Genomic DNA, 144,179 nt, shown 5'->3' on the forward strand with positions numbered 1-144,179 from the left:
TACGTATAGGTCATGATGAGATCTGCAAATATCAAGTACAAATATTCATATATCTGTGGATTTTGCTATGTTTATGAAGCTGCATATTTCATGGATTCCAGTATTGCTTATTGTCACTCTAGCCAGAACAAATGGCAAGAGGGCGCGTACGTGGCTGTACGTCCTCTAAAACAGTGGCTCTCAAACTCGGTCCTGGGGGACCCCTGTGTATGCTGGTTTTCATTCCAACCTCAACAGCAATCCCCAAATTTTAACAAGCTGTTAAATTTTCTTAATTAGGTTCTTTTCATGTTTTAGAGCTGGGGTCCCCAGTGTTATCCAGAAAGGGCCAGTGTGGGTGCACACACCTGATTCTACTAATCAATCACTAGAGTCATTGCTAAGCACCTTGATTAGTAGAATCAGGATCAGGTGTGTGCACCCGCACTGGCCCTTGCTGGAATGAAAACCAGCATACACAGGGGTCCTCCAAGACCGAGTTTGAGAGCCACTGCTCTTAAACGTGTGAAGTGAGCTGCGACTGGCTGAGCTGCTGCAATTCTTGTACCGGAGGACTGCAGAACTAACACACCTGCCACAGGTAGATTGCAGATGCTTAGTCTTCCACAGAAGTTGCAGTTGAGCAACGGGGCCGGGGGACACCCTGTCAACTGAAGCCTTCCCCTTCTGCTTGACCGTACCTATGACAATAAGCAAATGAGAAGTAAAGTGAATCTATGCCGGCCCCTGTTATAAACTGATGTCTTTGAATTGGGATATTCTAACTGTAAGCCAAGTAATGTTTGAATTCTGGCATCGGATTTAGTGGTCCTTGCAGTTTATTCTGTCTTCATGGCAGACTGCCATGGTTAATTTGTCAAATAATTTATTACAACTGATTCAAACTTCTTATGTTTTTGCTAGCCACCCACCTCCATGAGTAATATACTAGGATGTTCCTTGCAGCATAAACTGTATTCTCTCTTCAAAATGGCTGCCCACGGAATAAGGTCCTTTGCTGTCAAAATGTGGATGAAAATAAAAAACCTATTTCAACAAACATGAATGTCAAACGAGGTAAAGTTATGGCAAACTAGAATGGGTGGTTTAAAACAAAGCAAAAAACCTTTTGTTTAACAGTTAATCCTTTCCTTGCATTTAATGTCATATTTCCTTTTAAAAATGTGTTTCTCTTTCATGCTTTTTATATGACTGTATTTCATTTAAGATATCTTGATATCATTTTGGCACAAAATGACCATCTGTATGAGTGCACAGTTGCAGATTCATTTTTACACAAAACCTCTATCCAGAATAAGATGTACAGAAACCTTTAGAGGTAGTGTCAATATTTGTAAGTCTCGGGATTCAGAGTTCATTATAAGATGAATTCATGAATTGGTGCTTATATATAGCACTTTTTTTCCAAATGCTTTACAGTGATGAGTGAGAACTCACCTCACCCTCGCACCAATGTGTCGCACCCACCTGGATGATGCACAGAAGCCATTTTGTGGCAAAACACTCAACTCTCATTAGCTAACGTGGTGATGGAAAGAACGAAGATATACTTTATTCATAAATGCATGACGCACCGTCATTTGTTTTCTGTTGGTGCATACATCTTAGCCCGCAATGACCAAAAATAATTAAATACAAATTCAAATTGTATCCTTGAAAAATACCACATTTAATGAATGCAATCTTCAAAGCAGCCACTTGTGGGTAAGCTGTTTCCATAGGAGAAAAGAAAATGCACATTTGCACTTTTTGTGAATACCATGCATCATATTGCTTGGAATCTTATCTCATCGACTACTGCACATATAAAACAAAGCAAAACAGACCAACTGGCATGCAAAATTACAATAAGCAAACAATTAAATTCAAACCTGCAGTGCCTTTGTACATCTCTGTAAGGAAACAAAGGAGAATTCTGCAGAATCTACAGTGCATGCCTGGTCATCCAGTATTGAGTTATATTTAAGGCAGTCTTCATAACTGATTATATTTTTCACTTAAAAGGACCATGGAATTAGAAACTTTTGAACATGATTTATTAAATGCAGTTATTAAATGTCAATGGTTGGTAGTTAAAGCGAGAAGGGCATTTTACTTGTGGAATACAATCGTCTACGATAAAGTTTTGCTTTCTGTATTCTTTTTGCTTTCTGTTTTTTCATGCTTATATCAATATGTATGGAATGATAATTGATTGATTATGACCAGTCTTGTGAATGTACAGTCAAACAGGATGATTTTAATTGTAATAGATAGTGATAGTTTCACAGATCATTAAAGTGATGACTTGGTATCAAATGTCAAATGATATAAAAATATAAGTTGTCTGACAGCAATGCTTTTTCGATATCATTGTGTTCTCCCATATTGTTTCTCCAAGTATATACAGACACAGTAAACACCCCCCGCCCCCCGCCCCCGCCTCCCCCAAATATAAAGTTATTCAGGAGATTTTTTGGTACACCCAGTCCATTTGGCTGCATTGTCCCTTACAATACGTTATCTTCCCAAAAACCTCAGATCCATCTTTTTTTCTCAGTAGCCTACAGTACGTTAATTCACACGCCAAGAAAACAGTTCGGTTCAGACGGAGCGTTGCATGTTCGAGCAGCTCAAGGTGCGCAAAAAGCACAATTATGGGCGGCATCTTTTTTTCAGAAATCACATGCTCACGCTCGACTCAGTCCACCCGGGGGAGCTTTCGCTTTTGATGGCGGATGCTGTCCTTCGCGGGGCCTGCTTCAATCCGAAAAGTCTGCAAGCGGCAATCCTGTACTTCTTGGACATGATGTTGTAAAGGATGGGATTGATGGCGGCGCTGAGGTAAAAAAGCACAAAGGAGACCAGGTTGCAGTACTCGCTTATAAGCGACATTAGAGGGGAGCCAGCTTCGGATGATTTGGAAATCAAATAGCGTCCCACGTGAAACGGCAGCCAACACAGCACAAAGGCGAACACCACCACAGCTGCGAAGAAGAAAGAAGAGAAAAAAATGAACATTTCATCTTAATTATTGTAATGTATTGTCATCATAAGCGCCTGTATGATTGCCTTTTTATCTGCGTCAATAAACCAAATAGGCGCATTAATATATTATTTGGCAGGGCTGTGTATGATGTAGGCTAATGAAGATTAGTGGGTCTGTTTGCAATGCAACTCAACCTCGAGTGCAAAAGTGTCAACAAGCTTTATTTCGGGCATTTTGCCATCTTGATTAAACAAATCACAGCCGTGATTGAACTGTTTTGCTTTCAGTTATGACAGTATTAGTTCATAAACAAGAGCTGTAAATAAATTTGTTGAGCTGATGCCCTGCCCCCCCCCCCCCCACCACCCCCCCCCCCCCCCAAGGCTTGAATAGCTTTTTAAGGTCATTTTCACATCTCTTATTACTGCCTAAAGAGGTGTAATATGATTTTTGTTAATGTTTATGACTTACAAAACTGAACTTTCAAATGCTACTGTTGTTAATGGTTATGTCTTCAATAAGATACATTGTCCTCAAAGGGAAATCGCTTAAGATTGAATTTGCGTCATGAATTTGGAAAACACATGTCCTTGCTATTATGCATGCATGTCCCTGGGTTATTTTTCTTAGATTAAACCTTCTGTCGTATTTTATATGTCAGGATTGACAGGGGGCTGAAATTTCTTATAGTATCCTAAAAGAAAATGAGCCCTAATGATATTATCTGGTTTTATTTATCAATCACATGGTATAGGTGGCATTTTAGATATGACTTTGTTTTACTCTGTGGACCAATAACTGCAGCATACTCCATGCATGTTCGTTTATATATTCTACTGCTTGTTGTGCAAATGGAAATAATGCCAGTGGAGTTAGTTCGTTGTGTATCCTTAACCACCTATTTTGCATAATATTATGCCAAAATATTTTACACGTTTAGTGGAGATTTGGGGTGAGAGCACAGTGGCTAATTTGCGATCCCTGATGGAATTTGTGAATATGAAATGCAATAATGGAGTACACATGGCTAAAGGATTTTTCTGGTGACAGTTCTGAATGGACCAAGATGCATTAGCATTGTTTCCAGGCTGCATCAGGCCAGCCTCCAGTCCACCTCTGAGCTTCCTGTGCTCCAGCAGCACATGACCACAAACTGTATATGCAAACCAGTTAGAACTGTGTTGTCAATATTCATGAAGTGGTGTAGTCAGGAGCAATGCTGGTGATGATAGATGATCTGTCCTGGAGCTCATGTGTCCCGGAATATTCATTAACATTACTATTCTGTACATGTAGCACCAGGAACGCTGTTGTCAGTACCTCATAGATTGAGGCCAAAGACGGGCTGAGTAGTAACCCATTATTGTCGTCAAACTGGAAACCAACAAGCCATGTACTAAACAGACCCATTTGTTTACATGGCGAGCTTGCCACCTGTGCAACACTACAGTTTTTCTTAATCCTATTTTACTAGCTCTGTCTTCTAGGAAATATAGAGAACAGGTAGAATTCAGGAGCTGAGCGCTATACAGATGTTATTGTAAACAGTCTGGTTACTGTAAAGAGTCTGTGAATTGGAAGTCCAGTAGTTTTGTCTCCAGTCATTAAATGTCTTTGAATAATTAAAAAAAAAAAGACATTTATTTATTTATTTATTTATTTATGTTGCATGTTGTAATCAGGGTAGTCATTGGTGTGGGTGTGGACAAGTAGAACCCTGTACCTAAGAGCCACATCAGAAACTGAAATCACAAGATTATTTAGATTATATTTACTTAGTGTAAAGCACACAATATGAAATCATAATAATCAATATTCCAATATTCCATTTTTTTACTTAAGTGGGAAACTCATTTAATCAGCAGGGTTTTCTTCCTTTCTATCTGTGTACGTGTGTGCGCGCGCGCGCGCGTGTATGCGTGGACCGAAAAAATGGTCTAGGGAAGGGCAATGCACAATAATAAGACCTACACCAGGAAGTGAACCCAAAACTGTTAAGGTCAAGTGCAAGAATGTTTCTGTAACTATGCTATCGGAGCATGCAAGAAAAAAAAGGAACAAACAATACAATTTCAAACCACAATTGTTGATCAATGACATGCGCACATTAAATCACCTTGATGGACCCTGGTGGAAATGACTATGACAATAGTGTTTTCGCATGAATTCACTCTGACATAAAAACAATTTTAAGTTCCCCCATGCCAATTATTAAAACATTGCAAATGCACCTTGTAGGACGGCTAAATCACGTGAAATCAGTTTTCAAAGCCATTTGGAAACGCATGTCTTGTCCTAATGGCTGTTTTGCGCAAAATAGAAAGTAACGCCTCAAGATATAAATCACAACAGAAAATACCCATACTAATACTTCTTCCTCACGTGCCATAAATTAATTTACCAACCGTTATATAAAAATGATACTATACGAAAACCTACTCAGCTCTCGGGATTTTTTATGTACTACTGTATAGTCCGAATTCAACACGCACTATTCAGCTTGCCATTGTTTGTCGTGTGTGTAAATGATACATGCTTTCGAGAACAGGGGGCGGCGTAGGCTATATCAAAGAAAACGTTTCAAGAGATGTATCTGTTATTGATATATCACTATTATTTATTATATATAAATAGGACATTTAGAAGATTAGCTCTTACCCAGCATTTTTACAGTTTGCTTATTATTCTTGTCCCGACTTGAGATGTTGGGTCCTATAGTCTCTTTCTTTCTCTTCCATAACTTTCTCCCAATTAGACTGTACAGGACAGTAAGACAAAACACGGGCAAAAAGAAAAAGATGCTGGAAACCCACACCATAATGGTCAGGAGACCGGATCTGATGGCATACTCCGTTGCCTTGCATTCGTTCGTCTCCCAGGAATCTGTTCCGCTCTCGTGCTCCACACCAACAAGGACAAATATGGGTCCAGCGCTGAAGAATGCCACCATCCAGAGGACGAGGATAACACCTCTAACTCGTCCTTTTGTCACCACTACCTTTGCCCTGAGAGGAAAACAAATAGCGAAGTACCTCTCCACACTGAGAGCGGTAATGTTGAGGATGGTGGAGTAAGTACAGCTCTCACTGACGAACTGAAAGAGTTTACAAAGCAAGTCCCCGAAATTCCACGGACGATACCGCCAGACTCTGTACAGGTCGAGGGGCATGCAGAGGAAAATCAGAAGATCGGAAAGCGCCATGCTGGATAGGTACAGATTGGTGGTCGTCCTCATGTCCTTATATTTGGTGACCACCATAATCGTCATTAAATTCCCCGTAACTCCAATGAGAAAAAGTAGCGTGCATGTAACGGTTATCCCAGTCAGTATCGGTACTGGAAAAAGGGTAACAGGAAAGTCATTTCTTCCATTAGTTGTGTTGTCGTCCGTTGTGCAGTTAAATGGGCAGATTGAATGATTTGTCCAGTTATGCATCCTGGTGGTTAAAAACTGGATCGGGACGAGCCGGACTTCAGCCCCCCAGTTTGAAAGACCTGTGGACCCCAGTCGCGTCGGTGACTCCTCATATCCGTCGTTGAAAGAATTTCCCCTAAATTATACATTTGATGCAATTATTCTGCACTTTCACATGCAAAGATTCACCAGATGACAGGTTTTGTCAGAGGTAACACCTGTATGAACGCGCCTGTACTCTTTAGTGATGGCTAAATCCAGTTGTTCACAACCCTATGACAGGATTTTAAATTGCCATTGGTTTCATGCATAAAATTATTTGTGCGTTTTGGTCCTGTTTCAGTTTGATCTGAAATCTCACATTTTCAGGTTTATTAGAATACTAGAAAAGTACAACAACAACGATTATTATTATTTATTATTATTAATAATAATAATAATAATAATAATAATAATAATAATAATAATAATAATGGGATGATGGAAAAAATAAAAGTAGAAATTTGCTTCTCTGTAAAAAAAAGCTGTGTAATTCGCAGTTTCAGAGTTGTTTTCCCAAATGTTCATTCATGAAACCTTTCTTCAGCGGTCCTAAATGTAATTGGTTATTTCCCATCGTCCATTATATTCCACTCCATTGATTTCCTGTAAACGTCAAAGCAGATAAAGAAGAACTGAAGCAAGCCTATGATTTAGTGAGCGTCTCTTCCCTTTGCTGTCAGAGTGCCCTCTCGAGCAGGTCTGGGGTGAACGCCTGGACACCATGAAGATGGTACATGCGCGGAATTCTGTGAATGTAATCCGCAAGAGTTGTGGTGTGGGTGGGCACTGGTGATGCATGCAATTTGTACATAATAATGCAATTGAATTTCGTTCGCAGTTAAAAAGAAGGTGCATGGAAATACCACTGACCCAAATGACGAAAGACTCTTTACGAAACAAGCAAGTCATTTTAATAACCTCTTCACGCCAATCAGAACTCGTTGACTACTGGCAAAATATATATAATAATATAAAATTAAAATATAGATACTTATTTAACATAAACAGTGGACATTCAAGTTCTAAAGCAATAACAGTCACATCCGCATCTTGTCTTTGTCTACCACCTAGTGGTAACATGAGTTATGTTAGACCACATTTGAACGACAGTGTCATATTTGTGCATTCTAACTAAACTAATCTTTTTTTTTTAATCCGCGTATGTGGAGTTTTTAAGTTTTCACAGACTAACAATGAGCTCGTCACGACTGGAAACAGGGCTGAATCGTAATAACACACATAAATATGAGAACATGCTGGAATCTGGACGTATCAATTTAGAGAAAATAAAAATAGACTGAAATCACACGCTGTCTATATCTACCGCTGTCCTGGGTGCTGAAAGGTATTTCCGTGGTAGAAGATATTTAAGACTACTTTAGAAACTTTTTTCCCGTTTAAATCAATATTAAAATTCAATAAAGCGTGAAATAACTGATTATATATATCTTAGGTTTTCGAACCTCCGCAGTCGCACATCCCTGTTAGAAGAATCCATTAAAGCAAGAGAATGAGTTGTTCTCATTCTCAAAGTCGTTCTCAAAAGACGATAAATTGGCCTATGCAGAAGATGGATTCAGAGATTAATAGCATACAGATTTAAATCTGAAAAAGCATCGATTCTAATTTTATTTTATTTTATTATTAATATTCCTCAAGCCATAGCTCCATAAATGAATGGTTGCAAAATCCCATTAAGCGCATTGAGACATGCGAAATCAATCTTGCTGCGATTGAAACGTGTCGCCATTGCAAAAAAAAAAAAAAAAGAATCGCATTTGATCATACCTAGGTAAATAGTGATTAAATAAAGCATAATTAGAGGGCCACTGATATTATTCTTTAGTAAATTAGAAATGTAGAAATACATTTACAAGAATAGTTAAGACAAATAACACGTTAATACAGAGCCGTACAAAAAGTGGAGGGACTAGGCCTGTTCCTAATTTGTCATGGCAGAATCTGTAGTAAGGCGGAAACGTAAGTGCGTTGATTCGGATACGGTGCAGATGACTTCAAAATCCTCGCGTGAAAGTTACATACACCTGAAGTAGCTATGACGTTTGAATCGCTTTATTACCATAGAGAAGGGGGTCCCAAACTCAGTCCTGGGGCCCCCATGTATGCTGGTTTTCGCTCTAACCAGTCGCAATACCAGAATTTTAACTGTTTTTTTCTTTCTTAATTAGGTACTGTGACTGTGAGCCATGTACATGTAACATGTACTTTTCAAGTTTAGAGGGATTATTTACTATTTACCACTTTAAGCCACATTTTGTGATAAATAGCTATGCATTCCATAAAGAATAAAATTCCCATTTTCATATTGTGCTTATTGTGTTATATTGCAAAACAATTGTTTAAAAGAGGTAAAATTTCAAATGAAACCTGAATTTAATCAGTAGGGTCCTAACTGGTGAATGTGTGGACACCTGGCCACTAAAACTAATCATCTGGAAGATAATGAAGAATTCAAAGACAAAGAAAATGACAATTAGTCAAATCTGCATTGTCAATACGCTTAAGGAAAATAATTATGAAAACAATTGAACACGTGTTCAACCATCAAATTAGGATTAGTTTACCTCTGTCTTAAATTTTATCCAAAAAAAAAAAGTTACTTATTTTATGTATTTTTTTGAAACGTAAGACAACCACAATATCAACTTGGGAATTGTATTATTCGTGGTAAGCAAGCTATTTACCCCATAATATGGCTTGAGATGCTAAGTAATTTCTCTAAACAGGAAAATAACCTAATAATATATATTTTTTAATTGCAACTTGTTAAAATTATGGGATTGTGGTCGTTTTTTGGAATGATAACTAGGACCGAGTTTGGGAACCATTGCATTGACATAGATGAGAGTGGTTCAAGTATTATACTGAAACTAACTCATCTTGAGAAACAACAGCTACGGTGTTTTTATGTCGTGCTTCACCCATTGATCTTTGCCCTTTACTAATCTGTGTGGTCGTAAACCGATCCCGCATCAAGTCATTTAATGGTTAGAGGCTATCATGCTTAAAATGGGCGTCACTGCGCCCTACGTGAACAATCGGGTAACTGTTAGATCTGTTTTAGCTTTTACTGTCCCAAACGCACGATTGGAGTGGTCTGAAAAACGCCGTTTTCGTCAATGAGGTAATGTCTCTTAATCGTCTTCAAGTATGGATGGTGAATTGCATTTAAATTGCTTTGAAAATGTCGTCTCAACACGACCAATGAAAGTGAATTGTTACCTGGTCCAAATTAGGTTAATAGTTTAATGAGAAGTAGGGTATCCGTCTATTAATCCGAATGAATCCCGTTGTAATATTGTTGTATTATTGACTTTGCTGGCAGCATAGATCTCTAGGATGCGTCCAATTCAGTTCGAAGCGGGTATGTAGGCCTCGAAAACACTTCCTTGTTTTATCCTTAATACTTCTTTGCTTGATGTAAAATCTGATATTTGGTCGTCAGGCATGTTTCTCTAAATGGTAAATGCTGTTAATCGCATATAAAGTTAGCTGCGTTTCTAACCACATGAATGGATGCGGTGTGTCCAGAGTCATTGTTTTGTTTTCACCAGAATTAAGTATATGCACATATGAGCCTTTAAGGTGTTTTTAGGCTTTGTTTAAACAAAGACTGTGATTGACAATTATTTATGTCCACCATGACGCTCTGACTATTGTATGTAAATACTGGTAGAGGGAATTATATTAGACTTTATAGTTAGCTGTTCAAACACAGGAAGGAGAAGCACCTACAGATGTATGGCAATAGGCCATTTTGTGCTGCCTTATCTCGAGTCTACAGCATGATGTTTTTAACTGTATCACTTTTTGGCTGGACCGCAACAGCAGGGCCAGCTTTACAAACACGAATGTCTGTGACTGACTGACTGACTGACTGAGTGAGTGAGTGATAAAGTTACACCGCGCATGTCTGTGATGTTGGCCGGTTCGGTCCAGCCATATACTAGGTTTTAACCTGGTCTTGTTAGACTGTCCTTCACATTGTTTCTTATCTACTAAGTCATTGTGATTCATGATCAAATGCATAAACCCGTTAATTCCGAGCAGGGGGTTACATCAAAAGCAAAACTCCTGGTCAAAAAATGAGAAGTAGGAAGTGTTGTCATTGGAACTATCCAGAGTGTCCTTGTGTACTTCAGCGCTGTTAAGTGGTTTATGTGTTCTGGGGTGGTCTATGTTTCATGCCTATGGGATATGGGATTCATAGAGCATGTGCAGATCTTTTTTTGTGGCATATCCCAGGTGTATGAGATAATGAGTGCTGACTGTAAATTTTATGCACAATCATTTTCATGTGATTGGCATAAGGAAACGGCCATTATCATATGCAGATAAGAAAAAAAAAAAGATGAATGCTGAAATGTTCTTGGAAACGTTCCTACACACAGTTTTCAGTCAAATGTGATCATACGCATGTTTCGTGAATGAGGCCCAATGAGTTGTGAATTTTAAACTTGTATGCATACCTAAGTATGCTCAGAAAGTTAAAGTGCATATTTGTAACTGTACAAAAAGTCATAAACAAGCTGACAGAACACACAAGCAATCTGAATGGAGTGCTTTTCTAGTTTCTTGAAATATGTAGTGTGTGTACACTCATCAGCTGCCTGATGACAATATGTAATATTTGAAAGATGTGTGCCTTGTGTCTTTAGTTTTTTACTCTTCTAAAAGGTGAAATTTAGGAAAGTGGGTATCTGCTGGTTTAACGGTGAGTTTTACTTTCTGCTGGTTGAGTGGAAAAAGGTATTTAGTCTCTGGGATTTTGTGGCACTATGTGCAATTTGGATGTCATAAATGGCCATGAAGGAGTGGGTACCTGAACTATAAGGTGACAATCTCACACTTCTGCGACAAGAATAGTTTGGCTAATAGCTGTTATCTTATCTTATACAGCTCTTGTGTTTACTTGTGACCAGACCATGCCAGGAACTGAGTTTTCCACTCATTGGATGAAAACATTATTAAAAGAACATCTAGTACAGAAATTCTGGTCAGAAGAATACACTCTCCTCACAAATGCACAAAACAAAAGATATGGTCAAGCTTCAGGTCTGGCTCTCACACCTCATGGTGCCATTTGTGAAAATTGTGATTTTGTGACTGTAATGAACATTATGTACTTGTATTAACTTTCCTAGCATTTAGGAGACACGTCTATCCAGAGCAACTTACAGTGCAAACGAAAGTGCAAAGATCAGGGATTGAAGTGCAAAAAAAGGTTCAGTTTTAAACAAAACCACCATAGTGAGCAATAAACTGTAGTAAATGAACAACAGCAAAGGTTCTGAAAGTCTTTTTCCCCTTGCTTTGCATATCTAAGACCTGTTCACTAAAGTTGCTTCACTTGTTGGACTGTTGTGCAATTTACATGTGTGGCCACAAGGGGGAGGAGAGGTTTAATTTATGTAATTGAAAAGGCTCTTAAGTTGCAGAAGTGCCATTTAAAGCTATTCTCCGATGGAGGATTTGGAAAACAAAAAAACATTTTGTGTAGAACAAGGCTGCAACATAGCCTAGTTGTCAGGGATCAAAGTGCACTCTTATGGGGTTTAATTGAAAATATGCTGATTTGATTGGATGATGGTAGAAGTTGTTTGTAGGTTAGCTTCCCATTGCTCAAGATATCAAGGGCTAAGTCCACTGTAAGTACTTCGTTTGGAAGTCAGGTGCTCCTCCTCCACCTATTTTTGTGATTGTATTTTGGATTTCATAATTTTGCAGGAGCTACTTTATTCACTGAGTAATACAGCACAGTACCCGTGATATAAAATTGTGATATAAAATTTAATTTATAATGTACCACCACTCACATTATTCTTGGGTTTGTCCATCTCTGTTATGCTGCAGGCTGTGGTTCAGTTGATGTTTCCTATATGCATCTTTTTTTTTTGGTTTGTGAGATAACACAAACTCGCGATCAAACCTCCACCGCATTCCTTGGTTACGTAAGGAATTTTTACCACAGAGCTGTCGAGCAGCCAGCATTCAATACCAGCCCAGGATATGACTAACATTACAATGTCTGCACCTCTCTGTTTACTTGGCCCCGAAAATCAGCTAGCGACAAATCCTTAGCCAAACCTGCGGCTTATTCCTCAGAATACAATGCCTGGCGCTAGCTGTGCGATTATGAAATCAATACAAGGATACCTTCTTATTGAATTCCTGCACTTTATGTGCCTGAATGTTCCCTCTGGGTTCTATGTTATCTGTGTTTGGACCCAGGATAGTGCTACAACCTTTAGCGACTCATTAACTTTTGTGGCACCCAGTCGCACTCATCACAAAGGGGACTGTATGTGAAAAGTGTCTGTAGAATGAATGGGAGGCACAGCTGGAGAAAGAGCGCTAACAGTTTGCCTCCATGTAGCCTGTGTAGAGAAAGGTATGGCTAGCAGGGAAGGTACTGTTCCTTCCCCCCCTAAGCTCATGATTTCTGCTTTCTTGATTTTCCAGATGTCCTGTGAGAGAGGGTCGTATATCTGTAAAAATCACATGACTTGTCCACAGAAAAGTGACCACAGCTTAGCCGTGTCCGTCAGGGTACTGTGCTGTCGTCTCATTGGCTCACTGTCTAACCAGCTCGTCCACCATTGGGGCATTGGGGGTACTGTAGATGTGAGCCAGTGTTACTCTCACAAGCCCTTTTCGCAGTCTGACTGTTTTTACTGAAGAGGTGCGTCCCCCCTCAGGTGCGTCCCCCACTTCTGATCGCCTGTGGCAACCGCTCTTATCACTTATGGCAAGGAAATGAAATATTGATGGTCTGGTCATTTCATTGCCTCTTCATTATGCTGTTTATCACTATAATGAGGCCTGTTTCCTGTCCTCTGTCACTGCAATAACCTGGAGTTAGCTGTGTTCATGGAAAAATAACTTGGGAGCTTTTATTCACTGGGAGTCCTGTACCCCGTGTAGTGCCTTTAGAAAATAAAAAATAAAAATCTCTCATGAATTGTTGTAGTGTACACAGATGTTATTTCTATAGATCTATAGATATACATCTATTGCACCATCGATTGATCCTTTAATACTTCCAAGGCATTGTCATGACTTTGATTGGGGAACAGACAATGCTTTGTTTTCCCTGTCATGTGTTCGAATCTCTGGGATATTCAAGAGAATGGTGGTCTACTATTGTACGTCTCAGCAAAGTAATTGTGGCAGGCTCCACGGCTTGCAGCGTGTGGTGGACAAGGCGGAAAATTGGGGGAAAAATGATTTATGGCCTCTTATGTTGGCGTTGTGTCTTCTGTGTTCGGTCACTGTGACTCCGCTGGGTGTGGAGGCCCCACTACACAGCAGACGTGTGCAAGCTGACGACCTGTTCAGAACCCAGAACCTTCTGCGTCTGGTCTGGCCTGGTCTATCCCTTTCCCCTTGATCCCTTCACAGGACCAAAATGGCGCTGGTATATGACTCAGTGTTGCATGGTATTATAAGGTATTCTGCTACTTATGAATTGGTTTTAAAAATGTTTTTTTTTCAAATCCTGTTAAGGTTGTAGCTGTTTGTACAATCGCTAGATTTAACTTGTAGCAACTTTCCCTTTTTCAGCAGTGGAATTTCTTGACTTAACTGATGATCGTAAAACTGATGATCGTAAATCATCTACACCTAATGCAATAACTTAGGTGGTAATGATAAACAGGCCTAGATGGTTTCCCAGGCACTGTGAGAGGAGGTGCTTGCTGTTGGGAGGCGTGGTGCATTGTGTGTAGGGGGGACTGATGTGCAAACTGTGAACTGTAAGCTGACCCGAGTGTTACCTTGTGCTATAAACAGCTACCGCTGAGCTGCAACAAGGATTCTCCAGGCCTTCTATCGTAAGGCTCCCAAAAGGACCATGGTGACTGTGGACGCTGTTTCAGCCGAACGATTAACTCTTGGCACCTTTTTCCAGCATCTGCAATAACATGCAATAACATGTTCTGAATAAATTGATCTGAATAAATAAGTCTTTGTGTCAAGGTTCTGTAGTAGCCATAAGCACAACAGTACATTAAACACAATGTTGACATTGACATTTAAACCTGACGAGGTTTATTTTATCACAAAATCCAAAATGTGTATGCAGAACTGGCATAAATTATGGAAACACTGGACTTTAAGGAAGTTTTGAACTTTGAAACTTTTCTGTTCTTTTTTATCTGTTGTTTCATGAAGCATTCTTGACAAAATGAGTGGTAATGATATTATGGGACGATCAGTAATTTGGAATAAAGTATACAAGCCAAAAAAAAACAAAAGCATTTTCTTTGCATGAATATTGTCGAAAAATACTGGACGCAGAAATGCATGTACAAGCTGATTATAACATTTCTGACTAATACATATAGGAAGGTGTAAAGATTATTACTTGTTTGACACAAATACTAATTATTTATTCATTTTTTCATGTCTAAATTACAGGATTTATTGCATTTTACATTTATTTAGCTAAAAATAGAAACTGTTGCAAAATATTGCTTTAATTGTCAAGCCATGTTTATAAATGCAACTTTCCATAATTTGTACGATAGAAATATAAACAAAAAAAATATGCTGCTGGATATACTGCTCCTTGGATTACTTCATGGGCTCCCTTTGTTCCCTTATACCAGCTTGGGAATCACTGGGCTATGAACACTGAACAGATCCTAAAAATATATCAGCAGATGCGTGTTTGCAGTTGAAGCCGTTGTACTGTTGTGTATTCTTATCATACCCCACGAACAGAAGTATTTATGAGATGCATTCCTGGGCATTGATGCATTTCTTCGGCTTCATGATGATCCAAAAGTACAAAGGAGATAAGGAGAAATGCATCATGCGGCTGATCCCAACTGTGATTTTAAAATTTTTTTTATTATTGAGCGTGGTCACGGTCAGCATTTAGACCCACACTGATGTTTTTAGGTCATCAGCAGAAGTGCTGACGAATTTCCACCACCGTAGGGTTGAAATATAAAAAGTAGGACAGAAATCAAGTGAAGCAAGGTAATTACAGAAAGGAGGTGTTGGGGTGACAGATGGAATAGGGTAGGAAATGGCATTCGCTATTATGGAACAAGATTTTTTCTAAACGGTGCAAGAACTACCTGTTGGCCCATAAATCTTTGCTGGGCCGGATATTAATGTCACTTGGCAAAGCGATGCTTTCAGTGGACGTTCAGAAGCCATATCTCTCTGAGCATGAGACGTGAGTAGCTTATTCGGGAAGTGTGGGTGGATTAGACAGCCATGGCTGTAGTGTTGTTGCTCTGTATTGTCATTGTTGGTGTGTGTTCTTCTTTTTCACCCAGACACAGCATCTGATGGAGCCACATAACCTAAGGGGCTGAAAAGACCAGCGTCTTATACGTTTTCGAAATGCTTATACTTTTGATGCTGGGAACGTTGGAAAATATTTCTGCAGATCCTTTAGAATTTTCAAAGAAGCATATTGCTAATGAAAAAATACAATTATTTTAAAGAAGAATTTTGTTTTGAATATTGGTGAAAATAGATTTTACTTTGAAATTTTTAAACTGATGAGTTTCAAATGAATTATTTGACCCAAGTCTTGTTCAAGGATCATGATAGCAATATTGTGTTATTACATCATTTCATGTAATTCATTTTTTCTGCATAGAATCCATTCATAAAGTTTGATTATTATACGAAAGCGGTTTCAGTTCATGTAATCTACAATCTACAAGCCCAGTTCACCATGACTTCCATGTCAGACTACTTTATTGTAGGTAACAGGCATATCTGTATTGTCAAGAGCTAACTGTATAAAAGTGGAGGTGTGCATGTGTGCATTTGTGTATGTGTACATCCTTACATGTGTGTATGCCAACCTGCCTTCTTGTGTGCATGTGTGTTTGTGTGCATTTCCTCTTTCATGGGACTTTTCTTATTCTCTGGAACATAAAGTTGTGTGTACACTTGCTGATCAGTCTGCCTGCAGTGCACCTGCTGAGTAACGTGTGCTATTTATAATGAATCTGCTGGCCTGTCGAGTAGATTGAGTAGTGTTTTTAACAGGGTCTATGTCATTAATGTCACAGTGCACAACTCTGGCGTGAACTATGTGTAATATTGCATTTCAAATTATCATGGGGCTCAAGTGTTAAGCTTCATTACATTCTGAACAGAGCCTATAAAAGTGCTGCAGCTATTTTGCAGTCTCTGCCTTTTTCCCCTCAGTGTTTTTGAAATGGAAGTAATCCGTTCTCACAGAAGTGCTAGACTGGCCCTCAGCCCTTTTCGAGAATGAGAGAATGGGGGAGAGGGAAAAAGAATAGCCCCTTTCCTCCAGGGTCTATTTTGTGCAGGGTTTCACAACCTGGATAGGTTCAACTCTCTGCCTAATTCTGTATCCAGACCATCCATTTTAAATAGGCATTTGTGCAGACTTGATCTGGTGTAAATGCAGTCAATAGCTCCTCCCTCTGGGAGACATCTGACTCCCCTCGTTCTTGACCACCCTCTTTCCCCTTCCCCCTCGTCCCCCTTGGCCAGTGCCCTGTCTTAGGAGCCGGGGCAGCAGCTTTGTCCCTCCCCCTTTCCGTCTGATTGGTCTAGTGGGTGTGAGAGACGGGGCAAAGCTGACAGAAGCACCCGCCCCCCCCCCTGAAGGAGTTGGGCCGGCCCCCACCGCTTCCACCTCCCACAACTCGCTCAGCCGGGCTGGCAACAGTCAACAGTTTCTCCGAGCCGAGGGGGAAAGAGTTTGTTGCGCCGTGTGTGCTTTCCGTGTGCGGAGCCGAGCCGAAAAAAACCACAAGATACCAAAGACGGCACAATGTGGAGCCTATTTTTGCGGAGGGAACAGGTCAGTAACAGACCCGCTTCCACGTCCCTGCCAGCCCTGGCATGTCTCTTTACTGTTCTAAATTTGTTTCTTATTATTGGAGCAAAAGTTGGTGGACATGGGGGGGTGGGTCAGAAAGGGGTTGTGTGAGAGGGAGGGGGTAACCGCAGAAGGGTGCATGGGAAGACTGCAGGTTCTTTCAGTTCTTTCAGTTTCTTTCTGAGAAAACTGTTTTGAATTGAATTGTGTGTGTGTGTGTGTGTGTGTGTGTGTGTGTGTGTGTGTGTGTGTGTGTGTGTGTGTGTGTGTCTTGGCATGGGTCATCGTTCTGGCCGGTGTGAAAGTTGCCGCTGGAACTACCTCTGTTCACACGCAGCAACTTTCCTGCTCTGTTCAACTCCATGTTTTTCCTTAGCTTCAGTGTGCACGTCCACCCAAATATCACCCATATGTCTCCCTTTTGACTTTTGACTTTTAACTGGTTAATTTACTGCCCTGCTAACCAGAGAGCCTCCTCTGCTTTTATAACTCTGGGCAAAGGGGGCTGTTGAATTTGGATTCATATTGTAGCACATGGTTTCTGCTGCTATTTTTGGTGTATTAATCAGTAATTGCAGAGAATGTGAGGTCTCTGCGACTGGAATTGTTGAGTACAGTATAGAAAGAACTTCAGTACTAACAATTTTAAAATCCTGTTTTTGATGTACACCACAATGCTTAGGGTCAAATCATCTCTGACTGAGTTATTTTAACTCTGACAGTGTTTATGTGAGGCTAATAGGAAGTAAACATACTATATTGCAGTTAAATGAACTGAAAACTGTACCTGTTTTACTCTTTGCATGTTAACAGTTGTAAAAGCTTTTTAAAAACGGTCGCCTAAACAAATTTCTGCTCAAACTGGGGAAACGTCTCGAGTGTCAGTGTGCTATCGTGTGGTAGCAAGTGTGAAAAATGTTTGAATTAGTATTGAATTATCAAAGAGAATGCACATATAAAATGCTGTCCTCGGGAAGGACGAGGAGTTATATTTGTGTTTCCTTGGCGCTGTGCTTACACGCCTCCAGTGCGTGAGTGTGAAGCAAATGTTATGAGCAACATTCATTTTGTGTAATGAGCAGTCTGAATATCTTAATTCATGTGTTGCTTTGCGTGAATGACGTCCAAAATCTGAACCTTCTGCCAATGTACTGCAGTTTTTATGTGGCTCGGATTCTCAGCCACCCACAATACACCTGTTGACATGGAACATTGTTGAAAAACACAGAGTCTATGCCATAGCAAGGATTGCAGTAATACAATGCAAAATAAAATATTTATTGATTAGAGATAAGAAATATCCTGATTTTAATCTTAAATCTGTTTTGCTGCGATGTGATAACATGATGTTGTGGTCGTTAACTGGCTGGTTTATCGTTGCACAAAAGCTGTACAAAACCTGGTTCTAAATGATTTCACTGTTTTAATGTCATCATTCGTTTGAACTGTAAGAGGCTTGATTCTGAGCTAACTGACTTTTTTATAGGGTTGTGGGGGTGCAGCAGTCACAAGTGACCGTGGGTGGATTCCTGCGGAAAAAAATACCCAGAAATGTATCTGTTTGTATGAGCCAGGCACTTAAAAACCTGTTTTTGAAATGGACCTAGACTTGAGTTGCACAAGATGGTCTACTGCACATCCGGTTGAACACTGCCCCGGGGGTCTGCTTTCAAAGAGAAGATACTTTTCACACAGCTTCAGGCTCCAACATAATTCATTTTAAATGCTAACTGCAAGGTAAACTGCTGATGATTGGGTGACTGAGCTGGGTGTAGTCTCATGTGGTGTCATGCAATGTGCCTGCTTGGTGTTCTGGGCTGAACAGTCTCCGTCTACTGTCCATTCCTGGTCCTCTGACCCAGGGCTGCTTTTGGCATGTGGGTCAGGTCAAATACTGGTCAAGTGGTCACAAGAACCATGTTTGGGTACTCTCAGCAAAGGATATCTTTGGTGATGGGAAAGCGAGGTTTGTTCAACCGCTTAATGGCTTGTGCACTCAGTTGCTAATTCATAGCCTGATAAGAACCTTTGGAAAAGATGTGTTTACTGTAGCAAACCACAGGTTCGTATCAGTGATTGCTTACACCTCCAGCAAATAAGGGCCTCACTCCTGTCTTACCGCATTGTTTTATGTGAGCAGGTTAGGATACAACAAACCGTTACGAGAAGTGCTGTTCATGGCTGTGGAAACGCAGGGCTGAGGTGGGGTCAGGATGGAAGGCATGTCAGAACACGCGCCTGTAACCGTCTCTGCCAAGGCACACTGTGTCATACTTGCTGTCACAGAAGAGTGTTTCAGCTTGCTGTGTTTTTGTGCGTGGCGTTTGGACTGTTCTATTTGAGTGTGTTCGTGTTTCTAAAACCCAGGACAGGAGACAGTAGGGGGAAGATTCTCACATGAAAGTTGCACGTGTCGTGGTTATGTGATGGAACGGAGACTCCTAACTTTTCAAACTCGTGTACACGCCACGTTGTCCAAAAGAAGGTAGCACAGCCAAGAGCAAACTGCTCACAGAGTTTGTGGAGGCGTAGGAAAATGAGAACAATGCAAGGGCGATGTTGGTGTGCCTTGGATAAATGGGGAGATGGCAGATGGGACTAATGCTGCTGTCCTTTGTACATTACAGTATGGATCTTAGGTTTCTACAGCGTTTCTCTAAAGCAGAACCAGAGATCACTGCTATCCAACTATTGCTGCTGTTATGAAAATCATATGCCAAAATTACTGTAAACTGGTTCATACCGTATTGCGATGCAGGTTTGCCATCTTCCAAGCTATTGGTTGGCAGGGCATGCCCTATGCCTTTGTGGCAATTTTAGGGTTTCCTAAAGGAAAAACTACAATTACTACAGACTCTCAGACCTTATTACATCCACTTTTCTACCCTCACACCACATGAACTCAAATCCAACTTTTTACAAAGGAACACATCAAATAATGTTAACACAGAGCGTTATGAAAAATAAACTCAGGCATTGACAGACGTATTAAAGTCAAAATGAAAAGTAATCTGTTAGTAAATGTCAACAAAAACAATATGCATTCAGTTGAAGTACCTCTGATTTGCATGATTTGTTTTGAGGCTAAACATTATTTAGCCTCAAAACATACAAGCTGTCCACCTACTGACTATTGTTAACCTGTAAGGAGAGGTCATGACCACTCCTATATACAGTACCAGGTACGTAAGTCAACTTCCAGCTTTAGATTTTGGAGAAATTAGCCATAAATTTTAGGGTTTTTTCCAGAACTTTTAGAGGAGCAGTCTGGGTCTTTGGGAAGGCTCTGCGACGGGCCCTCAATCCTCCGGGTGGAAAGGTGGGGCCGAGTCTGACTGGGGGAACCGGTTCGGTGGGACCTGAGTATTGCCGGCATCTCTGTTGTAATGCCTTCAGCTGTTTTGGGCATGACTTCAGAGACTGGAAGTAACTGTATTTAATTCAAAGCGCAGTGTGGTGTAAGGGAGCTGATCCAAGTCACGTGTTCTTTCTCTTGTCTTCACCCATTCATGCCTCCAAATTTAGTTTCGTAGCAGATCCATTCTTTCGGGCTTATGCTTTTGCAAACGGTACAGCTGTATTTACAGTCCCTGTATGCGTATCTTATAGAAGATCCTAATTGCTTTCTTGGGGTGTTTTTGAAAGGTCATGGGTTCATTTGAAAGAAATTAGACTCTGTAATGAACTGTGTAATGATTACACTACTACAGGAACTGGGTTTGTGTCCATGGGGCTTTGGTCGCAGCTGTCCCTAGAAACCCTTGAGAAGCAGCCGTTCCTGTCGTCGGAATTCTAGCATCAGAATGTTTCACATTTTTGTGTCCTAATGCCATGAGAGGACGGCGATCGGGAGGAATTTTCGCCTGGACCTCGCGAAATTCCGAAGCTGCAAAACGAAGCAGGTCAGATTCTCGGGGGTGACTGGTCACAGTCAGCCCCCTTTACACACCATGACCCCTTCTGGGCCTGGACCACCCCCCTCCCTGCCCCCCATTTGGATAGGTTTAATGTAGAGAAGCCTCAGTTGCCCCTTTAAACACATTCCCCAGCAGCATGTCCACAGTGACGGTTGCCACCACCCAATAAGATGTCCGTTACAATTTCTCACGTAACCCCTACTGGAAGATAACAGGGTACCCGATGAGAGCCCTGTTCAGGCATGGTTTTTGAGCTTTTTCCTCATTTTTTTTACCCCAGTGAGTTTCTCCAGGATTGGCTTGACCACATGAGATGTCACCATAGAGAGAGCGAATGCTTCCATGGTGCCACTCCCATCTTCAGGGCTTGGCTGTTCCTGTGTGGCAGGAAACAGGAGAGGGATTTTCGGGTGTTTTGCCAACAAAAGCAGGTTTCACCGTCATCCAGAACTTTCCGTTGCGTGATATGGCACGGAATGCCACATGAATATTATTTGTTGTTTGAGAATGTCATACCAGGGTAATCAACAGAACATAATGACATTAAAAACACTGTTTCAATGTTTCAAAAGTTTGTAAATATAAATAAAAATATGTTGCTATAATTACTTTGCTTTTAAAACAAAAGTGTAGAGTGCAGTTTAAAAAAATAAAAAACAAAAGTTGCAAGGCAGGAACAGCATTAATTAGCCAGCAAATGCTACTCCCTCAGTGGCCTGCAGTGACACAGAGAAAGAATATGTACAAGCACAGAGGAAATGAAACGGCTGAGACGTCTGAAGTACAGTGACTTGGACAAGTTTGAAGGCTTCAGTTAACTTCTGTCTGTAATACCCTTGCCTAATTATTATTCAGCATTGTCGCTAGCCAGTTCTCTCAAAACATATAGGCTACTATGAGCAAACCAACTCCTGAAACAGCCTCCATTGTGTCTTTGGGAAGCAGGCATGGGCTGGTTAATTCAAACCACTGGAAATATTTCCTTTCGACTGACGGTGACAGGCATTTAAATGCTCTCAGTGCTCCGCATAGAATCCAGCCATCTGGGATTGGTTACTTGCAGTTTGAGTCTGAACTGAGTTTATTCTTATATCGGGTTGTTATGGAAATGGTGTGCTTCCTTCACACTTGCACACACTTGTAGACGTGGCATCTGAGGACAAAAGGAATGTATGTGTATTTATATATAGGAATATACAATATATTAATGCAAGATGGATTCCTGTACAGGAGGATATGCTGCTTATATGTTTATCTACATTTAATGTACATAATATTACATGTACTTTTATTATCATGTCGTTCACCCTTGAAAGAACTGTTGTTTTAACAGCATCAATATGTTCCTCATTCATGTACTGCATGTAAATCATGCATATAGTGCTAAATAACATCTATAATGAAGAGGGAGTAGTTTGACTGTGTATGTCAGGAAAAGTGTGCAGATTACTGTGTTGTGGGTGGAGCCGGAGCAGCATTACTGTGTGTAGCATAGGAGCAGGGGAGCTGTGTGTTGCATAGGAGCAGCATTACTGTGCGTAGCATAGGAGCAGGGGAGCTGTGTGTAGCATAGGAGCAGGGGAGCTGTGTGTAGCAAAGGAGCAGGGGAGCTGTGTGTAGCACAGGAGCAGCATTACTGTGTGTAGCATAGGAGCAGGGGAGCTGTGTGTAGCATAGGAGCAGGGGAGCTGTGTGTAGCATAGGAGCAGGGGAGCTGTGTGTAGCATAGGAGCAGGGGAGCTGTGTGTAGCATAGGAGCAGGGGAGCTGTGTGTAGCATAGGAGCAGGGGAGCTGTGTGTAGCAAAGGAGCAGGGGAGCTGTGTGTAGCATAGGAGCAGGGGAGCTGTGTGTAGCAGGGGAGCTGTGTGTAGCATAGCAGCAGGAGAGCTGTGTGTAGCACAGGAGCAGGGTAACTGTGTGTAGCTTAGTGCAGCAGAGCTGTGTGTTGCACAGGAGCAGGGGAACTGTGTGTAGCATAGGAGCAGGGGAGCTGTGTGTAGCTTAGTGCAGCAGAGCTGTGTGTAGCAGGGGAGCTGTGTGTTGCATAGGAGCAGGGGACCAGTGTGTAGCACAGGAGCAGGTGAGCTGTGTGTGGCATAGGAGCAGGGGAGCTGCATGTAGCATAGGAGCAGGGGAGCTGCGTGTAGCATAGGAATAGCAGAGCTGTGTATGGATTATAAGTAGCAGAGCTGTGTGTGGTGTTCAGGGCTTGGTAGACTGCTGTTTGTCTATGACTCGCTCTATTGCCTTTTTCTGGCCATTTGAAGAGCAAGCGACGGCGATGTGTGAACAACACAAGAAACTTCACACTTCTACGCAACAGCTTCACACTTTTATCCATCACCACTCTTCTTCCTCAGCAGTGAGCGTTCTGTTCCATTCCTACACTGTCATTAATTCCTAAGACTGAAATTCAGGGCCGTGCTGACTGTCAAATTTTACCCAGAAAGCCAAGCCCTGTGATAATGGTACTGTGTGAGAAATTGAGGGGAAGAGAAGGAGCACAGTTAATGTTGAATGCCTGTCGTGTACATAGGCCTGATGACAAGTTCCTGTGCTCTTCTTCGATATGTTACAGAAGTGCAGTGAGGTTGCTCCCATAGAGTGGCATTGGATCATTAACTCAGAGAGAGCGTCTGACCTACGAGTTTAAAATCACAGGCTGACACCCAACCCCCTCCCCCCATCTGTCTTTCTTTCTGTATGTTATTGTTATCAGTCATTCACTTTCTTTCCCTCCTCTCTTCACCTCGCTTTCTCTCTTTTCTCTCTTTCAACTTGGAAACCAAGTCCCTTTGTTTCCAAGTAGTGCACAGGATACAGAGAGTAACCATCTCTGTCAACATTAGTTCAAGCTACTGTTCCTACTGGCTGCTGACCTGCACCGTGTAAGCATATGCTTTACATGCAGCCATTATTCAACCGGCCAGCGGTGTGCCTGTATGTGCGTTTGTGCGCACTCCTTGTACACCAAAAAGTGGTCGTGTGTTAAGATGGAGGTTCGTGAACCCTGCTAAGTTAAGCAGCGATAGATAGTTTAAAGATAGATCCCTTGGTACTCCTGGTATCCACCGAGAGTATCTGTGACTGATGTGGTTATGTATTGCGTAGAGGCCCTTTCATTGAACTGTTCCTGTAATAGCAGCCGTGTGCGTGGCTAAGGCTGGCGGTGCCTGATACGGCTATCCTGGCACTGCATCACGCGCAGGTTTACGGTTTTAGACTTTTACTGCTTCAGACAAAACGGGTGGGGATTCCGAGTGTGCATGACATGGCAAGACGTCTCGTCCGGTTTGGCACGAACTTATCGAGCCGAATCAGCGCAGGCGGAGCATTGGTGACCTTGAGCTGCCATTCTCCTGCTAGCCTAGCGCTGTTGCGCAACGGCCTTTTTGTTGTTTTTTTTGTTCTTGTTTTTTTCATCCCCCTTTTTCTTTATAGATCTAGGATTGTCATTTGTACGTGACTGTTAGCATTAAATGGGCTGAGTTTTCATCATTATGTATTATGTTTTTATGTTCCGTAGTCTGTATAGCTGCAATGGAAGACTGTCCCATCCTCCTTCACAGTCAGTTGGTCAAATTGGGAAGGCTCAGGCTGGCTTGTCTGTCATCTGCTATGCATGTAGCTAGCACAGTCACAGAGGAGGAATGCGCTACTCACGCAGGTGGCACTGGCTATTCGCGGGCACCCATTCGACCAGAGGAGGGGCTGCCGTGCAATGGGAAAGCACCGACTCGAGCCCTCCCTCTCTGGCGGCCCTTTGACCAATCGTGCGCCACCCAACAATTGTTGGGCTGCCAACAATCGTTGCCGTTGGCGACGTCAGGATTCGAATCCAGGGCGCGTGCCCCTGCATGGAGGGCCGGTGCATTCACCGGAAACGCCGCCTCACAGCCGGCACTTTCAGCCATGTATGCAAGAGCTTTGATCAAGAGCTCAGTCTGATTAATGGCCTTTCAGCTTTTTAAGCATTTGATCTGGGCATCGAGTCTCCCAAGCTTGACCGAGGCAATAAATGTTTCTTTAAATTCCTGTTAAATTGAGTTTGCGCCAGCCATCTTACCTCAGAACCCTTTACTCACCATTGTAATATTGCTTCAGGCAGAGGCAGTGTGCAAATATTCTTCCCCACCAGTTCTCCTTGCTAATTTGTCCAGATAGTTAGTTAGCCGTGTGGATTTACAAGTGCGGATGGCTCATTGTTCATTGCTGCAAACAATTTCAGTGTAGGCCTTGGATTCCACGTGCGTTGGCTTTTTAATCTTTGCAGAAGTATTAGAAAATGTTCAACTGACTAAATTAATTAGCACATTGACTAATTAAAATTGGAAGTTCTGGAAAACCAGAAAGGGAGAGACCCTTTGAGAGCTCTCTGCTTGTATACTGTATTTTTTTGTCTTACCATCATATAACGGGCATTATTTGACTTGTTTGCTTTGTAAATATCAGACTTTATTCTAGGCCTTGTGGGAGCTGTGGGGGAATAATAATGGAAAAATTAAGTTATGATGGTTTGTAAATAACAAAAAAAATGTGTCAAAGTGAGCACTTGATAATAACCTTGAAATAAAAATCTCAGCTTTATTCTATCATGCTTACTTTACCAGGGCCAGGTACCAAGTTATAAATGGTGTGAGGTCTGAAATCTTCTGAGACTGAAGGCAGTGTACTGTTAACATGTCACTGCTCTGCTTACATTGTGTGCCTGACGCACCCCACTGGCTGTTACACCAGCTCAGGTGGACTTGAAGTGCAGGAATTTTTTTAATTCATTTTACTGAGGATATCTCTGGGACTGCAGTTTGATGGTCATGTGACTCTGGCTTGGCCCCTGATTGTGGGTCTGTGTTGATATGTGAAGGCTGTTCATAAGACCCTGCGGTATTAAAAAAATAAAATAAATGATTACAGCCAATTCAATCTAACTGAGTTTAATATTGTCCTGGTTTGTGTAATGTACTGTGCATACTGCAACTCTTTAATGAATAAACATGTATTCGCTTCTTAAGTGCGTCGTGGATGTGGAAGTTTGGAAACCTCTCGTGCATAACCCCTACCCCAGAACTATGGGCTTGCTCAACACATGAACAGTGTGCAGGATACGCGACCCCTAGACTGCCTTCTACTGTGGGAATTGTATTCTGTTCTAATTTGAGTCGTGATTTTTGGATGTGGAGTTGTGGACCTTTGCTTTCTGGTTCTTATCACCCCAGCAGGCCCCAACATTTCCTTGTGGCAGATGAGGGTGTTGTCCTCTAATCTTGCTGTCCCTCGCTGTTTGGATTTCTCATCAAATTCTCAGGATGCTTTGAAGGACTTTGGGGGCGAGTTCAGACTAGTGCACTGTCCCTGTAGATATGCAGCATCCGTCTGGTTCCTGCTGTTTACAGTCTCTCATTTACTAATTCACCCCTGTTCTATATTATTTACAAATTGATTGCATTCTATATGTTGGACTGGATGCATGTGAGCCAATTGGATTCCATAAAGGATTCCATTGTGCCAACCTGGAAGAGAGCCTGTTATGATCAGGTGTCAGGTTTTTAAAGCCACTGTTATAATAATTATCCAACAATGTGGATTAGACATGAATGTGGAAATCCATTTCCAATGAATGACCCAGACAAAGAGGTTTTTTTTTATTTATGCAGTGACACATCATGTTGGGTGCTGTTAAACTCTCCCAAAGGGAACTTGGCACAGGAAATGCAGGTAGCAAATTGGCAGGGGTGCTTGGTGCTTGTCTGCTACAGCTAGCACCTTTGGAAATGCTGTGCGGAGACTGGAGGGATTTAAATGACGTTTGTTGTGTTGTCATCCCACTCTTCTCCCCCCGCAGGCAACGCCTGCCCCGCGGGCTGAGCACTGAGCATGCTACGTCAGACCGAAGCCACACCCAGCACCCAGAATCTAACAACCGCAACCATGAGCGACGTCGTGGAGAACCTGGACACCCGGGAACTGGACTTCGAAGGCGAGGAGGAGGTGGACTTTGACACCAACCACAACGGTACGGGGGGGGGGGGAAGAAAGGCACCGGTTCAGCTCGGGGGTGGAGGAGGGGCGGGGGATTGGGGGAGGATAGGGTCGCGTGATGGCTGTCCTGCTGGAGGCCTTAGCTGCGGAATGAAACCTACACGGGTGGGGGATCAGGTTACAGTCCCTGAAAGAATGACACAGGTGACTCCAGCATGCGTAGACATGCAGTGTGTCATGCTTCAAGAAAGACGCTCTGAGATACCCAAGCTTCAGATAGCGGCTACCTCCCCACCCCCCCCCCCCACCCCCTGCACACTCGCTTAAGTGCACCCGGACAGGTCGTGACGTGCCTTTCCCTCCGCTTCAGGTGATGCCCGGATCCCGTTCTCCGCTGTGTACAACACCAAAGGCTTCAAGGAGACGGACGCCCTGGTCTACCTCACCTCCGCCCCAGTTACCGCCAAAATCTTGGATGTGGAGCGCTTCAACGCTGCCCAGAACCGATTCCAAATCTCCGCTCAGAGGAGCATGTCAAAGGTCAGGGTGGCCGAGAGTCATCAGGAGAACTGCTCTCATTAAAGCAGTCTAGACAGGCTGGCTTTCTGAATAAACATCTACAGGGAAGGATCTGGTCAAGGACATGTTATGCATTCTTCTCATTTTAGTTCGGCAGCTCCTTGAGATGGCCAACTATTTTTTGAGGTTGATTTATTCTGGTCGAGAAAGTGGTAACACCCTCAACTCAGTGTATTGGAGGATTTTGTATAGTGTGAATAGTGACACAGGTTTGCAAAGCTATAATATTGCAGGTTAGTTCAAACCTGTGTGTCCCTGCCACAGTAGAACACATAGGTGTCCCAACTAGTCAGACGGCCCAAAAAGCACAATTGTGTTATAGTTTATTTGTATAATATTTGCTTTGGCTCGCTGACAAGAAATCTGTGCGTCTTGAGGAACGGCTTTGTTGCGAACGGTGGGAAAATCCAGAGAGCCTCCAGCGAGTGATGGGAACGTGTCGCTTTCCCCACAGACGCTCCCGGCTGTCTTCAAGATCGAGATGAGACATGGGAACTTCACCTGGATAGTGAAGAGAAAGGAGAAGCACTTTCTGGAGCTCCACCGGGAGCTCCTGCGCTACAAAACCTTCCTGCGCATCCCCCTGCCCTCACGCAGGTGAGCCGCGCCCGCCGCCTCTCCCCCAAGGCACCCTCGCTTCATTTGGGAGAGCAATGTTTCTGGTTGGACATCGCAAGCCTGTCTGTCATGGATGGGTGCTGTGGACATCAGAAAGTTCTATTTTGAAAATCATCAACTTTTCCTAGGAAAGGTTGTAATTAGGATGTTGTAGATAATCTCTCTGCCCCCTTTTCTGTCCCTTTATATATTTTCTCTCATCCTTCCTCTTCCCCTCCCCTGCTTCTTTACTGTTACCTTCCTCTCCTCCTCTCCCTGTCCCACGCTGTCTTCCCTTTGTCTCTTTCTCTCCTACGTCTCTCCCTCCCCCTCACTCTGTTGGGTACCCTTCCACTTCTGTCTCTTCGTCCTTCCTTCTGCCTCTTTCACCCATTCTCCCTCCTCCCTCTCCCGGCTCTCTCTCTTTCTCTCAAATTTTCAAATTTTACAGAATTACAGGAATGTACAATATAGATTATTGATGAAACTGATTCAACTGCAAGATAATGGATTTCTCTCTCTCTCGCTCTCTTTCTCTCCCTCTCTCTCTCTCCCTCTCTGCCTCCCTCCCTCCCCCTCAGTCATACAGCGAGGAGGAAGAGCATTAAGAAGAGTGAGGCAAGGGAGATGCCCAGCCTGCCTCGGGGTGGAGAGGATGAGCTGGTCAGAGTGGATCAAGTGTCGAGCCGAAAGGTCAGTCTGTGGCCGTAAGCGTCTGCTACGGTTGAATTTGAAACCTTATTTTCATTGTCAACATTTGATCTTGCGCTTAGTATTTTTATACAGGTTCAGAGGTGCCATGTTTTCTGGTATTTCATTGCTTCTGTAGTCACTCTTTCAGAATTGATACCCACTAAACACTGTTCTAGAATAAACCCACTAACCAAACACTGGTCCAGGGCCTAGTTCACCAATGAGAAGCCTACTCAGCCACCTGAATAAATCCACAGTTCAAACTCCAATCCAAGGCCTAATATATCAATCAGACACCTATCTAGAGCTCTTTCCTGAAGCTACTTGCCTCTAAAAACCCATCACTTGTCTGAACTTCCTAAATCTCTTTTGTCGTCCATTTCCAGAAACAGCTAGAGGAATACTTGAATAACCTCCTAAAAATGTCTGTATACAGGAACTACCTTGCCACGGTAAGTCATTTTTATTGCAGAACAACGTGCATCTGAATAAATAGCAATCAGTAAAATGTTAAATAGCGATTAGCGCATATTGACTAATCTGTAACGAGCCCTCTGTGCACAGATCAGTATTCTAAATGAGACGCCGCGGTTGGGGGAAATTACATTGTGAGGTATAATTCACGCTCCCTCGTGCTCGTACTGAAGTGGTCTTCATAATTCAGTTATCAAGGACATCTTAATTATCTCTCCAGACTGCTAAATAGCTTCCTTGTTGTAACTGTATTAGGGGTGTTATTTTCATCTGCATTTGGTGCTGGCAAACATGTGGAGGATAAACTGTGATCAGTGGTCGAAAGTAATGATGGCTTCCTTTCATTCAGATGGAGTTTATAGATGTGAGCCAACTTTCCTTCATCCAGGATCTGGGACCAAAGGGCCTGTAAGACATGCATCCTGTTTCTTGTTCTGATGTTTTTTCCTTTTTTGCTATACTGTACCTTGGGAAGTAGCCTTTTGTCCTGGCTTTTGTTATCTTAAGAGAATATTTGAGGCTTTCCTTAAGAGATATTGAGAGAGAGTTGGGGGTGGGGGAAGTGGCCTATTGACATCTCAAATGGTCTCAGAGGAAATGTCATTTTTAGTTCACATTGTTTTAAAATTCTAAACTGTGGGTAATCCAGTATGTTAGACTCACGGGTCTTTGAGGCAAATATCTTGTCTGTGAGGAGACTTAAGGGCTTTGGTTTTGCATTTTGAGCTCAAGTAAGGCACAAATTATGATTGTTTAAATTTGCAGTTTTAAATGACTGGTTTTGGCAAATTTGTGGCACATTAGTTTTTTTCACATTTGTTGGCTATCACTGTTTTTGAGCATGAAGGGACTGGTTTATATTTGGAGCTCTACAGTGCCACCATGTGTTTTTACTGAGCTAGTGCTGTATGGGATTTATATGAAGTTTTGCCACAACCATTGAAAGTTCATTGACTTATTGCAGCAGTGTTGAAAAAGCCAGTTAGGAAGTTGCCGCTTTATAGCGATATATTTACACTAATGTGCGTGCGGGGTCTGATAATCATCTATAAGGGCAACTTCAGTTGGCGTGTTGTTAGAAATGGCTGATGAAACCATCCTGTGTCTGTGTCTTATTCTCAGGGAAGGCATGGTCCAAAAGCGGTCGGGCGGCCATCGCATCCCAGGAATGAACTGCTGCGGTCACACCCAAGTCTGCTACCGCTGGTCCAAACGGTCAGTCCGTTACGCCTCCTGCCTGCCTTGCATTCATGGCTGTGAACTCCCATAGCTTCAGTTCTCACTGGAGGGCGGAGTTGAGAGGGGGCGGGGGGAGGGGCATGTGTGGTTTGGCTAACCGGCACAGTCATGAATTCCCATTGCCTCAGTTCTCCCTGGAGGGTGAAGGTGGGGGTTGGGGGGCCGGGGGGGGGGGGGTGGTTTGACTGCCAGAACACCCTGGCATTGAGATGGGGGGACCATCTGTTATCTTCCTTCAAGCAGGCGCACACACACCACTATCCTTAAACACTGTTATTAACGTCTCTCTGGAACCTGCCACAAGTTTCAAAGCTTTGCCAATTCACCCAGCTCTGTTCTTTCTGTCTTAAATGACACTGGAAACCCTGCTATTACAGTAAATCCACTTTGAAAGAATAAAGTAAAAAAAAATCCCTAAATTTAAGGGATATAGTTTAAATACTATTTTTATATTAAATATTATAAATATAAATATTTTTTGCAGGGGTTTTTCTTGAAGTTAAAAAGTAGAGCACACGTATGAGGAAAGTATGAATAGGGAAGGGGGATTTGGACTTTTAAAAATTTTCTTTTTTTATTTTATTTTATATAGTCCTTGTTATAACCCTTATATAACCCTTTTAATGTGTAACATAAGCATGCAAATATAGTGTAATTGTACCTTTATATAAAATGATTAGGCTTTAAAATTCAAGAAATTGATTGCAATACAGTAGAGGATAGATTTAATAGTTTAATACTGCCTGCTATTGGCTTTTATTTTCCCTCTGGGATCATGGCCAGAGGATGAGGGTGATTTTCCGTCTGTTTTTGGACAGCAGCTACTGAACTGTACGCCTACTTGGAAACTGCACATAATGTAACAAGCGTTTCATTTTGCAGGGTGTTAAATAAAGTTGCGCATACTTACGAAAAATATTCCAACGTGCACACTTTCACATATTAACATAGATTTCAGTTTTTTTTTTTTTATATATTGATCTACGCTGCTCAACTGTGATGATGAATGGCTGATCTGGTTTTGATATGTTTGTGTTTTAAAAAAATTATGTTGTGATTTATGATTCCTGAGGATTCTGATATTGTCACCCAGACTCTGCATGATCACGTTGAATGGCCCTGTGGCCCTCTCCCGTTACAGGTGGCTGGTAGTCAAAGACTCTTTTCTGCTTTACATGAAGCCGGACACGGGGTCCATTTCCTTCGTCATGCTGGTCGATAAGGAGTTCACCATCAACATGGACTCCAAATACACGGAGACCAAACACGGCGTTCGAATTGACAGCCTCTCCAGGTACTCTCCTGTCGGGCGGCTCACGTTTTCTTGCACCTCACAGTGCTGGAATGAATATGATCTTAGAAGGTTTATTTCTGTAAAAAACAGACAAACAAAAAAAAAAACAATAGATCTTTATTGTCTGTTGTACACCAAAATTTTCCTTGCATCACAGCTTACATCTGCGTAATAGCTGCAATAATGGAAAAAAACACATTAGAAAAGACAAGGAGGTCGGTATATGAACATAATCATTACCTGTTTCACTATCTCATTCAGCCCTGTCCAAAGCCAGTGTCATCCAAACTGTGTGCAGAGTCTGCATGATTACAATTTCACTCATTAGTACTTAACAGTCAATAAGTAAATCCCTTAACAGAGAATCTATTGGGGGGGGCGAGGGCGTATATATACTGTTAATATGCAGAGAAAACTTGTCAGTTATTTGGTAGTTTAACTGAGGATGGAACAAATTATTTTTGTACCTCTTCAGTTTGCACCTGGGCACTCTAAAACACCTGTTGGAAAGCAGACGTTGATACTCTTGGTTTAAAACATGGGTGTGGTCTACGGAGGATTTCAGTGGCAATCTCTGTGTATTCTTCTAACTGTCCTGAAAACCCTGCCTTCTTGGTCTATGTCAGTAAAAAGTGATACTTACCTTCGGAGGCTCAGGCTTTATTTTTATTTTTATTTTTTACCTGGCCTGGACCGAAACATTACTGCACCAAGCAGTCATGCAATAGTGAATTTAGTTCAGGCTTTTATTAACCACACCCCTGTTCCTGAATTTCGGTTGATGCCTTCCTCAGAATGCGTGCAGAATATGAGTGGGCTGTCTGTTCATTGAACATTGAAGCCATTTAAATCGTCCATACCCGTGAAATTCAATTTTACAAAGTAGTCACATGATTTCAAAGGGCACATTAAGTATGTTCCTCAGGGTTAGCACCTCAGCTCAAAACATTTAAAGAACACTGGGAAATTGTACCAAGAAAAATATGATTTTGTACAGTAGAGCAGTATTCACTGTAAGCCAATTGCTTGAGAGAACACCAAGATATATTGATAGAACAATTGAATGAATGTTCCATCATGCACTGAACTGTGTGCCTCTCATACAATGCTTTATTTTTACAGCAATCTGATGCAGGTCTTTTTATGTGGGCAATTTCACAAGATCTGATAGGCAGATAAATATGGAGATTTTTGTTTCTGTGGATACCATGGAGGGATGCCATGCATAGTTGCATAGCTCTGACGTAGATTTTGAAAGAGGGAAGGAGAAAGACCATTCCAGACGGCTTTTCTGTCGGAAGCCTCCACCTCGCTACTCTGAAAGCTGTTGAACGTCCCCAATCTCTGCCCTCTAGATCACTTGTGCTGAAGTGCACCAGCTACCGACACGCCCGCTGGTGGGGTCAGGCCATCGAGGACTTTGTGCGGAAACACGGGAAGGCCTTCCTCCGCGACCACCGCTTCGGTTCCTTCGCCCGCGAGCAGGAGAACATCCCAGCCAAATGGTATCCATGCCGACCATTGTTCCTCCAATTCGACCACCCTCCCATTTTTATCTGCACTGCGATTAGCTCTGCATGTGTTCCCATGGCAGCAGTGACAGCCGTTATTCTTTGAACTCGTACGTTGCACATTGTTTTTTTTTTATTTTTTATAACTGTGGTTGTTGTAAAGACGTGGGCTGTTTGTCAAAGAGTGTTTCTTTGAAGTGTCAAAAATGTTTAATGCTTGTCAAATTCTCAAAAGTACAATGTAGGTGTTGGGTCCGAAACTATTAACTTGCCTAAACTGCCTCCTAGGATGCTTCCTTCATAGGAAGGGCTCTGCTAAGTTCTATTGCAGAACATTGGCATTTAAAAAAAATCCTCCATCCAAAAACTGTAACCTCGATTTTGACAGCATTAGGAATCGGTGGTTGGCAAAGCTCTTTTTTATGGGATGAAAATAAGAGTGACTCCTGAATGCTGATACATATAATGATGTATTTTTTAACTTGTCTTTACACAGGTATGTTAATGGGAGGTACTACATGGAGGATGTCGCGAACGCTCTCGAAGAAGCCAAAGAGGAAATCTTCATCACAGACTGGTGGTACGTATCAGAATTACGATCACAACTTCATGAGACGATTTGTGTGTGTTGTGACAAGACGTTGGTCTTCCTCTGTGTGTTCACACTATGTTCACACTGCCTTCACACCACAAGGTCATGTTCTTGAGCCTCCACTGTTTGAGGTGTTTTATAAACACAATGCAAATATTTAATATTTCATATTTGATTTTAATATTCAAACCCAGCTGACCTATTTTGTCTTTGTTATTCATAAATTGCTGCATAAAAACCATGGAATGCTTGCATTACCAGCCTCTTGTGGAATATATTGGGGTCTTTCATAGCAAACTCACAGCTGTGTGTACTGTGTATTAAACAGGGAAGCATCCAAAAGCTAGTCCCACGCTTGGGCCCTGAAACCAAAAATAGAGACAAGTCTTCTTTTGTTAGTTGCTGTCTCTGCTTGAAGGCCGTTTTAAATGCTGCTTTCTCCACGAGCACTGCATTGCTCCGCTTGGCCAGGGTGCCAGGAAACTAAGCCTGCAAAGGAATTAAAGTTTATTTTCAGCTAAGAGAGGATTCTGCAGAAAACCTCAGCTGAATCAGCTTCAGTTTCCAAGTTAGGGAGGAAACTCCATAATGGAAAATGTATAAATGTACCTTTGTGAGGGCGTAATTTATTTATAATGCATTATATTAATTAATTAAATGTGTAGAATTGAATATAGAGTAAAAGTACTGTGCAATAAAACATATCCAGTATGTGTAATAAATTTAATGGATGAAAGTTGCCATTTTTCACTAGTCTTTCGGTGTTTTCAAATATATTTTGATATATTTAAAATGTTTTCCTTATCATATTTCTCTATGAAAAGACCTTTACTTGTTCATAGGTGTTTTGTCCCCTTTCTGAAAGCTCTGAAAGGCCAAGGTGCAGTGTAGCACAGTTTTTAATATGATCCTATGCCTGAGAGTCTTAATTTCTCATCCCCACCCAGTCCCTTGTGAGCTTATAGTTTTAACAAACTCACAGGATTGTGTTGGAGGGAATTGCGTGCCATTTTCAAAGGGAAGCTTCCAGCGAGAGGCTGCAACATATAAACCAGTAAACATTCTTCAATATAATGAATTTGTCAAAAGTGGTATTGATTTCAAAAGGGAGCAGAGTGGAGGTAAGCTCCCCTCCCCCCCCCTAATGGGCTGTGTTTGGAAAGGCGGGTTGAATGGATGGCTCCTCTGGGAAGATGATACATTTATCTTTGTGAACAATACAGCTGGGAAGCCGTACATCACCTGAGGAAAGTGGCTATAATGGCGCTCGCCTACAGTCACCTGTAACTGGAGCCAGGCGTCAGGACTGATGGGAGAGTTTAGGTTCCGTTAAACTCATTAGTCTGTTGGAGCTACAACGAACTGTCAATCACCAGCTCGTTTGTAACAATAAAAAGGCTTAGCTCTCCACAGCAAATCACAATGATTGGTTTTTAGTTTCATGAAGCCTGCCTTTCCTATAAGTAGGTGCCAGAAATCTGAATGTAAGAAGCAGCCGAGGGTACATCAGCTACTGCAATCATGTTCATAGGAGGAGTCCAGTCAGAGGCTCCTTTAAAAGAGTGGTGTTGGGGGTGGAACTGGTCCAGATTCAGAACTGCTGGTGTTTAGGCTAAGCACAAGAAGGATGATCTCATTTGGTGATGTCAAGGGTGATGTTCGTTTTTGCAGGCTGAGTCCGGAAATCTTCCTGAAAAGGCCTGTTGTCGAGGGCAACCGCTGGCGCCTGGACTGCATTCTCAAGCGAAAGGCGGTGAGTTGCCCCGCCCGCCAGCAATTGAAAGAGCCAAAAATATTTGGGGTATACTGACTGGTGAGAGGTCTACTAGGGCTCGGCGATGTACTGCAGCAACATATTATTGCATGTAATAACTGTAATTGCCATCATGTGGTGTATTTTTTCTTTCATTTTTTTTTCTCTTTAATTATACCTGATGCGTTAAATACTCCACTGGCTATGTATTGGGGGTTGATTAAAACATGAGCAACAAGGTTGTCCTGCATTTTGCAGTGATGGTTTTTTTTCCCATGGAAGTATTTCACACGGTCTCTGAAGCTTACATTTCCTACCATGTCAGGTACAATTAAAGAAAAAAAAGAATAAAAGAAAGCCTATGCGCCACAAGGTGATGATGGCCATTACAGCAAGCGATTAATAATTAAATGGCCCAGACCTACGGTTTACGCTTTACCACTTTCCTTCTGTGGACCTTGAGGGAGGTTAGAGCTGTTTGTTCCATTTCACTGGTCAGCCAGAACAGTGACTCACAATGTCAGTGAATGCTGGTGTCTGTCCAGGTTGAGAGGACTGCCTTCAGCCTAGTCATTAAACCAGCACCAGTAATGTTAGCATGATGAGGTGACTCATGGAAGTACCTCTGAACATTTTGACCATGAGAGCTTACCTTTCTCCAGCTCTGCAGTGGAAAAAGGAATATTAAGATATGTGTTTGTGTGCCTGGATTGTTCTTGAAATGTGTAGTCCTAATTGTGGTGGCTGAGGCAGTGTACTTTTTCATACCCATTTAAAAAAATGAGTGAATTTTGCTTTCATTTTACTCTGTATTTTTCATTTTGTGTTCAAGAAACATAATAGATGACAATACATTTAACTTGCGTGTGGGGTACATGTTTCTCACTCAGTTTACATAGTTATCTCTTGTACGTAGATCATGAAGGGTGATGCACAAGCAGGAAGTTGTGCTCCTTTATCTTGCTCTGGCCCCTTCAGCACCTCAGGTGATTTTCGGATACCTGGGAGAGCTGCAGAACCACGGACAGTGTCCTCAGTCACATGACACGGTAGCAGGTGTGGCTCCCTGCAAGTCAGGGCAGCTGTTACAGCTTGCCTAATTATTAGACTGCATAAAAGGCCTAACTCTTAGGCCTGGGGGGCAGAGAACCTTTTGTAATGCAGCCACGGTGTGTTCTCGCACTTTAGCCCTCTGGATGCATTTTGGCTGGCTTGGAAGTGGTGGCTCTTCGCTGGGGATTAAAATTAGTTTTTCATGCGCAAATGGCTTAGTTTCTGGGCATGTAAGTTCTTTACTTGTTGCCTCATACCTCAATGAGTTGCAAATAAAAGGCAGTTAGCCACAGCTCTTCTGTGTGTCGAAATTGTACTCTAAACAAATCCAGTGCATACTGTTTTTCACAGGGAAGGGTGTCAACCATAATACCGTCTGACACACTTGTGAGAGTTGCATATAATCTGCTTTTTAGGAATGAGAATTTCTCATGCACTAACTAAAATGCAGTCTTGCAACTGAACTCCAAGTAAATGTATCATGCATGTACGGTGACAAACTCCACTCAACTGAAGTATAAAACTTATTTCAAACTCAAATGTCATACTGCTACTTGCAAATGTATGTGCCGTGACCATGGTGGTGAAATTGAAAATGAAAACTTTTAAAATCGCTTTTACCTAATTTATTGTGTTGAAAATAAACGGACGTAGCATTAGTGTCTGGCATTAGTAGACTCTTCAGGCAGTGAATATTTTAAAATAAATCTTAGCAACACAGTGCATTAAATTACATGTGCAATACTTGTATGTTTTAATAGGAACAGTTCAGGAAGTCTGCAAGTTCTGATAACTGTAACGGGTTTGGTTTTGGGGGGGCAAGGTTGAGAGAGGGGAAGCTGCCCGTAAACAGAGATGGTGGAAAGTTAGCAATGTGCTGAGTTATGCTGATTCATAACTCTAAGAACTATTGTCAATCTTCACTAAAACTATCACCCGGTCAACTTGGTCTGGGTCTATATATACATCGGACTGTATCCATTCAGTTTTAGCCAGTCTTCAGGTAAAATGAGCAAAGAACATTGCCGAATGATGTAGAATTTGTGCAGAATGACATGTTGTGCTGTAGCTAATTCAGATTCGAAAAGAAATGAAGGCTTTGTGACCTCATCAACAGCAAAACCATTGTTACTGAATGAATCTGATTTTATTGATCTTCAATGCTGTCTTCACTAGTATTATATGCTATTTATGGCGATTCCAGCGAATGGCCATGCTGGTGTCCTGCTAGCGTTTTAACTTCAGTTTTTTGCTTTTTGTAGCAACAAGGTGTGCGTATCTATGTGATGCTGTACAAGGAGGTGGAGCTGGCCTTGGGAATCAACAGCGAATACAGCAAGAGAACTCTAATGCGTCTTCACCCAAACATTAAGGTACTGACCTTACTGGAGGCGCGTGCGTGCGTGCGTGCGTGCGTGCGTGCGTACGTATGTGGATCTGACACATTCTGCTCCTGTGCTGTGCGCCTGTGCATGTGTGTGGATTGCCCTTTTCTAATTCCTTCGCCTGCCAGGTGATGAGACACCCTGACCACGTCTCCTCCACCGTCTACCTGTGGGCGCACCACGAGAAAATCATCGTCATTGACCAGTCCGTGGCCTTCGTGGGCGGCATTGACTTGGCGTACGGCCGATGGGACGACAGGGAGCATCGCCTGACGGACGTGGGCAGTGTCACTCGCTCTCTGGCCATGACAAGCGAGCAGGTAAAAGCAAGCTCTTTATCCCCTTCTTTCCCATCCTGCTCATTACCTCATGCGCCATTACCTCATTACCTCATACGTCAACTAAAAAATGATGCTTCAAGCTAAATCCATAGAATGTTCATTTCATGAAAATAATTAGTGTATTGGATTGAACTGAAGCCTAAATTCTCTGCAGCATATTGTAGTAAGATTGAATAGTAGCCTAAGTTCTCTACAGCGCATTGTAGTGAGATTGAATAGTAGCCTAAGTTCTCTACTGTGAATTGTAGTTAGATTGAATAGTAGCCTAAGTTCTCTACAGCGCATTGTAGTTAGATTGAATAGTAGCCTAAGTTCTCTACTGTGAATTGTAGTTAGATTGAATGGTAGCCTAAGTTATCTACTGTGAATTGTAGTTAGATTGAATAGTAGCCTAAGTGCTCTACAGCGCATTGTAGTTAGATTGAATAGTAGCCTAAGTTCTCTCTGTGAATTGTAGTTAGATTGAATAGTAGCCTAAGTGCTCTACAGCGCATTGTAGTTAGATTGAATAGTAGCCTAAGTTCTCTACTGTGAATTGTAGTTAGATTGAATGGTAGCCTAAGTTCTCTACAGCGCATTGTAGTTAGATTGAATAGTAGCCTAAGTTCTCTACTGTGAATTGTAGTTAGATTGAATAGTAGCCTAAGTTCTCTGCTGTCCATTATAATTAGATTGAATGGAAGGTTTGGTGGTTTTCTGACGTAGGGAATCAGGCAGTATTGCTGGTATTGTTTTGGAAAAGGCTTGGGTCATCTGTAGGTGACTCTCTGCGCGCATTACCTCTTACCTCAGCAGCCCGACGCGGCGGCCGCCCCGACCGGTGTGGGCGCGTCCTCGGTCGATGGCGCCGCCCCCAGCAACCTGAAGGCCGGAAGCGACGATTCTCTGGACCTGCCCAAACTGAAAGGGATCGGCCGCAGCCGCAAGGCGCGGTTCAGCATCTACAAGCACCTCCACCGCCACGGCCTGCACCGCGCCGACAGCGTCAGCAGCCTGGACAGCGTGGAGAGCGCGGAGAGTGAGTGCGGCTCCCTGTGCCGTGAGACGCCGTGTTGTGTTCAGTCCCACAATCCTCTGTTTTCACAGTGCATAGATATAGAAGGTTACATTTGATCTTCCCATTAAAGCAATAGTTTAATTTTGTTTTATATCAGCAATAACTGTTCCAGCACATGGGCTTGCCTGTATGACAAGAATTTCAAGCAGCTGTTCCGAAGACATTGTATAAGCAAAGACTTTGGACACCCATTTTTTTTCCATTAATAGGCCCCCCCAAATTTGGAATGCGCAATCACACATCAGTGCTTACTAGATCCTTTGCTGTCAATTTGGGTGAGCACAGACGAGCACGGGTTTCCCTCTAATGTATGCAATGCCAAGTGTGCTGTTTATCACATCACATCACAGCTTGTAAGTCAGGCTCACGGAGATGAGTCTGAGGAAAATATTTCTCGACCAGCTTAACAGGTGGACTTGCAGGTGCTTAATCAACCAGCAGGGGTCAGTAAAGAATGATGAGACCCAGATACCTGCCACCTGAGCCCTCACTAACCCTGGACAATGCAACTGCCAACTATGCATCGCACTGCAGGGCTAGCAGCCACAGTCAGCACTAGCACCATTGGTTTCAGTCCCAGACTTCTCTGACCACCCATCCGCTAGAATTAGAATGGTGTCTTAACCAGATGAGCCACAAAGCAGCCCCCGGGCTCAACCATTTTAACAGTGTCTGGTACTCTTCCTGTGGTCCAGGAAGGCAGGTAGCCTGTGTAGTCCACCCTACGATAAAATGGCCTCTGGCTCTTCCTTATATGACCTTTTGGGTCATGTTGCATTCTGCATGTTGGTAAAGCTCTGCAGACAAGTCTGCTTTATTTACTAAGTGCAAAGAGGCTTTGTACTTGACAGTAGGCCAGAAAATGTTGATTGTTAACAGGTGAGACAGTGTATTACAGCGACGCATGGTTTAGACTGTGATGTAATGTCTGCATTAACTGCTCATGGTAGTAAACACTGCTTTACTACATGGTAGTAAATGCCTCTTTTAAAATAGATCAAAACCAGCTTTCCATCACGTCAGAGTGCATTACTGTCATTTTCTTTTTAATCCTTTATTTAAGGTCTCTTGAGAACATCCTTCTCTTTTTTTCAAAGACGCCCTGGGAGAAAATGGCAGAGTTCTTTTTTTCTTTTTTTTTGGGGGGGGGGGGGTTAAGGGCCTTTCTTTTTGTGTAGAGACCCAACTTCATCTGTTCAGACACAAGTATTGCTATATGCCCACCAGGGGCTGAAACCAACAGCTCTACAGTTGCCAGTTGCACACCCTACCACTAGGCTATCTTGCCGCCCAAGTTTTTTTTTTTTTTTTTTTTTAAATCTTCCCTAGTTGGTTTGGTATGAAGCAGCAGTTACATTTCTGGCACAGTAGTCAAATGATCACACCCTGACTGGGAATCCATTATTAAACCTTTGTATGTTTTAGTTTCCAGAGAACTAGTTCGTTTTTCAGTCATAAAGGAAATATCCAAATAAAATAACTGTGGTAATTGTGGGGTTAAACAGCCTCTACAGTGGTTTTTATCTGTGCTTGCATGACACTGTGCATTACGCCTTGATGTCTTGATTGAGAGCAGAGGACATGCTTGTCTTCCCTGTTCTGCATTGACCGCATTAGTGCTGCTGTATGTGATGGGGCATTCCAAATTTGGGAGAAAATATTTTAAATGGGTATTTTTTTAGGATGTTTTGATGCAGATTACATCCTGCATTTCAAGCATTTTTGTGCTTTCCCTCCATCTTCACCCAAATTTGGAATGCCCAGCCATGCAGCCACACTTGCTGCAGTCTTTGCAATCAATGTGGAAGAGTGTAGACACTGCAGCACGTAATGTCACAAGCTCCATCTTCACACCGCAGTCCGCACGGCAAGCTTGTCGCGTTACGCTGGTGCCCTGCGGGACGTGTCTGGCCCCACAGTATCACCGAGGGGCAGTGGAAAATCTCTTCATTTTCACTCGTAGTTTCTTGTGCACTGATCGATTCTGACCCCCCGAGGGGGAATTACTGAGAAAATTGGTTGAAAGAACACGACTGTCTCCACAGCCACGGCAGTGGGATTGCCTCCAGCAAAAGGTCACTAATTGGGTCTTTGTCTTCGAAGCAGCTGGAGGCAGGGCCGTTCTGCAGAGGATTATGGGTAACTGAGTAAGGCTCTGTGTGATTGCGCATATATTGGATGTGTGTCCATGCAACTGTTTTGATGTTCGTGTCCAGTAGCACCCCTGCCCTGTAAAATGAGCAGTAGTTTACCTCATCTGTATTGTTAAATATAAATCTGTAATTAGCAGTTGGTTTGAGATCTGTTACCTGTGCGGGGAAAAAAGTTTATATTTGAAACCCAGAGTAAACCCCTGGGAAGGTGTGTAATTGAGCATTCAGAGCACATACCAGATAAGTGACCATTTTAAAACATCATTAAAATGCTCTATATGGGCAGCCAAGCAATTGCCCCAGGTGATCTGTAAGCATACAGGTCATGACGGAAAAAACACCTTCGCGCGTGTGTGGATATTGGCATTCTGGGCCATGTCGGAAGGTAAATACAAAACAAAAGGCATTTACGAATCCATTTGACAGGCCATTTTAAGCGTTAAGCATCTTGAGTGATGCTTTTGGCCCATCCCGTTCCCCGACCTTGAAATTGAGGGCATCGGTCTGGTGTGTTTCTGCGGCGCTCTACACATAAAAGAGCGTTAAAGGTCACGCATTCGTGAGCTGCCTGAACGATGTGGACCTATAGCAGGTTCCACAGGAGGGGAACGGGTGGGAATTTTAACTGTTTTGGTTTAGCAGATGCTCAAAGACATCTTCAGGAGTGGCAAAGGAGTGCTTAAATTGTCAGACTAAACCAGATGAACTCTGAACCAAACTCTCACTTCCTACATCACTCGTGTTTTCTTTACCAATATTAAGAATCAGTTATACAACAAAAACGATACTGATGAAATGATATTCTTACTGATAATTATTATAAACTCTGTAATGTCCTCTTCAGACGGGATGTATTCAATTTCTTTCCAGGCAAGGGGAAATGAAAAATTCTGAGTTAGCGGAGGAAGTGGAAATACACAATTTGCAGGATACAAAGCACATTCCACTTTGTTACATTTTAAACTTTTTAATCTTTTATCGATGTTACTTTGCTGGTCGGACATTTTGTTAAAAAGTTTGGGGAACCGCGGGCTGGGAGGAAAATAATGAGAACAAGGAGGTGGCTTCAGCCGAGGACTGGGATGCAGAGAAGCCAGGTCGGGTTACAGCTGAGTAAACACGGAGGAATGTGGGAGACTGACAGTCCAGCAGAGCTCATCGCGACAGGGTGGCATTTCGCAGAGCTTCTGTGTCTGAAATAACTAACGTGCATTTCAGTCACGAAGCCAAAGTGATGGTGTTTGTATCTATTCTGGTCTGACCAGTCCTTCCCCCTGTGTTGCACATGGCGTTCAGATGTCATACAACTGCCTTCTGTGTCTTATGCGACATCGTCGGTGACGTGTGAATGATTTAGTCTATTTCCCAGTTGCTGTTGAAGTATAGGAGAGCTTGGGGGTTCTCTACCAAGACATGATTTCTCTATTCAGCGATTAGCCTGGTCTGGAATCAGTGTTGTGCTTGCCAGCTGCAACTGTGGGCACTAGTCTGCTAGACCAATGGGTAGCATACCAAAAAGTGGAACCACTGATGTAAAGTGGTGTTGTCAATATGGTCTTGGGCCATCATGTGTAGCCAATACAGCCTGTCTGCACTACAACATAGCCTCTACCAGTGTTTGGAATTCCGCAGGAGAAACACAACTCCACCTCTCCATGGGGATGTCAGTCATTTCCTGCTGAGTTAATAGCTGTAGAAAGTGCTGTCTCAGTTGTCTGAGTTGTTCCGTGATATCTCGCACATGCTCAGTTTGGTTCAGATCTCGTGACTGAGAGGCCATGCTACCTGCATTATGTTTGTGACATGCTCCTCAAACCAATGGCTGACTACTTGTTTTCTCTGGCCAAGGGCTTGGTTGTCCCGAAAGACCTTTCTCCTTGCATGAATGCTTCAGCATAGAGTTACAATTGTCACTCCATGCCATTAAGTTACAGCACAACCAGGCCTTTTTAAGGGTGTGATTTCACCAAAACCATGCTAGGAAAGAGAGTGTTCCCGTGTAACCGCGCCCTGTTGTCACTCTCTAGAGCCGGTGTCCATGCAGAATGCGCAGTCAGGTGGGGGTGAGCTGCTGGGGAACACTCGTTTCTGGCATGGCAAGGACTACTGCAATTTCGTCTACAAAGACTGGATTCAGCTGGACAAGCCTTTCGATGGTAGGTCGGGCCCTGGTCCCAGAAGTAACTGGTTTGGAATGGACCAGAAAGGATGGAATGGTTTTTCAGAAAAAAACAACCTTAAAATAGAAGTTGTAAGGCAGCATGTAGCAAACTATGAATTTCAGCATATATAGCATGGAATGTAGAATGTTTACAATTTCTGCATCATTTCATAGCTTCCTTTATTTGTACTATATGTATGTCTTGATCAAAAGATTCATGAAGTTTGATCTTCTTGCTGTATTTGTCTTTTAGGGCATTCATGTACAGTTAAATAATGATCTTTTTTATCATTAAAGACATTTCAGTATATCACTATGTTCTGAAAGCTGAAGTGTAATGGTGCTTTGGCAGTGAGCTAACTCTTGCTACTTCTCCAGACTTCATTGACCGGTACACAACCCCCAGAATGCCCTGGCATGACATTGCCTCTGTGGTTCATGGGAGAGCAGCCAGAGACGTGGCGAGGCACTTCATCCAGCGCTGGAACTTCACCAAGGTGAGACCCCACCTGCTCATGACCTTCAATGTAGACCAGATGCCTGCAGGCAACACGGTTCTAAGGGACTTAATTAATCATGACTCCAAGCACGGGAGCTTTAGTTTCCCATGTTGCTTGAATACACCCATCAGAAATTTTCTGAAATGACTTAGTATTCACAAGCTTTGACCACTTGAAATATAGAAGCATTATGTAAAATTATTTTATCCTTATTCTCTCTCTCCCTCTGTCTGTTTCTGTCTGTCACCCTCTTCCTTTCTCAGATCATGAAGCCAAAGTACCGTTCTCTCTCTTATCCATTCCTCCTGCCCAAATCCCACGCCTCAGCCAATGAGCTCAGGTACCAGGTCCCTGACAGCGTCAACGCCAAAGTTCAGGTAATACCCTCAGGCACTCATACATGCTCACTATATGAGTCACTCATGTACAGACATACTGTCTAGAGAACCACACTGTTCACACTGTCACTCCCATTTCACACGTGTACACATGTATGCATTCACTCATTCTTCAGGACTGTCCAATCCTGTTCCTGGAGATCTACCGTCCTGTAGGTTTTCATTTCAACCCTAATTCACAGCTCAGTGAGAGCACTAGCTTTTGAATGAGATGCACTTTTTTAGGGTTAGAGTGAAAACCTACAGGTCGGTTGCTCTCCAGGAACAGGGTTGGGCAGCCCCGAAAACAGACATGTTACAGATTTGAACAGTGACGGTACCCTGCTGTACACAGACTTACACGTGCAGTTACAAAACCATTTTCCCCAAGAGTGGAAACCTGCTCACAATCATGGGCATAGTTACATTTACACTTGACCCACTTATCTTCAGTATGATCTTAGTCATAATGGAGTGCATTCATATATCACCACCGCTACCATCGTCTTTTTTGTAGGTTCTGCGCTCTGCGTCCGATTGGTCTGCCGGCATCAAGTACCATGAGGAGTCCATCCACAACGCCTACATCCAAGTGATCGTCAAAAGCAAGCACTTCATCTACATTGAGGTTAGCTGAAGCTCATTGGGTCTTGGGGTCCCCATGTACAGGACTGGGGTTTTTTTTTTTACATGTACAATGAAAATATTATTTGGATGTTCACACTGGTTCACATTGTTGGATTGTTGGTTTGTCTTTCAGAATCAGTTTTTCATTAGCTGTGCCGATAACAAGCAGGTCTACAACAAGATTGGAGACGCAATCATTGAGAGAATCATCAGGGCTCACAAGTAGGTTTACCACTTCCTTTTTGCCCACATTGTGACATCAGTTCATACTGTGACTTTATGATGTCACACATCCCCAAGCTTAGGAATGAACTTGATATTTTTTTGTCATGGACAGTTTGACCCGAGTGAAACTGCTTGCATATGTCACAGAAATATATATATATATATATATATATATATATTATTTGTCTCTGTATTTGCGTCACCTACGGTACAAAAATATTACCCTGCATTATTAATTGTATACTTGTCGCATGAATTCAATAATAGTATTTCTTCTCAGGGGTACAATGGCTTTGCCCAATTCAGACTGTGTTCATCAAAGCCTTACTATGATAATAATCACACAGCATATCTTGCTCTTCCAAATGGACAGCCCTGCTCCTGCTTGCAGATTGGTCTATAATTGGTTAAAGATTCCATGCTTTGTTGTTGTATTATACCACCAAATTTTGTAAATGGGTCAGGGAAAATAATCGCACCCAGATTAGGTCTGGAGGCATGGCTGCAGTGTGTTTATCTTGAGTTCACCCACAGGAGAATGCAAGTTAGACACTTTCTGTTTCAGTCAGATTAACAAACTGGACTTGGTTGGTTAGACCTGCCATCCCCTGTGGTTTCCCTTCAGTTGCATTTCACATTACGGTGATTATGAGAGCCCTGACCCATTGTGGTTTGGAGTGGTATTCAGGTTTCAGGAAAAATAAATCGCCAGCAATTGCCTGTGAAATCATACTGAAGAAAACATACTTCAATCAGTATTTGTCGCTGTATTCTATACTGTACTTTGTAATCTGTCTTGCAGAACATTGTAATTAAAAGCATATACTGCTGTGTACTCATCCTTATAGCTGCTGTACCTGCACACACGCAGGCACACACACACACACACACACCAGTTGTATCTTGTAGAGAATCACATGGCTACAGCATTATGTTGGGTCAAACATTAAGTCCATTGGCTGTGCAGCATGGCTGTTAGGCTATTTTGGGTGTGTTCATTGCATACGTTTCCTCGTAGCTACATGCATTCCAAAGGGCTTGTGGCACTGTGGTATTTAATATGGATGGAATAGCTTAAACATTGAATTGGTTTGAGGAGTGTGTTTCAGTGGAATGGGTGATCTCACTCTTGTTTCTCTCTTGAAAGGGAGAATAAGAAGTACCGGGTTTATGTTGTGACACCGCTTATGCCTGGGTTCGAGGGAGACATCAGCACTGGAGGAGGCAATGCCATCCAGGCCGTCATGCACTTTAACTACAGGTGAGGATGAGGATGGTGGTGAAGGTTAGAGAACTGGCAGTCAACGGTTCTCAGACAGGGGCAGTGAACATACAATGCAGCTATTAAGTCTCTAAATGTCTCTTAATATCTTAAACACAAGAACACAATGCTTGTGGAAACACTGAGAGCAAGAGAGATGAGAGAGAAACTGTCTTTTTACTGATTCTCATTTACACTATTATTGTTATGAGCGAGAGAGCGGGAGAGCAATTGAAAGAGAGAATATTGCGAGAGAATGTCCACACGGGGGATTGTTAATAACTACGGATATTAGTCTTGTAGATGTGTAAACATTAGCCTTTTTATGACCTCTGTTCTGAATCTGCAAGCTGCTTTTTTTCAGGCCATGTCTTTTTGTTGGTTTGGGTAAAAAAAAATGTGAATGCATCCACAGTGATTTATTCCTATCACAGCTCGCTGTTTAACAGGAAAGATTAGTTTAAGTGAACAGGATACTTTGGAAGGGCTGTGCCCGTTTACTCATATCTGTGCTTACCATCAGTCCTTATCAGTTTACCTGTCTTCATGTGTCAAGGAACAGGCAGGAGCCAAGCAAGGAATTTACAAGGTCGTTCACATATCGACGTCTGCCCTGTCAGTTGTTTGGTTAGGGCTAATGAAACCGTGTTTGTGTAGACGTGTTACAATAAAAATCTCATAGCCCTGCCCTGCTGTGGAATCCTGACTCATAACCCACCTACAGTATGTGGCAATGTTTCTCTGACTGTCTGTCTGCTGGTTGTGAGTCACAATAGCGCTGTTGTTGCTTTTATTATTGTGAAGTTATTGGTCGACTACCTTGTTTAAGAGTTGCTGTGCATTGGCATCGGCATCTGGGATTCACACCCATGAGCCTCTGGATCAGAGCCCAGTGTTCTAAAAACAAACCCAGAGTGGGTTGATCATGTTTTTACGGGAGTCTCAAGGTTGTGTTATGGTGGTTTTTTTCTGGGTAAACAACGCTCTCATTTTTATTAATGAGTAAAAGCGAAGTGAATCTCCTATCCAAAAAAAATAAATAAATTTCACCATTAACTGGTTAGTAATGAATGTCTTTGTCTTTCTCTCTCTCACCTCTCCGTGCTTCATTTTCAGAAACGAACTGGCTATACTTGCTCAGTGGGAGACTTGGTCTTGTGCTATGATTTTAGCATGCCATATTAAAATACAGGTCTGCTTGCCAAAACAGTGAGCATGAGCTTAGGTATATCTTGATTTAATTGGACTTCTGCAAGTTCTTAGGTAATTCTTAGAACCTCGCAACCCTCGAGTTATGAGTGAAGTTTTCCAACACCTCCACTACATAGCCACTGAAAACGCCTTCTGTGTTCGTGGCATTCTGAAGAAATAGAATTGCAGAACAATGCTGCTGTCCCATCTGATAGCAGTATAAAACTGAAATGTGTTCTTCTTTTTATCAGCAAATTCTTTTCTCTACCTTCAAAAATAAACCCGCTGTAGGGTGTAAAATATTGCCTTTTGCTCCTGTCAGCTTGCTCTCTGACTGGTTTGATGTCCATTGTTTTGTTTTTTTATCCCTGTGTGGAATTACTTTGATGTACTTCCGAAACATTCCAGCGAGGGTACGAAGATTTTGAACTTAAATGTTTCTGTACTCAGATTTATGTGGTTGCTGTTATTCAATAACCATAAATCAAATAATCTTGATGTTTAATTTTTATAACTCCCTTTGCGGGATTGGATTTGCTCTGTACCGTAAAATATAAGATGCCTGTCTCTCTTTCTTCTTTCAGGACAATGATCAGAGGGGAACACTCTATAATTTCACAACTGAAGAAAGCGAGTAAGTCTTTTTGACTCTGAGTGTACTGCCAGGTGTGAGTGTGTGCATCTGAGTAACTGAATGAGTGTGTATGGTAGGTTAAATTCCTCTGAAAACTTGAGGTGCGTATGTGTGTGTGTGTGTGTGTGCATGCTGTTAGCTGAATCTCTCTGTTCTCTAGCCAGGAAAACTGCAGATATGCATCCTCTTATTATGCGCTCCTAAACCAGCAGGGCGCCGTCATTGTCAGGCCCTCATTAGGGCTGATCTTCATGTAATCTCACATGGGATGGCTTCCGTATTTATTTCACCCAGATGTACAGTGTAAAGCCCCATGTCCCTGAAGGGGGATATCTGGACTATTGCTTTAACACTGGCGAGAGCGAGAGGGTCTTCCACAGGAAGCGATAAAACGCGATCGTTGTCATCACTGCTCGGTTATACCAAATGCCCTTGCTCCTGACAGTCTCTTCTTCATTTAAATGCGATCTTTACAAGACAGTCGTACGACACGTTTGGCTGAAACGGTTCACACATTCTGATGCTGAATCCTGACCGTGCAGTTAGCAGACTGTACCTTCTGGCCTTATGGGATGGCACATAATTGTCTGTTGTTCTCCTGAATGTAAAGATTACTCTGTAGTGATGGGGCCAACTATGAATGTAATTAGGCCTTCTGAGTTAAAAGGATAGAAATGGGAATAAGTGAAAGAATTTGGTTAGAAAAGGGACATTTGATGTCTCGTGCCATAAACTATGACAGTTGTCTTTGTTTCATTATAATATGGGTGCGGCTCTAGTATTGGTGGCAGCTGCTCTAGTGCAATCCAACAGTCAGGCCAGTCCCTGAACCTGTCATTACTCTGCTGTCATCCTCATGGTTCTTACGGTGCTACATGTATTATTAGAAACTTACCCACGTTTCCATGATAATGCTACCTTTGGGTTCCTTAGATCACATTTACAGGCTCCCCGGGCTATACTGCGTGTTATCATATCTCCTTATGGTGTCCTTAATGAGCTGCCCGATTGCATGAGAGCGAGCTTAAACAGTGACAGGTGGAGCCGTTTGAAGTCTGCTCCCCTAAGTCTGCGCAAAGCAGATTGTGAGGCAGAGGAAAAAAGGCCCCTGTCAAAATGAGAGATAGCTGAACCGCCAGCAAAGTCGATAGTAGATCATCTCCAGCTTCCTGTCAGTAGACGCATTGGAGCTCAACCTTCAGAAGATGGTTACGGGACTGAAGCCCTTGAACGGAGAGCCTGGTTTCCTCTGTGTGCAGTGAGGCTGAGGAGAAGAGAAGGAGTAGAAGGAGGAGAGGGTATTTGACCTTGGCTTTTCATTTACCAGGAGGGAGGTGGTAGTCTCCGCTCGAGCGCTCTGGTAGCGGCATGCTGTTCCCTGCTGGGCGAGGTCAGGCTGGTGTAAGTGAGTTTTTGCATCACACGCTCAGGGCTAATGGGTCCTGGACTTCTGGTTGACCTTACCAGTGCACGCATGACCAAGCCACAGGGTGTGATGTAGCTTCTGATGCTCCTGAACTGAGCCAAGTACTGTGGTGAACAGCCTTGTGTGTACAGGAGAAGATATAGGCCCTATTCTATTCATGCGTATGTGTGTGCGTGCACGTATGCATGTGTGTTTTTGTGTGTGTGCACCTGTGTGTCTGTTGGAGTGGGTGTGTATGTGTGTATGCTATCAACAATAAAACAATGACAGCTATGGAGTTTCTACTTTGTAAAATAAGTGAGCCTTCTGGAGAATCGCAGTTCTGGGAAATGCTTCCTTCTCAAGCCCCACCCTGGGGCTGTGTTCATCCTTTACCGATGAGCAACACCTTCTCACTTTCCACAAATGCACCCTGTCAGACACCTTTCTCAAAGAATGTGCAAAACTGATAAAATATATATATATTTTAAAGCTGAGATAATTCACATCAAAGCCTGGCACTGAAATCCCTCATTGAACATTCACTGTTGAGCAGAACCTTTGCTTTATGCTTTTACTTCTGTTATGTGACTTGTGTCACAAGTGTCCCGGGAAACTAGTATGAATGTTGTCTTTCGCCTCTGTCCAAGGAGACTGGTGGCACGGTTGTCTTTGGCCTGTATCTACGGACAGTGGTGGGATGGTTGTATGGTTGCCATTAGCCTGTATCCACGGACACTGGTGGGATGGTTGTATGGTTGCCTTTAGCCTGTATCCACGGACACTGGTAGGATGGTTGTATGGTTGCCTTTGGCCTGTATCCACGGACACTGGTAGGATGGTTGTATGGATGCCTTTAGCCTGTATCCACGGACACTGGTGGGATGGTTGTATGGTTGCCTTTAGCCTGAAGATGTAGCTTGAAGACTCACCTCTTCAAGCTACATCTCACCTCATCACCCCCCACTACCCTCTAACATCCATTAAACCTCAACTGAGTAACCACGCGTCATGTTATTTTCATGTAACTAGGTTCATCTACAACTAGGTGGGTGGGGGGTGGGAATTTATATATATTTAAAAAAAAAAAAAAAAAAAAAGGGGTACAATTCACACTTTTTGCAAAGTTATACCTATTGTAGCTCTCTTGCAGGAATGTTGTAAAGCGCTTGTCTCTGAGTTTTGTAATGCACTTGTTGTAAGTCGCTCTGGATAAGAGCGTCTGCTAAGAATCTATAATGTAATGTAATGTAATGTAGCCTGTATCCACGAACACTGGTGGGATGGTTGTATGGTTGCCTTTAGCCTGTATCCACGGACACTGGTGGGATGGTTGTATGGTTGCCTTTAGCCTGTATCCACGGACACTGGTGGGATGGTTGCGCCTCAGGTCTTTATACTTGCCTGACTCCTGTGTCCTCCTCTAACAGTGGAGGACCAGTGGATGAACTACATCTCCTTCGCGGGCCTGCGGACCCACGCGGATCTGGAGGGCCGACTGGTGACTGAGCTCATCTACGTCCACAGCAAGATGCTGATCGCCGACGACAACACTGTCATCATTGGTGAGTGAGCGCGCGAGCGTGCTGGAGCTAGAACCTTTTTCTTTTTTTGAGAGAGAGAACTGCAGTGTTAAGGCAGTGTGTAAGGGATAGTTCAGTTTTCTTGGTTTTTGATATTTCTGTTTTTAGAGTGGTTTTGAGTCGGCTATTGTGTGCGATGATGGATATTTTAGATATTAACACAAGTTTCTGGTGACCTGCCAGATTTACAATAGCTGGTGTAGGGTCTGTGGTCTAAAACAAGGAAATACACTTCCAAGTAACTGCAAAGCTGTGTGTATAGTAACATTATGTCTCCAGAGGTTGTACTTGTACATGTATATATTAGCCAATTATCTTTCAATTAAGTTTAATTTTATTTTTGTTTGGAACTATTTCCTATGATGTCTGCAACCTTAGACACAGCAGTACTCAAGGGAAGAGGTACCAGCACAATGTTCATTACATATTTATGTTTATAATTATGAATAAACACTTTAAGATTAATCTGTTAATATGTACAGATGGCAACATAATGGTGCTATTCAAGCTGCTTTAGTGTAAGATGTAAGTGCATTTTCTTGCTTTAGACCATGAACCCCCAAACGATCCTATTTCAGCCATTATGAGGCCAGTTAGTCAAGAAATTTCTGTATGCGGCTAAATAAAATATCCCTAATCGCAAAAACACTCTCTGGGCCAATGGAAAACATGCACTTAAAATGAAATAATATCAAGAAAACCCCAGAAAGTAAACCATCCTTTCAATTGCAAATACGCTTTCCAGGATTCTTCATAGTTTTATATGATCTGTTTTTTTTTTGTTTTTTTTGCAATCTCTTATATTCACAATCAGCCCACTACGTGGGGATACCCCATTGGCGGTAACTGAAAGAAACAGGGTAGTCTGGCTGTTAGCAGCCCCTGAAAAAGGTGCCAGGATATTCTATCATTTCAAAATCAGTCAATGCCCCTCCCAGCCTGCTGTTCATACAGGCATTATGGCACCTGCCATTTAAAGTAGTGTAAAGAACTGTGTAAGTCAGCAATCCATACTAGACTTAGGCCTTGGTATTACAGCCTTATTATTTTATGTCTTACAATCATAATAAATGTAACAATATGTGCATTTATTGAATGTGAACTTTTTCTTTCATTTTTAAGTTCAGCAGCTCTCTTCTTCATTATGCCATATTTCTTTGCATCGTCACGTCAGGTTTGCTCTCTCATAAGTCAGCTTCTTAAGTTTTATTTTTTAGTCATTTTCCCCCTGCTTGTGCTCAGCTGTGATTTCCTGTTTTCATTCCCCTCATCACGAGGCCCCCAACTGAGCATTTTAGCAGGAGCCATCTAACATAACTGTGATAAATGCACCAACATTGAGATTGACTGTATGCACAGCAGTAGCCTTCTATCACTTGTGCCTAGAGTTGTAGAATTAAAAAAAAAATCTTCCCTATTTTGTGAAATTGTCAAATTTGTACCATATTTCTATAGTATAACCACTTACAGTACTCTTCACAAATCCCCGACTGTGATTGTTCTGCTCCCCCTGGTGACAGTTCTTGGTTTTGCAGGCTGGGGCAATTTTTCAGATTCATGCTTGGGAAAGTTATGCACCACAGAATTGTATGAGGCTTTGAGTTTCTAATGATTCATAGGAGCGAGCTGCAGATCAGGGAACATCAGCCTTCGGTCTCTTGACTGTCAGCTCTTCAGCGAGATTGAGATAACAGAAATGAGCACAGTGATGACAAGTGCGCTTATCAACTGGAAGTGTGCTCATGGAAGGTCAAGGCTTGTGCCCGCACTGAGGGTTCAGTGTCAGATGATGTCAGACAGTGGGGCGTGTCCCCATCTCTGCCTCTGTGCCTCCTCACTCACACCTCTGGCAGGCTGCTGTCCTGTATCGCCTCCCTCTTAGCCTGGGTGACAGACAGCCTGTTGTCTGATGTCATTAGAGTGAGAGGCGTAGTCAACCTTAGCCAGAGATGATTGCTCTCAGTTCTTTAAATTTCAGTTGTGATTCTCTTTATTGGCAGTGACAGACATGCATTTGTACTACACATGACATATACATATGTATCAAAATATTCAGATTCACTGATATGCATTTCTTTTCCAAACAGAGGAATTTTTTCTACATATATACTGCCGTTGCCCAGATCTGACTGTATTTCTCAGTTCCTCCAGCAGCCCTTGAATTGGTCTGTCTGTCTGTCTCTTTCAGTCTGTCCTTCAATCTGTCTGTCTCTTTCTCTCTGAAATTCTCTCAAGTTCCTGTATAAATACAAACGGGATTTATTTGTATTTATACAGGAACACATATACACACTTATGTTGCCAGTGCATTTACTTAAGAAAATAATCAGTTAAGACTTTATTTCTTGGTATTTGTATCAAAGACCATCCACGTGATATACTGTGCTTGCAAAGTCTCTGATTTTGTTCTTTGCCCAAAGAGGTGTGACAGCCTGTCCACCTCTGAGAGGTTTTCAGAATCAGATGTCAAAGTATGAGACACCACCTATCCTTTCTGGCAACTCACTCAATAAGTTCCTCTCTCTTCTGTTCTTTGCACCCTTCCTTTCCTTCTCTTTGTGGCTCAGTCATCATCCCATTCTTTCCTTCCTCTCTCGCTGCCAGTGACTGTCCCTCTGCCTCTTCCTTCTCTAGCACTGAAAAGTGTGGTGCTTCTGGAGGTTTGCCAGCCCTGTATCAGTTCTCTGTCTTTGTCTGGGCCTTTGAGTCTTTGACTGGGCCTTGTTTTACACTTGTTTTGGCAAACAGGGCTTGCTGAATGTCATGTACTTCTGATAAGTAACTGACGAGTGTGAAAACACAAGGACAAAATGGATTGTCGCATTTTATCTGAATTCACACTCCCATTGAAGCTACAATTATGGTCATTTTAAACTTTTAAGGCTGCCGTAACCAGTAATGTCTGGTGGGCGTGGAATTAGTGTGGGTCTTTTAAAGTGTAAGGTGTGATCAGCCTGATTCTGGATTTAATCGCTGGAAATTAATAAAATTGATAATTTTTTGGCTTTATTATGTTGCTTTTCCCCATGTGGTTGTTAGAATGCCAAAATGCAGCTTAACCCTCAGAGAACTAAAAACATCTCGGCTGATTTTCCCTCCTTTTACTTTTTAACATAACTTTAGTCTACCTTTGCCTTTACTATCATGCCATAGCTCAACAGTCTCAGCTACACAAACAAACCATAAAATAATGTTATTGTATTTTATGTGTACTAAAGTTTTATTGTATTATATGCAAACTGCAATGAGACACAAAAAAGAAAAAAAAAAACAAGTAAAAATCTCTATTTTATTACACACAGCCAATACACAATGTGTTGCAAGACTTTTTGTTTATGTTTCTGTCACACCAAAGCATGAGAACAATAAAAAATACATCACACAAAGCATAAAGTATTTGCATAAATCCAAGCAGGCCAAATTAGAAAACAAAATTGTGCTAGGCATCAATAATCATGTGCCAGAAGTCAACAATCTGTAAATATTAAATTCAGAAAGCATCATAGTAATAATAATGTAAATAATGCTGTCTGTCAAAGCTACTCAACATGGAGTTGGAAGGAGGTTTTTTACGTTGTGTGTAATGGAATATCTTGAGCTGATTGGGCTCAAAACCCGGACAATATATCTACTTGTAGCTGCGGGACTTCACAATTTTATTCCATAACATTGTCCATCAAAGTTACTGACCAAAGTTCTTTTTCACTTTTCAGGTTTTATTGGTAGATTTATGATAAATCCCACCCCCTTTTGAATCCAGATGTGTTTACTGGAGTAATGTGACAAGTTGACTGATGGCTCAGCCAGAATCTTTGTCTTTAAGCTTTTAAGAGGAGTGCTTTCCATGCTATGCTCAATCTCAGAGGGTTAAGCCTGTGCTGGAGATGAAGGGGGGGTGACCTGGTTCATTTGTCACCCTTACCGTGGCATAGGAATGGTATCCTCTGTCGGATGTGTTTTGGTGCCCTGGCACTGCCAGTCAAGCAGTTCCTGGAGCAGTGGTTTGTGTCCTAGAATAATGCTTAGTGCCCCTTGTGTGGGCTCCCTCTTCCATGGCATAGTCTCAGTGAGGATCTGTATTATTTCCTGTCATTTCAGGCTCAGCCAACATCAACGACCGGAGCATGCTGGGAAAGAGGGACAGCGAGATGGCGGTCATCGTGGAGGACTCCGAGACGGTCCCTTCGATGATGGATGGAGTAGAGTACCAGGCAGGGAAGTTTGCACTGCAGCTGAGGCTAGAGTGCTTCAAGTAAGAGAATGATGACAAAGGTAATTTTTAAGAAGTCCAATTTCCCTGTAAACAATACACTTTAATGATTTTTTTTCACTACAGAGCCATTCTTGGAGCCTTCTCAGATCCCACCGTGGATGTGTCGGACCCCATCAGCGACCGTTTTTACAAGGAGGTGTGGATGACAACGGCTGCGCGAAATGCCACTATTTATGAAAAGGTATTCCCTTCTCTCTCAGCTTTAAAGGGTTTAAAATAACTATAAAAATTCTGGAAACCAATCGGGTCTCATGCCTTATTTCATGAAGGAAATAACGTGAATTAGAACATGTACAGTCGTTGTCCTCTCCTGTTCCAGTGGAGCATCGTGTTCGGGATCAATGTCTCCTATAAGTGCTAAATTTGAAAACTAGGCTGGCAGCTAGCACGTGGAACGAAATACTAATGAGCCTAAATAGAGCGAGCTATTCATCTCTTCCGAACCCATCAGGGGCCGACGTTTTCAGTAATGTTCTGCTGGCAGCCGTCCCTATCCCCGTCGCAGACCAGCGGTGCCCCAAATACAGCCCGCTGGGGCGAAAGGCTCGTCTCCATCGTGCTGCATCCCCTTCGGATGTCACCCTGCCCCGGTCTGCACCGCGCCGATCAATAATCATTTTGAACCAACAATTTTATTTAGAAGACAAATTGTCGTTCATGTTTTGATTTCAATCAGCCTGCCCTCTTTTTTATCGTCCTACTATACTTCTGCCGTGCTGTTACGGATTGTGTTTTCCCTGTATAAAAATAAAACGGAGAATTTTCCAGAAGCGCCAAAATTAAGATGTTATTACTGTTTCTTTTTGTAATGACCGTCTCGATCTTGGGCCTCTCTGTGTCCTCTCTAGGTGTTCCGTTGCCTGCCATCCAGCCACGTGAGGAACCGACTGGAGCTGGAGGAGTTCATCTCCAAACCGGGCCTGGACAAAGAGGACCCCGCTCGAGCTCAAGAAGAACTGAAGAAGATCCGGGGGTTCCTGGTCCAGTTCCCCCTCTACTTCCTGAGCGAACAGAACCTCATGCCTTCCGTCGGGACGAAAGAGGCTATGGTGCCCACTGATGTCTGGACCTGAGACCAGAATCATTGAGACCCTGAATCATTTATCCTGGATTGCAGTCTCTGTACAATTGAAGTAATGAAGAAAAACTAACCTGTGAAATGCACCACAAACATTTTGACGTCTGTATAGTGCCTTTGATTTCAGTTTGACAAAGCCTACCACTACACATGCATAGAAGGCAGACATCGGACCAGAAGTCAATAGTTCTGTGTTTTTCCCCATGTATACAATTTCCCATGTTTGGATTATGAATGTCGAGAAGTCTGGGAGAGATTTTTTTTCACTGTATCATTGGAAGATGAAATTAATCTTTTTCCTGAGGTGGGAAAGTGATAGTTGTCAATCTGTGTTGCTGAGGTATCACTCTGCAGCATAGCTGTTCTCTAACGGTGTGCTGTGACCTACCTCTGAGGGGAAAAAACATTGAGTTTCCTTAAGACTATTGAAGATGGTGTATAAATTCGAAAAGCCCTATGGAAGCTCCTCTGGATTCCCAAATCCAAAATGTGTGCGGGTGCCTGAAATCAGCAGTGACAAGAAAGCATCAGTTAAAAACTATCAGGTGTGATACCCTGCAGAAGGTAGATATTTTTCTACCCACTCCCTCAAGTGATGATGTCCTTGAATGAGCAGAGGAATGTTCCAGGTCAGCTGGCAGTTCCTATCTGGCTGATTCAGAACAAGACCGAAGTACAAGACAAAAAGGGACACTGAAGCTCAATTGACTTTTACGTTGTTCAGGCAGCAATGTATCTTGTGGAGAAACATGATTTCTGATTTTCAGTGAGTGAATTATAGCATTGGTGGATACAAAGAGAATCAAGACTTAAAGCTAAGAATAATTCAAGCCAATGTTGTTTCTTTAAAAAGTACAGTTCTTGCTTTGTGATACTCTTAACTTTCTATGCTACGGATGGGTAACTGTGCTGTGACGTATGGGGTTGAATGTTGTTATGCTGGTGTTTGGACCTACAGTAATTATGTAATGCTGTCATTTGATATCTCAAACCTATCACGTGATCATCCATTTTTAATGGGCTGCTTTTTATACCAACCACTTCTTTTTTCTTTTAGCAAGTTTTATTATTGTCAGTGAACCTGACAGTAACATAACAGCACATATTTTTATATAATCATCAGTACTTTTTAATCATCCATGATATTGATGCAGTACTCAGAACACATTGCCGTCAGTTCCGTCGCAATGTTCCTTGCATTCTCTTTTTTTACATCTTGCTTTGACAATCTGTGGACTCTGTCCTACAGTAGTGGGATAATAGCCCTGTCTCAATAACATGAAGGCTCCTTTGCTTACAGGAAGAAAAACTGCCGGTATTAATATTGTCATCTCTGCAAAATGGCTTCAGCAGTTTCATCACATGCGTGTCATTTCCTGTTAAGGGTTTTTACCCCTCCCTTCGACAAGCTGTGTGTGAATTTTCAGATGGGGTCCCATGCAACATGCTCTCTTGTCAAAAAATATATTTCCCATAATGCCTTTGACAGCAATATGTTTCAACATTTGAGTGTATGCCTTCTATGATTGGCAAGCCATTGTTTCAGTACAAGATTCTGTTTAATGTAAACAATTTTGTTAAATGTACACAGCTCTAATATTGCTTGTGTTTGCCTCATACTCACATTAGTAATTAACTGATTCAGATATGCTCTCAGCCTTTTTTGTCCTCCTTTCTTAACAGTAAACACATTTTTGCCCCTTGGTAGTATACACAACACAGATTATATTTTTATTCTGTCCCAAAATAGCATCCCAATTCACCTTCACAACCAAGTAGTCATCCAGCTCTCTGGGAATCTCATTCATGTAAAACAAAATGTATTGACATTTTTCCAAGAAATAAAGCCAATATGATTTAATCAATGTTGACAGCCTTTGGCCATTGCTATTATGTGATATATTGCAGGTTTTGTGAGACTATTAATTGAATTCATGATGAACATTGAATCTATTGTGGGTGCTTGTGAGCAATGTAAAATTGTTTGATGAAAGGCAGAACCTGCACATCCTTTTGTGTGCTTTTACTGGAAGACCATTCTTATTTAAATTGATGTAGCTTTGTTATGCCAGCTACTGAGTGTTAACGGCTGTTGTCCTGAGCACAGGAAATGGTAAAACACCATTGGTCCAGAGTGTTCAGGTTTTATGAAGAAATGGGTCACACAGAAGGTAGAAGAGGTTAATTGAGAGTGGAGGTGATGCGGCTTGCTGTTCTTATTCAGACTTGACTCTGTTGCCACAGATTGAATCTCACAGCGGTTGGCTTTTTCAAGACTATCTTTCACCTAATGTCACATTAGATGTGGTCGACTTTAGGGAAATGAAAAGTCTTTATTATTTATGCGAAAAGTCAGCCATGCTTTGTATGCCCTTCCCTACAGACCATACATGATAATGAATAGAAATCATGCTCAAAATCTTCTTGGAACAAAATATTGCACAATAAATACAGAAATTAATGGGGCTGTCTGGTCTGATAGATTATCTCTGTAACCCCTAATAGCTTTATATCTTTAATGGTCTCAATTACAGCCATCAGAAATGCATGCCTGTTTATATAGATATGCAAATCATTCATACATCTTCACATCAGCAGTCAAACAAACATCTGAGAGCAATTACTGTGCATAATCAGAGAATAACTTTCCCTTCAAAGGCTGTCATTTTGGCAGAAATTTGTCGATGGTGAAATAAATACAGAGGAGGATGAGTGCTGTGCTATTTATTAAACACATCATCACTTTGTGTGGTAGTGAGCAACCTGTTATAAATGAGGGAGATAAAGGAGTTTTGTTTAATTTACATAATCTCGTTAGTAACCGCTTGCTGTTGTGCTTTGTTTCTAATCATTTAATATGGTACAAGTTTATTATTCAAGTATTGTAAACATTACGTTATATAATCTGTTTTTGTTTCTCGTCATTAGGGTAAACAAATCTTATCGCCTTCCTCCCTGTCATGTGTAATTTATTTAAATGCATAATGTGACTGAATGGCATAATTTGGAGGACTCATCGGAGAGTGTCAGAGGGATGGGGCTGGGCTGGCGTCTCCGGTTCTGAACTGGCTGACACACTTTCGGAATTAGCCTCATCCATCTCCGAACGGGAACATTAGTGCTCGATTCAGATCGGCACCATTCACGCTGTCCCACTTTCCTGAGAACTTGTGCCCTCTCTATCTAAACATAGAAACTTCTCACTGCATCAATGCTAATTATTCATTATCCGCCTGGGTCTCTATATTGCCACCATAGAGTGTGTGCGCTTTTCTGCAATTTACACTTATTCATTTGGCAGCTGCTTTTAGCCTCAGAAACTCCCAAGAAGTGCATTTAACATGGAAAGCAAACCACACTAGAGCTGCGGATAGTCCAGATCCCCGTTACTCAAATCACAGCCCTCAGGATCCAAGCACTGCTGGTTTTCCACCCTCCCTTTACCTGGGAGTCAGGCGTGAATGCGGTCTGGCCAATCGGTAGCACTAATTGTTCAGTTAATTACCTGGGGGAAAAGAAAACCAGGGATGGGTTTGGATTCAAGATCCAGATTTTAGTTTCCATCATCTAAGGCTCTAACTGGCATCAGACCTGCCTTGTTCAGTAAATCATACCACATGGCAGTTGACTACTATAAGCACAGATTCCTAACCCTAATTGTGCTATAGTCACACAGGCCTTACATATGGTTCTGGAGGCTAGTGAAGGGGAAATGGGATTTCCTCTATGTGTTATCACCCCGATGGTCAAGTCATTTGGTTAGTTTTAACAGGTCAGTGATTGAAAGAATGTAGTTATTCCTTGCATAATGGATCCCTCATCTCCCATCACCAGAGGTGGAAAATCCATGTTCGGAAAGTAAGTTCTCCCCTGTACTTTGTTCCTATTACTTGTATTTGATAATTGCCACAGTTCTTCAGCCAGGAGGTACAACTAGTTAGTGAAATCAGCTGGATGAGATCCTGGGTAGAGAAACACATGGCAGGACTTTTACTTTACTTTCTGACCCCTGACCTTTCCTCCTCTGCCCATCACTTGCAGTGAAATTTGCCTTCTGATGATGCCATCTAATACACCGGAATCAATTGATGCCCAGTCACTAAAATAATTTGCATACTTTGCTGTGGGTCAGTATTTATTTTATGTATGTGTCTGTGTGTACATGTATGTATCATCCATATTTATTAATGCAATGGCTTGGATAAATGCTTATTTCATGTATTTTAGCTGTTCTTCTCACTTGGCTCTGGGGTGCCTGTGTATGCTTCTTGTTACAGCCACCTTTCTTCTTTTTTTGTAAATGTATGAATGCAGTGCAGGCTTGGCTCATTGCCATTTGCCTTGTATTTGAAATCTTAATTTCCACAAACCGTTCAGTTTCAGTGATCAGGTGTCCACCCTAGTCATTGACATAATGTGGCTTTAAGAGGCTTTGTATTTGTCCTAATACTGTAGCTTATTCTTCTGCCTAGTTGGCTATGCAGATGTTAGGCCAGAATAGTGTTCACTGTTCTCGGCTAGAAATAGCTGTACAAAATAAGTATTGTACCTTACTGAACCCGTGTTTAGCAGTTGTCTACGACCATGAAATGCACTTTTTTTGTACGTCGCTTTGGATAAAAGCGTCTGCCAAATGAATGTAATGTAATGTAAGAGATGAAACCATCCCACAATAGACATTAAACATTTCTAATTGTTAGTCAGAGCAATTAAATGCTTGTTACAATTCAGGTGTTACTGTTGTGGTTAGAATGGAAACCAGCATGTACAGGGGTCCCCCAGGAATGAATCTGAGAAGCCCTGCTCTACCATTTACCATTTAGCTCCATATACAAGTGCCAGAAGGGGGCGCACTTGCACCTGGGCTCTACCCAAATTGGGAACTTTTCCAGTGTTAACGTTTTCCCGCATCTTATGCCATGGGGGAATGTTGCTATATAAATAAGTTTTTTCAGGCCAATTACTTTTCCACTCATCTGTGTAAAACTTGTTGTAAACATGACTGAATCATGACCTGTCGCAATCCGATTGTGAATCTGTAAATACAGGCAATCTCCCGTTCCATAATGAACACATTACAAATGTAACGTAGCACAGCAGAGATTTGTTTGGCTTTGTGTGTTGCCTGCGAAGTTAAATTAGCTGTAGTATGCTGAAGTATACTATTTTATACTTAAGAATACTTGAAGTTTAATTAAAGTTTATATCAAGTAGGCTTAGTCTACTCTTTTTTACATGGGTGGTGAGTTGTGTTGTGAATGATACACTAGTGAATGACTGCCAGCAACTACAAGGGTAAATGCAGGCTGCTTGGCCAAAGTGGATTATCAAACAATGGGAAGTGAGTCAAACTGTATAAGGGCAATTCAGTGGAGATTAACTCAAAGAGGATCTTCCTCCTCCATTACATTTTCAAGCTTCCAGAGGGCGCCACAAGGGGGTGCCAAGCTCAACATCCAACATCTGGGCTTAGACAAGTCCCACCAAGTGGCTGGAATGCTTGAACTTAACCTGTGACCCCCTGTTCTCCTCTGTGAAATGCTTCAGATCTCTTGGGACAATCCTCCCTTTTCTAAAGAATCTTGGACCTCAGTGATGGTCCCACAGGAACTACAGTGACTTGATGAAAGGGGAATGCAGACAATTTTTAACCATATGTTACGGATGCATGTTTGTATTGGTATAAGTCGTATAACAATTAACCCTCCACCCAACTGATTGTCAATGCTGCGTATTTGACACGTTTCATTATCTAATGAACCATTCCTCTGCGCATGAATGCAAATTCCATACATTAATCAAGCATGCATTAACATATTTGGGGGGGACTCTTTTCCATATGTTTCCACATGACTTTGCACATTAGTCTAATCGCACAGCATGCTTACAGTGTTAATTTCATTGGGTGAAGAGTGCATGTGTATGTACGAGAACTGAAACCACCACACTGAAATATAAATCAATCTGACCAAAGTCATTTAAGCATGTTGATAAGTGGTGTGTATTAGCTGGGTGGAACAGGGCCGATTAATGTAAACTCCCCTCCTGGAAGTCTCCTTTCTTTTAGTGACTCTGTTGATCCGACAAGAGAGAACAACATGATGCGCTGCCTCCCCAATTACCCTTGTTTCTCGGGAGCAGATGTGCGAGGTTTCCACGGTGACGATGGGTTCAAATGGGGTTCTGGGGATGTGTGCGGAGTACGGAGGGCGGGGGGGTCATAGGTGCTGTGTACGAGGATACCTGGGCAACCAAGTTACCCCCCCCCTGGACAGTTATCAACAGCAGGGGTGTCTGTACCGTGGCTGGGGGAGATGAGGACCTGGCCATCTCTTAATGCCAGCCATGTCACCACTTTTCCTCCACAGGGGAAGGTTGCTGTCTAACATGGTCGTCACATCAGTGTATCTGACTGATACACTGTACTGGAGTGTCTTCCAGCACTGTGGTGTAACTGATCTATAGATCTGCAGGCTTATTTGAAAAAAAAAATCATTTTAGTTAATTCCTATAAATCAAATGATGTTGATGCTGTGTGGTTATAGCTCTCTTTGAGTTGTTGGATCTGCTCTGGAAAAAAATACAAAACCAGTGTTTTCTATGTTTTTTTTTTCAGCACAACGATTAAGGAGGAATAGAGGGGAAGGATTTTCAAGATGAAGTGAGACAGACGGTCTTTTCTGCTTTCAGCATGCTGTCTGGAGTGAGTATTTATGCGTGTGCTCTTGTGCTTCCTTCTCAGCAACGTACATGCTTTTTACCCAGGAAAATGCACACCAAAGGTGGAGGCATCAGAGTTTCCAGATTCTTAGTGCCTCCTTTGGAAATTTCTCCTGAAAGCCTCCTCGAGCTGAGTGGTCACATGAATGAATGAGCATTGTGACCTTTCGCTGTGATGTCAGAGAGGGTCACGGCTAATCAGGCTCTCACTTCACAGAGCGACAGAGGGGGGGAAAAAAACTGCCATGGAAACAGCATGGCCGCCTCCTTACATTTCCGTCACGCTCCTCGAGCCGCCGGTGTCGGACAATCGGTAGGAACTGGCATTGTTGCGGTGAAATAGGCCGCCACTTTTAGGACGGTTTCCCAGTGAATGGGTAATCTGCATGACAAACCCCTCTTTTTTGGATAAGGCTTTTTATAGCCTCTGTAAGGGAGGGCTGTGGCAAAAGAAAAAAAAGGGAAGTGTTCTTTTTTTTTGTTTCTGCGGAGGCCTGCCATCATTCAGCCCATTCTGTGGCGATACAGTGCATTCAGATCGTGAGTCAGAGAGAAGTGAGCCACACTACCTTCGGCTTTCTTTCAGCGCAGTACAGTGCGAGTGACAACACAGCACTAAATATCTATGGAGTTCAGTCATTTTCAGCACTAAGATGTGCCTATGCTTCTAATTACTGTATTTCCCGTTGCCAGAGAGCTGGCAAAGTCAGAGGGGAAATAAGGGAATTAATTATGGGTTTTAGAAGGATATTATGACCCCACATTTAAAAATATGAGAGTATAGTCTGTGTGAAATTCATTATGACAAGTACAAACTTTCAGTTGAGGGATGCATTTTTATTTTGCAGAGAAATCAGCATACTACATCTTTACAAGTCTGTGTGGGGCTTTAATTGCTCGGCACCAAAACCGATCACTGCTACCCTGAGTCCCAAAACAACTGACACCATTTCATGCTTCACGGCTGCAGGGAATGTTGTGTTTTGTACTCACATTGTGCAAACGTCAACCCTCTGGAGAGCACAAGACCTGCCGAGATGGCAGCCTTTTTTTTTTTTTTTTTTGAACAATCCCAGCCAGATTCAGCTCACGGGAAATGGAAGACCGTCTGGAAGCACATTTTAGGTCACACGAATTAATATTTTTGACAAAGACATTGCGGAGAAATGTATGGGTGGCACAAAAATACATTTTTCATTTGCGGTAAGAGTGGTGTTAATTTCATACCAAACCTTGGAACGTAGCATGAATCGGACACCCGAGTCTATTGCCAAAAAAATTTTAATTCACAAAAGACCTGCGACAGATTTGTGTTGAAACTAAAACCGCATTTCCCATGAGTCATTTGTCCTTTGGTTGGTTTTTAGATGAATCTCCCCTATCGCTGCTGAGGCTGACTCAGGCAGGGACCTTGGTGTCTGCTGGCTGGTCTCCATGTGTCCAGCGGGGATGCACACAGCACCCCGGGGTCTGTTCTGCAGCCATTCTTCACTGTCACTCTCGAATACACTGAACGACGAGCAGGGGGCGGGGACAAGCCTGTCTGAGAAGAATAAATGCATTCATACTGCATGCTATGTACAGTGGCTGGCCTTCATGAAAATGACCCCAGGGCATTAGCTGGGAATTGCGTGCCGTGTTGCTGTGCTGTGGAATTCGTGACCTGACTGCATAGTAGAATGTAACAAATTAATCTTGGGTGATTAAAATAAGGCAGAGATGAACCCATAGTTTTCTAAATAAAAAAACTGTCTCCCAGTAGTTATTAGGTGGATGTTTTCATTGCATGGGACGGTTGGGTTACTTTTGCCTTAGCCTTAGTGAAATCCGTGGGAAGAGGCTAGAGGGCATACAGGCTCTGCTGACAAGATGAGTGCAAGCGAACACATTCACAGAGCTCTCCAGATAGCATGTCTGGCAAAGGCTCCTTCCAAAATGAATCAATAAATAAAGGAATGCAGCGCTTTGAAATCTATTTCTGTGGTGCAGGGAGAGAGGGAGGGAGAGAGAGAGAGAGAATAACATTAGATAGTGGGTGAAGACTGGGACAGCTGTTCAGTCTGTCACTCATAGGACTGTTTACACTCATTATGGGATACGAAAGGGAAACTCCCATCCAGACACAATCAAAACAAATCTTAATTTTGTTCCCATAAAACTGTGCATTGTATATGCATATTCATATGTAGAGGTGCAGATGTCTCAGTTTGTGTGTGTGTGTGTGTGTGTGTGAGATTTATTCTAATGGTCATTCCCATACTGAAAGGCATTCTTGTTGCCACCACAAGTGCTATTTGTCTCCACCCTGTTCCCTGTTGATTCATCTCTCAAGTCCCATTTCTTTGAGTGTATTCAGTCCCTTCTGGCTCACAGAATACTTTATGCCCCTGTGATGCATGCATTATAGAAGAGAGGCATTGCTGAAACCATTAGGTACTGTAGCACAAACTACATCTCACCCAAGCCCTACACTATTAAACCCCAGGCTCAGGCGACATTTACTGGTACAGAATAGATGAATCACATAAAGATGCTCTAACTGTTTTTTCTCTCACATGCATTTTTAATAAGTCGGATGTGATTGCTTGTGAGTGCGAAAGGATTGGCAGCCAAAAGTAGCTGGAATTGCCAGCTGAACCGCGTCTTGTCGCGTTACTTCCCTGGAATTGCCGAGCATGGAGGTTGTTTGTCTTTCTCACAAATGAGAGAATCTACCCTTCCCTGAGGGCTGTGTACTCAGGTGAGTAAACTTCCTTGTAAATTCTGATTCTTCAAATCAGAAAGGCACATATCTGTGGCGGTAAAAAAATTTAAAACCTGAATGCCAGTGTTGTTCTTCCCATTAGAATAGCAACAGCACTATATAATTATGGATGAGCACAGCACTTCTGAACTTTAATATCAACTTCCATGGAAAGCCATGTGTTCTGACAGAGGTAAAAAGAGTACTGCTGTTTTCGTCCTGCAACCTTTTCAATTCAATTCAATTCCATTCCATTTAATTTGTATCATGGTTTTTACTGTTACAAAGACAATTTACAGAAACAGGAAATAGGAAAAATTCTGAGCCTGAACACCCAACCAACGACACCTGAAAATCCAGTGAGTGAGGTGAAAAAAAACTCCACTGTGGGAAGAGCAAACTTCTCAGTTTTACAAAATCTTGAGAGAAACCTGTATATAAGAGAGGAGGCCTATCCTTCTCTGGCCCGCCCGGTGTGAATAGCTGAAGATAAGCCAAGTGGTAATACCCAGGTAATGGGGGTCCATCAGAGCAAATTGACAGAGTCACTGTGCAGACTGTAGCCTGATATGAACTAGTTGTTAAAATAATCCAAGTCCAAGTTCAAGCCAATATATGGTGCGTCCAACGGTCTGGTATCGACCCTTGTCCATGCCAGTATCAACTGTGGCCTGTAGCCCAGAGAAGCACGTTTTTAGTTGGCATATTTCTTGGCATTGCACAAGGACAACTTCTCTGGTGAAATGGACTGCTGCTGTGATGGCACATCTCAGCTTGTGGACGGTGTAGGGAAAGGAAGTGATTTGGAAGAGAGGATAGGCTTGTCCAAATCCACAGGAGCCATTTGATGTGCCTACGAATTTCATTTTTTGACAGTCCAAATTGAGAAGAGAGGAGAATAACAGGCTTAAAAATTGGTTGCCACTATTACATTGGTTGTTTCTAAAAATAAATGGTATTCATGAACTTTTAAAAAACCTTTTAAAAATATTTACCGTAGCAGGAAACAGGAGTCCCTCAACAGCAGTGCCTTTATTCATCTGCCTTTATAGACAAGATAAGGATCTCTTCCTCTTCAGATTCTGTACCCTGAACCCTCTCATACCTTTGAAGTTTTTGTTGGGGCCTCTGTTGTACCACAGAAGGTAATCAGAGGTCATCTGACCCACATGTTGTGATGACATTCTTGCTGTTGCCTACACTGATTTGCTGACGTCAATATATTTACATATCATCCACACGTCAAACAACCCCTGGGTGTTTATGCTCACACTGGCAACCCACACTCAGCCTCTGTGCTATGAACATCCCAGCTGTCACAGCTGTTGGTAGTGTGCTGACTCTGCTGTACCATTTGTACATTTTGAGGTCTGAGTGAAGCTTACTGCAACACAATTCTGTCCTGCTTGAACAACAATGTATAGTATAAGGCCAAAGTGTAGGGCTGAAGACCATGCGCACACACACCCATGTGCGTGTGCGCACACACACAAACACACACACACACACACACTCACAAACACACGCACACACAGGAGCACACTCAACATGGATGTGCTTTTTCTTGTGAATGTCTGTCACAATTCCTAAAATCTCATGCATTCTAGTGTTTGAGCTCTGAGCCCTCAGCTCTCAATTAATTTTATTTGAATGAGCACTCTGGGTTTTAATATCAGTTTCCCTGAAAACACTATCCTGAGTGTAACTAAATGGCACAGTTGATAAGAACCTGACCTCACATTACCTCAAAACTGCCTCATTCTGATATTGAATCTCTAATTCGCCAAGTCAGTTCTTTGGTTGCTACTTGACCCTTCACCACTAGATGGCACTTGGTCAGTTTTGCTAGAAGATTACTTTTTCTATTGTTTTAACTCTTTCGGATGATTGCTTCCCTTGGAATTACATAACACTAACCGAGCATGCAGCTCCCTTGCTGCTTCACCTCGTCATGGTGCGAACAAGGGTCGTCATCTGTTCCCCTGCAACGGGACAGGTGCAGAGAACTGGTGGAAAGCTGCCAGACATGCACAGAAAAAACAAAGCGTCTAGTCTGAACAAAAAGAGAGGAAGAGATTAAAGGGGGTCTTACAGAACAAATGTTTTTGCATTGCTGCTCCTCGGATTGACAATTGGACAATGAAAGGAATGTGTAATAATGCACCATTACCTAACGCCATGAGCTTGAGGTAGTTTTTCTGTCTTAAAATGAAGATGAATTTTGACCATGAGATGAATTTTGAACTTGAGATCAAAATTCAGCTAATTCTTCTCACCATTACACGTTGGTAATTAGAACTAAGTTCTGTTTGTAATACGATCATTGAAAAAATCATACTCTGGTAAAATTCACCGTTCACCAAATTCATCATCCAATATATGACATCGTATTTATTTCCAAATATTTTGCAGAAATAGCCACAAGAACTGGAGGAGGAGAGTGGGGTGAAAATGCTGACAGGATATTCTATGTTCACCTAACCATGGGGTAATCATGGCATGTGTTCCTCTCTGGAATACAAATTAAGAGGAAAGATTTATAGTGCCCGAGTCAGACCTCATGCACTCACACATTGCAGAGGGGATTTTATGAATTCAATCCACTTTATGAATTAGGGAGTGGTCAATCTAGTAGCACATTGTGTATCTTATAGCTTATATCATAAGCCGCACAGTTCATGATGGACACAATAAATACTTTTCTGTTCATCACCACCATCAACTTCATTAGGGCGTTGATTAGATATATGACCCCTGAGGCCCCAATACATCTATTTTACTGTTTCTATACATACACCAGTTTCTGTTCTGCCGCTATATGGTACTTTTTAATTTGAGCAGAGCGATCAAAAGTGATTGCTGATATAAATGGCTGAGGGTAACTTAAGGCTCAATAAAGCCCAGCCTAATCATGGTTCAATAAAGCGCTGTCTCTGACCTTATGTGAACAACCCCTTCCCTTCAGTGCCAGCGTGGTGCTTCGGGATTTACCTGGAATAAATCATGCTGGCACTGTGAGAACGAATTACATATAGGGTGTGTGTGTGTGTGTGTGTGAAATCTATTTCTGTGGGGCAGGGAGCGAAAGAGAGAGAGAGAGAGAGAGAGAGAGGAAAGGGGAGAGAGAGAAGGGGAGAGAGAGAAAGAGAGAGAGAGAGAGAGAGAGAGAGAGAGAGAGAGAGAGACTAAATGACCACATGACTCCACTGGCTGTTCCTGTCAAAGCCACCTCTCGTGGGAGCAGTTATTAAGCCTTACACTCTTTTCCTCTTCTGAAGAAGGGTTGAAAAGTGATTCACACTTAGCGCTAAGCAGTGGCAGTCTGTCTGTGTGGACTCGTAATGACAATGAATATGAATCAGAGGGCATCTATCATTACACATTTCCACAATGGGCAGCTTAAGGAGGGTCTGACAAGGAAGAGAGGAACTGTGCTGACTGCTGAGGCATGGTTACACTACTGAGGTGTGAGCACACCAGCTTTGGGTTGATTCTTTTTAAAGGTCATCTACAATACAGTGGTTTGTACTTTGCAGTTGTCTTATTTTTAAAATCAGATCAGGTACATTGATTCAAATAATTTCATGACAGGACAAGACATTTGATGGGAAAACCTTGGGAAACAACTAGCCACAATTTGCATCCTGCTTGATGAACCAGGGCTCACCTTGAACCTAGAAGCAGCTGTCTAAATGGTCTTTTTTTCTATATGTTGGTAACCTGGTCAGAAGACTTGAAAGGCTGTTAAATGAAAAAGCTGGCTTGTAATTAAGCTCCTGAAATCCTTGTATAAATAGGCTCTTGGGTGATATGAGATGAAACATTAGTTCCCAGCAGATTTATGCATCTCGTACTCATGGCACTCCAGACGGAATCCTGACTGGGATGGGATTATGTTTGTGATAAAAATGGTTTCTGGGTGTTTGTAGCAGCACACTCTGTCCTCTGCTGTGCTGTGCTCTGTCACAGAATGTCGTGTAATGGTGTCTCATAAGCCACAATTGGTGATAAAGAGTGTCTTTAAAATGTGCATGAATTCATAAAAAGTAGGACCATTTTATTTTATCCAAATAAAAGCATGTCTCGCTTTCAGATGTCAAAGTCAGAATTTTGTTTAAAACCACACCTGAGCATAGAAATAATCCCATACAGTTTTTGAAGTCACAAAATAATTGTAAATCAGCCATTCCCACAGTCTCAGTGATCAAAATGAATGACAGGTTGTGGCAACTGCCAACTTATAATTAATTAAAGGTGATTAAAAAAAAAAAAAATCTAATGTGAATTATTTTTCCAATGCAACTATAAATCTTCCACCTTCTTCAATCGACAAGTATCATGAATCTTTAGCGGTTGGACCAGTTACTAATGAGCCAGTAACCTTCTCAAAGTCCTGAGGTCAATGGATTGGAAAAAAATCATAAAGCAATGGAAGGAGTGTCTTTGTATTTATTTTTTTACAATCGTTATTTTTTTGCGTTATAGTGTAAGATTGGTATCTGCTATAGTGTATTTTTGCATTTATTTATTGGTGAGGTCTCCCTTGTAAATTTATTCTATATCTCAAATAAATGCCCTGGTTAAAAATAGTTTGATATCTGTCCCAAGTTACAAGACAAAATGGAATCTTTGAATAGCTTCACTTTGGAATAATGCTTTCTTCGATAATGTTTTGATGTCCATTTCCTGACTAATCGAGAATATTAACGCTGTAGCTTACGTGCACGCTACATGTAGCTAAATGCCATTTTTCTACATTCAAATGTATTTACTGAGATTAATATCACACACAATGCCGAGCCTAAGTTTGTTCTAAGGAATTTCCACAATGCCCCACTGTTCTGGACAGACAGGGGCGAGGGTTATGGGCGTGTCTGTTGGCATGTGCCCGCCCCTCGACATAACCACTCCCAGAAAACTCTGATTGACACTATTTTGCAGATCTGTTATGTTTGCGTGTGTGCTTGAGATGCCCTAAGTCATCCTAGCATACGCTTAGTGCAAGCGGTATGTGTACGGTGCAGAACATGTTCTTCCTACATACATCAATGAAACACCGTTAGTGTTGCAGTGCCGTTGCATTTTATTGAGATTGTCAGATATCGGGAGGGATTTTCTTTTATTGTCTCTCAGTCCTCATATACACCATTCGGTGGGATTTGTTACTACCGAGGGCATCCAGACCAGTGGCCAAAGGGGATTTTGGTCTGGTCCATCTTTTTGTGTCTAGCTATTTCTTTTATACTGTGTACAATTTGTATACTAAAACATGGCAAGCGACTCTCCGGCTCGAAGTCTGGATGAAATAGACCTCTCTGCACTGAGGGTAAGTTGAGACGAGAAGCCGACAAAATTGTCCGTGATTTTTTCCCCCCAGACTCCCTGTGAGGAGAAAGAAAATGGGGCTGATGTGTGAATGCTGTGCACCTGACCAAGCTTGTGCAACCCACTCCGACTCAGATGCACGCGCTAGAGGAACTGATGGCAAAAATCGTAGCATAAAGGCTAAATATATCGATTCACATGTTAATAATAAAAATGGAATACAGCACAATTATCCAGAAAAAAGTATTATTTTGTGCATATTTTTTGCTTTCTAAGCTTTGAATTTATTGTAAGAAGCCATGTAAGAATACAAACTCTAGAAACGAAAGGAATGTTTATGTGTGTGAAATTTATGTTCCTTTGTAACTAACATTAAACATCAGTCAGTAGAAACTGTAGCTGTGTAATTGTATTGTAAGTGTTGGTTACCTGCGGGGCACGTTTAAGTTATTTTTTAACTGCTGAATTGAATTTAATCCGATGCCGTCAGATAAAGCTACAGTTTTTAATCCGTAAACCTCACTTCCCAACCCTGATTACGAGAAGCTTATAATGGTTTTGTTCGGTGTTCTCCCAATGTAAGGAGGGAATTGTGTGATGTTGCTGTCCATGCATCAGCGCAGTACGTCCAATGCGCTGGCAAGCAAAGCCGAATTTCTAGCTACATTTGTTGTCATACTCAGGCAGTAGTAGTTATTTATTTATTTTATACTAATTCCATCACATATACTTTCAAACGAATGAGCTCTAATAGATATTTTCCGAATTAAATATTTTTTGTATTACTAACCGATTGTTAAGACTCAAACTTTAATATTTATTTTATTTTGTTTATCCTCGGTCTACGTTTATGTGTTCTTTTTTAATTGAAATGTGAAATGTTCACTTTGTACTGTTCACACGTTTACACATACTATGGATTTGTGTAACCCCTCTGCTTCTCCACTGCACCGATGCCCTTACTGTACCAATCTGTTATGAAGTGCGGTTCTTTTGTTTGCACAGTGTGAAAAGACTGCTCCGTAATGCACTAGCTGTGCAATTCACTGTCAAGTCTTTGATGGGATTCTGATATGCACCTAGATGCAGTGCTCAGTCCTGGCAGCAATGAGTGATGATTACTGCATGGCAGCTCTATGACAACTTATTGGTCTTATTCAGAACAGACGTTATGCAGCATTAGACCTATCACCTCTCATTGATGTGGGTGGATTGTGATGTGATGACAATTAAAAAGTTGAATGGTTGATGCGTGTAATAGAAAAGCACACAAGATTTATGAACAAGATTTGGTTGAGGGCTGAATTTTCATTCCATCAAATAAAATAAAATACTTCAGCTTAAAAGGTGCAAGGTTTTCTGATTTGCTGTAAAGCAAGAGTGTTTTTCTTCATTTTCTTTGAATGAATGTCACTTGTAAGGAGTGTTTCTTTAGGCAATGAGAATTACAGTGCTTTGCAGCCCAACAGGAACCTGTAACAATTTTACAGACAATTTAAAGGACGGCTTCAAGTATTTTGTAGACGTTTGTGTGGGATTGCAGAGGCAATTTTACAGTTTTAAGAGGTACAGACATTTTCATTATAAATATATAATTAGGTTTCTTTGCATGTGTATGTCTCAGTACAGGAAAAGTTAGAAAATATTAATGAGCAGTCTCCAGCTGCTTAGATAGTGTTGTTTTCAGTGTAGGGGAACTGTATGTGATTGGGTTTTGGGGGCTGTGCATGGTTTCTTTGATTATGAGGGACAGGTGTATTCACGCTACGGTAAACTGCTACAGTCAGGAAGAGCTAGGTTACCCCGTGGCAGTTTAGATTGTTACCCGACGGCCTGTGATAGGAAGCACGTCTGTAACCCCCTTGAGCTGTGTGGCCCTCTCTAAACTAATTAGGCCTACCTCTTAGCTGTGCAATTTTCCTGAATAGGTTAAGGTGATGTGAATGAGTCAGTGAAGATAATTTGGCTAGATGACAAAACCAAGGACGGTAAAATTACCACTTGATAACCTTGCATTATATTATTATTATTTTTTGCTATCTATTGTGCCTGTTGTCTTGGTATTTTCTTTGAAGTGGAAACGGATGTTAAAGAACACTGTGTGTCCTCCCAGGTCCCTAAACCTTCACTGAAATGCACTGTGGCAGATGCCTGTGATGTTATGAATCAGTGCTTGAGACATACTCGTCCAGGGAAAGTAGGTGTGCAGCATGTCCTTGTCCCAGCACGCGCTTTATCCTTGGGTGTTTTACACTCAGTCACTCAGTTTACACTCATTGAGTGGAATACTTATGTTGACATCCAAAAACGGATCCTAAGTGGCATGTGCACTTGCAGAAAAAGGGGTCCTTATTGAGGAACCCTTTTCTAGTTGTTTATGGACCCCTCTATGGTAGGTGGGAAAAGTGTGAAAGCTCCCAGTTTGAACCATTTTGTCTGATAGAGAACCCTTGAGCTAGATAGAGTTCCTCTATGGAGACACAGAGGAGCTTTTTGGAGCCCTTTCTTCTGAGAGTGTACTGAAGAACTGAGATGTTCCCTGGCCTTGCTCTGTTTTGCTTACGTCACCGAGTCAGCACAGATGCTGGAATGACTCAAGAAATTAGCGTTCCTTTCTGGATGGAGCACCAGATAAACCTCAAAGCGATCTTTTCATCAATCGATAAGCAGGGATTATTTGCATGCATTATTTTCTTCACACTTTGGGCAGCTGTTTGTGTCCTTATGTGCATTTGTTATCAGGGCGTTTTGCGGAAATATAGACTGTGTTGTTTTTGCCATCATAGACACATGGAATGTAGACAGTATTGTTTTTGGCGTCATGGACACGTGGCCAAGCAGTAGCGCTGCACACGGCGTCATCAACCAGGCCGGAGATGTAGATGCCAGTGGTGCCACAGGACAGCTTCTTGTCCACACTCTGAAATGGTTCCTCCCACTAACCCTACTTCAGTGACCAGAAAGTCAAGATGTAGGATGATTTGTGATGCTGATCTGGGTTTGGTGGGGATGGAGATGGTGATTTTGACCTATGGTCACTCTGAGGCATGGTAACCAAAGTAGGCTTCCAGCCTTTTTGTGGGAAATCTCAACTTCCTAATTGGTCTATTTAAATGCGCTATTAAGCATGTATCTTAATCAGAGCTTTCATGTTGCTTTGTTGTTCTTTTTCATGTTCTATTTCCTATGAATTTCTGTCATGAATAATACATCCCGCTTGGGGCTTTATGTAGGCTGGTTCACATTTCCTGCATAAACATTGCCTCATGTTGGGCGAGTATTTGTGTATATTTTAATGTTTTTTTTGCAGGTTCGACCGTGTGTATGTCTGCCTGTGTTTCTGTCTATGTAAAGGTGTGTGTGTGTGTGCGTGCGTGCCTGTGTGTGTGTGTGCATTAGGTCAACCTATTTTCCCCATGTTCCCAGTATCCTAAAACGCACATGGGGAAAATAGGTCACCCAGAAACGGAGCGCGTGCAGTACTTGTGCAGGGTAGGGGGGCACGGTGGCCCAGCACACTCCCTACCCACAGCATAGATGCGTCATTTACGGGACACTCTCTGTCTGGTGCCGGCCCCCGGGGGAGGCTGGGGCTCTGTCTGTCTGAGCTGGGATGTGCGTTTTAATATTCTACCGTTCTACGATTCCGACACTGAACTGTATAATAATCAAACCTTGTTACACGTACACCTTCCAAAACAAAGCACTGGATGAAACCCATTCTGTTTCAGTGTAGAAATGACCTGAATTCACACTCTCAGGCTGGGTAATTAATAATACCAATTAATTATCTATTATGTGCAGGGTACTTGGGCTGTGCTTCATGAATATTGATGAGGCAGAATTAAGAAAAAGTAAGATTTTTAGCTCCCAGTAAATGACTGACCTCATGGCTGAATACTCAGATAATCTGTATGTTCACTCTGGCTCACATTTTCACACATGATAGCTGGGGTTTCGAGGACACGATTTAGTGTTTCTGCAGTAAAGACATTACATTACAGGCATTTAGCAGACACTCTTGTCAAGAGCGACTTGACATTGCATTTTTTTTTACATTATCAAGGGTACAATACCAGTGCCCTACCAGGGAATCGAACCTGTGAACCTTTGGTTACAAGACCAGTTCCCTACCCATTATACTGCACTGCCACTAAAGCTTACAATGTCTCTCTCCTATGAGTCTGTGCAGACTTTGAATTTATGTCAAATTTGTGATTTGTGAATGTAACACTGACATTACTCTGGCTGTTGCCTATCTAGCTGACCCTCTGAATGAAGTTTTGGCCACCCCAGAATGAAGACAGACATGCTTGCATACACTCCCATTAGGTGACCCTAGCTTCAGGAAGATGTGCCCACAAACATACTGTAGGCTAGTCAAACTGATATCACCCCGATGAAATGGATATTTACAGCATTAAGCTGCTCATATTGGAGTGGCATCGACCACAGCGCTGAGTTTAACGGTGTTCTGTTGTTTGGCGTACGGATATTCACGTCACGATGAGAGCAGAGCGAGGGATCGATCTTGGCCTGTTGCAGGGAGGTTGACTTCTCAAACAAGCGACTCCATCCTCAGAAGTCCTAGAGGCTCGACATGTTTGCTCGGCATGTCTCCGACAGGCTACCCACGGTTGCGAAGCGCCGGTCTTCTGGTTTTGGCGACCTTCGCCAGCTCTGCCAGGTGCCAGGCCTGAGCTGGCCGGAGACTGTAGGCACGGTCGCGAGAAAGAAAAAACTGAATCCTCAAATCGATAAGACGTGCACTGTTAACTCAACTATGAAGTCGCTTCTTATCACAGATGCGAGATGCAGATTTTCAGGGGTAGCAAATACAAGCTCAAGAGCAGCGTGTCCAATTGTTTAGTCAATTATCAGCTTGGTTGAAGAAGTGGTCTTGCGTAGACCCCTAGTTATGTAACTGGGAAATTTAATGCAAATGGAAAGTCGCCCTGTGTGGAAAGGACAGTTGTAGTTGCACTGACTGGGTCCCTCTGTTTATCCATTTTTTAGAATACAGCTTGGATAAAACAGGTCAGACAGCGATGAAGAGAGTGAGCGTTTTGGATCGTAGCGCATCTTTATGGTGCCAGTGCACACTAAATGCTGGAGTTCACCTACATACTGTGTGCATAAATGAATGGGCCTATAATGTGTGTGTATGTGTGAAATTGTATGGATAAACTATAAGCTGTAGCTCTGTGTGTGTGTGTGTGTGTGTGTATTTGTGTCTGTCTGTGTGTCTCTGTGTGTGTGTGTCCTTCCACTAATAGGTATTCTGCATCTGTGATAGTGTGCTTGTGTCCAATGGTTATTTTCCTGCATGAATCTGCATGTGTAAGTGTGAGTATGCATCAGTGTGTTAGTGCATGTGTGTGTAGGCCTCTATGTTAACCTGCGTTTAGCCCACGTCAGAGCAGTCCCATGTGCGTGTTTGTGTGGGAGAGGGGTCTGGCACTCTGATTGGCACGAGCCCCGCCCAGGCTCTCTCCTCACCGATAACGAGAGATCGGCCATTAGCATCCCCGCCGCTCCCGTCTCCCATTCGTCATCGTCCCGTCCAGGCGCCGGTGACAGCCTTTCAGCCGCGCGCGCCGGGGCCGAACCCGCGAGACGCGACAGCCCGTCGCTCTGTTGGGGCCCGAGCCTCGCCCCGGCCGCCCCCTCCCCACCCCCTATTCAGCCCATCGAGTGCGTGACACCGCCCCCCAACCCCCATCCCGTGTTTGCCAGGTATCTCCCACCCGCTTTCACAGCAGGCTAGCCGAGCGCCCGGCGCCCCCGCGCTAACGGCTAACGCGCAGAAGGTCCGCACTGCGCCCAGGAGGACGTCGCGGCAACAGCGCCGCCCGCCGCCGTCAGCCGAGGGACGTGCCGTTTCCCTCGGCCTCCGTGGGTTATCCACGCCCCCGCTCGTTCGCTCTCCTCGGTCGGATGGTCAGTCTCTCCCTTGGCCGTGCCCTTGCACGGATTCGGGCTCGTCTGACGTTTAAGTGAGCGTGTAGTGCGTGTGGTTTGAAGCCCTGCTATGAGGCTCACTCTTTTATTTATTTACTTATTTATTTCTTCTTTAACAAGACCTTCTTCACTGAAAAACTATGAATAACCGCCAAGTTCTGTTCTTTTTTATAAGTGCAAGAAATGTGCGAAATCCATGAAAAAGGAAAAAAAAAAAAAAAATTTTGTCACCATGATTCTCATTTGCTTGCCCCAGTGTGACTGAATGAAGATGTTTTCACAGCGACTCCATATTCGTAGAGACGGATCTGGAATTTCATTCAGTGCTCCGAGCTGAACGCAAAGCAAAAACAGAAATCGTGAGCCATGAAAATTCTAGATCTTGGGAGCCATGGAAAGAAACCTGCAAGGAATGAAGAGACGCGTAAGTGCAGACTTCTAAAGACGTACAGGTTGGCCCCTGAGGGCCCCATTTGGGCCTGCAGCCATTTTCAGTTGTCAACTGAAAAACTGCCTTTGCAGCTTCAGTTATGGCACTTTCCTAATTTCAGGCAGGTGTAATACAGGCAGAGCAAACTATGGCGTTACAGAGGCAGGCAGGGCAGTGTTTGTTGGGCCAATGCTCTTGTTGGGTGAAGGGAGGGAGGGGGAGAACAAGAGGCAGGTTCTGCTTGTGTGACCTTCTGGGGTGTGGTCAGGGCCAACTGTTTATCAGGATCCTGATCGGTTGGCAGTAACAACAGGTCTGTTTGTCATCGATGTCATTAAAAAAACAAATCACCAGTTACCAGCTGTCTTTTATTACTGGTCTGAATCTGTGATATTTTGTCAAATTAAATCAACTGAAGCACAACTCATTTTAAGGTAATGCCAGCCAGGCTCTGTTTTTTTATATACCCTAATGAGAAATAATTAATATGAATGAACTGCTTTATTGTTATTGAAATTATTAAATGTGAAGTGCACTTGGGCACTGACATTAAACAACACCATTAGGTGCCCGGAGCATAAAGGGGGGACCTGCTGATTGTGAATCAGCATTCATTCATTACGCTTGTTAATTGTGATGAACAGTCGGGAGAAGGTTCCGGAGAGCCATCGGTTTACCCGTGGCTGAGCGGAGGTCGGGCAGCGAAGCGGGCCGCACGCACGCCGTGCTCTCCGTGCAGCTTCACGGAGGAAAGGACGTTCTGTCACGGGCTTAAACCAATTTTGACCCATTTCCTGCTCCCGGGGGCTGTGTCTGGCTAAGGCGGAGAAGGTGGACCATTCAGAAAGGACTGAATTTACCCCCGGTACTCTCCTCTCTCTCTACCCCCCCCTTCCTCCCATTTGCCTGGGGCTGACAATGACTGACCCACTTCCTGTGCGGTTGAGATTTTTTTGTAGTCCATTGCCTTATTAGATGAATGGAGAAGGATAGCTGCATAAAGCGTGGGTTTAGTTGTCCTTAAAGACTGTTCTGGAGCACGTCTGCCTAAATGACACAGTGATAAGTGTAAGTCCAGCCCCGTGCTGTAAAAGACACTCCGGCAGCAGCCATTTTGCTTTTACAACACTTGAGATTACAGGGACCGATGTAGTGAAAAAATATTGTGCCCCTGCAGAGGATTGTGGGTATTGGGTACCTGTCCTCAAGGCTACATATTTTCAGAACAGAATGGTTCCTACCGAACAATATGTTCTTCTGGCCTGTTTATCTTCAGATATCTCACCTGACACAATTTCACAATGATATTTATGATATTACATTTGATAACTGTGGTGATATCTTGTATGAAAGTGAATCTGCATACTTTCATTGTGATATGGTATGTGTATGAGGTGAGTGTACTTTATTTAAAGACTTCATTGCTAATATGTGCACCAGACGGTTGTGCTATACCTGCAGTAAACTGCAGTGGTTGTATCCTCTTCTCTGTTTGTAGTGTGTATCCTCTTCTCTGTTTGTAGTGTGTATCCTCTTCTCTGTTTGTAGTGTGTATCCTCTTCTCTGTTTGTCTGACGGTAATATTTTTCTGTGGATAACGTAGAGGATTATATTCATTCTCTTTTATTTTTTATTTTCCGGTGTGACCTTGGGTGATAAAGTATTGTCATTTTTTGTAAAACCCTGGAGTCACATGATGGATAAAGCTATAAGTCTTTCTTTATTTTTGAGATTATTGCATCAAAGAGGGAGGTATATCTCGGTGTCCCGGCAGGGAACACTGTTTGTCATTTTATCTGTCACCCCTGTATGTGTGTGTATGTGTGTGTGTGTGTGTGTGTGTGTGCGTGTGTGTGTCTCTGTGTGTGTATGTGTGTGTGTGTGTGTGTGCGTGTGTGCGTCTCTGTGTGTGTGTATGTGTGTGTGAGTGCGTGTCTACACTCAGTAATGGAGAGAGTGTCTGTGAAAGAAGGCAACGCGGAATGAGGAAAATCTGAGTTTCAGAAATAACTGCTCTGGGCAAAGGTGGCACTCATCCATCAACCGTTAAAAGGAAACGCGTAGGCTAATTCAAGTACTTCTGCCTACTTCTGTCTTTGTCCGCGTCGCTTTGCGTCATATTTAATGCAGTGCTTTTCCAGCGTATCCTAACCTTTGTCTGTGTGTTGACGGGAAGAATGCACAAGACCCATATCATGGTATATGCGGTACACTTGAAGTAAAGAGTGAGGAGTGAGTGAAGTGGGTCGCGTGTTCACCTGCGCAGTGACTCTGAGCTCCTGGCTCTTGCCAGGGGAGACATACGGTAACCGTGCGCTCGCTCCACGGAAACAGCTGCGGCTCTAATCAGGCCTGGCTTTGATTTATTTACGGAGCCTCTTTCTGGAGCGGGATCAGGCTCCCCCCCCCCCCCCCCTTAGAAATATTCCGTTACCCGTCACCAACTTTAACCGTTTCTGCCGTCGCTTTGATACGGAGGGAGCTTTCCTAATTCGTGCGCCTTTAGCGTGTGTTATTTTACATCGCGGCGTGCGAGGGTCGGTTGCTTCGCACGGTACAAAATGAACCCAGAAAAACCCCCACCGCCCCGCTCCCCTAGGCCACTCCTAATTAACCCCGGCTGTTCCAAATCGCTGGCAGCGTTTGGGGGGGGGGGGAAATCCCCTTTTATTGGGGAATTTTGTAAGTTTCTAGATTAGTAGAGGAATCTTGGCATGCGTGAAATGTACTGAGTGACATATTTTTCACTGGAGATTCATCTGATAAATAAGGGAAAATTAAGCACTCTTAGAATTGAAAATGTTCTCAGTTAAATTCCAAAAAAATCAATTTCTGCCGCCGACACAGATACGGCGTATATTCTGATACATATTTCTGCCAGATCCTTCCTCCGCAGCATATTTTACTACCGTAATAAAAATAATTGGTTACTGCTTTCGCAGTCGAGGCACTGTGGAGAATCTGCTGCAGGTACGGAAGAGCGCCGATGATGTTCGCAAGGAGTTTGGGGTCGCATTTATCCGAATTATTTTCCATCACTGGGAACCCGTTGTAATTACATGTCAGAAATGGAATGCTCTGTGTAGCCAGTGCCATTTTAATTGCACTGACTTTAGCTGCTCCTGTTAGGTCTGCAGCCCCTGAGGTTAGGCAGTTACCAGGGAAGGCGCAGCTGAGTACTGACTGCACAGGTCTCATTGGGTTTATTGGGGAGGGTTGTGATGAGGGACAGGTCCCACCTGATACCTCATCTGATGTCTTGCCGGGATGTTCCCCTTCTATCTGTCTAATGGGAGCGAGTCGCCATCAGCTGAGGCAGCCGAAAACACGACAAATTCCAAATCTGTCCAACCTGAACTGTGGCATGTGCCTGCACTATGATAAATCAGCATAGTGCATGCACATCTGTCTGCATGCGTGCATGTGTTTGAGAGCTCGCAGCTTACCTTTAGGAAATGGAGCCAGGCCACCCTGTTTGTAATTCTGAAAGGAGCTCCAAAAAAATAATAGAAGGGCTCTGTACACCAGTCATTCTGAGATGGTTTGTTCAGGAAGGGCCACCATTTAACATAATGTACCCCACCTGCCAAACACATAAGGTCCTGTCCTGTCCGGCTGCTAGTGATTAGGGTGCCACCATGGTCCTTCTGTGGTTGGCACACACCTTGAAATCATACGCAGGACTGAAGCTCATTATCAGCAGGCAGATAAAAGTAATGATGTCACTTCCCTGTGAGGAGATGGAAGGTGGTTTTGATACATGGGATTAGGGTGGTTTAATGCATGGGTTGCTAAGTCGACTCTGGACGGTTGTTGGAAATTAGACTCCGTCTCTGGCTTGCTGTAGCCCGCGCAGTCATAGGAATTCATGTCCGTGCGGTCAAGTCCAAAGGAAACCTGCATAATGTATCACGCGTTGTGCATTTATGCAGTCCTGTCGGTCTGGGATTCTGTCTGCATAAGACTGAAACCCAGACTGTCAGTACCCTTCTGTGCAAAATGAATAAGCCCCATCAGACCCAATGTCCATACGCACATGCACACTCACACACACACACACACACACACACACACAAAACCATCTCTATAAAATCCATTCTTCATTCCAGCCCATAAAGAATGAATGAGTATAGTGATATTTTTATCCCTGAGCCTTTGGGTCATTATTGGAAGTAGGGCATCGCCAATGCCATTACGCTTCCTGTAATCCCGGCCCCTCCATGCCAGCTGAGCTCTGTGATTACTGACCTCCCCCCCCGCCCCATCCAGCGCTGCTGTAATGTTGGGGGACCTGGCCAGTGACTTCCCCCACAAGCAGGGAAACGTCGGGCTGACATCGGTGTTGGAAGAATGGTTCAGTTTCTGAGATTGTCTGGGCGCTGTAGTCTTTATCGGCGGGATACCATTTTCTTTGTTTGGAGAAGCTCTTTCTTAGGGATCAGTTTATGTCAGCCTTTCATATTGGATCTTCAATCAAAGACACTGCTGGAGTAGGAGAGCGGTGGCTGGAATGTCAGCGAATGCAAATATTATTCAACGAGGGCCAATGGCGGGTTCCACCGGGCCTTCATCTTGTTTGACCAGCTGATTCTGCAGAATTTAGCGGGAAAAGCCAATCACCAAGCGGTTGTAACCGGGTAGAGTATGAAATGGAAGCGTGTAGATCGTTGGATATTTCAGCCAGGACACAGCTCCATTTTAAATACCGCTTCCCGTGCTGACGGCTCAGAAAACCGCGATTCCCATCAGCCGCCACAGGTTTCGCGAGGCCCAGGCATTGCGGCAAACTGAAAGCAGCCGGCGAAGGTCGGCGTGGCAGGTCTCGGCTTCCGTGGCATTCGCTGTAGCCAAGGCGCCGAGTCACCGCCGCGCGTTCCTGAGGCCCGCGCCCTCCATTAGCCCCGCGCGTGGTCGCGCCGCGCAGCCTGACAGCTAGAGCTGGGGCCTCGCGTCAGTGAGCAGCGCGCAGAGGACACGCACCGCTCGCTCCCTTACAGCGGCACGTTCCGTTAACACGGGGGCCCGCTGCGGAGAACACGGCTCCTCTGACAGCCCCGACAGTCACGACAAGGGAGAGGCCTGGCATGGCCGGGAGAGAGAGGGAGAGACGGGCGGAGAGAGGGAAAGACTGAGAGAAGAACGGAGATGTATTTACGCATGCGCGTATGTACGTATACAGACATGCAGCATACATGCATATGCGTATTCACGCAAATACTGTGTAGAAAGTAAAAGAAGAAATGAAGAGGTGGAGTATGTATATAAGATAGACAGAGATGCGAGCACTTTGAAAAACATACTCCAACAACCTAGCGTTCGCATGTCTGTTCTGTGCGGAGAGCTGGTCTTTTGGAAGCATCCCCGCCCTCACGACCGCTTAGTCACACCTGATGTCACCGGCGGTCCCCGGCTCTCCGCCGACAGGCCACAATGGCGTCAGGCCACGCCTCGCCTCTGTCTGACCCGGGTTTCAGCGTTTACACTGAGGGAGCACAAGATGCCGCAGCTGGTTTTAAAGCCCAGCTTAGGGCAAGCAGCACCTTCCTCCTCATTTACCACCAGTTGAGACAGCCGTCTAAACTGTTTTTACCTTCATTGAGTTTCCTGACTGTGCGATTGAATTTTGTGGTTCAATTCAAATTAGAGTGGGAAGAATTTGTGACACCTCTGTGTGTTTTTTGCCAGGCTCCAATACCGTTTAACAGAAGTCAGCCTTTCGCTGGCGTTAATGTTTATGCTAGCCTGCTGAAAGATGAACGGCCTTTTTGTTTTTTTTAATATAACAATTCAGCCTGTGCCTCTTGTGAATCCTGGGACACGGTCCAGGAGAATGGGGTTGTGTTTTATGAGGGCCTGTTTGACAATAGGAGCAAAGGGAAAGTGACTCTGCTCCTTGGAGATGTTCGTTTGGCAGTTACTGTTGGAATGCTGCAGCAGGAAGCAGGAACTTCAATCATTTGTCACCTTGCATTCTGCGTTTTGGTATGGAATGCTACTCAGGTCCCTGTTCTGAAACGGAATTCTGTAATGCTAAATGGTTACTTCAAAAATAGAATCTTTTCTGCCGTGCCTTTATTGCATTAGCGTACATTGACAAATCACATGATTGTTACTCATTCCACCATTCTCATTCACATAAATGCAGGCTCTGGGTTATCTTGTAGATAGTGTAAGATATCTTGGTTTCTACCATGAAGGATTTGAATTTGTTACTTTTTAGCAGATTGCTACCAGTCTGATGCTAACAGGTGATATTGTCATGGTTATGAGCTTCAAAAATGTATCTGGGGACTGGGGCAACAGGGAAGTCAGTCAAGTACACTCACTTTCTACAAACAGTTTCAACATACATCAATATTCAGTAAAAAGTTTTAATCACTTGGATGCTTTGGAGCAACCGTCTGATTGGGTGCCGTCAAAGCAGATATGAGGAGAAAAGGACTTGGGAGAATAGTACTTGGACTGCTTGGATTCATGGAGTCATGAAAGGGTCTGTTACGACTCACCCATTGCGGAATTCGGAGATGGCGTGCTTTCTCATCACCGGGGGAAATTTCACTGCTGAACTGGTTCCCTGCTATTCAATGTGCAAATCTTGTTAAGCTGTAATGTAATGTAAGGAGCTACATACTAAATCTAAATCTTTCATAATTCTTTTGGCCATTGCCATTGTTGTGGAGCTAAACCCGCTGTGCTGTGCTGAATCAAAAAATGGTCTGGCACATGTTAAACGCCAGGGGGCCATTTTCTTTTGTTTTAGAAAATAAAAATATGTTGTGTTTCTGTTGGGTCGGCAGGTCTGTAGACCTCGAGCACAAGAACAGAGAAACTGCCTGCATGTGAGCTCCTGTCTCTGGAGCATACAGGGAGATAAGCGTGTGTATGGCTGCGCAGTCTTTCAGCGGGATTCTGGGATTTCCCATTTAGCTGCAGATACCCAACGCAAGTGTTTAAAAAAACGGAAATCCCAGTGGCACTTAAGCTGCACTCTCACTTACTTTCAAAATTCCTGCACTTTGCATTGCTCAGAGTTTGAAACATCGACCCAGGCCCCTTTTTGAATGTCATTGGAAATGTGCTGTTGCTCTTAGTTTGATTAAGCCAGTCTGATCAGTAGTGACTTGTAGTTTGGTTCAATTTTGTTTGAATTGGTTAGTACTATTTCTCTGCTTTTGCAGAATATCACGGAGGGTCTTCTGCAAATAATTTGAAATGCAAAAAACTGTGGTGATATTTTTCTGAATTTCACTTTGTTTGAATATGTTTTAAGAAGGAGCTTCTCCACCCTAGCTCCCCAGTGGTGGTGCTTCTCCCTGTTCCTCTATGAACCACTCAGTAGCATTTTGACGAAAACATTCTCAAATAGTATATTTCCTGCAGTTATAAATGAGTAATTAATATAAAACTAATGATTACTTGATGTTTTGGGTTTGAACAGGTTGCTGACAAATTTCCTGGAGTTCCACTTTTAATTGAGTTCACAAAATGCTGTTTATAAAATGCACATTGGAATACATACAAATAATACATGAATGTTTTGTTTTGTTTTTCCCAGTGTGTTTTGTCTGGTGTGGCATGGGCGTTTCTAAACAACTTTCGGGCTGAATTATGGTGACAATAACTGCTGTTGTTCGTTGCATTGTCACGGTCTACTGTTTAAGCTTCCATGGAAGATTTTTGGACCCGTATGCTGCTGTTACTAAATTCCATGTGAAGTGTGAGTCATGAGCTCTTTAGAAATGTTATTCCAGTGAACTACAGATAAGATCCAGCTTGTATGGTGACGGGTGAAGGGGTTGGCTTTCATCCATTGCATGCCTGTACCTCTCTGAACGCTGATGAATCTCCTTCAGTAGGGGGTTTTGATTAGGTTACATTGGAGCACTGCGTTCCCCACTAAACTCAGTCATGGTCTGTTCTGTAGCCCCTTTGTAGGGATCTAGTTAATGGCACACCTGAATGCAGTTTTTGCTGTGACTCATTTTTTATGTAGGCGGTCAGAACGAAAATAGCCGACTACCGATTTGGCTAACTCCGCTGCACAGAAACAGCTGCCTATCTTAATGTCACTGGATGTCAATGGAAGCCTGAGAAGTGTTGAGCTACAAAAAGTCATTTCAGCATATTGCAAAACCTTCAGAATGGCAGTTCTGCTCATAACAGCAGCAACTCAGTTCAGTTTGGCCTATTCGGTAGGCAGAAGAGGACTATCAGGCAAGGCACTTGACATATTTTGGTGAATACACTGTGTGGAAAAAGTGGAGAAGTAGTGCCTCAGAACTGCATCTATAACTGTAAAGCAGTGTGAATGGGTAGGCAACATAATAGATATAATGTGGTACCAACAGAACGGTGTATCTAATGATAGTCTGGCAGTGGTATGACTTTGTAATGTAAGGTATTAGCTGTGATGAGTTAGTGCAAACTCAAAGAGAGGACCGGTCGATTTGGAAGCACTCCCAGGATCTGTTTACAGTGAGCATAATCAAATCTTGTTTTGCATGACATTGCTACCAAGGATAAGTTTAACATGCCGGGGGATTATCGGTGGAGCAAGGAACAGTTTGAACATCCATGTTGAGCCCCTGCTCTCTCCCACTTACTGCCACGGCATCACATGAACTGCACGAAATTTCTGTACAGTACGTGCTCTTATTACACATAATTTCCCTGTCTGTTTCATGTGTGCACTGTGTGCTTACTGAGTTTCATTTGGGGGAAGTTTGACCTGTTTTTCTGCTCTGTTGCCAGCGGTGTGTTTTTGCGATTCTCTGTTCTCATACCGTTTTTTTTAATTTTTTTTTTTTTACCTTTGTCCCTTTCTCTCAGGACCCTGCTGGGATCTTTGAGCTGGTGGAGCTAGTGGGTAACGGGACATACGGACAGGTGTACAAGGTAAGTTGTCGCCTCTCCACCGTCATTGTCCTTCGAGACCTCAGAGCGCATTGGCTGAAAGCTCTCAGTTTTTTTTGTTGTTTTTTTAAAACTTATGCTTAGCTTTGCTTTGGGTTTTAATGGCGTCCTTCCAAGGGGCTCTCACTGGCCGTGTTCCTGGCCGCTCGGATCCGGGCCCCTACCGCCACTTTCAAAGTCAGCCATTCTTTCGGAAATGAGCCGGGGGGGGTGGGTCCTGGGCTTCAAAGCTTTCGAAACATCCTGGGGTTTCTCACCACCTGCCACTGCCCCTGCCCCCCTTCCCCCCCCCCCCCAAAAAAAATGAAAAACTCTCCCATGCCCTAGCGCCACTGAAAAAGTTTACTATGGGCAAAGTTGCCTTTCAAAGGCAAAAAGGTTTTTTTATCGAGTTGATATGCGAAGGGGTTCTGACAGTAGGCATCAGCCAGGCCGCTTTAAACTGGTCCCACCCAAGGGGCTTCGCTCCTCTTTGTTGTTCAAAAGAAGTTGTTCACCTCACATCTGCTAGCCTGTCCTCCTCATGGGGGCCCCGCTTCAAAATTCTCGTGTTGCAGTCCTAAGACGTCTTCAATATATTGACTTCCGCATCCCACGCTCCCAAGTTTCCCCTAATAGCTGTACAGTTTTTAATGCATGCCGTTACCTTAGCATTTGTCCGGGAAATTATCGTCAGATTACTCCCATGAATAATAATGTTTAAAAAAAATAAATAAAAAAAATAGCTTTAATAATTGTTCTTTGCCTCTCGAAAATTAAGTCACGATCCGTTAATGCTTAATAGAGACCTTTGTCTTTTTTTTTTGCTTCGGTATGATTAGAATCTGCCCATTATGAGGAGGCAGCCAGACGCAATTAAAAAACGTGGTGGAATCCAGGGTCCAGTTTGCGGAGGCAGAGGGAGCGTTCAGCCGGGGTGAATTGACGCGTGCTTTAACGTGAGGAAGAGAGTCGATCGGGTTTTTTTTTGGCCCGTTTATGTAGCAGAGGCTCCAGAAGTCGCAAAGCAGCTTTTGTTGCATTCCTGCGGGATCCAGGCAGCCTTCAATTTCATTTTGTTCAGACAAAAAGGGGAGGGGGGGGAGGGGGGGGGGTGACGGTGGGGCCGGCCTGCCAACCTGCCGGAGGAGCTGTTAGATAGGGCTGAAAATGAACTCTTTAGTGTGAATAATGTGATAAGGGAACCTCAGATGTCTTGTCCCTCTGTCTCAAAGCTTGTTGCGGTGGGAGGGGTCAGATAGAGCACTTTCGGTTATTCTAGTTCCTGCTCTGCCACCCCGCAATCCCCCACCACACCCCCTCCGCTCGCTATCTCACTTTTCTCATTAAGTCCCTTTGTCTCTGTTCTCTCTTTGTAGATACTGTAGCCACCAGCGGTGTCGCTGGCAGAACAGGGTGACTGGAACATATTTTTCAGTCTACATTAAACCGATACAGGGAATTGTGTGGCTCTTGATCGTTTCCCTGAAAGTGTGTCGGCAGAAGCATAGTGCGTCTGGTGGTCCTGCGGCCCTGCTTGTGAAGTTATGAGGGAGTCCAGGACCAGTTAGTGCTAGGGCTCTCAAACTCTGTCCAGGGGCACTTCTGGTGTATTCTGTGATTTATTGATCAATTAAGGTTGTTGAAAATGTATTTTAAGTTTTTTTGTTATTTCATATTAAAACAATGCAAGATTATAAATCATCCCTCATTAGACATTAAAAGCATCTAATCAAGAGCAATTAATACAGTAGATTAATTGGACCAAGGTTGGACCAAGGTTGAAAATCCCTGTTCCGTGACTAAATGCTCCGCTTCCCTGTCGGTGTTGTTGTTCAGCTGGGGCTATCCAGCCAGCGTTTAATGAGCCCGTGTTGTTATGGCAGGGTTGCCTTACGTCAGCGAGTGCTCTAGAGACGTACAGACATAAGGAGGACGCAGCGCTGAGCTACCGAGCGAGCAGTCGCACCGCTTCACCTCAGCCTGCAGCTGCCGCCGTGTCCCAGGGTGCCCTTGCCACTGACGGGGCCCGCAGTGCGGTGCGCGCCTTTTAAGAAATTTATAATCTCCCGATCCCGCGCGATGTATCCCAGGACGCTGTTAACGGAACGAGGCGCTAACCGGTTCTGTAATTATTCATGACAGCGGGGACGTGGCCCGGCTCCGAGCTGGATTGTTCGGGCGGGGCGTTCCGAATGATTAAGGGAAAGGGGACGTCCTCGGGTTGTTTACTGCCGGCCGCGGCGCGGCGGGCGAAGAACGAGGAACGGCGCCGGGCTAAGAAACTAACAGCGGGAACGGCGGGTGCTTCCGGTCTGGTGTCGGGCCAGTCGGATGGTTCACTGAGGCCGTCCCACCTCTCTGAAGGCAGCTGCCAATAAGATTTGCTGTTCATGGGAAAAGGGCCAGGGGAAACGACAGGGTTTGGCGAAGCAGCCCCGATAGCCGCAGACCGTGTGCGCGGCAGCCCGGTGGTATGGCTTCGACTGCGCTCACTTTGTGTCTGTGTCAAGGGCCTGTCCTTTCTTCTGCTACTGCTGGGGTTCAAATGGTCCACAGAGCGCCAAGTGCATGCGGAAGGACCCAGGGAAGTGGCCTGAAGTAGAGCGCTGGTTAGCACCAGCTTGACTGTGATGTTAGACACGTGGTTTTGTAGCACCAGCTCTAGTGGACGTGTGGAATGGTTAAAAGATGGGTTCAAAATGTCAAAAGATATCGGGCTTTAATTTGGCCTTCAGTGTCCACTCTGAACATGTTCCATATGCTCCTTGAAAATCCCAGTCCCCAAATTTAAAATATTCAAATCGGGGACTTGAACAAAAAAGTTTGATAGAGTGTGCATTTAAGTGCTAATGGTGATTGTCTTGAAATGCTTCATATCTATGCTTTAGGCTATATAAAGTATACACTTCAAAGCTGATCCCAGATCAGAATCTATATTCTATGCAATAGACTTGAATTAGGGAGAATGGCAAGGCGGCAAGAATCTGAGAGTCAGAGAAAGAGAGAGACAGAGATGTAGATGGGAGAATGAGAAGGGGAGGCCTTCATCTCTCTTGTCCAAGCAACAATGTCACAGCCAATGAAATTAGACCAGGAGAATGAAAAAGAAACTAATATAGTTAATTTGACTCAAATAAAAGTGAAACTTTAGTGGGACTGCAGGCTTGTTTCTGCAGTGTCTTTGTTGTAATCATTGAACATAAATATCTTAATTGGAGTTTGTTTTTATGCATTTAGAAATTAACCTTTGGGAGGTTAGATGTCAGCTACTGTACTATGTGTACTCTCTTAAGTTCAAATAGTATGTATAATATGAGGCTGGTATGAGGTACACTCAACCATATAATCTTTCTGAGTGCTATGTTCTGATAGAACCACCCTCAAGGTGGTTTTTGATCACTGAATACAACCCCTTGGACTGAGACACATTGCTCCTTAAATCATTCACCTAATAAAACGTCTTCCTTTGTGATAACTCTGCTGGTTATTAAACAAGGTCATGCTCTGTTTTTTCTTGTTACTAATGTTATTACAGTTCCCTCTCCCTCAAGGGATTCAGAATAGGAGAGGGACGTGGTTTCCGTAGAAACAGCTCAGTGACGATATTGTGGTTGACAAAAGAGCGGTGTGGTTTTGAAGTTATTTTAGATGACATTGACCTATTTTCGCGCTGTGTCACTGAGCAAATGCACTTCACATTCTGTGCGCTGAGGGATAAATTGAGCCGCATAAATGTGGACTTAATTCTGACATGTCATTGCACCCAATTTCTTTTGTTGTTTAGTGTTGCACAAATTCTGTAGTAATGTCCTTTGGACCTCATCAGATGTTTCCACCCATTTCACTTAGATTAATTCATCAGAAATGTCGTTTTTCATTTAAATACTTTCGCAAACATACAGCAGTTGAGAAAATCCTCTCTGGATGATGGTTTAATTGTACTGACTGCCAGTATTTCCCCAGAAAGGAACTACACCAGTCAGTTGTAAAAACAATGTTGTTCAAGTCAAGGGATTATCTCGCATGTGAATTACAGCTAATAAAACTCACATAAAGTAGAACAGACTCCCAGAAGTGATTTTACAGTTTTTTTTTCTGTCTTGGCAGAGCTGCCGCCATGTCCGTGTGAGAGATAGCATCCACAGAACATAGCCGCGAGTTTGCAAGAATGTTTGCAAGAATCGCAGCATCGCATTAGAGCCGAAATCTTTTGAGAAAGGCATGTGTTCGCTCGAACCGTCACTGTTGTGCATGGGGACGATCCCGACCATTATCACCATTCTGGTGTTTCCTCGAACGCAGAGAGCAATACCATTTGGCTCGAGACGTTCATCGTGTCAAAGTGATAAAAAGACATTGAGATAACTCATCAGCATTTTAGACGAACTTAAAACCAGAATCAGAACTGTCTGAAGTTCTCAAGTCAGGCCCCAGATCTTGTTCATCCCTCACATCAGAAAAAATGAAAGCTGTTATTAAAGGACTTGATGTGGTTTACAAACAAAGATGGGCTATGTTGCATATGTAGTGGCCATGTATGTCTGATGTACTTACATTGCATTACATTACATTTATTTAGCAGACGCTTTTATCCAAAGTGATGTACAAAAGTGCATATCATGGTCATTGGACCCTGGTACTTGGTCCCTAAGCAGAATGATCAAATTTAAGTTGCCGTGGGTGATAGACTGAGAGGCTCCTGGATGTACTGCTCATGCACTTCAAAATAATACACAGTCACCCCCAATCCCAAAGGCTTTGGAGGGGGTCAATTCTATGTTCCCTTGGCTCCAAGTTCCTTCAATGCAATTTAACCAGTTTAGAGCCCTGTGTTCCCTCAGCCCCATGTTCCCTCAGCTCCGTGTTCCCTCAAAGGACTTCCCCACCAATTCTTTTTCTGCCTTATTTTAGTGTGTGCGTGTTCGTGTTACTGTGTGTACACATTTTTTCTTATTGTGACAACCCTAATGCACACACACACACACACACAATGAGTATAAAGACATCAAATGTTAATACTGAGTGTGTATTTCTGCACAGAGGGCAAAAGGGTAATAGACCAGAGCGCAGACAGTACAAGGCACTTCAAAGCTTACAGTTATAAATACTACAGGCACTGGAGGTTACTTGATTTGGAAGCAGTGGAAGGGGCAAAGGGGTATGAAATATGAATGAGGCTGTAGAGAAGAGAAAGTTTTGTGTATTCCCAAATTCGTGCGAGTCTTTCTAAAGAGGGCAAAGGGAAAAAGAACCCCAACACAGACAAAACAGGGAACTTCAAAGCTTACAATGTGTAAATACTATTGGTTCAATTGTATGATTCTGAAGGTGTGAAAGGGTTATAGATTCATTTATATTGTTGTACGTGTGTGTGTCAAGTAGCTAGGTAGCTGCTAGCTAGATGGTTATCTAGTTGCTTTGTCGGCAAATAATATGGATTAAATGCGCTGTAGCAAAAATAACAATTAATTTAATAATAATGTTTGGCTGTGCAGTATTGCTAACTTTCTTGCTTTTTAAGCTTTCTTATGGCATATCGCACCAGCTAACGCTAACTCTACCACTAATGCATCAAAATACTACATTTTCCAATAAGGGAAAGCTATGTTCATTGTTTATGTTCATTGTGATGATGTTGTGTTTTCTACGTATGAATGAGACATGATGCGCTGCACTCCCGGGAGGGGCTTTGGATGGGAGAGCTGAGGGGACGAGTTTGTGATGGCAGAATGTTTTTTTCAAAAACTAGCTATCTCTTGCTTGTTTCTCCAAACGTATATACTGTACCTTTAAATGACAAAATATTTGTTTAAAGGCACCTGAAGCTCTGCTACTGTTCTGGGTAATGGGCAGTAGGGGAATTACAGTCTTTACCAAAATGGTGTATCTGAAAACCAGAGGTGTTTGTCTTGTTTGTTTGGGATTTTTTTATATTTCGTTTTGTATGAATTTTGTTTGAAGATATGTATGGCTGTAGCTCACACGTGTGTCAAATTAGAGGTTAAGATCATCCCCCACCCACTCTTGATTATTCCTTTATTTAGACTGAATGCAGAGCACCTGCTGCATTGTAATAACTACTCACTAACTTTGATGCGCAGTACAGCATGTCCCACATGTGAGGTAGCCACCTAGGTTCTGCTTCACCTTGTGGCAACTGGGGGGAAGATAAAGCCCAAACACGTCCTGGGCTATAACAACAGGCGAATACACAAACACACCCATACACGCACAAGTAACTTGGGTCTCCCCTAGCCCCGCCCGTCAGAAAATCCACCCGCGTAACTTGTCCCTGCTTTGTTTATTTATTTATTTATTTATTTATTTAGTTATGCATATAGTTTGTTGACATGGAGTTACCCTGCAATCAAGGTGTTTTTCCTGATTCAGGTCCTATGCACTTTGGGGCGAGAGGCAGGTTAGACTTTTTTTTTTATATCGCCTTGAAGATTTCATGAAAATTCTTAAAATAGAAAAACATTGTTCAACATTAATTATTGAACATTTTTTCCTCTCTCCCTCTGAATATTTGATGCAGCCTCCTGTGTTGAAGGCCTCTTTTTAAAAAGTTATGCATTTATACAGGGAGTGTCCACTGGAATGTGACAGACCAAGGCCTTGTGGGCCCCGCTGTCTCAAAATGGCCACCACAAGAGGCTTTTGCAACACATTTTATTTTGCCGTTGTATTTTACCTGCTTGATAGCATTTACACATGATGGTTCTAGTTGGCTAAATGTTGTCTGAGCAAGCCCAGTGCGGTATGATTTTGTATTTTGGATTACTAGCCTGAGAAGTTAGCTAACATTTGCCTAGTACCTTGCTAAAAAAAGACTGGGAAAAAACTTGGAGGCCTACCTAATAATTTGGAATCTAATTAAAACTCCAGCTCCTGTTCACACATGACCCCATCATGGCAAAATTCTAGAATGAATGCGTATGTCTGCATGTGTGAAAAGGGTTTCTGGAGCAGATTTAAAAAGGACCACTTGGGCTTGTCGATTGAAACCTCTTGCTACGTCTCTTGTTTTATAAATTCAGGATCTTGGTGGGGTTAGGGGCCAGTTTTTGGTTAGCCTGGTTCCACTGGCCTCGGTGCCATACAGCTCTTTCTTCTTCCGTTCCCATAAAAGAATGTCGTTGTGGAGTATTTCATTTAAGAAATGAAAAATCTGGTAGAATTGTTTGAGTCTTCCTAGTGTGAATGCAGTTATGCTTTAAGGGTGTTTGTGTTCACAGTTTGAATTCATTTGTGCCTACACATTTGTGTGTGTGTGTGTGTGTTTGTGTGCCCGCTAGTGTGTATCTTCACGGCCCTGCCGACACTGGTTAAACAAAGCAGATAATGTGAAAAGACTACACAACAAATCATCCCTGTTTGCCCTGCCGCTAAAGCAATTAAATAGTTCCCTTGCTTCCCGTCTCCATCTCCCCTTAAATTTACTGGCCTTTTGTTTGCTAAATCACTGAAACGTATACGTGGCTGAAGTAACATAAAGAAAATGCCACGCCAAAGATTTCTCGGGGGCTTGAGGTGGAGCAATTGTCCGCAGGCCTACTGACAGGCTTTTTCAACAGATGGTTTCTACACAACAGTGCTTTTGAGCTGAGAGGCAGTAATGCGCTATAGCATGCACTGTATTCAAGTTCTTTTGGCCAGGCAAATCGCCTGCAGTGACACCAAAGCAGAGGGAAGCCTTACAAAGAAAGCCAGTCCCATACTTGGTTTGCTAAATGGTGCCAAGTACATAGACACCTGAATTTATTTTTTGGTTTTAATAACATTTACATGACAGCCCGCTGGGTCCCAGCCCCAAACTGTAAATATTTAGGAGAAGAGTTTAACGGCAGGCAAGCTGACGTACAAATCGGTGACAACACCGCAGAGGAACAAGGGTTTCGGCTGTGCTCGTGCATTGGCAAAATGTGGCTCCTCAGATTCTTCCTGGAATGGAACTTGTGGACTTTAATTTTTCTTAATTTGTGTCATGAGAAATCATTAGCATCAGAGTGGACAGAGTGTTGCATTCAGTCCGCAGCATAATCCATTTTTCACATTAGCTTGCTTACGTTTCCTCAGGGTTTCGGTATCTAGCACTAAAGGGATATCAGGCTGTTCTTAGATCTGTGCGTCACCATTACAGTCATCGTTAATTGTGAATGTCAAATTCAACCTCAAATTCAGTTTGAAGTTTTCTGACACGAGCCAATAATTACTTGAAAACAAGCCCAAAGGACATGCTTAGTTGGACGTACAGTGCACATGGCCCCGTGTAAGCTGATTTATAAATGATCAAAATGTCAAATCAAACTTTTGACCTTTTGAGTTTTTATTTAATCTCTATTGAGAAATTGAAACGATTATAACAGATTCTAGCAGCAGGAATCGGTACCAACATCTTGACATCTCTGAGATGTACATGGCAAAATCTTGATGATGGGTCTGTCAGGGTAACTTGCCGGTTCCAAAACTGTGGGTCAGGACTCGTGGATTGTGGTAGGGGTTGAGATGGCTTCTGAGATACAAGTAACTATCGTCACTTTCCAATGACATTCACACTGGTCCAATTAAATGGTGCATAGTCTACGGTCAGTTGTTATCAGGTCATATCTAAAAAGCATTGCAGTCCTATATTTGATCATGTGTTAGACTGTATTTTAATAAGGAGTCAGTCACTGAAACCGTTGCTTGATAAATGGGCCAGCTTGGGTACCACTAGTCTAACCTGTGCCTTTCGTAGAGTAGGTTTTAGGTTTATTAAGGCTGCTGTGTCCTCAGTTGAGCCCAAGCGGAGGCATTTGGGAGGAAAAAAAAGTAGAACGTTCTGGAAAGTCGCCCATCCTCCACTCCTTTCTCGCGTCGGCCGTGTTGCACTTTTTTAGCAGATAAACGGCTGTCTGCTCGAAGGCACAGCTTTTCGTGGGGAAAATGGCTTTCCCCCCCTGCTGTGGTCTCTCAGTCGAGCTGCTGAGACAAAGATGACTTGCTGCCTCCATTTCAATGACGCCGAATACATTTGTGGGAGAAAGTATCTGTTCTGCAGTATTAGCGCTCCCTCTCTTATAACAGCCCAGGGCTATGCTGGTTACTGCAGCCACCACGTCCGCCCCTGGATAAATACACCTGTGTTTTATGCATCTGTGACTGGCTTGCGCCTGCTGTTTCAGAGTTGTAATGTCAAGTCATGCGAACAGTTTATGAAGCATCATCATCAGTAGTACCTTTTTTCCTGCATATTTATTGTAAAACGTTTCAGGGCTTTTCACGGTTGCATTTCACATCTCACTGGAAAGGTCAACCACCAAAAGCGCAATGTTTTTGAAGTGTAACCTTGGTATGTGTTAGGTTACCTCAGAAACTTTCAAAGCAGATTTACGTGCTAATCCAGAAAGTATGCTGGGTCATTTGCATGCTCGTTTTGCACCACACCCAGTTCATGTAAGCCTTTAAGCACCCTAAATGCCTCTAGTGATGTTTTTTTCCCACGGAGCTACAAGCATCCCCTTGCTACCGGGCAGTTCCCTTCCCTCATGGGAACCAAAGCTTAGATCATAGTGTTTTGCCACAATGATCAATCCACCGTGCTGTAGTAATCTCATTAACACACGTTTCAGGAACAGATCATAAACAAAGTGGAGATTAAGGCTTCTTACCGTGAACTTGTAAGAGGAACTGTATGTGTGTGCGTGTGCATGTGCGTGTGTGTGTATATATATATATATATGTTTTTTAAACACTTTTATAGGCTTGCTAATACTGAATGTTGTAGGATGAATTTTTTTGAACTTTGTGTTTTTGTAACCTTTTATCATTTTTACTATATTAATTTCATTTTACTAATTTGTGAATTAATTCAATTTTTGTTATGTGAAGTAAGATTTTGATGAACTCTTGTTCTGATTATGTAATTATCGTTCATCGACCCATTTTTCATTCATTCATTTTATTATTATTTCTTAATGCTTGTTTCTGTCTTCTTTCCTGCCCTGCTGTGCATTATTTTTATTCTGTCTTGTGTCTTGTGTGTGTGTGTGTGTGTGTGTGTGTCAAATCTATATGTCTCAAACCCCTGGAAGGGTAAGATCTATTTACAGAAGCATTTTCACCTGGCAAGGAATCATGTACCACAGAAATGGAGGGGCTGGCCTGTTGTCTGCCCTTTGGTGGGTAACACTTGTGTAGCGTGACCAAGTGTGTCTGGTTTTGTTGAACACCTCTGCCATAGTGTCCATCTTCTTGTAGGGGAAAACAATTTTGTTTTCTTTAACACTGCTCTGTACTCTTATCAGGGCAAAAATATCCAAATTCGACTAAGGGAAGGACATGATTACTAGCTTATTTATGGCAAAAATGGATATTGTGTACGCATACGTTGAGGTTTTCCTGTTTAAGGTCATTAAACATCCAGCTGGTTTGAATTAATGACATGCATTTACATACTTTCATCAGTCTGTACCGGTATGTTGACATAAAAGTGATTTTGTCAGGTTTGTGTTGTGTTAGTAAATAGGTATATATAACTTGGAGTTTACATGTTTATTTTATGTACTTATTTAAGCAGCCACATGGAACACATTCGCGTCACTGATTGTAACATGAATGACACAAACACAAAGATGAATGACACACAAGTTGACATGGTCGCCATGGTGATTGAACTATGAGCTGAAGGGACTGGAGGACACAAGGCTGCTCGCTTCGGGTCCTTTTCCAGCCCCGAATTCCCTCCTCGCGGCGCGGCGTTTCCATGGTTTTTGGCCGTGGCGCCCCGTCTGAACGATTCCGCGGGATGGAGTCCATTCGTTCTCCCCTAGCGGAGCGGGCTTCACGAAGCTTTGTCCTGGAGCAGGGCAGAGGTGCCTCCGGGCTGGAATGTGCACTAAATCAGTATTTTTTTAATGGACTGCACAGGCTCGATTTATTCACTTTGAAGGGCCATAAAGCACCCAGCCCTAGACTCCTCCCCTGGAAGATAATAATCCAGCCTGCACCAGCAAAGTCCTGAGCTAGCCCGTCGCTATAGTTGGCTGCCAATCCGGAGATCGTAGTGCGAGGAGGATCACTACAAAGATGATACATGTGATCAATAGTGATGAATGATACGCTGATGAAAGGCGGTGGCGACGATGTCGCGGACGATAATAGCGGTTGTGGCACGGGAGCCTCGGGAGTGGAGTTTGGCCATGTTCCCTCAGATCACCGGGTGTCCGGTTGAACCGAGTCCAGGGACTTGCTTGGCCTTTCATCAGCAGGTTGAGACAAGGACCTGATTGAAGCCCGGGACTGCATCAGCACTTTCCGTCCCCAAACTGCTGCTGCTTTCGCCTCGTCCTTAGCCTCGTCAATACCTTCACGAACAGTACAGCACATTCCAAAGCCCTTCAATCACCCGCTTTTTAATTTCACACGTAATTTGTACTTTTCAGCTTTCATGGATGCAATGCAATATATATGATGAATTGGTTTCAGAAATTTTCTAAATGAAACAAAATGAGAGTGAGTGCGGTACATAAAGAAAGGAGAAGGCAGAGAGCCTACTTTTTTTTTTTTTGGAAAGGGAGCAGTTACGGAAATTAGTCACTGGATATGATTTCACTCAATTTATGGGTGATTTATGTCTTGTGTTCTCCTCTCAGTCGATCTTTCACACCTTTTTCCTAAAAGGCTCTATTCAGAGTGGATATAGCTGTATAAACAAGTATGTCAGCGTAAGCAAATTTATATGAAATGCATATTTGCTCAAGGTCATCCTCCAGTTAACTGCCTGATTCAGACAGTACCTGCATACAGTGTAGGGCATGGGTTTTTCTTGCCATTGAGGCTGTTTGCTTTTTCATTACGGTAAAGGTGCAAATCTTAATAAAGGGCACTTTCCAGACACAATAGATATTTCTCGGCTGACCCAGCTTCACCTCACTGTTTTGCAGCTGAATGTTTGTGCTGAATGCTCTTTCCAGTCAATACTAAAGGAGGCTTATCTATGATCCCTGTTTATAAGCCTGTGTTATACCCGTGGTTTTTGTGCATTGTGTGGAAGGTAAAGACATAAATGAGCCTAGCTAGTCCAGACAAATGTTTAAGACCTTGAACAGTGAATCGATAGAGCCCTGCCACGTGCACACACACACACACACACACACACACACACAGTGTGCACACAAATACACATACATAAAGCTACACTCACGCATACACGTGCACACACACACACACACACACACACAGTGTGCACACAAATACACATACAGAAAGCTACACTCACGCATACACGTGCACACTTAGGGCTGTATTTTTCGGAATCTTGTCTCGTGGCGCACTGGCCGTGGCTAGTGAATGCTGGTATTTTTATGACCAGAGGCGAGGAGGGCACAGCTCACAGCACACGGCGCAGGTGGGAAATGGGCTGGATTATCCTGAATGTATTATAAGTGGGTGTGTTGCAGCTTGGATGCATTCATAGCCAATCAAATGACGCCTTTTCATTCCCGTTGGGCGCTGCACACTTTGCGCAAGTTGTACTGCTAAGTTCCACAATCTACGACTGTAGTGGAAGACTAGGATAAGGATATACTAATCACATGTTTCTCACAAGATGCTCTTTGGTGGGAGGTGCAACGTTGTCACTTTTTCAAAAATTGAGTTTTTGAAATTCTAAATTATGGGATTTTTTTCAAAGATTGAGAATTGAAACTAATTTCATAAATAGTAATGAATGTTTGAATTTGGTTGAATTTTCTTCCATCAGAATTTTTATAAAACATTGCCTAAATGTTTATTGTGGGCCAGTTCCCCATTAAACCTATAGCTAAATAACCTAAAGACACTATGCTACAACTAATAATGACAACCGTGTCTTGAAGTTTTATTAAACAAAAGATCGTAGGAAGAGAAGATCGTAACAGTGCCTATGATCCTGTTCACGGCAGTAAAATGACTTGCTATGAACTGTTGCCCAAATGAAAGAAAAAATTATTTAAATATTATGTTGTGAAATAATTCATTAATTCACAAAAATGGCATGGATTCCTTTAACTGACCTGAGCAATTTCCTTTAGAGGGAAAAAAAACAGGCATTGCTGGCAACTTTCTCCTTGACTATTATTTTAGTCTCTGTGGATAGCATGACCCACATATTTCAACTTTATTTTTAGGCTACCTAACTGTATACCCTCCAGACAAAACAATAATAGATAGGCTTGTTGTTTATCGGTCTCTTTGATATTGAGCACTACCAAATGATGTTAAATTAAAACTTCGGCGGAGATAACTAATGCAGTTAATGCATGTTTCTTGCATATACAATTTTGGCACAAATTGTACATGCAAGAAACACTGTGCAGTTTAGTTCTCTTAAAACATTTATTTGTGCCCTTTCTTCTGTTGCTGTTTTTCTGAGCTCTTTTCATCTGTAAAATGTATTTGAAACAGTTATCTTCTTGGCCACGAGTAGTCCTAACATTCTGTGGGGCAAAAAACATTTTTCTTTCTTTGCACGAATAGTGTCATTTTATGTAGAAAAATAGTGTACAGAGAAATACATGTTCCAGCTGATTAAAACATTTTCAGCAGTAAGATACATTAGACTGCTCAGTTATGTTACTATGACTAATAAATATAGGGTAGTGTTATGATTAAAAGAGAAATTGTCACAAAATATTGCATTAATCATCAAACTATAAATGCAGTCTATTCACAATTTGTGCCGGTGCAGTAGCTATCATTTTAACTACAGTCACTTTAAATAAAACGAAAAGATTGTTTAAGTTGCGTTTATTGTCATTCTTCTTATTACAGACGGCTCCAAGATAAAGAACAAAATACAGCACCACCGGGACCACAGTATAAAGACAGCCATAAACATTTAAAAACGGGTACAAACTATGAGGGTTGGCAACTGACCTATCTGAAAATCATTTCATGTCACCGTAGTAACAACAGATGTCTCCCTCATGGCAGGCAGATGCCTGTATGGCAGAGGTCCCCTCATTAACCCATTTCTGTGCCCGGCTCCCCTCCAGGCCCTCACCCCACTTAGGCATGATGCAATCCCCGCGCTGCGATCGCTAGCAGAGGGTCAATTATCCCATGCCTGATGTCAATAGTTCCATCAATACCAGCTGTCTCTAAAGACCTACTTAGAAATCAACTGAAGAGTCTTGAAATAACCGCCTAGCTTGTGCAAACAAGCGGCCAGTCAATTGACGAAGGACGGCCCACTGTCTGGCGCCCTCTCAGTTTCCTCCGACTGTGAGCAGATCTGGCATGTCGTGTGTGTAGCTGTCCCTGTGTGGGCCCTGGTGTTGTGAGCCTTCAGCTATCCTGCACGGTGCAGAACATCGATGGTGCTCCAGCGTCCAATGCTGTGACTTTTAGTGTATGTGTGTGGCCTCAAAGAGCCTCTGAACCCCCCCATTTAGCCGAGGGTTCTGGAATGCAGCGAATAATACCGAAATAATGGTTTTTTATATAAAAGTATGAAAGTGTGATCTTGGACAGAAGAGTGAGTGGGTAATGCTGTGGGGAGGGTTGTGCGTGCCGGGGAGGAAAGAGGTGTTAGTTTGTGCGGGTACTTGAAATGACACACAGAACACAAGGGCTCCATTTGAAATTGCTTTTGTCAAAGCATTTCTCTGTCTCTGCTCCTTCTGGTGTCCTTTAAAAGAAACCTATTAAGTGCTTTCTTTTATTCCGTCCCACTCCATCTCTCATCCGTGTGTGTTTTTCTGGATGGGCCTTCTTGAACGGAACAGACGCACTTACCGCTCATTTTCCACTTTCTCACTTTCCATCCCGCCATCTGATGCTCGGTGTCCTGCTAACGTGGATTACAGCGTGCCCCCCTCCCCCCTCCCCATCCCCAAACCCCACTCCCGGGCAGGCCGTGGGTCTGAGCTGGTCTGCGGGAGGTGGAATTCACCCAGAGGCCCACGGGCTGCCGCTTCATTCTGTTTGGGGGATTAGGGGCGTGTGCCATACGGCCCCATTCAACAACACCGTCTCCTGACCAGAAAAGAGGATTGGGCTGAACTGCTGGGGGGAGGGGGGTGGAGGGGCGTCCATCACCCCGGCCTGTTATTTTTTTGTTTGTTGTGGTATTTAGAGCCTACATATATAACATAACAGGCATTTAGCAGACGCTCTTATCCAGAGCGACTTACACAGCTTTTTTTTATTTATTTTTTTTTTATACATTGTATCCATTTATACAGCTGGATATATACTGAAGCAATGCAGGTTAAGTACCTTGCTCAAGGGTACAACGGCAGCGTCCTTACCCGGGAATCGAACCTGCAACCTTTCGGTTACAAGTCTAGTTCCTTACCCACTGTGCTACACTCCAGCCTACCTACTCAGTGTTCCCCTTTCTGTTCTCGTCGCCTATTACTGTACATATGTATGCCTATTTGATTTTAAGATGAACTGTCGGTTACCGTGAACAAAGTAGCAACAGAAGTTTGAAAGTGTCGGTGACGGTGGCGGTTTGTGGGGTTGGGAAGGCCAGACGTCCCCTCAAAGCGTCGCTGAAGTCTGCCTAGCGACTGCGCGCTCTTGCTGGAGCTCTGGGGCTCCGGGGCTCCGGGAGCAGGGCGGAATGGACGCGTGCTGCAGCAGAAGAAAATGGCTCTGCCACAGGGTGCGGAGCCCTGCTGCCAGGCGAAGAAAGAAAAAGAGGTGTGAATGGAGTCCCGCTGAAGCCTGCTGTTTGTGTTGTTCTGTTTGTTCGTGGCTTGGGAGTGACAAAGCATTATTCCTTTTTTTATTATTGTCATTATAATAATAATAATAATAATAATAAGGTAATGCACCATACAGCCACTATTATTATTATTATTATTATTATTATTATTAATAAGCATTTTACAAGGGATAGTGAAGTAAGCTCTATTGGATAAAGTAGGTCAAATCTGAAAGTTAAACTTTTTTGGTTTAGATTGGTAGATATTCATTGGTAGTCCATATTGTTTATTTCTGTTAGGTAAAATAGGGCTGGAAGGATGCTGAAGGCTGTGAGGCGGACGTGGAAAGCATGTTATAGGCGTGTTGCAGGCCACGGCCGCTCTGGCCTGTTTTCTGCGTGCAGCCCCGACGTGTTCAGACAGGAATCGACAGAGTGAATAAACGAAGAGGAAAAAACCTAAAGCCCCAGACAGTCTTTGTCATGCCTCACCTACGCCGGGCCCAGCCCGCGAATCGATGCAAACATGACTGTTGCCGGGGCAACGCGTTCCAGCGAGGGGGCTGCCATGAGGGTTGTTTATTCCTGCCAGTGTCTGAATCGATTCGTGCCTCCTTATGGTATCATTTTGGATTGTCCATTTGCACCGCCGCGTGATTCGGCGAAACCCGCGCCACGAGAACGATCTGCTATTTTAGTGATTATCAGTTTTGGAGGGACGCCTTCCCATTACGGATTGAGGGGACAAAAAAAGTATGGTTATATTGTGCTGAATCTTTAGGGATTAGATGGGCTATTGTGTTTTTTTCTTCCTTCCTTCCAATTCAAATTGAATTCCTTCATCTGATTAGCCTTTTTGAAACCTAAGAGGATCATGGTGCCTGCATTACCAGTGGCTGTGAGCTCTGACTGAAAGTCATCATGGGTACTGCAGCTGGTCTGAGCTGGGGCTGGGGAGGGCATCCAGCTTCCTGTACGACACTACAAATCCCATAATTATCGATTCTGCTCTGGAGACGGAGTGACAGAGCTGCTTCCTAAAGGCGTGAGCAATGGAAAGGGAAGAGAAGGAAACAGACCAGCAGGAGAAAGGAGTGTAGTTAAGAGAGAATGAGAAATAGAGAAAGGAGAGGGGGGGAGAGAGGGTGGCGATCAAGAGAAGAATGACCGGAAGGAGAGGAGGAATGCAGAGAAGACAGTGAATTAGAGAAAGAAAGTCAGAACAGGAAAAGAGAGAAGAGGGGGAAGGAGGAACAGACAGAGAGCAGAGTGGAGCAGGTAGACGCACGGGAGCGTGACGAGAGGGGATTGAGAGTGAAAATCTCCGCTGTCCTCCGGGCTGTCTGCTCCACAGCTGGCTCAGGCAGGCGTCGGCTTGGTTTGCGGATATTTGGAAAGAGAGTCGGCGGTAATTAAGCTGCCAGTGCGCGCTTGTGTTTCCCGTCCCCCGTACGCTCCAGCTGGGACCACCGCCTCTGAAGGACCTGCTCTTCCATACCCAAGCCTGCTATAGAGCAGAAGCTACAAACCTGCGGGTTAAAAAAGCATTGTGGGATGCCGCTACCTTTAGCTATGTCTGATTCAAATTATTTTTTATTGATGTCAGAAATTTAAATTCGTATCGAAATATTTCCAGTAGTGTGGAAAAATTCACAGTTGCCATCACCTTCACAATCACAGTTGGCACAGCATGTACAGAAAATATGTGCATCCATAATGCAAACTAGACATGAAGTACACTGGATGAATACCCATACATAAGAAAAAACATGCACAATGTCACTTCCGTGTTAGACATACGGTGGAACAATACATGACAGTCCTGGTGTGAAAAAAGAAATTATGACTGTAGTATGGAATGTGGAATAGAACCTGCTGTTCTACCAATCATGGGTAAATCGTGGAGACACTACATCAGAGGTGTCAAACTCCAGTTTGGGTCTTCCAGGGGGCTAAAGTGTCTGCTGGTTTTTGGGGTGCTCTCGTCACAAATGTTCCACAAGTCATTGGTTGGCTAAGAAATTCACACACCTTCTTCTCAAGACCTTATTTGGCAGCAGTTGGCCCCCTTGGGATTCAGTTTGACACCCCTGCACTAGATAAATAAAATAAATTGTAATGGTGATAAAAATCAGTGGTATGAAAAACAGCTAATTATTTATAACTGCTTTGTTTGTAGTTACTTTTAAGGACCATTTTGAATGTGCAGTTTTAAATGTTGAAATGAGGCAGGTGTTTCCGCTTGGTTTCACTACAGTTGCTTCCGACACTTGTCTTTATTCTTGCTATTCTCAGAGGATTCTGCTTTTGTCTTTTAAGCTATATAAAGGTGCTCACAACTTTCACATCAAGATTTGCAACAGTCGTCTGCTGAGCCCCATGTCTTTAATCTCTCTTTCCCGGCAAGGTCGTGCGTAGCATCTCATTGTGATGCTGGACAGGCAGAGTACCGCACTGTCCATCTTTACCTAGGGAAGTGTACAGTATGATTGTGACCGACAATCTTTATGCAGGTCAAGCCTGAGTTCTGTTCATCGTACTGATTTTATTGTTACTGGAGAATGTTGTTCCTTTGACAGTCGGTGCTTTGTTTAACTTTAGATGCAGCTTGGTTGAAACTGGCCTTGGCCACACTGACGTTTTTCATTCAAAAATCAGACCGTGGATGGTGGAGCCTTAAAAATGCCTGTAGCATAGACTGTACAGTTCCCAAGCATTGGTGCTAAATGGAATTCACTTCATCTTTCAATTCAATCTGACACCAATGCATGGATATGTCACGCCCTGATTTTATTCACGATGAACCTACCCGGGTAATTGTTCCCCAGGTATGATTCCCTGGAAGGAACAATGGGTGTGACACACAGACATGGCAATCCATGGTTCACATGGATGTTGGTTATGTCAGTGTAGTCATGCGGTATGTGTAGGAACAAAGCTTAATCTGACGATGTTGCCTTTAGCTTAGTCAAATTCAAATGAGCTGCACTGATGCGGTGAACACAACATGTTGTATTGCCCAAAATTGATAAAATGTGAAAGAATGACACCTAAATTAAAAAGTAAATTATGATTATTTTTGAGTAACAATAACAAATCAGTCTTCAGACATATGAAAAAGAGTTCATTTCCTTCTCATTTTAATTTGTTTTAAATGTTTTACGTTCTGTGTCTCAATCAATAAGCTCAGCAGGTTTCTGCCACCATTTTCACAGAAATGCCTCCTTATCAGCGACTTCCTGTCTCATGATGACTTCCTGTCCCAAAGTGACTTCCTGTGTGACTGCCCTTAAAGTGCTGTGTCACTGGTTTGGCCCCCATGTCCTTTTCTGCCTCTACAGTAATTACTTTGCAAGCTTGACTGCTTTTGTTCCATTAAATGGAGAAGAGCTGCAGGTGGTTATGAATCACACTATCAATACTCGCTCGTGCTGATTTTCTGGAACCGCAGCCCACAGCAGCTGATTTGAAATGAGAAAAGAGGGAATGGATGTTTTTTTTATTCTTGTTTCTCGCTCGTCGCATAGCCGTCCTCTTTCCCTTGCCCCCTCTGTGACCCCGATGACAAGACTGGCACAGAAACAGCCCCCCGGATAGACCGCTGTGGTTCTGGGTCCAGTGTAGAAATGGGACGTTCTGTACTGCGTTTGTTCGTTTTTTTCCCGAAACCTCCTTTAGCTAGTTAAGACTGTAAAACAAAAGCACACATGTCTTTTCTTGTGTGTTCCCATCTAATGCCCTCTTGCTAATAAAAAACGACAAGTTTGCACTTAAACCCAGTTACCCTGCCTAGCTTTTGCTCAAAAGAAACATTCGCTCTTACTATTGTCAGTGCTATTTGAATGGTGTGTATTTCAGCTATGAACTAAGCTTGCAGGCAGGTATGAATAGTGATATTACTGCAGTTCTGTTTAATAGGTTATATGCAATTACATATTTTCACATCGGTGTTGTTGGGTATTACTTGAAAGAATGTGTTTTAAAGGACCTTGATTTTGGCTTGTTCAGGTAGCAGAGATAGTGTAGCAGAATTTTCTGTACTTTCTCACAAACCGAAAAGCAGCGGAGTCAGATTCAGTGCACACAGAAAAAGCGAGAGGCTCGTTTTGCCACTGCGTCTTGTGAGAAGGTGTGAATATCATTTTGATTTCCCTGCTGAAAACTGTGAAAATATCCCCTCGGTATGAGCAAGCCTGAGTGCGGTGGCAGCACAGAGAAGGGCAGTGACGATTCGACAGCGAACTTTAGACTCAGACAACATACTTCAGGTGAATATTTCTACGGGTTCGGCATTGTATAATAAAACTTTACCAGTGTCTGTCTCACAAATTCTGTTTGGCAGCGGGAAAGGTTCAGTTGTGCATATATTTCTGAAAGGAGAGCATGTGCTGTTTTTTCACACACAGGCATGCACACAGCCAGGCACGCACACACATGATATTCTTTCCCCAGACATCACGGGTCACACGGTGTATATGGTTAGTATCTTTTACGCTCGGTACCTATCTTAGCTGTCCATATTGAAGTGAAAGAATTGGGTCCTGTGGGGGATTGATGAGATGAACTAGGGCAGAAAAGCCAGGCTCTCACCGGTCAACGCTCCGCTTTGGCAATTTTAAAAGCCCGCAGGGATTTCTAGCCCCGAACCGGAGCATTCCCTGGCGAGGCCGGGTGTCACTCTGAGATGCGTGACTCTCATCACCGTCCACGCGAGGTCTGCGGTTAAAGGAATCGGAGAGCGACGGGATTCTGGGTCACCAGTTCCAGGGCGGGGCTCAGAGCCCTCACGGTCATGTGCGGTCCAGGATAGGACGCAGGCTGTTGCTGGCTGACGCTGGCTGGCTCTCCGCCCCTTTTCCAGAGCTGTCAGCGTTTCTGATGCAACCCTTTGAAACAGAGAAGCCACATCATCAACTTCAGCATCTCTGTCACACACGTAAAGTAAGGGCCAGATCCTCTGCAAATATCTTCAGCCTGCTGATTTCCTCTCCCTGTCTCTTGTTCTCTTTGGTCAGCCAGTGCAGCCAGTCACCATTACGCAGCATTGTACACAGTGAATTGAGCAGGAACTTCCTGTTACTTTGTCTATTAAGCAGCACCCCCCGCACACGCTCACTGCCACATATGTACTGACATCCTTTCAGTACAATGCTAGTACACGTATGATAGGAAACACACAAGCACACAGATCCACTTCTGTGTATTCCCATAAGTGTTCTTAGGATGAGCAGGCAGGCAAAGCTTATTTCCTCTGTATAACAACATTTCCTCAATGCGTAGTGTTAAAGTTCAGCTGTTGGAAGCCCTCTAATTTTAATTTAGATGCAGTTACAAATTACACATTCAAGTCTGGATGATTAATAAGACAGTTTGGGACAGGTTTGTGTTTTAACTAGCGCCAAGATTGTGCTCTTTCACGTAGTCCTTTCAATCCACTTTTGAAATTGGAGAATAAAAGGTCATTTTCTCTCAACGACCCACGCAGTTCGGTTGAGGTGGATTAAATTAATGGAATTCAGGAGAAGTGGTGACAAATTGAGCTTTGGCACAAGCCTCCTTGATGAGATCTGAGATTCTGAACCAGAAAGCAGATCAGGGCAGGCAGTGTTTGAGAACAGCATTGCCTCATATACACTTAATATCACTTGGCACAACGGCTCTCAACATTTTTTTGTGAAATATGTTATAATGCACACTGTTGCTTGCCATGCTTAGTTTAATTTGATGAGAACACGCCAAACCTCTTTGGGTCTGTTTTATTTTGACTGCGTGATAAAATGGACCCTTTGAAAATGCTTAATTAAGCCACGTTTGCGGTTTGGCTAGAAGGATTTGTTTTAAGAAATTGTGAAGACTATGATGACATATTTACGAGTGAGGTGTCCATTGATCAGAAGTAATTCTTGCTAATAATGATTTTGCTTGAAATTGAGCCAGAATGACAGAGAATGAAAAATTGGCTGAATGGCACTGGAGTTTATTTTTTGCACACAGTAAGCTGAACCTCGTTGCAAAAGTATTAAGTCTGGGAGGCTCCCCACTGACGGCAGCAGATTTTCTTGCTCCCTAGGTCTAGACTCAATCGCAGGTTTGAGTCTCAATGGATCATATGTTTGCTTGGAATGCCCCCCGCAACTATCCTGCCTCTTCCCCACAGGAGGGACTGTCAAGGTTGTTCTCTCCCTCTCTTCAATATGTAGCAACACCTGCTGGCAGTGCAGTGCCTGCGGAAGTTACGCCTAACAAGCAAAGTGGCACTCTACTCCGAGCGTGTCACGTTGCCTAGTAACTAGTGGCAACAAACCGGGTGAAGTGGCTGGTTTTTTGCTAGCACCGGAGGAGGCTAGTGCTAGGCTCCGCCCTCCAGGATTGTTATGGCTGTTTGGGTGATGTAGATGAGTGGTAGTCCTATTGGAATTGGGAATTGTCCATGACCAAAGAGAACTGTGAAAATGGAAAAATTCAAAAAGAGATTTGGGGGATATGATAGCATGTGTGTTGATTGATTGTCAGTGTCAAATTTTTTTGGTCAGGCTTTGGTCTGCAGTTCACAGGGTTGCTCCGGATCAGAAGTGAGATCGGTCGGGGTCAGACTTAGGGTTCAATTTCAGGCCTGATCCAAGCTACTCTGATCTCATCTCATGTTGACCATGAAGAATTCAGGGACCACTCCTTCCACTGTAATTGCCCCTGCTATGTAGTTTAATGAACTTGTTTGGGAGTCTTGAGCATCTTTAAATATACATGTTCAGCTGCAGGGCTGTAACAGAAGGTTCCAGATATATGCCTTGAGCTGACCAAGCAATTGGTCAGGCTGGTCAAGTGTGAGAAAGACAAGAACACGCGGCTTCGTGTTGGCTACTGTAAATAAAAAAACCCCGCTACAATTGTTGCTAAGCTACTGTAAGGAAGTACCATGCATTTTAATGTTCTTCCACCCTCTACACAATTAAATTGGTATGCAGACAAGATATGGCCGTCCCAGACTGCTTTCCCAATTATTGTATGATAGCTGGAGAAAATATGTTTTTGTTTATTGCGCTTGGCTTTTCTCACCTATTATTAATATCAGCATCAAGGGGTGCAACTGTTGTTTAGCTGGCTGAATTTAAATAATATGTTTATACATTTTTTAAAAATATATATTTTGACTGGTGTCTTCCAACAATTCACTGACTTGGCTTTGTGTGGGTTCAAATGAACCCCTTAAACCTTACCAGGCCATGCAAACTTTACCAGTCCCAACAAGTATTATCCAGATCATCCATTTCATCTTTACCTGGAAACGGAAGATAGAAGCAGACAGGCAGGCATGTGTGGGCGGTCACATGACCCTCTCACCGGCGAATCTCATGCCTCAGGTAATGAATAGCAAGGCTGTGTCGGGGCGGCTGAGGAGTTTTTCAGCTCAGGACTTTTATGCGGTGAAAGGAGCAGGTGAAAAGATGAGCGTCGCCTTTGCAACCCCACAGCACACAAAGCGACAAAAGGAAGAAAAGCGCCCAAGTCTAGAGGCACGGCGGAGCTGCATTTCACTGGGCTTTCTGTAGACATCGCTGAAAAGTGGAGCACGGCAGCGACATTGAGAACCGTACATCAACTGGGGGGAAGAAATGGCCCCGCCCCCGGAGGGTCCAGCCGCGCGGTGAGATAGGGTGAATCCTGTGATTAGATCGGGGTCGGAACGTGAGCCGGCCCCCTCGAGGACCGCCCTGCGTCGCAGGGACATGGCGTGGCAGAGTCCCAGACTACGTGGTTCACTGAGGAAACGGCGGGAACGGATCCAAATCCACCGCTTTTAGCTCGGTCCCTTGTTTGGAGGGCGGCTCCCCAATATCTGGGTCACGCGTCCAGTTCCCACTGCAAAGAGGCTGGGACGGTCTGCGCCTTTGGCCCCCGGCCCGGCTCTTTCCAGCTGGGCTGGCATTTTCCGCCAGATCTCGGCTCCCGTCGGCCCACGCTCCTGCCTGACCTACTTTTGAGGGGTCCGCAGAGCTACTGACGCGCTGCACTAATGGCCGGGGTCTGCCGGCTGGGTTTTAATTATGCAGAAAGATGCATGCGTTAATGGTGATACTCTCTGAATGCTAAAGCTAATTTAGCCCCCTGGCGCAGTATGCGCAGCTCACCTGCTGGGATCCGTGCGCTCTGACTCTCAAGGGCACTCTATGGTACCGCCATTACTAACGGCTGTTCAGGGTAGTTACTGAGCAGAATCCGCTGCAGAATGTTGACGAGGTGTAATGATTAGGCAACAAGGGAAGGTTTCTCTTGAGCACTGCCATTGAGCAAGGTGTACTATGTAACCTGGCTTGCTCTCAAGCTCAGTGGGGTATCTAGCTGTAAAAATGGGCAGTGTGGGGAACACAAGCCACGGATATGGACCAGGATTTGGGAATTTATCGAGCAAGAAGTTCTAACATGCCCTTCTGACACAGTGGACTGACCTCATCAGGGCAGATATGACAGTGGCAGAAATCTATTTGGGGGGGGCAAAGCAAGCACAGAAAGAGCCTCACGCCCTGCAAGCTTTCCAGGCACCTGCAGGGTGCTGACAGGAAAAGCATGGAGCTCACTCAGCTGCTTTGCTGTTGACTCAGCCTCATGGTGCTTATGAAGCTGTGTTGTGAACCATCAGCATGCTGCAACAGTTTCTTGCTTGAAGTCAAAAACTTGACAGCAGGGAGAGGAACTACAAGTCAGTGCTCTTCATTAGCGTCATGTCTCCCTGGTTACATTCTTGGCAAATGTAAAAATTTATTCCGTAAGAGATGCCGGCAACAGAATATGTTAACATAAATTATGTTTTGGAAGTGGTAAAATTTGCCTCCATACAATCCAGCCAAATAAAATATCTAGCCTGGGGGCTGAGAGGTGCAGCTGTGTAGCCATAGCCAAACTGAAAAACATGGCCACTGTATATGTGTGTGTGTGTGTGTGTATTTGTTTGTGCTGACCATGTCACAGACAGATGTTTACAGCATGAAGGTGGTAGCCTCTGCTCTTGTCCTTGTGTCCTGCTAGAGAGAATCACACTTTCAGCAGCAAACACCAGTCTATCCATCATTCTTTCACCAGGAAAGCACACTACATTTCCCATCATGCACAGCTCTGATATACATGTTTCGGAAACAAATGGAAACGGTTATATGTAAAGACTCTGGTTTAAGCCCCCCTGAGGGCTTATTGATGAATTGAACCTTGATTCAGAATATTTAGAGGTGACTGAACAAAGAAGAAAAGTGAGGACTTAAGAGTCTTACTTTTTAATCACAGCATAGGATAGTGTATAACCAGAGGTAGTTGAAGGAAAATCACCTCCATTGTATTTTTATCAAAGTTTGCTTGGATGTTGTTAATCACCCATAGATCTGCTGGTATTCCGCACTCATTTGAGAAAGGCTGTCTGTGTGAAGCTCTGTTTATGCGCTACCTTTGCTTACACCTCTTTCTCCATCTTAGTGTTTACCAATTCTCTGAAGTGAATGGATCCTTTCTGATATGTTCATTATTTGCACTGTGCTCAGGGGAAGAGAACTCACTTAACTGATATGGCCCTTGGTCCTGCCAGACCAGTTAAAATGATCTTCCTTCATTTATGCTGTGTTCTCCTGGAAGGTGCTTTCTTTTGTGTGTTTGGCGTTCTCGTGTTTGCAGGTACAGTCAAACTGATTGCCTTTATGATGGTAGTCATTATTGTAGCGCTCTGGCCTTTTCTCCCAGCATGCTTTGCATTGTGCACCGTTCTTGTCACACCGGCCTTTGATCTGTTGGTCTGACCCTTTTGGAAGGTAGATTTTTCTGATTGTTTTTTATCATCATGTAATCCTGGGTGGTCTTGAGTGAAAGAAGAGGCAATGTGCAGGTTTGGATATTTATCTTATATTACTTATATTTACCTTCTCTTTATAGGCCACTTAGCGGATGTGTTCCTGGCTTGTCTATCTCACCCCGGGGCTTTTTTTCAAATGTGTACCTAAATCATTTTACACCCCTATTAGTTCAGCATGTTAAATGATAACTCAGTAGAGACTTGCCCCAGATTTTTGAAGTTACTGATTTTTGGAGAGTTTCAGCTTTTTGGAGAGTGGCCTATTGGGTACTCTCGCAAAAGCTTGTTACATAATATGAGCGCTTGAAAAGCGTTCTGGCAACAGAAGAGGCTAAATTCTCAGGATGTTGAGCAGCGTGCTCTATAGCCAAGCTGTGCAAATCTTCTGTCCTTCAAATGAGCTGAGTCTCAGGCCCGGCTCCCTCAGAAGGGCCCGGGTTACACATTTCATGGGTTTTAAGCAGGCCTCTTACCGTCCTTCAGTGCACTGTCACCGCATTTGCTGATAAGTGTGTAATGGAGGAAGGCTTTGGCGTTCCTCAGTCTGCAGAAAAGCCCTTTATTTCCTTGCACTCAGCACTTTTACCCGCAGGTAAATCTTAAAAAGTCACATATCAAGGTGGTGCTCTCGACCGGGCGCCTTGTTCTTAGGCGGCAGAGTTTACCGCGCTAGCTTTGTAATTCCTCTTTTATTCACTTTTTTATGTGCTGTTTTCCATTATTATTATTTTTTTTTTTGGTCTTCCAGCTCTGTGAAATACAGCTTTACATGTCTTGCAGAGAAGCAAGGTTATGTAAGCGTAATCTGCGTCCTGGCGGGCGGCCATCTTGAGGACGCCTCAGCCCGGCGCTTCCGGGACACGGGGCGCCCGTTCGCGAGCGGCTGCCGAACAGGCGCTTATCTTAAAGGTCCGCCCGCGCGCATGCGACTCCCGTCCGCTGCCGCGAGGAAGGGAAGAGCCGGCGGCTGAGCCGCGGCGAGCGGCCCCGCCGCCTCCGCGACGCAGGCAGTTTCTCACTAACAACCGGGAGCCGCTCCCTGTCACCTGACGCCGGGGCTGCTGAGGCAAGATTGCGCTCGCTCTGACACTTAGCGTAACGAGCGTTTCAGGTCGTGGCGAGGCGGCTCAGCGTAGCAATGAGAAGCCAGGAGAGGAGAGTTTCCCACCGCTGAAGGTTGGCTCGCTTTTCACAGACCATAAGAGGGGAAGCTAAATTGTGTGCCCCTCGTTAGCTGTCAGTCTACGGAGGTTTTAGTTAACACTTCCATTGATTTGGTTGCGGCTGGTGGGAACCCAGGCTCAGGGGTGCGTGCTCAGCCTCTGTGCTCTTGTCGCTGTGTGGTCTAATTTGGCGCGGTCCCTACCTCACTCCCGGCTTCCTTTGCTTAGCTCAGACTTTCCCAGGCCCAGGAACGAGACCTTGAAGCGACCAAATACGGTCACGTCATAAAAAAAGGAAAAAAGGACAAAATCCAGAATCCTCACCCCTGACCGTCCTGCTGTCGTGTATTGTTTAGCTGCCATCGAGAAATTGGCAGAGTTTGTGGAAATATGTTTGGATATATTAATGAAGGACGCTTTCCAAGGCGCACGTTAGGAAGCTGCCAAAAAGCGAAACCAAACGAAAAAAACTAGCCTTGTTGAAAAGGTCCATTAAATTGCTCGGCAAACTGAATCTGCAAGTCGCCAGGCCGGTGATTGGCTTGGCGATGGCTGTGCTTTGTCCGTGGCTGGTGCAGCGCCCTTGACCAGGGTCATTTACCCGTAACGGTCCAGCGAATCTTCGGCTGCTTGGATGCGTTACGGAGTAGATGCACTGAGGCATCGCAGAAAGCATCGCTCGACACCGCGAGCCTCCCCCGGATAAGGGGGAGGTAAATAATGCTAATGAAAATAAGAGGCCGTCCGCGTTCTTATCTGCTCTCTCTCTCTGAAGGTAGTGTGAAGAGGAAGGAGCATATATTACAGGAAACTGGAAGATGGTGCCATTAATCTTACCCTCTCCCCTCTGTTCATTGTTTCGGCGCTGCCAGAGTTATGGACTCGCGGAGATTACGCTCGCCGGATGCGGTCTGCTCCCGTTCCGGTGTCTCAAGGACGGCTTTGACTCAGACAGAGGTCCTCTGAGTCCTCTCGTTCCCATTCACGGCTTTAGGATGAAGAGACAATATGCTTCATTTATGGAGATCTTTCTCTGTATTACTGGGGGCTTATCACAGGCTGGGCTTTGATCCACAGTGGGACTGTGGGATGTCAGCATCTGGGTTGTGTTTGGATGAATATATCCAGTGACTGGTGAGACACTGTACTAGTGACGCTCTGACAGACTTTACTGTCATTTCTTCTAAATCCCCACTGTGTCCTCCTAAAGGGGCATTATCCAGTGGATTACAGTGTTTTGTGTCTTCAGATGTTAATTCAAGAACATTTAAAGGCAGCTGTCAAATAACTGTCTTGAATCAGTGTCTTTCATGTCTTTGACTTGTGGGAGCGTCATGGGACTCAAGAAACCGCTTTAGAAACACCACCATCAAGAACCGATAAGAGCTTCCAAGTGGAATGTGGAACTTCAAATTAAAGTGGAGAACAGATCCCGGTCCTAGTTTTGGTGGATCGCGGAAGCCCAGTTCTCAGTCTTCTTTACCAGTCGAGGTTTTAATGAATTACGGCACTGGCAAGTGGATTTACCCACTGTTCAAATGAACATGGTCTGAACCGTCCGTTCAGGCGCTGTACTGAATGATGGGACGTGGTAAGCCGACTGCTGTTTTTAGGTGGGCGGTAATAATTGGGACGGATCTGTCCGTTGCCACGCCGACAAGGTCTTCCGAGGCCCCGAACAGCGCAAGGGTAGCGCTGTTTTTCTTTTCTGTGACACCAGACATGTCTGAGGACACAATTACACAAGGGCGATTTGCCGGTTTGCATTAAACTGTCAGGATTTCTCCCCTTTCGGGCGAAGAGGTGCGGGGCTGACGTGCGCCTGACAGGGCCGAGGTTGGGGCCCGCCCGCGCCGCCCCCGCGCTCTCTAATTAATCCGAGCGCTTTCGGCGGCGCGGCGGCCCGTGCGTCGAGCCGCCTGCTACCCATCTCCCAGCGACCCGGCTCTCGGCTGGGGCCTCGCTCGAACGAGTGAAATGAGGGGACAGGATGTGATGTCAGCGAGGACCTTTGCGAGCCGCAGGGCGGAACGGGGGACGGGAGGGAGGGAGGCGCGTGAAAGAAGAAGCGGTGACACGCTCTCGTTCAGGCCCTCGCATGGCGGTGTCGAGGGAAGAACAGCGAGCGAGCGAGCGAGCTGCGGTAATCCCGGCAATGTCACATGATGGCCAAGGCCTGTTCGTCGGCCCTGCACCGCCTCACCAGTGACTTGCCGCTCCGTGTCAAAGGGCTCTATTGTTCACGTCAAAAGCTGGGGTTTGTAGCTTTCGTGGGCTGGCTGGTCTTCTGATTCCATCGCTGACTGAGACTGCAGAGAAAGAAAACGGGTCTTGTGACTCCTGGTTAAGCGCTGATTCATGGCTGATCCTGCCAGCACAGCTCCTGTCTACCCCGATGAGTTTTCCGCTGCAGCGTGCGTGATGGAATTGGCCCCCTGAATGGGAATCGGCTCTCTGATCTCCCTGTAATTAACATGCTTAAAATGCATAAATGAAAACATTAAAAAAGGCACCAGCTGTCTCCGTGTTTGGCTCCCAGTATTAAAGCTGCTTGTGGGTTATGGCATTGTGACAAATTAGCATTCTGTCCAAGGAGGGGGTTGTGTCCTCATTTCATTTATAAATTAGCAGCTCTGTTGCACGGAATAAACATTGAAATCATCTTTTTGTGAAGCCTCGCCCTATCGAATGCGGACGGTGGATATAATTATGTTTCTGTTGTCATGTTAACGCCAGTAAAGTGTGATCGGTGCAGTTATTCTGCTGTGCTCAAAACCGCGTATACAGTAGCGTGTGAAATTTGCGAAGCGACTCTTGTCGCTGCTCCTTTTGTGAGTATAAGGGTTATCACTTTGTTCTCCTTTGTTCTCCCCCTTTGCGCGATCTGCAATGAGTTGTCCTCTGCGGCTGTTCCGTGTGAATGGTTTTTTTTTTTTTTTTTCTGTCTCTCTCACAATCGTTAGTCATCGCACACAGTCTGCCCGCCTACAGCACTAGACTGTCAATGGGCCCTTTTTTAGACTCTATTCTTCCACAATGAGTTTTTAAAAAGATGCCAAGATGCTCTCGGACTAAGAAAACCGAAACGACGCACGCAGCGAGCTTTTCGTGCCACAAATCTCCCAATTTGTCAGCTTGGCCAGCTAAATTAGGGAGTCCTGCGTTAACTGGCCAGTTCCCTGTTCAACAATGGCTCCTCTGCAACCTGGAAACGTTGCTGAAAGGTTACCGAAGCATTTTAATAATGTGGTGTGTAATCCCTGCCAGTAATTTGTCACATTTCCTGTGCACGGGAATGAGAACATTAGCTTCTCTTTGCACAGTCATGCTTTTTTTTTAGCTTTGTGTGTGTGTTTCTTCACCCTTTTCAAGTTCAGAATGATTTTAATTAAGCTAAAGATAAAATGTTTGCGAGCCAGGTGTTATCTCAAATTTGGAGAAGATGGGTGTTGTTTGAGTGTGTTGTGCAGGGACTGGTATAGCTCTGTTTCACTGGAATCTGTTTCACTGGTGTAGCTCTGTTTCACTGGTGTAGCTCTGTTTGACTGGTATAGCTTCTGATTCACTGGTATAGCCCTGTTTTACTGGTGTAGCTCTGTTTGACTGGTATAGCTTCTGATTCACTGGAATCTGTTTGACTGGTATAGCTTCTGATTCACTGGAATCTGTTTGACTGGTATAGCTTCTGATTCACTGGAATCTGTTTGACTGGTATAGCTCTGTTTTACTGGTGTAGCTCTGTTTGACTGGTATAGCTTCTGATTCACTGGTATAGCTCTGTTTTACTGGTGTAGCTCTGTTTGACTGGTATAGCTTCTGATTCACTGGAATCTGTTTGACTGGTATAGCTTCTGATTCACTGGAATCTGTTTGACTGGTATAGCTTCTGATTCACTGGAATCTGTTTGACTGGTATAGCTCTGTTTTACTGGTGTAGCTCTGTTTGACTGGTATAGCTTCTGATTCACTGGTGTAGCTCTGTTTTACTGGAATCTGTTTCACTGGTGTAGCTCTGTTTCACTGGAATCTGTTTCACTGGTGGAGCTCTGTTTCACTGGTGTAGCTCTGTTTCACTGGAATCTGTTTCACTGGTGTAGCTCTGTTTCACTGGTGTAGCTCTGTTTCACTGGAATCTGTTTCACTGGTGTAGCTCTGTTTTTCTGGTGTAGCTCTGTTTCACTGGTGTAGCTCTGTTTCACTGGTGTAGCTCTGTTTTACTCGAATCTGTTTCACTGGTGTAGCTGTGTTTCACTGGTGTAGCTGTGTTTTACTGGTGTAGCTGTGTTTTACTGGTGTAGCTGTGTTTCACTGGTATAGCTCTGTTTTACTGGTGTAGCTCTGTTTTACTGGTATAGCTCTGTTTCACTGGTGTAGCTCTGTTTTACTGGTATTGCTCTGTTTCACTGGTGTAGCTCTGTTTCACTGGAATCTGTTTCACTGGTGTAGCTCTGTTTTACTGGTGTAGCTCTGATTCACCGGTGTAGCTCTGTTTTACTGGTGTAGCTCTGTTTCACTGGTGTAGCTCTGTTTCACTGGTGTAGCTCTGTTTCACTGGTGTAGGAGGATGAAGGGAGCAGCGCGTCTCTGAATGCCTCTTCCTCTGCCCGAGGCTTCAGTTCTGAGGTCTGACCTTGTTCTCTGATCTCTGTCCCTCTGCAGGGCCGCCATGTCAAGACAGGCCAGCTCGCCGCCATCAAGGTCATGGATGTCGCCGGGGTGAGGAGGCTTCTTCTTTCCCTTTCTTAGCAGACACTTACGATGCAGCACACACAATTAAACACACTCACACGCACACACACGGCACAAACGTATGATGCAAAACATGTGCACACACACACACACATCAAATACACAGGTGAACACACGTAATATACATACACATACAATTTGTACCCTTGAGCAAGGTACTTAACCTGCATTGCTTCAGTATATATCCAGCTGTATAAATGGATACAATGTAAAGTGCTATGTAAAAAAGTTGTGTAAGTCGCTCTGGGTAAGAGCGTCTGCTAAATGCCTGTAATGTAACATACGACAGACACCCACACCACACAGCGGACACACACGCGTCACATTCTGTCACATCCTCGGTTGAACACGCGCATTCCACGGGGCTGCGGTTCCGAGCGCAGCTTTGAGAGTTCCCGTCAGCCTGAAAGGGTTTAGCGCGCTCAGACCAATCAGCGATAACATTACTGCCGCCAGCCCCTCCCCCCACCCCCCACCCCCCCACTTCCCACAGCCGCAGATTACACGCTCGCCGCGTACGCGCCGCCTGTGTCCTTCGCCCTTCTGCGGCAGGCTCGCCGGGCCGAAGGGAACGTCGGCTAGCGGGGTCACGGCGCCGCGCGGCGGGAGAGGTCGCCGTAACGCCGCCCGGCGTCGCTTCGCAGTACGCCCCCCTTTCCGCTTTATCGCGACGCACAGCGCGCCGAACGTCCCCTCGAGCGCTGCCCTCGCGGCCCCGTCTCAGTTGAGGCTCTCTCCGGCGCGCGGGAGGGATGAGTCCGCCCGGCGCCCGCGTGGGGGCGGAGCTTGTTTATCCGGCCGCTCCGCGCCTCGCGGAATCCCGCTGCCTGCTTTGTGCTCGTCCTCCCCGCAGATAATCATTAAAACCCAAATCCTCTTTCGGGAGCGAAGTGCCGCGCCCTGCCAAAAATCCCGACGCCCCCCCCCCCTCCCCAGCTTACCGCGGCTAATGGGGCACCCTCCCCTTTACGAGACGGCCTTATGTGAGCTGAGGGTTTTCGGGGGGGGGAGCCGATGTTTGGTGACCCTGGAACCGCCGGGGAGGGCTGCCGCAGAAGAAGAAAGGCTGGGTATCGATCGGGGCGCGATCGCCCGCTATCCCAGCATCCCTCTGTCTCCGCGGCGGACCGCGCTAATTGCATCTGTCTGCTGCGGGGATATCGGCCTCCTGCAGCGGCTGGCTTGTCAATTCCTGGGAAAAGGAGGGGGTGGGGGGGTGGGGGGGGGGCAGATTTATCCCACCCTTTTCCAAGATACTTGAGAGAATGCGTGTGTTTGGCAGGAGGCAAATTTAGCACTCACGTTGGCGATTTCTCAGAGCCCGCTCCGCCCCCGTCCTGCGCTGCAGCGTTCTGATCTGGTTCGGGAAGGGGGGGCGGGGGGGGCATGACGGGTGACGACTCAATGGAAGGTTAAAATCCATGTTACATACTCGCTGAGGGGCCCACCGGTAGCTCTGCAGTATGATGGCTCCCCTGTCGGGGGCTGTGATTGAGGTCAACGTCACGCTTGACATGTCGCTGTGATCTCCGATGCACCGCCCACGAGGCCTGCGGAATTGCAGCTCCAGGTCGTGCGTCGTCAGAGCCTCCGGAGACCCAGAGCACTATGGGAGCAGCGGGCGGTTCGGTCGCGAAGGGGGCGGGGTGGGTGGGGTTGGGGGGTGTGGATGGAGGCATCTCAGAGGGTGGTGGGGTGGTGGTGGTGGGGGGGGGGGTCGAGGGGGCTGTTAATTATGACACCCGTGTCGCTCCGCAGGACGAGGAAGAGGAGATCAAACAGGAGATCAACATGCTGAAGAAGTACTCGCACCACCCCAACATCGCCACCTACTACGGCGCTTTCATCAAGAAGAACCCGCCGGGAATCGACGACCAGCTGTGGGTGAGTCCCCGCTCGTTTCCCGCTCTCTCCCGCCGCCGCCGCCGCGGAAACGGGACACGCCTCGGTGTCATCCGCACCGCGGATCGGACAGGAAGTGCGACTCGTACGCGGTCCGCATTTCCTGTGGTCACCCTCCGTAAATTTCCGCGCTTGTTCCTCTCCACGCGCTCGCAGAATGTTTTCCGAGCTCGCTCGTGCGTCCTGGTCTCCTGTGAGTTTCAGGGGAGAGTTCGTAAGAAGCACAGTGGACAAACCAATCCCATAATTCCCTCAAACGAGGAGCCTGTCCGTTTTTTTAAAGGTGAGTTGTTAAAAGACCTCCCCGGGCTGGGGGTCTGTAAGGTTTTATTAAGGCCCAGGCTGTCCTTTAAAATCCCATTTCGGTGACGGGCACCATCTGGCGCTGCCCGCGGGGTGTGAGGCACCAAAGGTGCCGGAAGGGGGCTCTGTTCTGCCCGCACCTGCGCCCGCACCTTTCTGTCTCTCGCTCCCTCTCTCTCTCCTATCCTGTCCCTCGCTCTGCCGCTCTCTTTCTTTCTTGCTGTTGTCCCGCTTGCCGCTCCTCTCCCTCTCTCTCGCTCTCTCCCCATCGTCCCGGTGCAGTTTTACGTCTGTTCTCCCCTCCCCGCGGTTTTTGCTTACCAGCCCTTGGAGCGTGGCTGATGGCGGTTAGCGTGGGGGGGGGGGAGCAGAGTCTCCTCCGACATAGGCACGGATCGGGAGGACGGAAAGCTCGTCTGTGACATTTCGGCGAGTGTGCCTTTCTGATGAAGGGCGCTGTTCTTGATTCAGTCCTATTTGGTCGTGTCACAGGACCCCTCTCTCTCTCTCTCTCTCTGTCTCGTTTTCACTCTCGCTCTCTCTCACTCTGCCTCTCGCTGTTTCTTGCTGTCATATTCTCACTGTCTCGCTCTTGCTCTCTGTCTGACTTTCATTGGCTCGCTCTTGCTCTCTCTGCCTCACTCTCTCTCACTCTCTCTGTCTCACTCTCCCTTGCTATCTCTCACTCTGCCTCTCACTGTTTCTTGCTATCTCACTCTCTCTGTCTCGTTCTTGCTCTCTCTCTCTCTCTGTCTCGTTCTTGCTCTCTCTCTCTCTCTGTCTAACTCTCTCGTTGTCTCTCTCTCTCTCTCTCACTCTGTCTTTCTTTCTCTCACACAGAGCACACTGTTACTCACCGACAATCTGCCCTTATTTAGTTTACCTTACAGTTCTCATTTGAAACGCTTGTGTGATTTCCGTTTTTGCATTACTTGAAATGAACCCCCGGGAATGCCATTCATTGACCTGCACAGTGCAGTTTCACGAGCTCGTCTAACCAAAGTCTGCGCCTGGCTTGTTTGTCCCACAGGACAGCCCAAGGTGGCCTTTAAAGCAGTATAATAAACACATGCAGGTACTGAAACACATGCAGAACTGCCCTTAACGCCTCCGCATTCGCGCTTGCTTTACTAAGCCGAGGGACTGCGGTGGGATCCGAGGAAACGCAGGGGTCGGGTGGGCGCGGACAGGGCCACTCAAAGCCCGCCCCCGTCTTTGGGGATAATTAATTACATCTGCGTGATTGAGGGGCCCGTAAGTGCTTTCAGGCTCAGGGACTTGACGGCGGCATTTATCGCGCGTCCGGAGTGTTGACGGGAGAGATCGCCGCGGCGGCGCTCGGTCGGAACGGCGAGCCCCCCCGCAGCGCCCCGGGATCAGCGCTGTCTTCACGGCCGCCCCGTTTTAAAAGCGCGCTTTAAAAAAAACGACGCGCGCGTCCGGATCCCGCCGCGAGGTTTAATTAAGCTCCGGGTGATTTATTCGGGGCGCTCCGGCGTCGTTCCTGCTGGTCTGGAGGTTCGGGAGCGGTTTGTTTCGGCTTTGCGGTCCTCTGCCAGCCCAGCTCGCGGTACAGAGACGGTGAAACAGTGAGGAGGTGGGGAGGGAAGGGCTTTAAAATATGCCCGTTTACCACAGCCACTACCCTCGAATCAGCCTCCTGCTGAGGCTGTGCACTCAGCACTGTATGTGCGTGTGTGTGTGTGTGTGTGTGTGTGTGTGTGTGTGTGTGTGTGTGTGTGTGTGTGTGTGTGTGTGTGTGTGTGTTTGTGCGTGTGTGTGTGTGTGCGTGTGCGTGCCTGTGTGTGTGTGTGTGTATGCGCATATGTGTGTGTACGCGCGTGTGTGTGCGTGTATATGTGTGTATGTGCATGTGTGCGTGTGTGTGTGTGTGTGTTTGTGCGTGCCTGTGTGCGTGTGTATACGCATATGTGTGTGTACGCGCGTGTGTGTGCGTGTATATGTGTGTATGTGCATGTGTGCGTGTCTGCGTGCTGTTTAATTTGTGAATTCCCACTCTTCCCTCCATGGTGCTGGTGTGAGTGGTGATAAAGGATCTGCAACAGTAATCAGAAGGCAGCAGATTTAATTGCCTATTTTGGCCCCTCTAATGTGGTCATATAAAGGGGTATTATACAACATGTAAATTATACTGCTTACTGTAAGCCACCCAGGGAAAGGGCATCTGCTTAGATTAATAATAAAGCAATGATAACTGTAACTGCCACAGAGAGCTGACAGCGCACAAATGCGCACACACACACACACACACACACAAAAAACACACAGACGCACACAAACACACACACACTCTCAAAACTCCTTTCCCTGACGCTGGCTGCTCTGTGCCTCAGCGGTCCTGTTCCACGAGACGTTCTGAAGTGCATCATGGGACTTTGGCTCCATTCCTCTGTCTGTGGATCACCCCCCGTACAGCAGGGCCCCTCTAAGAAAATGAGTCACTTTCCAAGATTAGCCCCTCGAATGAGAATAACAATAGGACAGAAAGGACATGCAGTGGACTGCCCTGGCGTATCCCACAATTCCTCCAGCGGGTAGAGGAGTAGGCGGCGTAGTGAGTAAGGCGCAGGTGCCGTCGCCCTTCCAGCAGCACCGCGGGTTACACCAGTCTGGGCAGCCGAACTTGCCGGGGGGGGGGGGGGTTAAATTCTCAGCCACGCCTTTTGCAGTGAATACACAACAGAATAAGACGTGACATTACAGGCATTTGGCAGACGCTCTTATCCAGAGCGACGTACAACAAAGTGTATAACCATAACCATAACCAGGAACAAGTATGACGAGAACCCTAGAGAGAAGTACCGGTCCAAGTGCAACAACAACCGCATAGTTCAACTTGGAAATAAGAAAGATTTAGATGTAATATGCTTTCCTCACACCCTCCCCTTCTGCGGTCTCCTCAGCCCATTTTACAGACAAAAATCCAGTTCGATTGCGGCGCACAGGAACTACAAAGCTGGATACCAAGAGCGGCAGCACAGTGCCGTTAGGGTCATTGGTACAGGCTCATTCATATGCTAATTAAAAAGCTGTGCATCACAGAACTCTCCATCCCCATTAAAAACACAGAGGGGTAAAAGGAGGCCCTTCTTCAGACTTCAGTCTTCTTTGCCTTTCTGAGCCGACTCTGACACACAACGGGAAGAGATCGCCTCTGATTGGTCTTCGGCATCCTGGCGGCCTTGAGGTCCCTGCTGTGGTCAGTGAAAAGCGAATACTGGCTTTACTGTGCCCCGCTAAAGGGAGAGCGGCTGACCCTGGCGCGGTACTCATACAAAGAGCTAATGGTGCTATTATACAGCGGCGCGCTGCGGTATTGTACAGTGAGGCGGGGGCCAGGGCCTATTCGATTACATTCCCAAGTCTGCGTGGTAATGCATACACGGATAAAAGAAACGTGCTAGACGGTCAAAGCACTGGTTTATTTATGGCGGTTCGCGTTGGTAATGTTCGTTGCGTGCGCACGGCCTTCTCCCTGGCCCGTCTTAGGTTGTTTCGCGGGGCCGGGGCGCGGCACTGAATCACGTTAGCGCACGTTTCAATGCCTCCCCGGATTCTCCGCGCCGCGCCGAAATGGCTTTCTTTCTCCTAATTTATTTTCATTACGTGCCAAAAGATCCGTCTGCCCGCGCCCCCAATTACACATTTTCTGTGGCACTTTCCTGCTTTTAAGTGCGTCCAGCGACAGCCAGGAAAATGGATTTTAATAATGGAGCATTCCTGAGTTATTTATCAAAGGCCATTTTTCACCAAAAGGCTCCCTGGCTGTAAAGGGGAAAGGGGGAGGGGGGGGGGGGGGGTGACAAAATTGCTCAATTACATATTAACCAGGAAAATGCCTCCATCAGCCACTCTTTGCCCACTTCTTTTTTTATATTCTTAGTAATATCAAGAGTCTTATCTTGAAAGAGCAGAAAGCTAGGCTAGGTTGAAGGCGGATTGGTGAAAAAGTGCAAAGGCGGGCGGCGTCCGTGGCGCAGTGGAAACATTCATGGCAGCGCCGCGGGAGTAGCATGAATCGGCAAAACGTTATCGGAGAGCACTTTCCGTTAGTGCAGCTGGCAGTATGCCACTGCCATAAGAACAGACAGACAGACAGACAGACCGACGTATGCAGGCTGCAGGGGTGGGGGGTGGTGGGATGGGGCCATCACGAAACGGGCTTTGTGATGGCTCAGGAATTCATCCATAAAGCAAGATGGAGTTATAGGTCTTTTTTTGGGGGGGGGGGGGAGGGGGGGTTTGGGGTTGGAGTCGGCAATCTGCAGCTCTACCAGTCAATCTAAGGAAGAGGTGGAAGAACTTCCTCTGAAGCAGGAGACGTTCGCAAAAGGTCTTGCAGAAGGTTATATTACCAAATCCAGTCATGGTTCAATGCTGCCAAAACAAAACAAATTCTAAAAATGAATTGCCACAGGCAAGCGCACAATGTCTGTTTATATTGCAGCCTAGTTTTATTTATTTTTTTATTGTCGTACTATTGGACTTGTGAAATATTCCCACGCAAAGTGTTGACAGGTGAATAACTCTTCTGCTATTACACGGCCATACTAAACCGTAATATGCTTTTAGCAAAATAACGTGATTACCGTTTTAATATGCACAAGTGATTATATCGATGAGAAAAGGCATATTTATACGGAAAATTAAATCCTGTAATGCCTCTTACGTTCTTTCATTCATTTTGATAGCCTTCAGGCGGACGTGGCTGTCACAATATTTTTGGGTTTCTTTCATTTACATTTCATTTACCGCGCGACGCAAGGTGGTCTGGGGCAATAAGATTTTGGCCTTTCAGTCATTTCCCGCCCCCCCCCGTCAGACGGACGCCGTTTATGACATGGCCGACCTTTACGTGAAAGGGTAAGTGGATTCATTTTTTTTCCCCCCGCGATTGTTCGAGGGGACGGGGCCTCGTCCGTCATGCTTATTCAATTACGCGACATCGCAGGTGACTCCCATTTGCCGGAAGGCCGTCGCCGGGGAGACGTGCCGGTAGCTTCCAGACTTTTCCCCTTGAAATTCTGCCCGCCGCACGAATCGCGCTCCGCTCCGGGATCCGACTGATAAAAAAAAAATCATATCTCATGTTTTTATGTATCGAGGAAATTCATCCATACATCCTGGAGTATATGCAAATGCAAAGAACTGTGATGCGCATCTGTGATGAGCACTGTTTGGAAAAGAGATTTATTTTTCCCTGTAGATTTATCTACTCTCTTCTCCCCAGTCCCCCCCAATGTGCTGGGGACAGTGTGAAACACTACAATTGTTTTCATCTTTTAACAACTCCAGGATCTGTTCCATAATAATGAATAATACTCAGGGCCGAGATGTGTTTTTCTCTGTAGATATTCCACATACAGTACCGGGAGGCTGTCGAAGGTGGAGATATTTCTTACTTCTTTTATCTTTCTGGGAAACTAGACTGTACGCCGCAACTTTAAATTGGTTGTAAAAGGTCCTTGCTTTTAAACTGTCTGGCATTGTTCAAAACAATCCATTTCTCAGGTGCTCTTGGCCATGAGAGAGGATGTCTTCTGTTGGATTTCGCTGTTCAGATGTTGTCCATTTTCACAGGTTTTTTTGGAATTCATTCTTGACCGCTTTTTTCACTCTCTGACACAATTTCTGCAGAGCACATTTCTGAGTACTCTCCTGACCTTCTGATTTTTACTTTTCTGTGAAAATGAAAGTCAATGAAGGAGAGGCGGTTTTGTGGGGACACTTTGTGAGGTCGGTTTGAGGTACTGTGGAGCTTTTTGTGTGTCCTGATTATGAATGATATGTAAAGCAGGCTTCTTATGCCTTATGGAGAACCCAGGGTGGTTCTAAGTGAAGATGGAGGAACCGAGGGAAAGTGTTTGGCTGGACGAGCACAGCTTCTGGGAATCAGCTTTGGTTTTCATGTCCAAATAAGAACTTTCCCCAGGTTCATTCCTATACACTCCATTGATTTTGTTTTCAGGTAACTTTAAATGATGCGTAGACATATTAAACTACAAGTGTAGGAGAAACTGTAGGATACCGATCATTTATTGGAGAAGCAGCCCAAGCAAAGACAGCCATTGACACTGTCTTTATGACTGCCTTTTAAAAAAGCAGCTCAGATGAGTATTAGCCACAGGTTTGAGCTACACTAAGCCTCCCAACAGCCAGCTGCAATCCCAAATCCATATTTTTGTTATTTGTGTTCTTTGTGCTGTCCTGGTGTAGATGCCTGTTGGGCATGTCATTCACTGAATAATGGACTAATGCTTTACCTGGACACACCACTGAGTCTTTGTCAGTGTGTTGTATCTCACGCCTCTCTCTTGCGCGCGCGCACACACACACACATATAGGGATTTAGACTGATGCTCTCCCTCCCCTCCCTGCACAGCTGGTGATGGAGTTCTGTGGCGCTGGCTCTGTGACAGATCTGATCAAGAACACCAAGGGGAACTCGCTGAAGGAGGAGTGGACAGCCTACATCTGCCGGGAGATACTCAAGGTGGGTCTGACCCTGCAGGCCTGTACTTACTGCAGTGTCCTCCTCTCTGTGTCCCCTTACTGACTGTATTGCTCTCTTTCTCTGTCCCCTTACACACACTCTCTCTCTCTCTGTCCCATTACTGCAGTGTCCTCCTCTCTGTCCCCTTACTGACTGTATTGCTCTCTTTCTCTGTCCCCTTACACACACTCTCTCTCTCTCTCCTCTCTCCCTCTCTGTCTACTCTTCTCTCTTGTCCCCTTCTTTTCTTCGTATTACTGTGTTCCTCTCTCTTACTGTGTCCCCCTGTTACTGACTGGTGTTCCCTTCCCTACTGTGTCCCCCCTCCCCATTTGCTGTCATTCTTCTCTCTCTGTCCCCTTACTGACTGTGTTCTTCTCTCTGTGTCCCCTCACTGACTGTGTTCTTCTCTCTGTGTCCCCTCACTGACTGTGTTCTTCACTCTGTGTCCCCTCACTGACTGTATTCTTCTCTCTGTGTCCCCTCACTGACTGTATTCTTCTCTCTGTGTCCTCTTACTGACTCACTCACTCTCTCTGTCCCGTTACTGACTGTATTCTTCTCTCTGCGTCCTCTAACTGACTCTCTCCGTGTCCCCTTACCAAGTCACTCTGTGTCCCATTACTAATTCACTCTGTGTCCCCTTACTGACTCACTCACTCTGTCTCCTCTCTATGGACTCTGTCTGTGTACCCTTAGAGACTCTGTCTGTCCTCATTCTGAAATTGTCCTCCCCTGCAGGGTCTGACGCACCTCCACCACCACAAAGTTATCCACCGAGACATCAAGGGCCAGAATGTCCTGCTCACAGAAAATGCAGAAGTCAAATTAGGTGAGGCCTTCTGGGACAGGTGGCCCAGCAAGAAAAAGGGGACAGGCTTTCTGCTAACGTTTTTTCTAAAGCCAGTTTCCATAATGCATTATGAACATATTTATAAATATATTTTAATTCAGTATAATCATATTTCTTAATATAATCACCTATGATGACCTTTACAAACACTCATGATGCTTTCAGGTGTTAATTTAATTAGTAGTGTAGTGCTTTCAATATGGTCTTTGCAATTATTTTGTGACAAGGGCCATAGTGCTTTATAATGGTCATAAGTATTGTGCACAGTTACGGTTTTAGATAATGAGATGCACAGCATTCATAATCACTGCTATACGGATGGTGAGAATATGATTATAAGCTGCTCATCGCGGCTTGATATACTGCAGCTGGTTATCTTTAGCAGTTACAGATGAGCCCGCAATCTCATACTATCCGCTCAAAAGAAATGAAAGCATCTAGATAAAAAGGCACAGATTAAAAAAATAATAAAAACCTACAGTACCACAGGACACCTGCGGAGAATAGCTAAATTTCCCCCTGGAAAGCCCGCAGGCCTAACCCTTGCAACTCCATTCTGTTAGAAAACAGCTTCCTCAGAATTATCAGGTGATTTTCTTCTGCTGTAGATTTTACGGCTGTTATTTTACTGCTTATGCAGTTATTTAGTTAGTTTTCCTTTCATTACTCAGCAGATAAATCACCTTTGAGGGGCAAGGAAAGAGAGAGAGAGTCCTCTTTCCTCTTTTTAATTAGTGTCTGTTATGGTCAAGGTAAAAGATGAATCTAATAAATCCTGGTATTGTTCCAGGAATGTGGCTGATATCGACTAATATTGATAGGTGGCACTGAACAGAAGAGATTGAAGTCTTCACTTGCTGCAGTACTTATCTTTTGCTGGTTTTAACTGCTTTCATGTGATGGTGGGGTGGGGTGGGGGGGGGTGTTTTTGCTGAAACTCGCTCTTTTCCACCAAACAATTGTCAATTTCTAGGAGACGGCAGGGTCTGAGATTTTTCCTTTATGAGGACGCTGGGGAGGCCGTGGCTCGCTGCTCCTGCACCAGTTTACGAGGAGAGGCCTCGCTTAAAATAACGAGCGGCTGCATTGTGCGCCGTTCTTCGGACGCTCGCTGAAGACGCGCAAAGCGGAATGAAGCCATCGCTGTAGCGTTGTTCGAGGTTCAGCCTTTGACAGATTTTAGAAGCGTGATTATTGATGATATCTCTGGTGAATACTTTGGCTTTAGGTTTTATACACACAAAAAAAAACAACAGACTGAAATTCATTTGATACTATTTATTGCTTTGCGGGCCAGTGTTGGTCTTTGTATTTGTGGTGGAATTCTAGTGTTCCCCTTGGAAAAGAGACCTTTATTTTTTTACTGGGATTAGCGTGTTAACTGAAGAATAAAACAATTCCCGGTTGGCCCGGGGTCTAGCTTTATTTTGATGCTCATTTTAAACAATTTTTCCTTTCACATCTTTGGGGGGAAAAGTACATATTGCTTTGTTAAGTTATGTGTCTGCGTGTGAAAGCCACAGATGTATGGAAAAATGTATTGTAAAAACATGAGCATAAAGGGTGAACACGCTATTCTCCGAGTACACAATCGTCATTAGCCACACTTTCTAGAGCTGGTGCAAGCGTTCAATACAGCAGGTTTGAGCTGTTAATTGTTCAACAGTCTGCTAGTCCCTCGCTGAATGTGAACGTGTGAACTAATTGCTGGTTTTCTTTACTTTTTTGTTGTTGCTATGGTAATCTTCATGGTAAAAAAAACCCCAAAAAAAAAACAACTTGAGTCTGCCTACTTGAATGCTTAAATAATAACTTCCGCCCTCATCGCTGCTTACATGAACCTTCCAGCTGTTGCAGAGTGAGTAAATAAGTGTCCTGCTAATCTGCGCGTGCATTTTCGGTCTGCAGTGGATTTCGGGGTGAGCGCCCAGCTGGACCGGACCGTCGGCCGCAGGAACACGTTCATCGGCACGCCGTACTGGATGGCGCCCGAAGTCATCGCCTGCGACGAGAACCCGGACGCCACGTACGACTTCAAGGTGAACGTCCGCTAGGACCGGCGCCTCTTTGCGATCGCGTCTCCGTTTGGAGGTCACTGAAATACAGGCCTGAGCGAGCCGGGCCCTAGCACTGCAGTCCTCGGCCCTGCAATCACTGGCCACTCACTCAGATGAACGCGACCATTCTAAAAAATGGAGAATCCAGAGCTCCCGAAATTAGTGCAATTAACAGCCCCTGAAACCTCTCTCCTGGCAGAAACCCCACTTTGAAATTTGATTGCGGTCTTTGCAGGTAGAGATTTTGGGCTTGAAATACTACCGCTTCCAGCATGACGATACAGTGTGCCTTTCTCTCTCCAAGCACTTTGCGTAAGTGCCGCCTCTTGTGCGATACACTTTCCTCTGCCTGTGACTTTCACGAGCCCCTCCACCCCGCCCCTCCCCCCTCCTCATCGTAACCGCACGATTGTCTCTCGATGACCGGATGCCTCCGCCTTTCGAGTGGCTCCCTGACAGAAGAGCCCTTGTGCTCTGGAGAGGGGCTGTCCGAGGCCGCCGTCGCAGAGCGGCATCCGTGCGCACCTCTCACCGAGGGGCCCTTCACCGCTAACCAGCATCCCCCAGGGAAAGCGTGAAGTGCAAAGGCCTGGGTGCGACTGCTACTCAACGCGATCGTGTAGTACTAATAGTAATAAGTGGGAGCGTGTCGCACAGCTTAAAGATGTGGACTGTACCAAGAGGAGGTAGGGGAGAGTGGTGTCAATATCAGGAGTGCTTAGGTAGCGTTGGCGAGGTGAATGCGGCCAAGGACATATCCATATATGGGCATTCTATTTGTAAACCAGCACTGAGACCCATGTGGATGAAGTGGACAGTAGAATAGCGATCAGATAAGTGGCGATAGGGTACCACTGTTGTACCGCTTAGCAAGATGAATGATTTTTAAATGGATGATGTCTAACGTACAGATCTCCCTGGATAAGGACACATGCTATTAATTGGTTTGGTGTGATATCACTTCCTGTATTGGCTGCCGTGTGAGGTCTAGTAGCGAGGACTTATTATGTCCCATTTAATGTTATTGACTTTAAACATACTCATTTGGTCTCCCAGCTAACTGCAAGGGCGTTAGGATGTTGGCTGAGAAAGGGCGCACTTGAAAAATCACATGTGAAATCTGCGTATCATTTTCTCTAACGCCCTCTTCTGTGATGTTTGACACGCAAACATGCGTAGCAGTTCCACCCCCGCCCCAGCCACCCCACTACTCACACTCAACACCACTGTACCTTACTCACGCAACCCCCTCCACCCACCATGCTGAAACAGGCCCCGATCCCTTCCCAGCTCTTTAAATATTAATACCCCCCACAGTCTAGAGCCAGATCCCACAACTACATTTTTAATGGTGAAAGCTGTTATTGTCACGCCGAACCCGCGGCTTTCTGTTCTTTTTCCTCCAACTGTCTCTTCTGGTTTCATTTAATAAGTATAGGGATGTTGACAAAGAGGGCGGAGGCAACTGTTCATTTTAATGTGATAAGGCAAAATTATTGAGGCACTCACCCCCGTTCACATGCTATGAATTTCCCATCAGCCAGCATTTCATTCAGGAGATCTGGTTAAACAATAAACTGTGATAAAAGTAAAAAAATTAATTTCTGTTTTCACGTTTCATCTCGGGCCCATTTGAGCGACGGCCCTCCCTGAAAGACAATGGCCTGGCGAAGGCGTGGTCATTTAGGTCATGCCTGTCATCAATAAATCAATCAAATTTTATTTATATAGCGTATTTTACAACAGTTGTCACAATACGCTTTACAGACAACCCTGGCCTAAACCCCCCACAGGAGCAAGCCTAAGGCAACAGTGGCAAGGAAAAACTCCCTGTCGCGTTCCCATTCCTGTTTTGCCAGTCGTACCAGCTTTTTACGTTCGCCGTACCCTACCAGGAGAATCTGAACCTCGGAATGTCGAATCGGTGCTGTAACCTCATTAGCCGCACTTCACGACGAGGTAATGCAAAAACCAATACCTCTGAAACGAGAGGGCGTCGACCGCGTGGCCGTCGCAGCCCAAGCTAACGGCCGACCTTTGCGGAATGTCAGCCAGCTCCTGAGTTCCATCACAATTATTTCATCTGCTGTAACGTGCTGTGCGTCGAATAACCAATGACCGGATTTGCTCTGTGATTGGCTGACGCTTGTTCGGTTTCATGTTCTGGTTTCTTTTTTGGCCTTTTTATGAATAGCTTGTAGTGAACATTAGGAGATGTGTGCTTGATTCTGTTCATCAGGTCGCATATATGTGAAGGTCGCATATATTGACAGTTTTTGCTCTGGTTTCCTAACAGTCATTGTGGAAGACCGGCCGTTGCATTTACAGTGTTTTACAGTGGACTCTCTGCAGCGCATTTCTGAAAACCACATTTTCACAGAGTGTACTGATCAGTGGGAGGAGTTTGGCACGAATAGAGTCTTATTCAGTGGAATAGCCTCACAGCTCATAGTGTGGGACAGGAGGTGGGGCAAAGATTGATGGCGCAGCGCTAGATTCGTGCTTAATGGACCTGTTGGAACAGAGTGGGGACGAAGCACTGGTGTCTTTGTCTAGACCAGGGGATTAGTGGCGTGGGGTAGCTGGCATTGAGAGGAACACTGACAGGAACGCTGACACACCCGTGTCATCGCTCAAAGGTCGCCCCCAGGTCACTCGCACGTTACTCCTGAGACAGTCTGCGAGGCCTGGCTCTCCATTGGCTCATGCCATCGTTACCAGGTCAATTCTTATCACGTCTGAGTCAGATAAACTTTCTCATCCCACGGGGGGAGTGTCACAGAGGGGGGATAGAGGGCCATGCTTTGGTGTGCTAACACAATATTTTAGCATGCAGGGGCACTGCGTAGCAGGGCGTTGGGTTTGCAGCGCAAATGAACAGGCTCCTGGACGCCCGGCGGAGATTGAACCGAAGCAGTCTGAGTGATTGTCTCTTTCTCACAAAGGGCACTTCGGGGCAGCTGGCTCAGATCTCCCGAGAATCAAATTAGCAAGATGGCGGCGTTCAGCCCTCCGTCAGTGTGCCAAGTAATTGGAGTCGGCCCCGGCGCGGGCCTGCCCTGTGTCTGCGCGGCTTTTAACGAGGCCGCCGCAGGTCCGAGCTTTTATTACGGGACCGCGCGGGTGTTAAGGGACGATCTGGCGCTCTGAGGAGATGTGAAACGCTCCGCGTGAATCCTCAAAGCCTGGCTTGAACGAAGACACTGCCCTGTGTTAGACAGACTTCATTGCGCTGGCTTACGGACTTCATTGTGTCGGCCTTTGGTGTGTGTGTGTGTGTGTGTGTGTGTGTGTGTGTGTGTGTGTGTGTGTGTGCGTGCGCAAAGCCACTTTACTGTGCTAGCTGAATGAGTCCTGACCCTCTGACTTCTTTCTCCCTCTCTGTCTTCTGTTTCAGAGCGATCTGTGGTCCTTAGGAATCACAGCCATCGAAATGGCAGAAGGAGCTCCACGTGAGTAGCAATGTTCTAGTCTACACTGATGTAAACTATGGGTAACTTTTCAGAGAACAGTCCCTGGTAGTTTTAAGATGTCAGAAACTGAGATGAGAGAGAGAGAGAGAGAGAGAGAGCATATGTGTGTGTGTGTGTCTGACTGTCTGTCTGTCGGTTTGACCGTCTCTGTCTGTGTCTGTCTGTAAGTGTGTTTGTGGGTGACCCCAAATTAGACACCTGTTCCCAGTGGGTTACAGCCTGAAGGGGAGATGAAAGCAGCTGTTGTCATGGCAGCCATTGCAGGCTGGCTGCTCCAGCATGAATGACAGCTGTGGCCATTTGCGCCGCATGGTCTGGTGGCACAGGGCAGTGTGTGTTCTGAAAATGAGCACCTGTCCAGTGGCTATGCCACTCTGCTGTACAGAGGGAAAAGGCCAGCATCATACTGCACCTGTATAACTGAAGGTTGATCACAATTTAAAGTCAACACTACATGTTACATTGTAACTAGTTGATTTTTAACTAAAGCTGTGTCTTTGTTCAGTTCCATGTGGATACTTAGGCTACATTTTAACTAAGTCGACCATAAATAATTCCAAACCAAAACATTGTCGCGTGATATTCAGGGCAATGGTGCTTGTTTAAAAGAAAAAAAAATAATCTCATGCCCTTCTAATGGTAACATTAAGTAGTATTTATGCTAACTAAATCACACACTATCTATCTCAACAGCTTGCACCTATTCCAGCTGGCAATTTGTTATGGGCCTTTAGTGGATGTACCCTACATTTCCAAAAGTATTCATAAACCCCTTCTAATTAGTGGTTTTGGCTATTTCTCAGTCTCACCCATTGTTACCAGGTGCATAAAATCAAGCATACAGCCATGCAATCTCCATTGGCAAATATTGGCAGTAGAATAGGTTGTACTGAAGAGCTCAGTGACTCTCAACATTATACTCTCATAGGATGCCACCAACGAGAGAGTTTGTTTAATTTCTGCCCTAGTCAACTGTAAGTGCTGTTATTGTGAAGTGGAAACATATAGGAGCAACAACAGCTCTGCCACGAAGCAGTAGGCCACATAAGCTTGCAGAACAGGACTGCCGAGTGCTGAAGCATGTAGCGCATAGAAATCACCTGTCCTTGGTTACAACACTTACTACAGGGGGAGGGGCGTACATGTCGCCCCCAATATTGGAAACAGTTAAACTTGTTCCCCCAATAATTGTACTGAAACAAAAAATGTTTGCCATGTACTTTTATTTTAAAGGACATACTGAGGGAGCACAGTCAACAAGTCCACTCGATGCAGCAGATTCCATTCCTTAATGGCGGCCAATTTTTAAAAATTAACTCCATACAAATCATGCAGTAGGTACCTACTGACCAGTAGGCTCTGCATTTTGCGATCGGACAATTGAATGGTACAGTATCAGTCTTTAAAAATCACCCCATTCAAATCGTGCACCTCAAGAAGTTTGCAGTAGTGATGGGAATTTTGTTTCTTTTCCTGACTGTTTTGCAAACGATTTGTTCGGTGAAAATAACTCGCCTTTCAATTTGTTCACTTGATTTATTAATTCTCACTTCCCCAAAGCACATAGGAACCCCCATATCGGCAAATGAAGTGTTGTGATTCTCGTTCAGAACTGGCTTTACATCGCTTGCATTGTTCAAATTGTATTATTCAGTTATTACAAAGTTATATGTATTGTTCAATACGTCGTAGATTGAACATGCATTAATTGACTATTTGGGTGCCTTATGTGTATCGAAGAACAGAACCTTTCTTGGTTCCCTCATGAATCTAGCTATGGACTTGTCTGAAGCTGGACTGCATTGTGATGTTTGCTGAAAGTATCGGCACCAGGTAAAAAATTTGGACAGGCCAGTGGCTGATTTTGCGGTCTTCGTTTAGTTTATTTTCAGCGTTCCTTTTTCCAAAAATGCGGCGGCAAAAGCAGTCCAGGAACTGATCAAGTCCAACGTTTAATCTGGCACGATGCATCATATAACTGTTTGACGCTTGAAGACGTATCTTATCTTTTTGTATTTCTCTATGTCATACTTCTCAGATATGTAAATAAATATGTTTTGATAGAATTGATCATTTCTGATGTCAGTTGAATAGATGGATAGAGAGGTGGAGGAGAGGTGAGGGTCATTCTTGAGGGTGTCTACTGTTAGCTAGGAGATATCTCACATACATACAGAACAATAAACAAACAACAAAGCCAGCTCTTGCAGGTGAGAATGGATGAGACCAGCATTTGTCTACATCTTTAATACCCATAGCTGGCTCTGGTGGAACCAATGAACTTTTCCACTGACTATAATATTTATTGTGGTGGTGGGCAGGGGTAGGGGCTGGGAGCAAATATGTCCCTCCAATGTCAAACTGACTCCTACACCCCTGATGCCAAGTGTCGGCTGTAGTGGTGTAAAGCACACCGCCTTTGGACTCTGGGGCAGTGGAACACGTTCTCTGGAGTGATGAATCACGCTTCAGTATCTGGGTTTGGCGGAATGCATAGTACCAACTGTACTGGCCCAAATAATGGCAACTGTAACTTTTGGTAGAGGACACACCCATAATGGGTAATAGATAATGGTCTGGGGCAGTTTCTTCATGGTTTGGGCTTGGGCCCTTAGTTCTAGTGAAGGGAAATCTTAATGCTACAGCATACAATGACATTCTAGATTGGCGACATAGCTCAGGAGGTAAGAGCGGTTGTCTGGCAGTTGGAGGGTTGCCGGTTCGATCCCCGCCCTGGGCGTGTCGAAGTGTCCCTGAGTAAGACACCTAATCCCTAACTGCTCTGGTGAACGAGAGGCATCAATTGTAAAGCGCTTTGGATAAAAGCGCTATATAAATGCAATTACCATTTACAATTCGCTTCCAAATTTGCCAATTTGGCAACAGTATGGGGAAGTCCTGTTTCAGCATGGTAATGCCCCCATGCACAAAGCAAGTTCCATAAATAAATGGTTTGCTGAGTTTGGTGGGGAAGAACTTGACTGGCCTGCACAGAGCACCTCTACCCGATCAAATGCCTTTAAAACTCACTAATTCTCTCATTGCTGAATGGAAGTGAATCCCTTCCCAGAAGAGTGGAGGCTGTTACAGCAGCAAAGGACGAGGTCCAACTCCTTATTAATGCCCATGGTTTTGCAATGTTCAACAAGTACATACAGGTGTGATGTTCAGGTGTCCACATACTTTTGGAAATGTAGTGTATTTTTGACTTCCTTAACAGTGGTTTTATTACTTTGATTTGTACTGCTCTCCAACCATTGACATAGTATGAAATAATGTAATTTGTATTATAACCTCTGTTATAATTTCCCGTTGTCTACTCAGAGAAGGACAGTTATTTTCTGTTCTAAGCTTGGGTAAAATTAGTTAATGTTAAGTTAAAGTTAATGTGAGTGCGTGTTAATATCAATACGCTGCTGATGTATACCGCACTGAATTATATAGGGTCCTGCATGGAGTTTCCAATCTTTCAAAAAACTCAAGAAGTTGGTGCAACAGGTTTTTCATGAAGTTGTTGTGTAACTGAATTTATGTTCATACTAGTGTACGTTTGACTTTCAGTTACAGTTATATAATGGTTCAACAGGCTGCAAGAGATTGATAGACCGCTTAATAGACAGAGTTTGTGCTGTGTGTGTGTGTTTGTGTATGCGCATGTTTGTTTGTGTGTGTGCGTGTGTGTGTGTTTGTTTGTGTTTGTGTGACCTTCTCAGTGCTCCAAAATGTAAAGGTAGAGGCAGAACTGAATTGGCACTGATACAGTTCCATGAAATGGCATATTACACTTTATTATACAGAAGGCAATCTTGTGTTCTGTAATGCAATACGTTAATACGTTTGTTTGTCTGTCCAACCTGCACAAGACCACACTGACACTTCAGCATGTAGTCTAAACTATTGTAGTTTACACAAAGGCCACAGTAGTGAAAGCGGGTTTGGGGTGTTGGTATGAGACAATGTTTAGACTCTGAAGACAAAATGTCAGTCTGGATTATTTGTCCCTGTTCCATGAAATTAAGTTTTATACAGCTACTCATATATCTACACACTCCAGTTTTACTCAGTTAGTCTTATCCTTTGGAGACATTGTCTGGGTAAAGAAATTCTTTTTGATCACTGTCCTGGCTGCTTTGCACCCTTTTTTGTCCTTCTTTTGAGTATCTGGGTGGATGTATTTAGGTTTGTCCTCTCTGACTGAATTTTGTATATTAATGTGAAACGTGGCTGTTTCGGTACCCCTTCACCATGCATGTCTGTGTTGGCTCTGTGTGTGTTGGGGTGTGTGTGTGTATGTGTGTGTGCATATGTCAGAGCTGGGGCGTCACCTGGGTTCGTTGATTTTTAAATTGCTTTCCGTGCTCGTTTCTCCATCCAAATTAATCTCCAAATCAACACCGCTGATTAAGTAAATAAATGCATCAAAACTGACAAACGTCCCCGCCCCCCCGCCCCCCCCCCCCATCCCCACCCCGGCCCCCTCCCTCGGCCATTTCTGTGGAACCTGCCTGCCCTCGGGGGCCAGGCACCCTTCCCGCCAGGCCTGGCCGCCTTCCAGGTGCACTGACGTGTTTGACAGCCGGCTGGCTGGCTTGGAACATACACTCGTGAGCTCTCATGAAATGCAGGGGCCCAACGGCGTGGAGCATAACCGCAGCTTTTCCCCGGAACCGCCAGAGAGCGCGTGGAGAGAGCCGCTCAGCAGGAAGCTCGGGCGCAGAACACGTCCGACTTGCTTCCTTTCGTGCTAAAGGAAGCCAATGGCGCACGGGGGCGAGGTGTTGCTTTTTCGGTAGCTTTCTGTGGAGAGTCAGGTGCGTCCCGCTGCTGTGATGCAGTGTTTCTGTAGAAACCCAGCCCGCGGGAAACAAATCCCATAATGCAGCATCAATTGTGATCAGGCCTGCTGTTTCTGATAGCGGGCCCCAAATAATACTTTGTGCTGCAATTTGGTCTCGGTGTTGAGCCTGTACAGGAGTCACAGAACAAAGTAATAAATTCTGAAGGCGACAAGAGTCGTGTCACCTGCCATCGAGCCACAGCTACCTCCACCGCAGGAATGAGACATGGAGTTTCCAGCCCCTGTGTCAGCACAGATGTTCTATAAATCACATGCAAGATGTTGGGGCGATAGCATAGCATAGTGGGTAAGGAGCTGAGCTTGCAACCAAAAGGCTCGATTCCAGGGTAAGTCTCTGCTGTTTTACCCTTGAGCGAGGTATTTGACCTGCATTGTTTCAGTATATATCCAGCTGTATAAATGGATGCAATGTAAAAAAAAAGGTTGTGTAAGTCACTCTGAATAAGAGCGTCTGCTAAATGCCTGTAATGTAATGCACAGTAATGTTAGACTAAGCAAGATGCGTAACAGCGCTTAGAAAATTCTGAACCCTGTATTGTTGAGTCCAGAAGTTCTCTCACTAGTACACTTTGATTTCAACCATTTAAATGGCGAATAGAATCCCATTAGAGCCCAGACAATAGTGAGGAATGGCGGTCTCTATGCAGATTAACAGCTTCGGAATTCACCCGTTAATCGTAGCCGGTCTCCCTCAACTGCCGCCGTCCGCTCCCACGCCCTGTTTTTAAGGATGTTTATTTCATAGTTGTATAAATGGATTGATTTGGATTTGCATACTGAGAGAAAATATTTGTGGTCACAAACAAAATAAACATTGTGTGAATGCATAATCATGTACTTCACCCTTATTGCCTGTGTTATTTTACCTTAGTGTCCCAACTGTAAAAAAAAAAGAAAAGATGTGAAATGGCTGTCTGCTACAAAAAACACTGATGGAGGGAGGTGTGGTATCCTACTCTGAAAGTTGAACTTCGAGGGTATCGAACCACTGCTGCTGTTTCTCCAGTTGGCACGTCATTAAAAACATCCTTCTGGGGTTCCAAGCATATTTATTTCCTCAGGATTCACAGATATTGTTTCCTTTTTTCAAAAAACCTGACCTGGACAGCTGGCTCTAATCTCCTGGGAAAGTTTTAGACCAAGTGTGTCTCCCCTCTTCCCTTTAGCCCTCTGTGACATGCACCCAATGAGGGCCCTGTTTCTGATCCCCCGAAATCCAGCGCCCAGACTCAAGTCCAAGAAATGGTGAGCCCACTACTGACCGTCTCTTATAGATGTGCCGGATTTCCCTTACAGATGTCGTCATGGCTGGTGGCTCGGTGGCGTGGTGTCTTCAGCAAGCTGTGATTGATATCACTGTGAAACACTTCTTTTAAATTGGTTCCAGAGAATTTGGCTGTCAGACCTACCAGACAGATTGCAGAGTGTCTTGTGAATGATAATAATAATCCTGTGATTTGTTGTGTTATTATAGAAGGGCATTTACGTGTAAAAAAAAGAAGAAGAAAAAAACACATTTGCTTGAATCTTTTCTGTTGCTTTGGAAAGGGAGAGAGAGAGCGAGTGAGAAAGAGAGAGAGGGAGATGGTGAGAGTGAGAGCCGGTGTGTTTCCAGTGTTTCTGAGTTCCGGGCTACATTGCATCCTACACCTGACAGGTCCAAGAAGTTCCAGTCCTTCATCGACAGCTGCCTGGTGAAGAACCACGGGCAGCGGCCCAGCACCGAGCAACTCATTAAGCACCCTTTCATCTGGGAGCAGACCAACGAGAGGCAGGTCCGCATCCAGCTCAAGGACCACATCGACCGCACTAAGAAGAGGAGAGGGGAGAAGGGTGAGTGTTTCACGCAGATTTGAGACTGCTTGGATCATACCAAGTAGAAGAGGAGGGAGACGGGTGAGTGTTTCACACAGATTTGAGACTGCTTGGATCATACCAAGAGGAAGGTGGGAAGGGTTAGTGTTTCCCACGGCATTGAGCCCACCTGGATCATTCCAAGAAGAAGGGGGGGAGAAGGGTGAGTGTATCACACAGCTTTGAGACCATTTGCACCATGCCAAGACCTGAGGATAGGGAGGTATTTCACACAGTTGAAAGTCCAAGGCTGGTCTTTACCAACAAGAAACAGGCTAGAAATTGTAAATATCAGCAAGAAGTAAATACACCCTGTCAAGTGTTGTGCCAAAACTTTCACACTCCCCAGAAGCCTTTCACTTAGCTCAGTAGCTGCACTGCAGTTAGTCTCCATGTTCAGTTTAACCGGTACTGACAGGCTGTTCTGTGGTTTTTTATCAAGACAAGATAAATGCAGCTTTAAAACGACATGGTTCTGTATTTTTAGTGTACTTTCTGAGTATAATGGACAGTTGGCAAACTTCCAATAAAGCGCTTATTGAAGCAGATGTGTTTTTTTCGCTCTTTCGTAGCCCTCTGCATCATTAATGGCTATACCCGCGGCCAAAAAGGCCAGTAATGATTAATGTGGCTCACTGACACGTTTCATCCCTAAAGACAATCGGAGTAACACAGTTTAAAATACAGTTGCCTCAGTGACCTCGTATTTGTAGATTAATTTGTTGATGTTTCCGAGTCGCCTGCGTGTTCTTGCGCTGACATGAAGCTCTTCCTCTGAGGAACACCAGATGTGACGGTCCGTGAAGGTCAGAAGCATCCTGAGCCCAGTTTCACAGGGTGCGTCCCTTCTCTGTTGCAGATGAGACTGAGTACGAGTACAGTGGGAGTGAGGAAGAGGAGGACGGGGGCGATATGGGGGAGCCCAGGTACGGTTCCACCTCCAGTTCATGCCAGGGACCCTACACAAAGAGTAAAAGGCAAAAAGCCTGGTGTTTTAATTCCGTCTCTGTCCAGGATAGCGGAACACTATGAGTATGACTGTAAGGGGCACTGGGGTCAAAAAAGCCATGTCAAGAAAGTTATACGTACCCGATTACAATTAGTTTGATCTCCCTTTCATTTTCGATAATCTAGTTTTGCCTAACTATGCTTTGCAGGCAACTCTTGTACATATTTTTTGAATGTTTTCTCCATTACATTTGAGAGAACAATTTGGTCACTAACAGTGTGACATCATCAGATCACCTGATTTGGAAATGTTCTGTTCCCTCATTGTGTTCCTGCCAGTCCGTCATTTGAATCCAGGCCTTAGAGTAAGGACATGGGAGTAAGGTTTTGAGGTTCTTTTAAAATTGAGAATGAGTGCTGGGGTCGCCCATCGTCCTGTCATGCCTTCCCTCAGCTCCCTGATCAACATCCCTGGGGAGTCCACTCTGAGGCGGGACTTCCTGCGCCTGCAGCTGGCCAATAAGGAGCGGTCCGAGGCCCTGCGTAGGCAGCAGCTGGAGCAGCAGCAGAACGAGGAGCACAAGCGCCAACTACTGGCCGAGAGGCAGAAGCGCATCGAGGAGCAGAAGGAGCAGAGGCGGAGACTGGAGGAGGTGAGTCAGGGCGAAGTAACCCACCGCTGCTGAGCGTTGCGTACTGGTCACTGCATCTCTGCTTTAAGGTCTGACTGTTTCTGTAACAATTTAAGACTCACAAAAGCCTGGATATTTGTGTGTGTGTGTGTGTGTACGCTTGTGTCTTGTGTATATGAATATATGTTTGGGTCTGTGTCTTTGGGTGTGTGTGTGTGTGTGTGTGTCTGGTTGTGCTGTAGACTATGGATAAACCAAACAAACCACATTTATCGAAACCCTCCGCTTAGTTTGGCGTCCCCATCTTGCAACCATTTTGATTACATCCAAATTCATCCAGAAAGCAGCTTTATTATTGTGGAACAAATGTCTTTTATATTTTCACAATTGTAAAGGGGAGCTTAGTTTCCATTATTACAGACTAGTCTGTACCTATTGCAGCTGGGGCTGGTGCACAAAAAGCCATAATAATCGTGTTGTTTAAGGGGAGGCTGAAAGTCTCCTGGCTTATTCGTTCTCAGTGAATTGTTGCCAGTGGTCACAAATGCTATTCTTTTACATATAAAACTGAGCTTTTTTCACAAAGTGAAACATTATTCCTTTGCCTTTGGGTTAATGGGGAAAACAGATACAGAGGACAATTTGTCAATATTAATTTCAAAATAAGCAAATAGTTAATTAAATAGATACATGAATAAATAAAAAGTGAAATGAGTACATACATTATTAAATGCTAAATTTGTTTTTTCCTTAAATTATTTATATCCTAATTTTATTATTTATTTCCACATTTAATTATTTGATTATTTCCACATTTAATTATTTCAGGATTGTTGGCTTACGTGAAATAATTGACTGAGAAATAATTAAATCTGTCAACATCATCAATCAAAACCAATGGGCAGAGTCTAATATCCAATTGGTTGGTTGATTCGTCCTGCCTGCTTTTGCCGGTGTATTTTGAATTGCATCGTCTGTGACTGACCCAGCTATGGATGTTGATGCAATTAGTGTATTTTCTTGCTTTATAGCGAGAGATATTTTTTTATAGAAGCTAATGCTACAAACCTCAACTTAGTTATGAGGTTAAGCAGTACATTGAAATAATTTCAACAGTCACCAGCCGGACTGCGATATTAACAATAAGGCATTTGCCAAGTTGGATGAGGTTTTACCGTTGTCAAGTAAAACTGTGGTTGATAGTTCTGTTTGGACCGTTGCAACTAGAGTTTTGCTTGACAATGGTAAAAAAAAATATGCCCAAAGGGCCGTGGAAGAAAATTTCAATTTCAGCTGATTAAGTCAATAAAAATCAATAAAGATAAAAGTAACTAATGCATAATTATTTTTGGTGACCATTGTAAAAGCGGAATAAACCATTCCAGGCTGTCTGTTTTGTTACTGGAAAATAATGTGGTTTGGGGGTGGTCAAGAATCACCACCCTTGTCATACTTTACATTAATTTCCAGTAATAAGACTGCCCATTGTGGTTTATTCTCTTATATATGAGATGATTAATACTAATCACACCATCATCGTAAAAGTAGTCTATTATGTGAGCAGCTGTTGATAGTTCATAACTAACATTAGCGAGCCTGCCAACGTTACATTATGACTGTGGTAGACTATGGGTTGACCAACGTTAGGTAGCATTGATAAATGTCAGACATTATAATCTTGCTAGTTACCTAAATAATTTATGTTATGTTCAAATGTATTTATGTTATTCAACTTGGGCAGGTTACTACTTTGGTAGTCATAAGCAACAAGCTAAGGATAAATATCGAGCTTGTCTCTAATCAACAGCTCTCAATCTCGGTAATCGACTGATTCAGGCTGAAGGGGTTTTTTCAAGAGTGGGTCTATAAAATTCAGCCTATACAATATTACCTTCTGCCCACCAGCTTTGATTGGTGATATTGACAGATTTAATTATTTTTTAGTGCACACATTAGCCAACAATCCTGAAATAATTAACTGTGGAAATAACTAAATAATAAACACTATTTATTTAAAAAATAATTACATAATTAAATATGTAAATAAAAAATAAAATTAGCATGTACATAATTAAATGTGGACACAC

At 44.1% G+C, this 144,179-nt stretch overlaps 3 protein-coding genes across 12 annotated transcripts in view; 2 read left to right on the forward strand and 1 right to left on the reverse strand.

Moving 5' to 3' along the window:
• Positions 1-1,555: 1,555 nt before the first annotated feature.
• ghsra (growth hormone secretagogue receptor a) lies at positions 1,556-7,397 on the reverse strand. Its single transcript, XM_064338735.1, has 2 exons — positions 5,627-7,397; positions 1,556-2,966 (listed from the first exon to the last, which is right to left on the reverse strand). The coding sequence occupies exons 1-2, from the start codon at positions 6,402-6,404 to the stop codon at positions 2,662-2,664; spliced, it is 1,083 nt and encodes a 360-aa protein (XP_064194805.1). The 5' UTR covers positions 6,405-7,397; the 3' UTR covers positions 1,556-2,661.
• Positions 7,398-9,381: 1,984 nt separating this feature from the next.
• pld1a (phospholipase D1a) lies at positions 9,382-59,065 on the forward strand. Of its 4 annotated transcripts, none has more exons than XM_064338737.1 (26): positions 9,382-9,570; positions 27,032-27,202; positions 27,539-27,708; positions 28,202-28,344; positions 28,926-29,037; positions 29,424-29,489; positions 29,861-29,919; positions 30,634-30,726; positions 31,892-32,044; positions 33,400-33,549; positions 34,052-34,135; positions 35,819-35,900; positions 38,216-38,326; positions 38,467-38,658; positions 39,472-39,697; positions 43,917-44,045; positions 44,429-44,547; positions 44,814-44,927; positions 45,445-45,555; positions 45,688-45,776; positions 46,927-47,040; positions 48,816-48,865; positions 51,701-51,835; positions 55,952-56,105; positions 56,190-56,307; positions 56,975-59,065. In XM_064338737.1, the coding sequence occupies exons 2-26, from the start codon at positions 27,064-27,066 to the stop codon at positions 57,197-57,199; spliced, it is 3,138 nt and encodes a 1,045-aa protein (XP_064194807.1). In that variant the 5' UTR covers positions 9,382-9,570; positions 27,032-27,063; the 3' UTR covers positions 57,200-59,065. The 4 variants fall into 4 exon arrangements, with proteins under 4 accessions (XP_064194807.1, XP_064194808.1, XP_064194806.1 ...); XM_064338738.1 differs by lacking the exon at positions 9,382-9,570 and adding an exon at positions 9,694-9,810; XM_064338736.1 differs by lacking the exon at positions 9,382-9,570 and adding an exon at positions 17,085-17,253.
• A 12,537-nt stretch (positions 59,066-71,602) lies between these two features.
• Positions 71,603-144,179, forward strand: part of LOC135256706 (TRAF2 and NCK-interacting protein kinase-like) — a 113,065-nt gene continuing 40,488 nt past the window's right edge. For 4 of the 7 annotated variants that reach the window (XM_064338745.1, XM_064338746.1, XM_064338747.1 and 1 more), the window contains exons 1-12: positions 71,604-71,993; positions 87,213-87,278; positions 118,609-118,665; positions 120,457-120,582; positions 127,307-127,417; positions 128,159-128,249; positions 130,179-130,309; positions 133,725-133,779; positions 139,825-139,903; positions 140,316-140,491; positions 141,372-141,438; positions 141,915-142,113. In XM_064338745.1, the coding sequence (XP_064194815.1) occupies positions 71,937-71,993; positions 87,213-87,278; positions 118,609-118,665; positions 120,457-120,582; positions 127,307-127,417; positions 128,159-128,249; positions 130,179-130,309; positions 133,725-133,779; positions 139,825-139,903; positions 140,316-140,491; positions 141,372-141,438; positions 141,915-142,113 (1,215 nt within the window). In that variant the 5' untranslated portion in view covers positions 71,604-71,936. Of the gene's footprint in view, positions 71,994-87,212; positions 87,279-118,608; positions 118,666-120,456; positions 120,583-127,306; positions 127,418-128,158; positions 128,250-130,178; positions 130,310-133,724; positions 133,780-139,824; positions 139,904-140,315; positions 140,492-141,371; positions 141,439-141,914; positions 142,114-144,179 lie in introns of all 7 variants that reach the window. The other 3 variants (XM_064338742.1, XM_064338743.1, XM_064338744.1) reach the window with 1 other exon arrangement.

This window comes from Anguilla rostrata, chromosome 6 (genome assembly GCF_018555375.3).
Source record: "Anguilla rostrata isolate EN2019 chromosome 6, ASM1855537v3, whole genome shotgun sequence".
NCBI classification, from domain to species: domain Eukaryota; kingdom Metazoa; phylum Chordata; class Actinopteri; order Anguilliformes; family Anguillidae; genus Anguilla; species Anguilla rostrata.

Coding starts and splice junctions, on each gene's coding strand:
- ghsra (XM_064338735.1), bottom strand. CDS start 6,404: ATGCATAACTGGACAAATCATTCAATCTGCCCATTTAACTGCACAACG. Junction 2,967..5,626: donor GCAAACTGTAAAAATGCTGG/GTAAGAGCTAAT, acceptor TCTTCTTCGCAG/CTGTGGTGGTGTTCGCCTTT.
- pld1a (XM_064338737.1), top strand. CDS start 27,064: ATGCTACGTCAGACCGAAGCCACACCCAGCACCCAGAATCTAACAACC. Junction 28,345..28,925: donor ATCCCCCTGCCCTCACGCAG/GTGAGCCGCGCC, acceptor CCTCCCCCTCAG/TCATACAGCGAGGAGGAAGA. Junction 47,041..48,815: donor GTCATGCACTTTAACTACAG/GTGAGGATGAGG, acceptor TTCTTCTTTCAG/GACAATGATCAGAGGGGAAC.